Here is a 101,678-nt window from a genome sequence, read left to right on the forward strand (position 1 = left end):
TGAGAAATTGATATTCGATTCGATCATTATTTCCACGATGTTTAATCCAAACCGAACACAGATTATAATCCGTTTAAAAGATTATAATGCAATACCCTAAAAGAAAAATCTCAAATTACCATTATGCACTTATATTAAAGTTATGAGCTGGACTAACTGCGCTTATTATTAATAAACTTAAAGGTTAATAATTGTTCGATAGGCACCGCACGATTCAGCGTGAAATGTCACCAAATGTCAACCCTAAAAGCACTAAGAGAGCTGAAAAGCTGCCGCTACCAGCGTTCACGCTTCACGCTAACATGATATCAAATTTACTCTATAGTCGAGTAGCTAACAATGTTTTTCTGATTCTAGGGATATATATATATATATATATATATATATATATATATATATATATATATTGAAAAAAATGTAAGCTAAATGATATACAAGGGCTCCAGCAAAACAATAATTCAAGACAAACTAATTTTTTATCAAATATCAGGATAAACTAATTTACCAATTCGTGTAATCTGGAGTAATCTTTTTGTTGTGATACCTCAAAACGCTGCGATTTTAACTCTTCATTTCTCATAAGTTTGAAACTACACACAAATATATTTTCACACTTTTAACTAGGCACTGTTTGTTATTTCATTAATATTTTTGGTCCTTTATCCATAAAAATCACAATCTGTTTTGTTTATTGTTTCAATTGATAAAAAGTTATATGGAAGGTTTTATACTGCGAAGTCTGACTATTAAATAACGAGACTGGTTACGAAAAAGGGTTTTATTATAAAAATTATTCTACATTCGAATGCTTCACTTCAATATACTGTCCTCCCCTCGCCACACACCTTTCCATACGTTTTTCCATTCATCGAAGCAGTGCTGGAAGTCTTCTTTGGTGCTCTGTCGTTTTTTGCTTCGCCGCTTCCCAGCCACTCAAATCAGGTCCCTTTCTAAGCAGATCTTTTTTTAACCTTTCAAGGAAATCTCAGCAAATCTGTTGACGCGAGAGCTTTTGGTCAAGAGTTGAATTTTTTGGCATCAACTTCGCACAGACTTTTGTCTGTAAATTTTTGTTAACCGTTTCTTTATCGGCGCTTACAGCCTCGGCAATCATCTGGTTGCTGATTCGACGATCTGCACGCACAATTTGGTTGATTTTGGTCGACCTGGGCGCAGGTCATCTTCAGCCAGATCTCGTATTAGTCCATTTAAATTACTTTGCTACTGCACACCTACATCTCGGGTGTTATCCAACTTCTAATAGTGTGTTCTCCACTTTTTATAATACTAAACATCCCTTCACAGTACCTGACTGGAGACTTTTTTTATTATAGTAGTTTTCACCAAAAAATCACAATAAAATGTTTTTTCCATTAGTTCTTAAACAAGCTAAGTTGCGGTGATTACGAGAGCTGCTACTTAAGTTTTGAGATAAACAAAAACATATATTTACAATTGGATACGGCTTTATTTTTATTTCAAAATATTCTCCATTAAGATCACGAATTGTCGAAGTATTTTTTCAATTTCGATTGAGGCACTTCCAAAACACGTGATTGGAACGTATCCACCGCTTCTTTAGGTGTGAACGTTCACCTCGTAATTCATTTTCATTAAGAAGAAATCATTGGGTGCCAAATGAGGACTCTATAGTGTCCCATCAATTCGATTATGTGACTGTTCAAAGCTGGTGTACCATTCAGAATTGATCTTCTACGCTGCTCTAATGGACCTAACCTAAAAAGGTGACCATTTCCTTCGAAATGCTTCTTGCGCGAACAAATTTTGTTGGACTTGGTTCATCTTAAAAGATCCAAACAGGAGATTAGTTTCTAGTTCATATGCATAGATCCATAATTGAATTTTTTCAGTATTTCTTTGCACCAATCGACACTAGTTCTTTTTTGAGCGAACAAATATTTTTTGCAGCCAAGTTTTGCGAGTGGAACTTATGCCCGAATATGCCTCATTCTCACTGTATGTCATATGACGATCTTGCAATATCAGTTTACGTATAGCATCGATGTTTTCTGGCACAACAGTCGATTTTGGAAAACCAGCCAAACACGATGGCCGTTGGTTTAATCCAGGAAATGTGTGATTTCTTCTTCTGCTAACCTAAATCTTCAACTACAATGTATTTTTCATATTAATTTATGTGGTATGAGAATTATGCTAATTTATTTTCATTTATAGGAAAAATCTAGTTTCTTCTCCACCTTGACTGGTACAAATGTACGTTGTAGGGCTAGGAATATGCCATACTATAAACTAATCCTCAAATTTGTTATTAACGTTACATTTTATCAAATTCAATTCAATATTACTCAAAATAATCATATTTATTATATGCATAAGTGACATAATGTGGTGTTTGATCCTGCTTGAAATTTAATTTAATATAGTTGCACCTTCAAATTCGATTATACTACAAGGGGTGTCTCATATGTAATGTAGGTTTTCATAACTGGAAATTTAAAAAGTCTAACTTGTTAAGATTAGTCTTTAATTTAAATCCAAAGTAGCTTTTCCATGGGGCCAGATAACAAAAGTGTCATCAATGTATTATAGCCAACAACTCGGTTTAAATTGCTTAAAAAATCCAATCACCTTTCAAATTTCTGAATAGAATGAGTCCTTTTGACTGGTGGTTAAACATAAAAGTAGCATCGTCCATAAAAAAAATATTTTTAAACAATTTGGATTGAGGACTATCCTTTCTTGTAATCCACTCTAACCGGTAAATCATCTGGCAAGGCTTGTCTGTAATGATAATGGTGAAGCTGTTGCTCATTAACTAAGTAGTTGGACTGCTAGGAAAAATTGGCCTCCTTGATCTCCAGAGTTAAATCTTAGCGATTTCTGTTTATGGCGTAACCTTAAATCATCATTCTACACAACTTCCATAGTTTATACCAACGATTTGGAGAATCATATTTAAATATAGCGTGCGATAACATAAAAAATACACCTCAAATCTTTGATGTACAATATATTAATACTAAAGATCAGTTAGCTGATATATTTACAAAACCTGTTAGTAAATATGTACTCAAGACATTAATTTTAAAGTTAGGATTAGTAATACAAAAAGCTTCGATTGAGGGAGGCTGTTGAAATGTCAATCAGAGTCTTTTTATGTTCTATGATCATTGTCATAATTTCTATGGTTAGAATGAGGTTAACTTCACTTTGTTCGTTTGTCTATGATCAGTATAACATGTATGTGAGTTGCTCTTCAAATTTTTGTAATTTCAAGGCAGTGGAAGTTTTTATTATATTATATTTCATTACTTAATTATACAAACTTTGAAGAGCAACTTACATACATGTTATACTGATCATAGACAAATGAAAAAGTGAAGTACACCTTAATCTAACCATAGAGATTATGACAACGATCATAGAAAATAAAAAAATAGAAAATAAAAAGATTCTGATTGACATTTCAGCAATTTCGAGCATTTATTATGAATCGTATTACATTTTACATCTTTACTCAATTTATTAAAAAAAAATTATAAATTATAGTGTTTTTTTAATATGTAATAAAGTGAGAATTGCTAATTTCACCCCCGTATAATGTAACAGAAATATTGAAAAAATTCCCGTGGTTAGTCCTTTGTAAGTGGACGAAATTGACAGAATTTCAAGTTCCAGGCTCCACTGAAATTTGACAATCTCAATTTCAGTCATCACTTTTTAGGGTGCTATGTTGGAAAGGGGTGGTTAATAATATTATGTCATACGATCAATCACTTCCTGAATTTTGTCGTATCAATTTAAAAGTGCCTTGTATAATTATATACTGTATTATTTGCTTATACTTACTCAACCGTACGCTCTCTTAAAGGTGTTAATTTCTCATGAAAACCTCCATCCCTTATCATATCTGTCATTGAATCTCCCTACAATGCATCGACGCACATCGTAAGTCTTTACTAATGAGGTGCTTATATTCTCGTTCTCAGGGTTAGTTGTCCTAACCACGTACTGTCTTGCCCGGATTCAAACCCTTAGATTGAGATAAACCATGAACTGTGATGCGATTCGAATTTTGAAAAGCGCCACTGATTATACGTTTTCTACGAGTGCCAATTATCTCCATTTAAGAACCAATTTTCGTGGTTTAGTGTTGAAACTTTTAATTTATTTAACCTCAACGTGCCCTTTGTTTTAAAACAAACATCAAAATAGATAAAAATAACTTGACAAAATTTGCATTGAGGTGAAAATTGGCAGAGACGTTGAACACGTCATTATAAATGAAATGTCGAAAATTCCCTTTCGATCTTACTTCTGTAATACTTATTTCTAGGCCAAGGACTGAAAGTGCTACTTAACAGGCCGAGTCTGAAAATTGCGAGACGAGCGAAGCGAGGCGAGCAACAGACGAATAGTATTTCAGCCGCGGCGTACACAACATTTTTTATACGACGCGTAAGATCCAAAACTTTTTCAAATACACTGAGGAAAGAAAATAAATAATAGAAGATAATAAACATTTTATTTATTGAACAATATAATATATTTAATAATTTTGGCAATGTCAATATTAATTTATCAATTATTTGCAAAAAGTAATGATGATTGTACCTCCAGGACAATTATTAATATTTATTAGTGACGCCACTACATATAGAGTTCGTACTGTTATTCGTACCTTGCACGATATTTATCCGAGAACTCTTCAACACTGATATTTTCGGATAAAACAAATAATTTCGGAAAATTAAAAATTTAAGGTTATGCAAAATCAGTGGCTAAAGTCACATTTAAGGAAGTTGAAGTTGTGTACTCCAGAGCGTCCCGAAAATGTTTTGCAGTACGGAACTGTCACTTTCACTACATGGAACACTCAAAACGCAACTTTCGGTATGTAAATCAATACAGAACGAACAAATTCCAGCTGGCGTCGTCTAAAATTTTTATTTAAGGTTAAAAGTATAGAATTAAGGTTTTTTCCAATTTTCTCGTATTATCGTGAAAATAGGTTGGATAAAAGTTATAGATCATACAATTCTCTACAAAAGTAGTACAGTGATTTTTTTACGACTCACCATTCTTGAAATATCGCGGTTTTAATCATTACAAAATTCATATTTTACATAATATGCATTAAAATGCAAGTCATCGGACGTTCAATATAAATTAAACTAAGAAACTATTGGTTTGTTTTACTTACATGGTTATATTAATCACAAGAAAAATATTAAAGTTGCAGAACAACGTCATCAGAGTACAAAAACATCTTCATCTTTTGATATAGTTTTTAATCGATCTACGAAACTTCCAACAAACCAACAACAATTTCTTGCAAATACCCTCGCTTCATTTCAATGTTATCTGAAGATTATACAGCTGCTGGTACTCCAATAAAACAAGCTGATAATGATGCTGATGTCCTTGTAATTAAAACAGCAATAAAACAAAGGAAAAGTTCAAATACAACTGTCTTTGTTGGGGAAGATGTTGATGTTACTGCTTATGCTTCACGGCGAACGTTACGAAATTACCAAACGAGAAGAAATAATAATGTCCAAAGTTAAATGTGGCTTCTCCAGACGTCAATGGTATGACTACGAAACGAATTGCGTACCAACAGCAGATGAAAATCAGAAACAGCAACCCGTCGATAATCAACCACTGCCGATGAACTTTCCTGCAGAGGACGACCAAGTTTTAGGACGGTTTTCGCCCCAATGTAACTTCGCATCTGAGGTGAACTCGGTGTTTATCTGCCTATCGAGTAGATCTACTTTAAGAAGGAATATGTTGGACAACTCGTCTGCCGTGGCAGTATTGGTAAAACAAGTTTCTGGTCAACTCCGGATCGCCTATAAGTGGAATTGCTCTTTTCTGTATTTAGTATTGAGCAAATTTGCATCAATAGTAATATTTGATTAATATGATAATAAAAGAGACGTCTGACAAGACGGGCAAGGTCAATATAATAATTGATTAGTTAAATACATAAAAAACAAAGCTAGGAGCAGTTTCAAAATAGCTATTTATTAAATAATAGTTATTTGTACGCCAAGGACTGAAAGTGCTACTTTGTTGGACGAGTCTGAAAACAGACGAGTCCAACAAAGTAGTATTTCAGCCGTGGCGTACCCAACATTTTTTTTTGACCGCACATAAGTATATAACAAGAATTCTATTATATTTTCTCTGGTTAAAGTTTTTGATTTTTTTTGCAGTGTTCCCTCTGTTTTGTTTCTTCGAGAAATTGATGAGTTTCGAATATTTGTTGATGTGAGCATCTTGTTTTATTGCGAGAGAACTTTTAATCATCGAGACTGTAGACCATAAAATAGAACTTTTCCAGATTTAAAAATTTTTTTGAAAAATAAGCGACCACTACGTTTTCCGTTGGGTTTTTCGCCTTTTTCTGACGACACCACTTCATAAAGAGCTCATACTTTCTTAAATTAAAGGTTATGCAAAATCATCGAAGTGAAACTGTCAACTGTCAACATTGAAGTGGCTAGAGTCACATTTAAGGAAGTTAAAAATGTCTACTCCAGAACGTCCCGAAAGTGTTTTGCAGTACGGAACTGTAATACTCAAAACGCAACTTTCGGTACGTAAATGAATACAGAACGAACAACTTTCAGATGGCGTCGTCTAAAAAAATATTTTGTTTCACGTTGTTTCAAATTATCCATCCACCCCTAGACTCATTAATTTGAAAAATCTTTTTGGTCCACTTATTTTTCTTTTTAGAACTAATAAACAACTTAACGATACGATTTGATTCGAATTGAAAGTTTTCGTTGTCAGAAGATAATTCAACCGATCTATATATATAAGCAACAATTGAAATCAAAACTTGTTTCCTTTAATACACCGCATATTGTCGCTAAATGGCCAATTTGCCCTGAATATATGTCCCGATCAGTGTACAATACAACTAAGGGTGGAGTTTCCATCCAGAGGTTAATAAGCGCAGAGGAAAATCCTCGCTATTGGTCCGACGTTATTTGTCCCACCCTCGTATCCATGACTACGTAATCTCCAGGTTTAACGTACCTTAATAGGGTTGATTTCGGGGATGAAATGAATGTTAAGGGACTAAATTGAATAAGGGCGAGAAGGATGTTGATAGGAGTTGGTTGATATTGGATTATAGATTTACAGAAAACGGAGACGTACTTAGATTTTGGATGTGGAGGTATTTATTCGACAAGTACGTGATCTGATAATAAAAACAGCCTCATTTCAAACATAAATTAGAATAAAATAATCAATAAAACGATAATTTTCCAACGTGCACAGTGTAAAAACAAGGAATAAATATGAGGAATACGATCTCAATTACAAAAATATTTCAGACCACTCTGTATATTTACCACGGATCATTAAAGCTGGCAACGTTACATTTTTAAATAGCACCATCCATAAATAATAAGCTGCACATTTGGTGATGAAAGTAATTGTTGATGACATTGATCAAAAAAAGCTTTCAAACAAGCATGATAACTTTTGAAACAGAAATCAATTAATAGATTTTTTACCTCAATTAAACGGTTTCGAGTTATAAAAAGAAAACGACTGCTTGCTTATTGTTAACAAATCTCTGTTGAAAAGAGCTCTTTGAAGTCTAGATGAACTGGATAAGATTTAAGTTGACTGAATCTCTATTCCTTAGCGGTCTTTTTAGTATATTCAATGCTGATTTGAAATTTTATCAATTAAAACTCAATTTCAAACATATTTTGGTGTACCTAAATTGTACAGTCCTAAAGTCCTCTCTTCATAGGAGCTACTTAGAGATCTTTACCACTGGATCGAAAAATGCCATCACTTGAAGAAACAACAAAACAACAATTTTTTGGGAGCACACCAAAAGATGACTGGTTTCAAGCTTTTAAGGGTGGGTTATAATACAATAAGTCAACTCCTGGTTTTCCGTGATGAATCGTCTTGATTTTGTGTCTCGTTTCATATAAAAACAGTTTAAAATAATAGTCTTCTTCGAGGCATATTGATTTTTATATTACATTTTTCTTAATAACATTAATACCATTTGTAAATTTCTTCTTCTTTCTTCCATAATAGTTCCAACGCCTGTTTCTTCTCCGATGTTTTTCCTCATCAAGGTTCTAGGCTGTCATTCCAGCTCTTTCGTGGTCGACCTCTACTCCGTGCTGGAGTTTATCCTTTGTCATTCGACTCATATGTTTGTTCCATTGTGATACCCATTCGTTAATATTATCAACTTTCTTAGTCTAATAGTTTTTCTCAAGATCCACGTGTGAACTTTCATTTCTGTAGTTCCCAAAAGTTGTTTCGTTTATGATGTTTTTGGTCTTATTTCTGATGTATATTTCACTATAGGTCTAATGTCTAAAGACATCCCGCTCTGATTACTGATTATGTAAAGTTTGTAAACGATAAGTACATTCAAATTTTGATATATTTTTGTTAAAAATATCCCCCTTTCTGTTTGTTTTGTTTTGACTAAATGGATTAGGGGAGACCGGAGATGGTTAACTAACTAAGTTCATATATCTCTGATGTTTAACTTGATTTAACAAAAAACAACTATTCAGATACTTAAAATAATAATTTATAAACTATAAATTTATCATTATAATACTAAGCCCCTGACGCTCAACTTATCCTATATCTGGGGTAAGTTTACTATAAGCATAGGGTATGTAGATCTAGGCAATAATTAGTATAAATATAGATAATTAGTATAAAATAAAACATTAAAATTTACTCAATGATAGAAACTTTTTATTAAATTATAAAAACTCTTAAATTTGAGATGCATTCTCCCTTAAGAAAGAACTTTAATGAAGTTAACAGCCTTTTTGTAAACTATTAAAAAAATTAACCATAAGTAAGAATAATTCTTCTACTTTCTGTTCCAAGGTTAATTTTAACTTGAATTATTTTAATAAATCGTTGATCGAAGATCACCAACACTTACAATTACACTCCCTGACGCGCGTTTCGATAACCAAGTAATCGTCTTCAGAGACTGAAGTAAACTGAGTCTCTGAAGACGATAACTTGGTTATCGAAACGCGCGTCAGGGAGTGTAATCGTGAGTGTTGGTGTAGTATGAATATCACCAACGCTTCCAGAAACTCCAACTCATCCATAAATAAACTTTTTTTCTAAAAATTAACTTAATTGATTTGAGTTTTTATATATCAAGATCAACGTTGTTCATAGTTTTCTTCCATTCCCCTTTCCTTCACCTTTGCCCTTGCCTGTTTCCTTGCTTTTTCCTTTTGTTTCGAATGCGTGAATCGAACGCGCTTGGTTCGAGCGCACAAATTATATAGGAGGGTCCATCGAGCGCACATTTGTATCTTCAACCCCTGTATTTAGCTTGGAATGTTTATTATCATGAATAAAAGAAGAAAAATCATAAAAGAGTAACGAAGCGTTGATACTTTCTCATCAATGCAATTATAGTCATAGTCTCCTAACTTAACCTAACGTAACCTAACCTAACCTAATCTAACCTAACTTAACCTAACCTAACCTAACCTAACTATTTTTAAATTAAAAGGTGTTTTTGTGGAAATTAATTATTTTGAACAAAAAATATATCTATTATTGGAAAAAATAATTTTTTCTATCAATTTTTGTTTAATATTTATATAATAATGCATCTAAATGCTCTTGATTTTAAGTCTCTTCTGTTTTAAATAAGTTTTAGATTAGAAGATAAAAGACAAATCGAAACGTCAAATTTTATCTTTTAAAAATTATTGAAAAAACTAATTTTAAAGCAGAAGAGACATAAAATCGAGAACATTTAGTTGCATTAAATAAAAATATAGCTATGTGTCTAAATGTTCTTGAATTTAGGTCCCAACCTAACTATTTTTTTGAAAATACGCATTTTTTTTAATTATTTTGTGCAAAAAATGCATCCACTATTAGAAAAAATAATTTTTTCTATAAATTTTTATTCAATATTTATATAATGCATCTAAATACTCTTGATTTTAAGTCGGACGGACGAGAACAATATTTTTTTAGAAAAAGAAGAAGAGGAGAAAAAACGCGCGGTACTACGAGTGAAAAAAGAACGCAGCCGCCTCCGTTGTTCGATAATCGATTGTCAATCGATTTTATTTCCGATACGGAATCCGATTATTTGTTTAACCGGAATTTATGCAATCGGATGATTCGTTGGGGATGGGGATCGCTTCCGGTGATAGGAGAGCTCCTTCCGGTAGATTGGTAGGCAGCGACGACGATTTTTGATTTTTTTTCGAATGTTTGGAATTATTTCGAGGTAAATAATTAACAATATTTTTTATTTAATTTCCGTTCCGTTAATTTCCGGTTCCGTTTTTAAAATAATGACGTGATTGAATGAAAATAAATCGAAATTCTGTCAAAGTGACAGAATAATCAATGTAAACAAAATTTTATGGAAAAACTCGTGGAAAAATCGATTTTTTTCGATTTAAGAGAACACAGAAAATCTGCTTTGAAATTTTTCAGATACAAGAAAGTACATTCGAAAAATCGTGATCTTTCTGTCGAAATTTGGTAAAAAAAGAAAAATAAATTGAAAAAGGAGAAGATTTAAAGAAAAACGAACATTCGAGTCAAATATAAGCGTTATTAAAAGCACATTGAATTGAATTTCGATAAATGCTTAAAAATATAAAAAGAAGAATTAAAAGAGCACAATGACATTTAAATGTGAAAATATTCTTGGAAAAAGAAGAAGTAGACTGGAATAACTTGAATAAAAAAGAAAAAGAACATCAAATCTGAAAATGTCAAATATTTTTAAATGAGGACAATATAGATTTGAAAATAAAAGCATTTAAATGTCAAAATATTGTTATAAAAGGAAGTAGACGGGAGTAAATTGAATAAAAAAGAAGAAAAATATAGAGTTTTAAATGGAAATTGTTTTTTCTATTATGAATAAAATAATAAATATTATCTTGTTGTAGATAATATTATTAAAAATGTAGATACAGATGTAGTGGCCAAAAAAAGTCCTTTATAGACTAATGTGGCCAAAAAAGGTCCTTTATAGACCAATGTGTCCACAAATGGTACAAAAGAATATATTTGATGTATTAAAAAAAATACTGCAACCCTTTGTTCTGTACAATTCTCACCGCTATTTATCTATTCAGCGTTTTTGTTTGAATTTCTAATTTTTAATCACTTAAACTGACCACAAATTGTACTTCTACCCTATTTCTTCTTATTTATTATTGAATTGAAGTAACATTTTAAGAAAATTTGCGAATATAATTTTCGAGTTGCAAATACTCTTATCTCTTATTGGAGACAATGAACGAAACCGAACGTAATTAACTTAGAAACACAATTATCCGTTAATCAATCTCTGCTGATACCAAATCAACCCTTGTTAACTAACCTCGCCACTTCACAGACGTTATCAAAACTTACTTCCCCCGTTTAAGGGTTGAAATGACATAGTAGGCGGAACTTGGGTAAATCGAGCAAGCGTTGGCGGGTTTTAAACATCAGATAGTGATTGTTTGCTAACAATTGAACAACTTAATCTTCTGAACCACTAAATCTGATCCTGACCATAAAATAATGGCCGATTTGCATTTAAACGATACAAATTTAGGACAAAATCGAACTTCGTTTCTTATAGAAGATATCCTGTACAGACAAAAATCGGAACAGGAGCAAAATATTGACGGTGTCGATCGGGAAAAAGTATTTCAGTATACGAAAGCTCTGGATAAACGGGTGGTGTCGCCGGAAAAAAGTGGTTATAGTTATTTTCAATCGAATGTTGTGCCGGGTGGTATGATGCAAAGTTATACCCAACCAGAAACCGGATACATACAAGTTATGGGAGCGTTAGGAGCTTATCTCGGTCCTCCTTATAAAAATATGACGGATCCTTATTTTCTCACACAAGGTATGTAAAATATTTTCGTAGTTCTTGGATTTCCCGCAGTCGAAGGATTATTGTTTTATTGAGAAACGTATTTGATGCTCATGTTGCTAAATATTTTTTATACAACACCACCGTAAAATTCTTAGGGCTTGTTGTGGACAATTCCTTCAAATCGAAAAGTTACGAATTGTCGCCTTATATAAAAAATTTAGTTTCTCCTGCTTTGCGCTGAGATCAGTTTTCAAAGAACTGAACTTATCCATCCACCTTCCATATCCACCACAGTCTATTATGCCCTTATTGAGTCGCATCTCCGATATGCCCTTCAATTCTGGGGTACTCAATTTGAATGAAACCTTCAAACTACAAAAGAAAACTGTTAGATAATTACTCGGACTAAACAGCAAGGACTTCTTTAAAAAGATTAAAAATTCTGACATTGTCTAATTAGCAAGCACAGTTCTCCAATTTCAGAAACATCGTTGCACTTAGGAACGCGGAGCTACTTCACGTCCAGAATTAGTTAAGGACTCAATATTTTACAATGCGAAAAAATGCACAATCATTTGCCAATTGAACAATTTAACGTTTCATCACAGAACACAGTTGATTTAACAAACTTCTGATCTGGCACAAATTAAAAGCGATTCGAAACATGACGTTCCTTCCAAACTATTTCGCTAGGGCTGCACATGAGCTTAGTCCCCTCTATGCGGCCATTTTTTATGAAACACTCTCTATATTGAAAATAAATTTTTATTTGAAATGATGACAAGTTATACTAAATGAGTATTAATATGATTACTCGGGACTAAACGGCAGGGCAGGGGAATTTTTTAAAAAGTTTGAAAATTCTGATTCTTCGTTTCTTATTTATCTTTGAATCCGTTTGTCTAATTCGTAATTTCGGAAAGATCTTTGCAGTTAGGAACACGAAGCACGACCTTTACCAACCTACTCCAAGTTCAGAATTAGTTAAGGGCTCGATATTTCACAATGCGAAAAAAATGCACAATCACTTGCCAATTGGATTAAAATTGATATAATCTTTTCCCGCATTCCGCAATAATTTGAGGGCATATTTACTGGTAAATGCCTTCTACTCTGCATACGATTTCTATTTTAATAATAATATTTACTTATAATTTTGTTACTCATTATGTTTTTCTTCTGTATATTGAATTTTGATTGTATTTGTATCTTTATTTAGTTATTTTTATGCTTCTTTTTTTAGATTTTACAAGCTTTTGTCTACAAATTGTAACAATTTTTTGACAATAAATTATTTCTCTCTCTCTCTATCTCTAGGGGCTCGATATTTTACAATACGAAAAAAATGTACAATCATTTGCCAACTGAAATCAAATCGATATAATCTTTTCCCGCATTTTGCAATAATTTGAGGGCATTAATTGTGGATTTGTACCTTTACTTAATTATTTGTATGTATGTTTTCAAGTTTTCACAAGCTTTTGTCTACAAATTGTAACAATTTTTTGACAATAAATTATTTCTCTCTCTGTCTCTCTTTCTCTAGGGGCTCAATATTTTACAATGCGAAAAAAATGCACAATCATTTGCCAACTGAAATCAAATCGATTTAATCTTTTCCCGCATTTTGCAATAATTTGAGGGCATTAATTGTGGATTTGTACCTTTATTTAATTATTTGTATGTATGTTTTTAAGTTTTCACAAGCTTTTGTCTACAAATTGTAACAATTTTTTGACAATAAATCATTTCTGTCTTTCTATAAGTATATTCGTTTCGAATAGGCCATTTTTTTCTTACAAAATGATGTTTTCTGGTTCTGCTATCCCCCAGGCAAGGAAAACAGAAGATTTTGAAAAAAAATACTTTCTCAACATAGACAAACAAAAAACATATCTCGAACTAGAAAATCCAATCTTCATCTCAAGACAATATTTCTTATTCCCGTTATCTGATAAAATAGTTTTCAAATTGCATTTCGGAGAATAAACATTTTTTTGTGGTTCCAGGAATATCAGTATAATAAAAATAAACCTCACTTTGGTTTTTCGATAAGAAATCGTCTGTATGGTATTAACACCCTCCGAAGTTGTTAGCGAGATCTGATAAATTCTGTTTTAGATCTTCATCATTATAAATCTCTAATGGAATAATTTAATTCACCTTGATTAATTAAACGCGGAGTATTTTCTTGAAAATATAATTTGTCCGAATCAATAGAAATAGATTTAACATTAACATCTATTCCATTATCATCTTCTATAATTTATGACTGATATTACCAGAGCAAATTAGAAATGGAGGATCTTCCAATTATAAAATTAGTTTTGTAGGTTACAGATGGAATATTAAAAAAATTGTTATACAACTTTTCATTATAATTTTCTTTTACGTTTAGGATAATTCCAGTAACTTTAAGACTCTAATGGAAAGGAATTTTATTGAATAAAACATTGAAATTATATAGAAAATTAAGTCTGACTTAAACTCTCACAAAAAAACAAGAATAAATAATTTTGATTAATTAAAAAATATAATTATAACTTTTTAAAAAAAAAACTAAGACTTGCCATCTCTCCCAGAGTATTCGGGAATGTTCTGGGAGAGACAGCTTGTGCTTTTTTTGCCTTTCCCTTTACCTTTCAAGTCTTTTAACTCCAGTCCATCTTCGAATTTACGTTTTTTCCTTTGAACTTTTATAATGTACGCGGAGGCATAAAATTACCTTCAGCATTACAACAACCAATTACCGTCCTTGAGTGAACTTTTTCTGTTGAACTTAGGTTAGGTTAGATTAAGTTAGGTTAGGTTAGGTTGACATAGTTATAGCTTTGCCAACTTTTTCGGCCAAAACATGACCTGGTCGATTATTCAATTGCAACCAGGATTCGTCTATTTCCCCAATGAAATATCGGAATTTCTTTTCAAAAACACTCTCAACCAATCACAGCCCGCCTTCTCTGATATCATATTAAATATGTGTTTAATTCCTAATTGCTCAGCATACTTAAATGTAACGATTGTTAAATCATTGATAGTCAAAGCAAAACCTCGTGACTGCATGTCTTTTATATGCTTGCTCAGTCTTTTTTCGACGTCTGCACCAAAGGTTGGTGATGGTCCTTTTTAATCTTCTTTCTTTTCGTGAAATATTCTAAATTGAAGAGGCCCTATAAACCATCATCCAACCATTTCGTATTTCTTCCACAGCATTCTTCAAATCGTCTTCACTTCAGCCACCTATACTAGCAGTCTAGAAGTTTAAAGTCAATCAAAATTACAAGATTTTATATCTATAAATAATCGCGATCTCTCCTTATTGTCCAAGTGAGATAGACATATTAAGAAATTAAAGTAATTTCTAGAATTTGTAGGTAATTTTGAGGTTAGAACACCGTGCAAATCTTCCACTTCATAAGGAAATCATATGAACAGACAAAACTTCGGAAATATTTATCTGACCAGTTAATATGTTAACTCTTTGACTGAAATCGAACGTTTGATTAAGAAACTCACTTTTCCATTATTTTTACGAAAAAAAATTCACCAACTTATTTGATTGCAGGTATTCCTTTCCATCATGCTTTATTTGGAAGTTCGGCCAGCGAAATATCCTTAAACGCTCTCAAGCATTGTCGAAGAAGGAAAGCCCGCACGGTGTTTAGTGATCCTCAGCTAACAGGTGAGTTTATTGACAACACATATACAGTGTGACACATTTAAAGTGAAAGTATTTATTTCAATATTGAAGAGATACTATAATCTCGAGATCTAGTTTCTCCAACGCCATCTAGCAATTCTGTTTGTTATATTACAATTTTCTGTAGGTTTTTTAAATATCAAGGGAGGTTGGTGAGAAGTGATGACAGCAACTCCATTTGGAGTTTTGGATGTATCAACGTATATATGGAGAGTTTCGAGTAGAAGCTCTAATATATTATGAAGGCTGGCGTATATACAGAGCTACCGTCAGGTTTTTTAAACATCAAAGGAGGTTTAGGAGAAGTGATGACAGCAGCTGGGAGTCAGATCTGGACTATACGGTGAATGAGGGAGCGATTCGAAGTGTAATTCGTTCGATTTAACCATCGTTGCCATCGACTTGTGAATCGGTGCATTGTTTTGGTGAAACAGTCGATATATGAAGCCATTTCTCCTTGATTTTTGCATTCAAACGATCCAACAACTCTATTTAGTATTCGCTATTGATTGTCTTTCCTTTTTGGAGATGAAGAATATTCCATGCGCATCCCAAAATACTGAAGCCATAACCTTCCCAAGTGACTGTGGTGCATTTGGACGCTTCCGATGTGATTCACTGGCTGCAGTTCCCTCAGATGATGATCGTTTTGATTCCTGAGTGAAGTGATGGATCCATTGCCACATATCGACGCAAAAAGTTTTATTTATCACGTGTAAACATGACCAAACACTACACTGAATCGTCGAAACGTTGTTGTTTTTGATCGACTGTGAGTAAACGCGGCACCCGCTTTGAAAAAAGCTTTATAATGATCAAAAATTGTAAACACACTACCTTCTGATATATTTACCGCATTAGCTATCTGCCGCAATTTCAATTTACGATTAGATTTAACCAATTTTTGAACTTTTTTGATGTTTTCTGGAGTAACCACCTCAATTAGACAACCAAAATTATAATGAGTTTTTAGAAAAAGTGAATGTAGTTATGAAATATGTGAAAAACATTCAAATCTATAGTGAAGGAATATCTTGGACAGAACTAACCTTAAAATGAATGATTTGAGCAAACTTTTGAATTCGAATAATACTTTCAAAGTCAACTGTCAAACTTGAATCAATGCTACCAACTGACCACCCACGTTGTGGTGTAATTTTTCTAATGTATATATTGTGAATACAAGCCGAAACATAGAAAATAATATAAAGAAAACCAAAAAACTCGTAACAGAAGGCCATTGCAGCATTCGTTTGGAATTTTCTCGAATGAAAAGCCTTCTGTCACTTGTATTTTAGTATAAATTCTTTGTTTAGGTATTCTCGAACGCATTTTAGCTCTTAGCATTCCATTCTTCAATGACTTTTGGTAATTTTCTGTAGAGGGTTGGTGCCCCTGAACAACATTTTTACTTTGAGAACTGATTGGACGATGCATTATTTGGGCATGTATAAAGGTGATATGATATAATAATTTATTTCAATTTTAAGATATTATTTACAATAAACTATAATGAGTTCTTCACACGACATTCTGAGTTTTTTCCTGATTTAAACAATCTTTTAAATTCAAATTATATTGTCAAAGTCAACTGTCAAACTTGAATCAATACTACCAACTGACCACTTACGCTACTGCTTAATTCCCCTAATCTATAATTTTTACAATTTTTCTATAAATAAATAATGTAAATACAAGCCGAAATAGAGAAAATAGTATAAGTAACAGAAAACTTTTCATTCCAGCATTCGTTCCTTCGGCCAATGTTACTTATATTCTAATATTGTTTTCCTTCTTATTCCAATATTCTCGGAACATTTCACAGATAATTCCTTGACTTATTTCTCATTTTAAGGTTTAGAGAAGAGATTTTCGGCACAGAGGTACTTATCGACTCCAGAACGAGTTGAATTGGCTAGTGCGCTAAGTCTAAGCGAAACTCAAGTTAAAACATGGTTTCAAAATCGAAGAATGAAGCACAAAAAACAGTTGAGAAAAGTCCAAGAAGAAAAAGCCACGAATTCAGTGAAAATACCTTTAGAGTCGACAGAAAAATTGGGTAATACTTTAGTGAATTCATCTACAAAATCTACTAAAATAAATTTTAATATGGGGTAGTGTCATATTTCAAGAAATGTGACATAAACAGAAAATATGGGAACAATTTTTCATAAAAGTCATAATTTTGCTGGACCCTGTATACAGGTCACAGAATATTTTACGTCATGTACTCATTTCAGTTCCAAAACACCCTGTATATGTAGCTATAGTTCCGAAATTACAGCAATTCTGTTTTATCTAGTTGAAATAAGTTCATTATATTTCCAGAAAAAAAACAATAAACATGACAATAAAGTAAATACCACCATAATAAATATTACCAACCAAAATTTAGATAATGGAGGTTTAACATAGTTAAGTCACTCTGTATATTAATAGTCAACGACAAAATTGAAGGAGAACATCTTGCGAAAGGGAAATGAGAGAAGCAGCTTTGATAATTTTGTTTCCAAGTGGAAAAGATCTTAGATCTCAGCCGCCATCTTATATCATAATTTAGTTCATTAAGTTGTGAACTTGCCTTAATTGATGTTTAAGATTGGGTACGCTCCCTCAAGAAGCCGGGATTCGATTTTCAGGTTATGGTATCTTTAATAACGAAAAGGAAGTTTAGTATTTCGTTTATGTTCTCATCGATTCCAGAAGAAAAGTTGATAGGAATAAATAAAAACGATAAAATTGATAAAACTATCATGTTTTTAAATAAATTATATCTTTCCAAAGATAATCACTTCGGGTGGTAGTAAATTCGGCCAGATAGCAAGTAGATGACGCAATATTTGTACATGTAAACTCCACCAGATTATAGGGTGAGCTAGATGTTAAAAAATATTTACATTAAAAATGAAAGGTATGCCATTACCAAATATACCAATCAATTCAATGTGTTTACTATTGAAAAACGTTATTGTTTGACAGCTCGAGTTATCGTGGTGGTGACTTTTGTTAAAATACGAGCTTTTTATGAGCGATTGTCAAACTATGCGGTATCCAACGCGAACAAATCTATTTGACAGCTAAATCCTAATGCAATATTGAATGTATGCTAAAGGAATCAGAGCTCAATCTCACGGTATGTCTTGCCATATCTCAGAACTTAAGTAGCAACCCTGTAATTATTCTTTTTGTTTACGTTTTGTTGGCTCTAAAACTTGAGAGGGATTACAGGTCAGTGATTTAGATTACTAAAGTTTGGAAATAAAGAAAAGGACCATTCCAAAAAGTTTCGGAAAATAGGTATATACGCAGCACATCTAATTTTTTTAACGACAATCCGTCATATACAGTAAATCAAAGTACATGGAACTGAAAAGAGGTTATTTTGAAAAACAATATATTTTTTTCCAAATAGTCGGACATTTTTTGAGCCCGCCCTCGTATGTAACCATTGACCATTATCCATCGTTGACGAAGGTTATTGTGGAATATGGGAAAATCCTCTTCGATAGGCTTGTGACAGTCGTTTATAAAACAACGGGAAAACCTTAACGCCAATCTCTGGTTCCTGATTATTCCTTGGGGACGTCATTAAAATTGTATTATAGCCGAGCTTCATCGTATTTCACTATAAAACGCCAATTATTTGGTAATTTGAAGCAAAATCCCGTGTATTTTACAAAATAGTATATATACAATAACAAGACTTTCAGAAAACATCAAAATTTATAAGATTTTCTTCGAATTTTTTCATAGACGATAAATTTTTCTGGTATTAACGTTCTTCCAACTCAAGCTCCAAATAATTATCTCACTATACAAACAAACAGACAAAGGGGCTGTTATTAGAAAACAACACTCACGCAAGTAAAAAAGAAATAGAAGACAAACCTTACAAAATTACAAAAGAAATAGATGACAATTCTCACGAAACTACAAAAGAAATAGATGACAGCTCTCATAAAACTACAAAAGAAATAGATCACAGCTCTCACGAAACTACAAAAGAAATAGATGACAGCTCTCACGAAACTACAAAAGAAATAGATGACAGCTCTCACGAAACTACAAAAGAAGTAATGACAGCTCTCACGAAACTATAAAAGAAATAGATGACAGCTCTCACGAAACTATAAAAGAAATAGATGACAGCTCTCACGAAACTACAAAAGAAGTAATGACAGCTCTCACGAAACTATAAAAGAAATAGATGACAGCTCTCACGAAACTATAAAAGAAATAGATGACAGCTCTCATAAAACTACAAAAGAAATAGATGACAGCTCTCACGAAGCTATAAAAGAAATAGTGACAGCTCTCATGAAACTACAAAAGAAATAGATGACAATTCTCACGAAACTACAAAAGAAATAGATGACATTTCTCATAAAACTACAAAAGAAATAGATGACAGCTCTCATAAAACTACAAAAGAAATAGATGACAATTCTCACGAAACTACAAAAGAAATAGATGACAGCTCTCATAAAACTACAAAAGAAATAGATGACATTTCTCATAAAACTACAAAAGAAATAGTGACAGCTCTCATGAAACTACATAAGAAATAGATAACAATTCTCACGAAACTACAAAAGAAATAGATGACAGCTCCCATAAAACTACAAAAGAAATAGATGACAGCTCCCATAAAACTACAAAAGAAATAGATGACAACTCTCATAAAACTACAAAAGAAATAGATGACAGCTCTCACGAAGCTATAAAAGAAATAGTGACAGCTCTCATGAAACTACAAAAGAAATAGATAACAATTCTCACGAAACTACAAAAGGAATAGATAACAGCTCTCATAAAACTACAAAAGAAATAGATGACAGCTCTCATAAAACTACAAAAGAAATAGATGACAGCTCTCATAAAACTACAAAAGAAATAGATGACAGCTCTCATGAAACTATAAAAGAAATAGTGACAGCTCTCGCGAAATTACAAAAGAAATAGATCACAGCTCTCATAAAACTACAAATGAAATAGATGACAGCTCTCACGAAACTACAAAAGAAATAGATGACAGCTCTCACGAAACTACAAAAGAAGTAATGACAGCTCTCACGAAACTATAAAAGAAATAGTGACAGCTCTCATGAAACTACAAAAGAAATAGATGACAATTCTCACGAAACTACAAAAGAAATAGATGACAGCTCTCACGAAACTATAAAAGAAATAGTGACAGCTCTCACGAAACTACAAAAGAAATAGATGACAGCTCTCACGAAACTACAAAAGAAGTAATGACAGCTCTCATAAAACTACAAAAGAAATTACCTTACAACAATATGTTAGACAGTCGTTTGTAGTAAATTTTTTAAAGAAATTAGAATTGCACTCATACAAAGTTCAACTTGTTTATGAACTCTCAGGAAATGATTCGGTCAGACTCCATAAGGCATTGTCATGAAAGATCAAATTTCATCAATAGTGTAGTAGTGTAGTATTCTCAACGTTTTATTTAAGATGTACAGTAAACCGAAACATTTTTTGCTACTGGACTCGGAAAAATTACCAATGGATTCAAACCAAGTAATCCAGCGACACCAAATAATCAATGTTTAGATAAGAATCGTCAGGGAAAAATTTCGTCCTCGGGAATTTAACAGCTAAGCAATATTCATCGTCGTATGGTAGTACTTCCGGATCTAAAGGTGGAATTCCAAATAATAGGGAAACCTGAATACCAGTCTTTGGTTCCAACAAGATGGTGCACCATCACATTATGGTCTTGATATGCGACGGGTTCTGGAAAACCAGTTTGAAAGAAGGTGGATTGGAAGACATAGATCAACGAAGTGGCCACCTAGGTCACCTGAACTTGGATTATTCGACTTTCGTTTCGACTAGTTTCGGTTACTTAGGCAGATGTTAGAAACAATTCGACAGTAGACAATAACTGAAGAAAAAATGTCATCAGATAACGAAATAGCTATTAAATACTTTGGGAAGTTCGAAGTTATCATTTCTTATCTACATCCGAATGCTTCCCTTCAATATACTCCCCTCCCCTCGCAACACACCTTTCCATACGTTTTTTACATTGATCGAAGCAGTTGTAAAAACCTTCTCCGGTGAGTGCCTTTAGGAGCTCTGCCGTTTTTTGCTTTACCGCTTCCATCGACTCAAATCGGGTCCCTTTCAAAGCAGATCTTTTTTCTAACCTTTAAAGGAAATCTGAGCAGACCCGTTGACGCCAGAGCTTTTGATCAGGTGTCAGATTTTTTGGCATCAACTTTTCACAGACTTTTGTCGTGTGTAAAATTTTTCTAATCGTTTCTTTATCGGCGTTTACAGCCTCCGTAATCCTCCGGATGCTCACTCGACGATCTGGGCGCTGGTCATCTTCAATTTAACAAGAAATTTGAGATTTCAAACTGATACCTAACACCCATCTAGGACGCCATCTAGGCGCGCAGTCTCGTTATTTAATAGCTAGACCTCGTATAATCAACTTTTTTAGAAATTCCAATTGAGATTACATTGATGTCAGTAGCTTTAATTTTCTTATTGTTTAAGCTTGAAATTTTATGTTTTTTAGGAACTAATCAAAACTTAAGGAACACCTGTCAAGAAAAACAAATACCGATGGGAAGTTCCGGACTATCGTTAACGAATTCAGATTTGAGCGATTGCGAAAGTGACATTGATATAGTGGGAGACGCTAAGCAAATTAACTTTAAAAGAGTTTAATTTCTATTTTTGTTGTATTATTAATTTTTTTATGAATTTCCTTTTTTTATTAATTTTTGTGATTGTTATTTATATTTAGAACGTATTTATAGAGAGTAATTGTGACATGTACATATATTATATTCATGTAATGTTAGTTTTTAATTTGACGTGCAATGTAAAATTCGCATTTTTTCGTTTGAATTACTATTAAAAATATATTTAAAAAGCTCTCTTCGTCTTTCTCATTTCAGAGTATTAGGTTATATACTGACACATAGACGGCGCTACTAGTATTAAATCCATATCAATATCAGTTAGCTTTAACCTTAAAAAAACTTGACAGTTATCATACTATTGCCGCGGAAAAATTAACCGTGGAAAAGTGGTTTGCTTAAAGGAGAAATAAATACCGAGGACGCCCCAAAAAAAGCGCCTCAATATTTGAACAAGCAAAAGCTATAATTGAAATGGCTGCCACGCGGGCTCACAATACGAGGTCTGGCTATTAAATAACGAGACGTGCGTTGGGTATCTGAATATCTTGTCTATGCACATCCCAAAAACACGTTTCCGTCACTATTATAGTATATGTGCGCTTTATTGAGAGCCGAAAGAGCACTGAAGATGGCCAGCGCCCAAGTCGCCCTGTGACTGTTTCAACTCCGGAAACAGTGACCAAAATCAACCAAATTGTGCGTGCAGATCGTCGAATGAGCATCCGGAGAATTACCGAGGCTGTAAACGCCGATAAAGAAACGATTAGAAAAATTTTACACATGACAAAAGTCTGTGAAAAGTTGATGCCAAAAAATCTGACACCTGATCAAAAGCTCTGGCGTCAACGGGACTGCTCAGATTTCCTTTAAAGGGTAGAAAAAAGATCTGCTTTGAAAGGTACCCGATTTGAGTCGATGGAAGCGATAAAGCAAATAATGTTTTATAATAAAACCCTTTTTCCTAAGCAGTCTCGTTATTTAATAGCCAGACCTCGTAGACTAAAAATAATAAGGAATTGATGATTCTCAGCAATGTTTAGATCTGTCAATCGTAATAAACTCGCATTGTTTCGTCGATATGTGACAATAGATGAAACATGGCTTTATCCAATTCCGATCGTCAGTCGGCCGAGTAGTCTCTACGTAATGAACAGACTCCAAACCGTGAAAAGATGGAAAAGTCAGTTTTCTAGGTTATAGCATCAGTATTTTTTGATGTTAATGGTATAATATTCATCGATTATGTTAAAAAGGTAAAAACAATAAACAGCGACTTTTACGTATTGTTATTGGAGCGTGTAGAGAACAAAATCGCAAAAATAACGCCTCGATTGAATAAGAAAATGCTAATTTATCAAAACACCGCATGAATTGGGCTCGAATTGCATTTATTTATAGCTGGACAGAAATTTTGTGCCGAAACTAAGCCTATTTTGATGCTAAAGAGAAATCGTACTAATAGTATCGAACAGAAGGACTATAAAAGCTAAGTATAATCAATGCACGTTAGTTAGATATTGCGGGATATTCTTAAACCTTCCATGGTGGCTCTCTTTAGGAAAAGTCTTTTTGCATACCTCCTTTACATTGCGGTTCCCATCTGGCAGTGTATAATAAATAGTTACCCATAAACCAATAAGAAATGAATGTTGTTTTGTGTTATCTTGAAATGCATAAAACTCATCAAAAAGTTTAATCTTCTCGATATTGAAACAAAGAAAAATCTAATTCAAGCATAGACTATAGACGATGTAAAATAAAAATAAAGGATTCTAATATCATCTAAAGTCAGTTTAGTCTTTGGACCAACAACATGCTTTTTGTGCTTTACATACTCTTTTCTTTGACTACTTCTTAACTTGTTTAACGCTTTTACAGAATCTTCTCCTAGTTTTCGTTTCGTTTTGAATATGGTTTCCATTTTGTATGTAAAATCAACCAAAGCATCCTCTTGCGTTTGAAGAAACTTGAGTTGTACTGAGATTTTTCACAGTTTGGCACTCAACCCAGTTTTGTGCTGGACTTTTCACGTTTCAGTAGAAGTCGTGGAGCTGCCATTGAGAGCGCTGAGTATTCACATCCCAGTGGTGGTCGTTTTTAGGGTCTCTACCTAACCAAGTAGGAAAACATTCAGAATAATTTTTAACAAAATTGATATATGCGCATGCAGTAATTTTCTAACACAAGATTCGAGAACCGCAGCCCTTACTGTAGAGCTTTGGCCCTCCAGAGCTTAGTTTTCACCAAGTGAAAGTACATGGTTCCCACAGATAATGGTTGTCACAAAATCAGCTGAATTGTTAATTTCTCGCAGCTAACTTTTGGAAATTAATCTGAAAAAACAACAGTAGAAGGTGATTTGAATAAATTAAAAATTGTACAAAGTATACTGGAATCATTTATTAACAATAACTTAATTATGAAATATTTTGGGCTTATCTAGTGGGTGCTGAAGCTTCTTTTCTTGCAGCGTCTTGTAAAAGTTGAGTATCTACTTCGTCTCCAGGTAACTGAACATATCTGACAACGGAACCTCTTATAAAACAATTTTTTACGGAGAGCTGAAATCATAAGTTTCACATGATTATTTTAATATTAATTTCTTTAACTTCTTAGACTCCTTTATATTTTTTTTCTTGATAAATCGGGGTCTCTTCTCATTGAAAATTAACCTTTATAAATATTGAGGTTTCAATCTATTTTGTTCACTAAACCTATTCAAAAAAAAAGGATAAAAGATACTATAATCAATTAAAGAATCAAACAGAAACTAAACATTCCCTTACCATATATACAAGGACTTTCCTAACAACTATTGAATTATTATTACGAAAAAGGACATGATACATTATCCAAATATTTCACTAAACTAAAATCAAGTATTTACTTTCCAATAATTGTGAAGCTATCTACATAGGGCAGACATTTCAATATTTGGAAAATAGATTGAAAAGTCATCAATATGATAAAAACAATAAAACTGCATTAATGAACCATGGAATGTCAAAAAACAAAAACAAACAAAAGACAAAAAAAATATTTTTAGAAATGATTCACTTATATAGAAACAAGAAAACTGTCAAATATTAAAAAGGACTAAACAATTTTTAATTACTACTTATTTTTGATGAAATATGACAACTAAGGATAAAAAAAGATTTATAGGGGTTGAAACAAATATTTATTTTGATATTCATGCTGTAATATTAAAGTTATATTTGGGTAAAGACCAAAATAGATTAAAATATTAAATTTTCTTCATAAAATCTAGACGATTCATCAAGAAAAATATTCTATTATACAATACGTCATTTGGAATTTTGTAATAAAAAATGCATATCAAAAAAAATTGTAATTATGTCATTTTACTTAGCACTAACTACCTAATAGCCATACATTAAATTTGGGAGATATTCTTTCTTTTTTTTTATTATTTTTTAAAAGAAATATCCTCACTAAAGTGTCTGCCATTGATGCGCTTATCTTAAAATAAATATAGAATGGTTTAGAATGTTTAGATAATTAGTAACTTGGCTAAAATATTAGCAGATTTTGAACAGTGAAAGAAACTGCTGGCCTTTTCCAACAATGAATAAGATATGCAATAACAAGAACATAAAAAATAAACAAATAGTACTTTTAACATTGGAGTTATGAAGTTAGAAATCATCAATTACATTTTTCATACAAAAGCGGAATCTGTTTAGAATTGAAAAGAAAAATAAAGTTATTTTTTTTTATGTGAAGATGTGGATAACAAATCTTACCATATGAGGATACTTTTCCGTATCAGTTACATTTATATCAGTTAATTTTATATTTAAATACTGATCCACAGAATGCAACGTCCCACAAATACTAAAACAGAAAAACATTTAAATTTCAACCAAACATTATTCATAATTTAGTTACCTCAAATCATTTTTAAGTTCAACAACTACATCTTTACCAATTAGAGACTTGAAGAACGAATAAAACAACTGAAAAATAATAATTCGATTATCACGTTTGTTTATTTACCTTTATTTTAAAATATTACCATTTTGTTGAATAAATATACTACACACTAATAAGGTTATGTATGGTCTGTTTCTTAAATAAAAAAAATTCAAGCGTTATAGAGGCTAGATCTATGGATTGTAGCTACTCTACCCTCCGGATTTTTTGGAATTGTGCTATTAACTAAAGTGGTACACATCCATTAAGAAGAGAAAACTAAAGAAATATTATTTAATAAGTGACTTGATACAAAATTAAGCCACTTACAAAAATCAATCTATATATATAGCTACATTGATAGTTTCCTTTAAACCTCTATGTCTTTTATTCTCTATGGCGTATACTTCAAAAAGTATTAGGGTATAGAGACATGGGAATTATAGAGGCGTTGGAATAGACAGAGCGTAATAGAAATAGCCAATCATTACTTTCCCCCAACACTATTCCCATTCATAGAATAAAAGCAGTATTTCCATCCATGATATAGGAAAAAACTAATCAAACATGTTTAATGTCTTTTACGGTTGGTCTATTCTGAAACTTCTATTCCCTCCATGTGATGGCACCTTTATATACACAAAATATTTCCTGTGATCACTGAAAAGCTGGAAACATTGTTGGGTGATGTATGAAATTAAACGTTCTGTGGTAGTTCTATGTTGTCCGCCATGTTTACTAAAGGTGAATTATTATTGTCAGATAAATAAATTATATATTGTTATATAGTGCCAGAAAATGGAAGAAACGAAAGTTATATATCATATAGATGATGAAGAAACCCCATATTTAGTGAAAATACCGATTTCCCCGGATAAAGTTACATTAGTGGATTTTAAAAATGTTCTCAACAGGCCTAACTACAAATTTTTCTTTAAATCGATGGATGATGATTTTGGGTAATAAGTTTTTTTATTTATTAGAATATTTTTTATGTAATGTTTGGAAAAAGTTATATCATGTTTTAAATGGGCGTAAAATATAAATCATTACCATATTTATATTAACACCCTTACAAGTATATGTAAACAAATTAATTTGTTAATATATACTATTTATAAGAAGTTTAGTGTTCGAATTGATACTTTTGAAGTGGTTTTAGAATGTAAATGTATTTATACAATACCCGCAGATTTCGAAATTTGTATTAAAATAGTATAGAAATATGACAAATTCCACACAATCAATTCATTGTGCTTCTTTCAAGTTAGTAGTTTTTGAACAGTGACGTGATTTAGATTTTACTATAGTGATTTTTTTTCTGATTCACAACTTTCTCAATGAACAACATGATTTTAAAGTACATACCAGTGCTGTAGTTTCTTTTGGTACCTGTTTTAAAGGACTATTACTCTTATAAAATTTCATTAGCAATTGGATTGATGGACTGCTTCGAACATTTTGATGTTTCTACAAATTATAGTACAATTTCATTAAATCAAAAGCTCCATGTGGAAAAGTCAAATGGAATAAAAGCAATTATTTGTGTTATTGTACATATCAAGTAATAAAGAATCCTGATATGTGAAATTCATATTATAAATTTACAGACACAACCTCCGATTTTTCAGTGGAGAGTATGCCAATAATAATGTAACTTCAAATTTGACTCATTTTGCCATGTGAAACATCAGAGCCCTGTTCTTTGCTTACATTTCACGAGAACCTCACCCTAAAAGTTTAATACCACATGTATTGAATTTTATTCAAATTACAATGATGTGATTAGACAATATTGATTGATGCCACTTAATTCATGTTTTTTTAATGCTTTCAGCTTATTAGATGATACTAAACTATTTATTTATCAAAATTAGATCTCACAGAATCAAAATTATTCAACTACTCTCACCACCTAAATGAAAAACTGGATGTGATAGACATACTGATTTTCATCCCTTGCTCAAAGTATGAGCTAGCTGCTGTAAAATGGCACTAGGGTAAGAGAGTCGTCACTTAAGTGTAATGGACCGCCGAACCGAGCGGAAGAGTAATCATATGGGGGTTACTACACTCCCCACAAAAATCTGTGGCTTACAAACACCGGATAGGGTGCTCTGTGTTCCAAATCTAGATTCTCCCATTTTAACCTTGTGAGCAAGGCAGTGCTGAAAGTGCACCTAGGGTTAGATTGAATTTGGGAGAGTAAACAGTTTAAAAATAGTTTTGATTCTGAGAGATGCAATTTTTTTATAGATAAATGTATGAGGAAAAATAAGGGGAAGAATTAATGAGCTTCGAGTCTATCATATATTTCTTTTATTGAATTCGGTGCACCTTAATGCCTTAAGCTGGTAATATTATAAATTAATATATGGTAATAATTATTCTGTAACAACATCTGACAGGTTAATTCTGTGAGAGATGTACTTTTTTCGATAAATAAATGTCTGAGTTAGATTCAGGGAAAAAATCAATAATAATGTATTTTATTTTTTCATTCTATAAAGTGCGATCATAAATATTTAGATTTTTATATTATTATATATTTAGAAATTTGTAAGTATTAAGTCTCATCAATCGATATTTTTTTATGAATATTATTTTCATTGTAAAATAAGATTTATACATTCTTAATTAAATTTTTAGGGTATTGTAGTAACAAAATTTGACCATGGCCTTGTTTCAACATTTGAATTATTTCTGTGGCCACCAATATCAGCACCATATTCCTTTGTACAACTTGAATCATCAATTTTTCTCCCTATAAGAAATATTGTTAACCATTGTTCATTTTTTTAGAGTCGTTAAAGAAGAAATTGTAGAAGATTCTGCAATTCTACCATGTTTTAATGGAAGAGTAGTTAGTTGGGTGAGTTTCAAAATCTATAGTCGTCATTATTCTATTTCTGTCAAATATTAGGTGTATTTTATAGCTTCATCTATTTCAACTAGTATGCCTCATACCCTTATATTTTGAGACAAGTAGTGGCAAATTTGAGCCTATTCTAGTTTGTCAATCTGTTATGTCCGTTTAAGTAAAATCGCATTTGCAGTGCCTGTCGTGAAACATAACTTTCTAGTTGAAAAAAGTGTCCATGATCTAGTAACTTTCAAGACTGTTTACAAGTGGTATCAGTGATTTCAAAAGTGTAGAAGTGTCAGATCAAGATGTCCTATGACCTCAAATATGTATATTGCCATGACTTTGTGAAAAATCTCAGAAGATTTAATATAAAACTGATGACTTAAATCAACCTATAAATGCCTGCTATGAAATATTATCAAGAGCTCAAGGATATTGTTTTCGGGGGCATAGTACAATCAAGTTTAATTCCAAGGGAATTAACTGTTTATAAGTCATTGAGAAGGCAATGACCACAGATGGAAGGCTTTAAGAAATGCTTACAAAAGGATTCGGTATTGGTATCATTGGATTGCCAGTTAAGGAAAGAGATTAATGCAAGTTCTGTGTTACTTTTTATTTAATTTTCAACCAAATTGAATTATAAATTCAGCCAACTGATTCAGCATTTTCCTTATAATACAAGGCATTATACAAGGTAACCAAAGTACAAGGAAAATGTACAAAATTTTTATCTTGTTAAAAGGGGGTGATATTGTACATTTTTTTCCAAAGTAATTTCGATTCCTTTCACCTTGCTTCTTTATATTTGAAATTCCTATATATATATAATATGATGAAAATTAACTTTTTTCCTGTTTAGTTGGTATCAGCTGATGGTTCCAATCATTCTGATGGAGGTTCTCAATGTACAGACAGTGTAACACATCAATCAGAAACAAGATTACCGCCGCCACCAGTAAGTGAATCTGTTTGTACTGACACGGAGAGTATTATAAGTTCAAGACAGGGTAGAAGACACCACAAATACTCTTCACGTATTAACGGACATCTTCCAAGGTAAAGATCTCAACGCATTACGTTTTACATTAAGTTTTGGGGCATTGAAACTTGAAATTATTTATTCTATTTTCAAACCTGGGGGTTTTAAAGTTGATGGTAAATATTGTATCTAATTATTCCTCACATATCGACATCAAACATAGCAACAAAAAGGCACTGTGCATCTTGGAAATGACCTTAAGAGAGCCCTTTGGTACATCTATATGTGATTAGGACTGGACTGGCCTAGTAATAAATAGATTCGTTGCTGGGGGTGATTATAATGTAAATCATATGCATTGGGGCTCCAGATTGAGAAATAGCGATGGAAAACAAAAATCTTTCAACTAGCCAGGTGATACATAAACGATATTCCTGGTATAGTTGATTTATATATAACAAGGGGTACCAAAAGGCGACTTACAAATTGTATCATCACAGGAACTGTCGACATATCATTCTTCAATACAGTAGTCTCAATTATCAGATCTAAACCAGCTGGATAAGTGAAAAGGTTTGGGCAAAACAATATTGAAACTTTACTATGGCCGGCGAATAGTCCTGATATAAATCCCGTTGAAAAATTATGGGGGCGGTTGGTAAAAAAAAATTGAAGGAATTTTCGTCCCAGAAATTAATTAGAGCTATGGTTAGCTATATGAAGGTAAGGTGTGGAGAAAAGTATATGGGTTACCTTATTTTTGACATCCTTTACATTGTCAATAAAATATCTAAGTATTTATATTGGAATGGAATTTTAAAGAATTTTTTAAAAATTTAATATCTCTTGAAAGTTGTTCATTAATACCTTTTTAGGGTATATGAAACTGCTTCGATAGTAAGTTCAGATTTAGAAACTACCAGTTTTCAATCGGAAACGACAGGAAGACATACCGCTTTATCAGAATGTTCGAGCGTTAGTAGATTGCAAGTTGCTGGTCGCAAACGACCCCAAAGACGACGTAAACAAAGACTACAGGTTTGTTGAGTTTCAGTAAACATCGTATTTGACACTTCGATATTCTAATCCATATATGTTTCAGGCAATGTCTCGGACAAGTTCTTATTCAAGCATCACAGATTCTACAATGTCTTTAAATATAATTACCGTTACTCTAAACATGGACACAGTCAACTTCTTGGGTATTTCAATTGTTGGTCAAAGTAATAAAGGTGGAGATGGAGGCATATATGTCGGATCCATAATGAAAGGGTATGTATTCATACTGAGACCTAATAAAGTAGAAGCATTTGGAAGGAAAATAAAGCACCAGGAGAAGCACACAATTAGAAACGGAATATCTTGAGGAAACTATTATAAGCAAACTTGACATAAATATTACATTCTTTTGTTGTTATGGAGAGGACAGAGATATCTAGAACCCTAAGAAGAAATGTTTGTAAACGACAAGTCTATGGAATATTCAGTATGAAAGATGACCAAACGAGTAAAGAGCCCAATCAACCAAAATCCTCTAATCAACAACCGAGATATTGGATGGGCTATAAATCGATACAATTAAGACAAAATTAATGGCTGTGACGGAAGAGCCCAGGGCTAGAAATGCGGGTCAAAATATTGCAATTGTAGAATATAACATTGAAGTTGTAGATGACCTCGTATATTTTGGAACCTCGATAAATCCGAATAAACGTTAATAAAGAGTTAAAAAGGCTTATAATGCTTACCAATTGATATTTTTGGACTGTCAAATTCTCGAGAAGTACAAAGATCAAACTCTGTAAGACTTTAATTTTACCATTTTTATTCTATAGCTTAGAAACCTGAACCCTAATAAAAACGGATGCTATTGACATAAAATTTAAGGGGCTATCCAAAAAAATAACTTCTGAAGATGTAGGTGTAACTTGTACAGAAGATCAGGTAACAGACATAATACTGTTCAAGATGTGACAACAGTATGTCCACAAAAAAGAACTTAAAGGTCATAATAACAGATAGTCCAGGTAGAGGGAGAACAAGGATGACTTGGTCTCTAAAGATGCAACAAACTGGATGTTCATTGCAAGGGACCGGAAAGGATGGTGTTCGAGATTAGAGAAAGTCGAAGCCTTTCTTCAGGCTGTAATGCTGGTGATATTGATGTTTTTAGGGTTCAGAATATCAACAATAAGTATAGAAGTGAAATGTAAAATATTAATTTGTGTAGGAATTGATATCATCTACAATATTAAAAATCTGCTTGTGTAATGTTATTTTCATTTGCGCACAGAAACTATACCAAATTTTAAGAGCACTGATAATATTTGATTTTGTATTTTCCAGGGGAGCAGTAGCTTTAGACGGCAGGATAGAACCTGGTGACATGATATTACAGGTGAATGATGTAAATTTTGAAAATATGTCAAACGATGAAGCTGTTAAAGTATTAAGAGAAGTTGTACAAAAACCCGGGTAAGTTTCTTAAATCAAAACATTTATTATACATCACTTGAATTGGTAACGATCATGTAAAATTATCATCAGTATTTTTTTTTATAACTGCTACCACTGGCACTAGGACCCTCAAAGAGCCTTGACATCTTCCACCACATTTCTCCAGTCATCACGATACAAAACTCCACCCCCTCACACCTAATTCCCATCCTGCCATTGTTTGCATGGTCGTCGGCCCTCGGGCTTCTTTCTTTTGACTTCAATCACTAGGCTGGGGTCTTCATAGAGCCAGTAGAGCTCGGTGTTCAGTCTCTGAAGAGGATTTTTTAAAAATTATTATAGCCCTTTCACCGTTAGCCCTATTTGCAGAATGGATTAGACATATAAAGAACATATTAAGGAGTAATACGTGCTTCGTACGGATTTATAAAAGACTTAACATTAACTGGGATACTGAACACACTATTTACACTAACACTCACAATTACACTGTCTCTGAAGAAGATAACTTGGTTATCGAAACGCGCGTCAGACAGTGTAACTGTGAGTGGTAGTATAAACAGTGTGTTCAGTATAAATTTTACGGTTTCAAAAATTTAAACTTCATTACCTGGGTGTACATCTTCGTATAATTAGGTGATGATGTTAGTTCTTCTTCTAACATCAAATTTGAAGGTTAAAATAAAAATTGCTCGATTATTTCCTCTAAAGATGATGTTTATGGAACATATATTATTTCAATTAGTTCCACATTTTTTTTTCTAGAACAATCTTTTAATTAAAGAAAATTTCGATTCTTTAGAAATTAATTTTAGAGACATTATATTAATTTATTTTCTTTTAACTCTATCTTCATTATATTTCAAAAGATGATTTTCAATAATTTTATTTCATAATATTTGAAAATATAGTGTTTTTTTTATTTTAGACCTATTAAACTAGTAGTTGCCAAATGTTGGGATCCCAATCCTAAAGGTTACTTCACAATACCACGAACAGAACCCGTCAGACCTATTGATCCGGGTAAGTAACAATAAGTAAAATACAATGATCATTCAAATTCTAATGAACTGTTTGAATTTCTGTAAAATATACCAATTATATTTGCGTGGTTGTATGTCCTTCAGAACTTTTGGTGACTTGTTTGTCAGGATTCGTAGAATTATTTAGGTTTCCAAATAATTTTTATTAAAGAATTCAATATTTACAAGTCCGGTGCTGCTTTTTGTTTAAATCTAGAAGTGTCTAGAATGTTTGATCTGGTCTTTAAATGAATTTTTCCAATATAATTCCAGTTTACTAGTACGAACATTTTAATTTTAAATGATTTACTCCTATAAATTGATTTATTTTCGTAGGTGCTTGGGTGGCACATACAGCTGCAGTTCGAGGGGATCCGGTGGCGAGACCACCGAGTAGTTCAACTGTATCAAGCTCATCAATAGCCAGCACGATACCCGCCAATGAACGTGAGTGTCTTCTAGGTCCTGGTATGTATGCACTCAACCATGAGGCTTTTTTGACACACTTTTTTTTTCAATTTATTTATTTTATTATTGCTGCATTTTCCATTTCCAATTTGGTCATTATTTACAATATTATACACCACAATCTTGGAGAACGACAAGAAATTAACTTCTTAACCTCAAAGAATCGCCTGGAGGAAAGACTTTTATTTTTTTGTTAATAAATCATCTTGATTTCAGGTCTCTTAAAACTATTCACGTTTCGACTTATTTCAGTCTTTATCAAAATATGATTTGGTATACAAGGTCTAATAAATAAGATGTCAAAGAAATAACTTACTCTACCAATTAAATCCAAATTTGACTATGAAGGATGAATGATCAACCTAACTATCATTTCGGTTTCCGAAAAAAAAATTCGTTGTGGAGCAGCTCACAAAATTATGTGATCACTGACTATTATAAATTCTGATCAAAATAATTGAGTATGCAAAGAAAGAAAATTTTTAAATAAAAAAAATTATTTAGAGGGTATCAAATAATATCAAAAATGATGAAGAAAAGATAAAATACAGGTCAAAACTGTTTAAAATTATTAAAATAATTTTTGTTCCTAATTAAATCCAAAATTTCTCTTGTAAATCTGAGTAGCATTCCAAATTTCAAAAGAATCAATTTGTTGTGGAGCAAGTCCGAAAATTTCATTATATTTAGAATCTACATTTGAATTTTGCTACGAAAGGTTAATGATTAACTAACCATCCATTCAGATTCTGAAAAGAACAATTCATGGTGGAGAACCTAAATAGTATAAATTCTGACCATAATTACGAAGTATGCTAAGAGATGAAATTTTCAAATTCAAAAAAATCACCTAGAGTGTACCAAATAACCCTAAAAATGGTAAAGAAAGGGGTAAAATACAGGTGACAATTATTTAAAGTTATCAAAATAAGTAATAATAGAAATAAATAATATTTCTAACTCCTAAATACAAAAACTCCAGTTGAATTTAATTAGTAAAGGCTTCTGAAAGAAACTTTTCACTGTGAAGCAACACAAAAAAATTATCTTATTACTAATTCTGACTAAAACAATGAAGCATACGAAGAAATATACTTTTTAAATGCAAAACATTGCTTAGAGGGCATCTAATAACCACAAAAATGGTAAAATACCGTTTCAAAACTACTTACAAGTATCAAATTCTATTTTCTAAATAAGCTAAAAATCTGTGCAACATCACTTGTATTTTGTCAATTGAATTGAAAAACTTTGGTTGAATTCAACTACTAAAGGTGAATGATTAACTCTACCATTGATTCAGCTTCCGAAGAAACGTTTCACTGTAGAACAAGTCACATTATTATGATACATAAAAAAATAATCCCAAAAATGTAAAGAAAAACTAAACTACCAGTCAAAATTGGCAAGAACTACAAAGACGAACTGATTGCTCCCTATTAATTAAACTTCTGAAAGAAAAATATTTAGACTTTATTGAAGATTATAAAAAAAGTAAAGTGTTCTGGGATTTGCTCAATACAAATTATAAAAAAAAATGTTTAATGTGGCCTTGCAGAAAAAAAGAGATTGAACAAGAAAATTAAAAACCTGAGAAACGCATTCGACTGGGAACACAATCGTATCACCAATAAACAAAGCGTTCTGGATCTAATGAAATTAGTAAAAAATGGTTTACCTTGTTTGCAGTTTTCTGATTTTTATTTTCTTTATAGTTTGTCTTGTGTTTTGGCTGCTTTTGTTATTATTTTCCACTCTCTTGGGTTCGGGCATTTTACTCACCAGCTTTCTATGGGCATTTTACTCACCAGTTTTCTATATTTAGTGCTCTTATATCATTTCAATTAGTTTTCTTCTCATTATGTGCCCGGACCAGTTGAACCTTTGTGCTTTTATGTATCTCACTATATTCTCCTTCCCCAGTTCTCTCTATTTCTTCGTTTTTCTTTGCCCTTCTTTCTCCTTTCTGTGTTATGTTTGGTCCTGTTATAGTTCTCATTATCTTTCTTTTAAGTTCTTCTTCTCTTTGGTTCATTACTGTTGTTTCCATCGTATATGTGATTACTGGTCTTATTAGGGTTAGTTAATTATTATTAGTAGTTCCTGTTCTCTTTTGAATATAAAGTGTAATTAGTTGTAGTAAAATTTCAAAGTTCTCATTTGATATTCTGATAAAGTTTCTCAATAAGGTACCATTATCTGCTCTCAAATTTGTTAGTAAACTAGTCAGTAGGTTGTCCTGGAATAATGTTCTTTTCCATCAATGTTTCTTCCACTGTTGTCTATGTGCAAGTCTTGGTACTAAATAAGCTACTGCTAAAGTTGCTTGATCAGCCATAATCTATGGTATCTATCCCCTTTATCGAACTAATAAGTAAACCAAAAGCATTCCAATAATAGCACAATGTTTTAAAAACTATCTAGACACGAAGTAAAATAGATTGAAGCATGCTACATCGGCCGCATGATGTTGGATTTTGTAGCATGTAACATCCTCAATTTGTGGTATATTGCAATGCCCCATAGTGTTGCCCCAGTGTAAAAGAGCCCTTAGAATCTAGAAGATTTAAACTTTAAAAAATAGTTTTCCCGGCTTAACATTACTTTGAACTTGATTTCATTAAAATATCTGAAAATAACCAGACATTTATATTATAATGTTACAGATATGGAGGAACCATTGTCTGTAAATTCCCCAATGTCTCAAGTGGTTCAAGCGATGCAAAGAGCGGACAGCGGATTAGAAATTCGGGACAGAATGTGGCTCAAAATAACAATTCCTAATGCTTTTATTGGTACCGACATGATAGATTGGTTACTGACACATATTGAAGGTTTTCAAGAAAGAAGAGACGCAAGAAAATACGCTTCGCATTTATTGAAAGCTGGATTCATCAGACATACAGTCAATAAAATTACGTTCTCCGAACAGGTAAGTGTCACGTCAACTTCGATAAAACCTGGAAAAACACTTGACCTACGGGATGATATAAGATACCAAATATCAGCACATACCAATCTGATTTTAAGTTTTACGTACATGCTCTGTTCCGATGAAATTTTATTTGTTATTTTCATAAATAGATCATTTAAAAAATGACTTGTTATATGAATAAAATGGGAGGGAAGTTCTTTTATCTCCCTTGAATGAAGTAAACTTCGTCCTCGGGAAGACATGTGGCTTTTTCCTCCCTTGTTTTACAAATAGCCATTGTTGTCTATCAGTGTTGTTAATGTACTCGTTTCTTGTTACAGTGCTATTACATATTTGGCGATCTTTGTTCTGCAATGACCAACCTCAAAATACAGGGTGATACAGATAGCGTAGGACCTTTACCGAACGTTCCTAATTACATGCCATATAGCGGTACATACAATCCATTGGAATATATGCCGATGCCATTTTACAGCGAAAATACAGTGTACGGTTACAACAAGGAGGAATCCGTTTTAAGTGGAAGCGGTAAGTTATTATTTGAATAATTTCTGTTGATTTGCGTTGGAATAGATGAAATTATTTATCGATTAATTTTTTTTAATAGATTCTAGTGAAGATGTGGCCTTTCGTCATATTTTTTCTTATTTTCCAATAGTTTTTCGTATTCGAACCGTTTATTAATTAGATTTTATTTGTTGAACTTCGGAAACTTAGAAAATATACTAAACAACCAACCAATAATTATTCAACCACTGTATATATGGATACTGACACGGGAAAATGGGTTAGCTTTTAATTTTAATAGGAAGATACTCCGCATGGGAGTTTTTTATTTTTTTCTCGGTCAATTAGAAAGTAATTTATACCTCATCATTAATTTCTTGTACAGAAATATGTTATTGACGAATTTTGTTGGAAATTTGATGCTATGCAAAAAAGGTATCTTATATTTTTTCTGTAAATCTCACCATTTGAATGATATTGAAGGCACAGCTCGGTTGAGGGTGATGATGATGTCCTGCCGATCAGAACTTAAGGTGAAAGGTTAAGTTCTATAGGTTTTTATGTTCACAATTTTTTTTATTATATATTCACAATAATAATCAATTCCAAACCATTTGGACATCCTCAGAACCGGTTGCTGAATTTTACACACCTAGGTTCAATTACAATAAACATGCTGGGATGGGTGGACGTGAGTGGTGGATTTTTGCCTAATTTCGTCATCCCCCTTTTTTCAAATTTTGCCAAAGTGACAGGTGGCGGCTGTCGATAATAAAATATGAATAACAATATAGTTATTTTTCAAGGATTTTTTTGGCTTGAAAGTACGTTTCTATTATTCCTTCATAATACAAATTTTCATCGAACTTCCACTCTTTCATATTAAATTCTGATTACCTAACTTAACCTAACCTAATCATTCGTGTCCAATTGCCACGGAATTTCTGAGGTTATTCTTACAATCAAATTATCAATAAATTTTTTGTATAATTCATTCTGAATAAATGAAAATAATATATTGGAATTAAAAATGGCATATATGTCAGATTTAATCTGTAGGTGGTATTTATCCGGTGATGATATTCATCCGTGGAAAGTATTCATCAATGGACTGTATTCGTCCGTGAATTAAAGCCCATTATTGTAACATTGTCGATTGAAATTAGAGACTTGGATAAAGCTTGATTCGACTCATTTCTTTATCTCGTGTCTTTATGGTAGAAATTAGAGTCATGAATTTTTTAGTGAATGGTGCCAATAGACATTTTGCGTATTGAAATAGATCTGTGAATTTCTCCAAATTGATTATTATGTACATTTATTTATTATTACCTTCTATACCCCTCCTCTATCGCTACATGCGAATCTTCAATCGTTCAAAACAGTGCAGGAAATTTTTTTCTGTTCGTTCTTTTAGATCACAGCTTCAAAAGACAAAAATCTTGTTCCTTTTAATGCAGATTTGACCTTAGAAAAGAATTAGAAGTCGCATGGTGCAAGATCTGCCGAATAAGGTGGGTGGTCTAACATTGGGATTAATTAAGTTGGAACTTAACTGGAACCGTTGGTGATATTCATACTGAACACACTGTCTACACTAACACAATTACACTATCTGATACGCGATCAGACAGTGTAATTGTGGATGGTAGTGTGAACATTGTGTTCAGTATAACATTGAAATGTTGTACTTGACTAGAAACCACTTAATGGAGAGTGTGGAATGAGGCACCAGTTTTCGCATGTTAAAATTAGTCGTACACATTCTTCGACAATTTATATAGATTCAACAATCACATGAATACTTAGGCGACGATCAAATCAAACAATATTTTCTACTTTTTTTATATTCTCATCCGTTTTTGACGTGGAAGGTTCACACGAACTTGAATCATATTCAACATCTTCCCAGCCATTTTGAAAACGCTTAAACCACTCAAAAACACGTCGAAACGACAAAAATTCATTGTCATATACTTGTTTGATTAAATTACAAGTTTCGGTCGCAGCTTTCCCAAGTTTCATGTGAAATTTCACTATATGTATTTTTTCGCCGGCAAAACATAAAAGCAGTTTCTATACAAATCAGGGCTACGGCTACACACGTTTGTCTATAGACAGCCTTAGTCTCGTTACTTAATAGCCACGCCTCGTACATAGAGATGGAAGTATATGCGCGAAGGAAGATTATTGTTATAATGTGAATAAAATATATAAAAAAATAAAATTTTTCAAATCTATTTAGGTTATAGTTGAAATTATTTATGAAAAGCTCAAACGATAGTGAGTGTAAGGACTTTTTTATTCGAAATATTGTAAAGAATATAAAAAAAATAATTGTGTGCAAAAAATGCATTTTTTCTGGTTTATTTAATTTTTCGTTGTTTAAACAATAACGTCAAAAGATATCAACACCTGCCGGACTTTTAAAAAAAAATTCCTACTAAAACAATTGTGCGAAGTAATGCGCCACTATGCTCTGGTCTATAAGTGATTCAAGTGATTTTTTTTTGGTGAATTGTAAAATAGTTGTAGTAGTAGAAAGTACTTGACATCTAGTATAGGTATGTACTTGATTCGTTTAACAAAATATCAGAATATAAAACCTTCTTTTTCAGATGTTCGCTTGATAGAATCTGAATCTTCGTGAGGGTTGAAATAGAGCAGTTAAAAAATCCGTTCGTGCTAAATTAGCTATTAAATAAAGATAGAAATTTACGTAAGTTATGGTTGGTGCTGTGATATTCTTTCGATTTCAGTACTGTACAAGTCGAAAATATGAATATTCGATGTTTGACTGATATTTTTAAGAAAACTTTAGGGTTAAATACTCTCACCGATACCATCTATATGTACAGAAGATTTTTAGTTAAAACTTTTAAAACAAACCGATAGTTTATCATTTATCTAATATCCAAAATGTGATACGGTATTTTTTTTATTGGCCATCCCTTTAATACGATCGTCGCCGTCGTCTATACTTAATAAAATATCGTTATGTTTGTGTTATTCGATTCAATTAACAATTTTTTTTAATATTTTGTTTGAGTTATTCTTTGTTAATAAAATATTTGTATTTCGTTTATTTCTCTTTTATTTATTTATGTACCATCCTGTATTTTTATTTTTTAGCTCAAGAAAATATGTATATAGGTCTTTTCAATGATCCTGACTGATAAATATTGATGGGTGTAGATTTTAAATTAACTGCGGTACTCGAACGGTTTTTTTGAAACAGTTGACTTGTCCACAAACGTTTCCAACGAATTTTCAGAATTAAAAACATGTTTATTGGCATTGAACATGTTTTTTCAATTCAGGGAAGGTATAGTAATCACTGGGAGTCAAGTCTGGGCTATAAGGAGAGTGCTAGACAGTATTCCATCCGAATCTGTTGACGAGATCAGTCGGACAGTGAGCAGACGCGCGTTGGCTTGATAGAGTCGTACTCCATTTGTGAGCATGCCTTTCAAGGTTTTCTCAACGTTTAACATTAGCGATCCGCATCAATTGTTGTACAGGTAGACAGGAATTCGCACCACAACAGCCCTTTTCCCAAAAGACACTCGCCATCACTTTGCAGTAAATAGTTTTTGATGTTTTCTCTGACGAGATTGTTCTTTTGTATTGGATCAATGGTAACGGAGACCAAAAATTTCTCAGGTCCCATCTAGCACATATCATATTATAAGCGATCAAAATGTTATGAATTCGGGATCATTTAGCTGAAATCGATGGCCGGCTATGACGTTATTAGTCATGCGCGTCTCTACGTCCGTCGTCTCTGCGCCATTTGCGTACATGTTGCACACTCATACACTTTTTTCTATACACCTCACACACTTGAGAAAGGATGACCACCGCCACCACCATGTTTTTGCACACCTGGCGATAGAATCAAATGGAAGTTTCATCTTTCACACCTACTAAGACAAGAATGAACGTTGTAGACAGCTCGCCCGGGGTCCAAATCTTACCTAAAAGCGTTCCAATCGTTCGCAGTTCCTTGGGAACCGATGTGGACATCATCATCATTTATCTCATCTGCACGTCTTCTTCTACGGTGTGCATCTCCAATACTAAATCTTTTTTGCCCAACGCCCATCCAATTTGGATCAGTTCCATTTTATTTTTTCTCTGTGTAATTCGAATTTTAATCGCTTAATATTTTGTGAACGTGAGAGATATGCTTTCGTTTCTTATGTTAACCCAATTCTACGTTTTATCTCATAGGTTTGTTTGTCTTTTCCGATGCAGATTTCGTGTCCTAAATATTTATAAGAGCTGATTTGCTTTATGAAGGTAATACATTCTGTAGTTTTAGATTAGCTGAATCGAGCTTCTTGATTCTTGTTACTGTTATTTCGCTGTGCATTCGTCCTAGTTATTATTTGGTAATGATAATAATTTTGTTCTTAAAAAAATAAAACATAGCAAGCTGATATGATATTATTGGATAGACAACTAGGTTTAATGATGCTGCTAAACATTAAACTTCTAATTACTAGGTCAATAATTCTTCTAACTGTATAAACAAAAGTTATAAAAGATTTCATTGTACTACGACACGAAAGGCTTTATTCTGCAACACGACAATGCGAGTGCACTGTGTAAAACAAACCTTAGAAAAAATTTAATAAATTGCCTCGACCACCGAACTCTCCCGATATCGCACCCTCGGATTTCCTTTTATCCCGAACGAAGGTCTCGATTTAATTGAAGAAAATGTCATTACTTTCCGGTCTCCCTTATTTAATTTCTTTATTTTGATTATAAAAACTAAACTAACATATAATTTATTTTTTTTATACTTAGTTTGTTTCTCAAATTTGAAAAAACAAATCGCAAAGTGTTGACCGATATTTCTGGGTAATTGCTAGAGTACCAATACTACATTATTTAGTGATAATCATCATTAAACGTTCCATAAATCCTATTACCACAAAAAATCGAGATAAGTTAGCTTCAAATATCTTAAAATATAATCGTATCGCCGTTACGCGGACATTATTTAGGTAGAAATTGAGAAAAACAATCACTTTATATGTTCTACGCAACTGGAGTTGAATAAAACACCCTATAACTCAATAAGTAAACATCTAAGTGATTTACATTTTAATACACCCTATATAAACACGAAAATTATGAAATAAATAAGGCACATTTCAATATAAGAATATATACTACGGGTCAAAAGTTTTTATCCACCCTATAATAACAATTTTGATATCTACAGGGTGGTACAAAAAGTAGAGTGAGTAGATTGCGTGAAAATTCACAAAAAATGGCCTCTCGTTTCCGAGTTATAAGAATTTAAAGTTGCAAAATCAAAACTTATATTTGAGTATATTTTCTAGGTCACCTGGTTTTTTGGCTCTAGAAAATCGAAAAATGGATGGATTTTAATGATCTTGGTCTCAAAATGTTCCATTTTACCCCGGATTTATAAAAAAATTAGTAGAAATAGCTGGAATGAAAATTTCTCATAGTTTTACTGTTTTAAATCGTAAAAAAAGCGGTTTTGCAAAATAATCCTTTACAAAAAATTATGGTAATTATACACTTTCGCGGTCACCTGGTTTTTTAGTTAGGTTAGGTTAGGTTGGTTCTAGAAAATCGAAAAATGGATGGATTTTAATGATCTTGGTCTCAAAATGTTCCATTTTACGGCGGATTTATAAAAAAAATACGAAAATTAAAAAAAATAAATATTTTTTACAGTTTCATGACATTAAGTTTTTTTTCAAAATATTCATTTTTTATGTAAACTGCGAAAAAAAATTATGAACTTGATTCCACGACGTCAGAAACAGTTACGAAGGATTATATGTAGAAAGTCATTTTTTTGCATTTAAAGTCATGTAACTGTAAAAAATATTTATTTTTTTTTAATTTTCGTATTTTTTTATAAATCCGCCGTAAAATGGAACATTTTGAGACCAAGATCATTAAAATCCATCCATTTTTCGATTTTCTAGAGCCAAAAAACCAGGTGACCGCGAAAGTGTATAATTACCATAATTTTTTGTAAAGGATTATTTTGCAAAACCGCTTTTTTTACGATTTAAAACAGTAAAGCTATGAGAAATTTTCATTCCAGCTATTTCTACTAATTTTTTTATAAATCCGCCGTTAAATGGAACATTTTGAGACCAAGATCATTAAAATCCATCCATTTTTCGATTTTCTAGAGCCAAAAAACCAGGTGACCGCGAAAGTGTATAATTACCATTTTCTAAATAATACATTCGAATATTAGGAGTTTTTAAGGGATGATTAAGTATGTTCTCGTAGTGTGTTTGACGGAATAAATAATTCTACACTACTATCTAAAGGCCAGGGGCGGCTAATGCCCAATGGTTGCCAATATGTACAATCTGAGGATGAATTTTTCAATCGATTTTTTTAACAAAAAGGTATCTTGGTTTAACTCGATAAAATTTATGGTTTGGGAGATTTGTTGATATTTAGATCGCCAAGAAAATCGTACGCCATAAAGAAACATTCTGAAAAAAATTATCATAACTTGTAATTTTTTATCGAAAATACTCACAGGAGGTATTAAAACACAATTAAACGTTTTTAATTAAACTGCATACTGTCGAACACGACGTTTACTGGTGAAGCTGGTTTCACACGAGACTATTTTACTAATTCACATAGAATCCCAAAGAAACAACATCGATTTTGTGTTAATGTGTAGGCAGGAATAATCAAAAATAATTTAGTAAGGCCATATTTTTTTGATAATGACCTGAATGGTCAGCGATACTTAGAATTATTTATTATCCATAATACCTCCTGAAAGTTTTTTCGATGAATAATCACAATTTATGATTATTTTCTTCAGAATGCCTCTTTATGGCGTACGATTTCCTTGGCATGTAAAAAAAATCTACATATCTCGTAAACCATAAATTTGATCGAGTTAAACAAAGAGTACTATTTTTTTTTTAAATCGATTGAAAAATTCATCTTTAGATTGTACATGTTGTCCCTGTAAAAGTTGCGGTTTATTTACCATTGGGCATTAGCCGCCCCTGGCCTTTAGATAGTAGTGTAGTATATAAGTTTTAATTTCGCAACTTCGAAGACTTATAACTCAGAAATGAGAAATTTATTTCATGTCACAGCATTATTTTCACGTCATCTACTCACTCCCGAATTTTTTGCTCTTTCTCATTGCCCATAATCTTTGTCTTCAAATCGTGTTGTGGGTTTTGATGATTTGCCCAAAACGCATTGACTTGTACGCTCCGTTCAGTCCACAACGCGTTGACTTACTGACAACCGCACTCGCCTGTTTTATCATAAATTTTCCCACTATACTTTAGAATTTAATGATTTTTACTGGAAAAGGTGGGAAATTTTAGTATAAAATAGGTTTCAGTCAACCTTCAATCTCTGAAGATGATAACTTGATTATTGAAACGCGCGTCAGGCAGTGTAATCGTGAGTGGTGGTATAAACAGTGTGTTGGAATGAATATCGACAACGGCTCCAAAAATTCCAACTACAAAAATGGAAATTTCATAGGGAAATAATCGAATAAAGTTTCATCAAGACAAGCTTTGGTTTCAATAGTAGTTTTTTTGTCAAAAATCAATGCTCATTAACACCCGAAGCTCCTTTTCAAACAATCAAAATCACATTTATACATTTGTCTTTTAAGGCACAGAAAATCATATGGATTTAATAATAGTAACGCCATCTATATGTCAGCTTGCGAACTTTTCATCCCACCTGCTATATTCTGAGGGTAAGAGGATAATACAGTAATTTCATCAGGGTTAAGTTGCCTTCCAGATCACGCATACATAATAACGTACCAGCCAGATCCAGATATGCGGATTTAAAACAGAATCAGTATAACAATGGATAAAACCAATTTAATGAAAATGAGGCAGGGAACGATGCTGTATGGACCGTGAAATTGTAAATTCCGAACGGCATTGAAGCATTAGAGATGTTGATGCATAGATTAATGCTCAAAATTCGCTAGACACTACCAAAAACCAACTAATAAAAGACAATAATGGATTATCGTTGAAACAAGTCAAAGGGGTGTAGGAACAAAGGAAGCTTTTGGCTTAAAAACATTCGAGAATGGATTTCATATCGAGTTTTGCGTAAAAAAGTTGACCAGTCTCTATATCCACCAGGATATAGAGAATATTCAAGACGGCGTCTAAAAACCGCAACCGCTGAAGATGAATTTATTGTTTTGATAGTAAAAACATTCGATGTCATTCGGCGTACAGCTCTTGATTGGCACCAAAAGTTTTCTTCTTATTCCCCGCAGATCAAAAATAATTTGCGACATGAATGTTTTTCTGTACCTGAAGAAGCGGTTGAAGCGTTTTAATCACGTGTTTTGGAGGTACCTCAATCGGAATTGAAAAAATGCTTCGACAATTGGTTCGCACGCATGAAATAGTTATTTGTATGCTAAGGACTGAAAGTGCTACTTTGTTGGAGAATTATAAACATTTTATTTATTGAACAATATAATGTACTTCATCGCTGATGTTTTCTTTTTCATCGTCATTCAATGTTATTCATTAATTTAGACAAAACTACGAATAAAACAAAATAATTTCAGAAAATTAAAAATTTAAGGTTATGCAAAATCATCTGAAACTGTCAACATTGAAGTGGCTAGAGTCACGTTTAAGGAAGTTGAAGTTGTGTACTCCAGAACATGGAACACTAAAAACGCAACTTTCGGTATTTAAATGAATACAGAACGAACAACTTTCAGATGGCGTCGTCTAAAAAGTGTATTGATGTTAATAGAGAATATTTTGAAAAATAATAAAGCTGAATTAAATCATGATTATTTGTTTTTATTTGTCTTATCTCAAAAGTTAAGTAGCAACCCTCGTAAGGTATCGAAATTTTACTATCTCGTCTTGTCTAAAATTTACTGCATTTACTAACTAACGATAACATCTTGTTGCTGTTGAAAATTAGTAAAGAAAAAAAATGTTTGCAGGTGGTTCATCAGGAGGTTCAGAACACTTGAAAGATACTGCAGCTGGTCACAGCAGCGCTTCCGACAGCGACATCACTTCCTTAGGACCTCGTTCTTCGGCCGTACCAAAAACCAGCGGAAACGGAAATGGTAGTTCGAACGGTTCAGAACAGAGCAGCGGAACTCAAGTTTCGACAAATCCACAGTCAAAAGACATTGCCGGTAGTAGACAATCTTTTAAAATTGCCATGGGTAATCCATGTGAAATGTTTGTGGATGTTATGTAGAATGTGACTGATTATTATTTATCTTTTTATTGAGTCGACAGTTTGATTTTCAAAAAAATTACTTTCGAAAATGATTTTTCTTTTTAATCACATTACTATATTAAAATATTTTATTTTTTTAACGTCTACTCAATAAAATTGATGTACAAAGTTTTTTGCAAATTGGTTATTTCTGATCGTTTTCCAATTTGACATATTTTTGAAATAATTTTCGATATAACTGTTGAAATATTCGAAAATCTAAGAACTCACAGTGTTACTGTCAAGAAGAAGCAAGTTCTAGGTTTAATCAATTCTCCATATATCCAAAAAAAAACTCTATACTTGAAATGAAAATTAGAAGATTCATAATTCTGTTAAGTACAGAGTTATTTGAAACATCTTATCAATAACCACATACAGGATATGCAAAAATTCTCTTGTCAAGCCCAAACTACAGATAGTTCATAGTAGGATTGTGCGTGGCCGTTGAGCACTTGATGTTTCCTTTGAGAAGCTTTAACCTTTTGATGTTATTAAGTTGCGAGGCTTTTACAAGTTAGTGCTGGGTACTCACAGTTGATGTGGTCTGCACTTTCATCCTCCTCCATGCACCAGCAGAAATCCGGATCGTCCGTGATGCTCATGGTGTTGAGTTGGCGTCTTAGATGTCCGTGTCGGGTTAAAAAACCGCTCCCTAGTCGCATTTCGCGCCTATTTAATTGGTGTGAGACGCACAAAGTCTAACTATGTGTGCCTTCGCGATATCAACACTTTTAGCTACATCAATGATGAGTTCGCAGATCCCAATTTTACTGGTGAGTCCGTCTGACAAGCCAAATTTTATAGGACTAGAGCACACCTTTTCAGCTGTTATGAGTCATATATCAGCTCTGGTATCTGAGCAGATTGAGCAGAAGCCTGCTCCGGCTAAGCCTTTTCTCCTGGAGCCGTCTGTGTACCAGGAAATTCTATTATTCAGTATAGCAGGCTTGGAGTCTCACTGATTCACTGCTTCAGCTCAGTGATATGAGGGCCAAGGACGTTAAAACCTAATTTTTGTAGAAGTCGATTCGCTTCTCTCTGTCACACCTTCGTTTTTTTGGGCTCAAATCGTCCCCTGTCTCAATTTCTTTTCTCATGTGTCGTATCTTAACTCTAACTCTAAATAACTTTTAAAAACTTTAAGCAATCACGAAAATCCTCGAAATCAAAATAATATACATAATTTGCAAAGGGAAAAGTGCAATTGCGATTTTTTTTGTTAGCCTAGACGCATGTGAATTGTACCAAAATGAAAATGCAATTTTTCAAACCGTTTACGCCACTACTACAATACTAACGCTCACCATTACAACGTCTTCTAGTCTCCGAAGACGATAACTTGGTTATCGTAACGATTCTCAGACGGTGTGATTGTGAGTGTTAGTATCGATGGTGTTTTAATTGGTTCCAGGATAGTGAAATTATTCCCGAAAGATGGAAGGCTCACCTGGGTTTTATGGCACGTAGAAATCCTTGTTATACCTGCAGAATACTTTTAATGCTATTAACGTTATACCATATAAAAAAATTTTATTTTATCTTTTTCACTTTTGTTTATATTATAATTATCGTGGATGGTACAATCATGGATTAAGTGGTAAAACCGCATCAAATAAATCTTTTCGTACCATCAAATTTATAATACATATTTAATGTTGCATATTTGTTTGGTATAATTTATTATGCGTCTGGGGGGTTCGTTTATATTATTTTTTTTTATTTGCAAAAAACTTGGTATATTGGAACACATTATGTGTTTGCATTTATTTAACACTAGTTAACTTAGGCACAAATTTACATGTCTGCTGCTTTTTATGTAGATTTTACATAACTTTTTTTTCAATTTTTTTTGTATATTTTAAAGATATATATATATATATATATTTATAAATTTTATTAAAAAATATTTAAACTGTATATTAAATTTAGTAATTGTATTTTTTTTGTAAAAAAATGTTTTAGTTAAATGATTTTATTTAAATATTAGGTATTTTTTTTATAGACCTATTTGTTCAAGCAAAAGCAATAAATTGCTCAGTCGGTTATACATCAGGATTAGTTCCTCAAGTTTCTTCTAAATTCTCTTGTTTTTTATCTCACTTTCCATCGTTACTCTACTAGTTCGAATATTTCAATGTCACCGACCTGACTCTATTTTACCGTTACTACCAAGACAAATGCTTTTCCGAAGTGTCCAACATAATCCCACCTGGAGTAGTATCTGCAGAACACTCACAATAACACTCCGACAAACGATTCGATAACTATAGACCAAAGGTAAACAGTTTACCTTTAGTCTCAGAAGATGTTAACTTGGTTATTGAAACGCTCATCAGACAGTGCTGGTGTAGTGGTAGTGTAAATAGTGTGTTCAGTATGAACATTACCAACGGTTCCAAAAATTCCAACCTAGAATCGTGGTTGTTGGACAGTATAGAGAGATCTTCTTAGCTTTGAGATTTTTGTCAGTTTGAGGTTAGGTTAATATTCAGTTTGTGATTTTTATTTGCTTTTGTTATTCAATCAATTTTTTTTCATACATAAAATGTTTTTTATGAAAAAAGAAAATGTAAATTCAATGAAGAGTTACATAACGAATATCTTTGTTTTAAAAAAACGACTAAAATTAATTATGAAAAAAATTGTATCTTTAATCCAATGCTTCATTACAATGGTGTCTCAGTATTTTGATGTACAGAATTTTGTCAATTCAAATTTTGTAAAAATAATTCTAGTTGAAATATGTTTAGAATAAATATAGAAAATAAGAACCTTTTCAAAAATTTGGGACAAACATTGCTTCTAGAAAAAAATTTTCAAATGATTTGATGAACAATTTGGATTTTTTCTAATTTAAATTTGTATTTATTCAAAATTCAATTATTTTATAATTTTATCCGCATGAAGCATGTTAATAATCTACTAAATTTGAATGTTTTTATTTATTTTTTGTTACATCTTGATATAATCAATTCGCATGATTTTTGTTCGCATGGTGAATACGCTTATTACATGTAAAATTTCAAAAAAAAAATTAAACGGCTGAAATATTTCTGTTAGAAGTACATCAAATTCTTATTATCGTTTAATTCCTAGTTACTCTTATACAAAAAATTGTAAAGGCTAGGTTAGGTTTATTATTTGTCCAACTTTATTACACTCCAGCACCTAGAACACACCATTGAATATATTCAGACTATGTGCTGTCTTCATATTATATTGTTATTTTGATTTTGTTTTGAAAATTTACTTAATGTGTTGGGTTAACAATTTTCTAATGATTTCTACCTGAAACCTATCATGTAAGTTTCTTAATTGAACAACTCAATTTTTTAATACGAAAAATGTATGTCACATGGGGGGGGGTATAAGAATTTTAGAAAGACAAAAAAAGTTGGGAATCACTGGTGTAGAACCAGGTCTGTGGATATACTGATCCCTATTTTGCCAACGAATGAGCGTCGTCGTTCAGTTTCCTTCCGGTTACCCAACTGGACCTTGCAGCTATCACTCAACATTTCTTGAACACTTTATTACACTAGAGCATACCATAGATCATCCAGAAAATCCAATAGAACTTCAGGAGCCCTAGTTAGGTTTGTACTTTGGTTTTTACCGTTATCTGTACAGTACCACCACCCTTTGAATTCGCACGTAAGAAGGGGTTTGACCATTAAAGTGTATATCCAGTGGAGAATCTTCGGTGAAGAACCTATTGAGCATAGTACCATCTTTAAGTACTACCATTTTAAGTCCCTGTTAAACTTTTTATAATTATAAATAACAATAGAAAAAATATAAATTTTAAACAAATATATTTTCAATGTAAGTCATAATTGTATCGAGTCATGTCTTCTTTCTTTTCCTTTCTGAATTCTCTGGTTCGGGATTTGTCATTGTAGCCTGTAGATCACTTTTACTAGTACCCCCAGTATTATGTTCTTCTTTAGGCAAACAAGTTGATCTTGACCTGTATAGTCTTTCGTTAACTCCAAACATAATTTTTTTATAAAATGTCATCTTTTGTCCAATCCATCGATTTTATTTCCCTTATTAACAACGTGAGCATTAATACCTGCTAAGTTTAACAATATATTAAATACTGTCATGGACCATGGTACACATGGGAGGTCAGTTACTAGTTCTTAATTGGTAAACCAGTTATCTCCGGTGACATTCCGTCCAGAACCAAAAATTGGTGCGTCCAGTTTTGTCACCGTCGAGCTAACACTATTATCAACTTGGGAAGGGCCATTAGACTGTTTCCAATGATAGGAGCAAGTTTGTCAATGACTCTTGTCTCATTTCTGGTGTCTTTGTCGTCAAAATGAGCGTGACAGTCATTTGAAAAAGTTCTTCAGTATTTATTCTACTATTTCTATGAAATCCTATGTACAAAAGCTTTCATTTCCTCCAAATTTGTATTTTTGCAATCTCTTTCTCTGCTAAACCATTCTCTTTTGCTACAAATATACTTATTAGTGAAAAATAAACTCCAACATGTCGAAGCGGACTATACAAGCTTCCCTATGCCCTTAACGTCAAGTAAATGACTAACAATGTTATCTAAACGCGTCCTTACGTTTTGAGCAGATATATCTAACCTCTTTCCGAATACAAACTTAGCGTGACATTCTAAATCATCTTGATTTTCTTCTTCTTCACCACTCAACCCTATATTTTCCTTATTCTATTCCTTTCATCATGATATTGCAAAAAGTATTATAATCTTCTTCTCTTTCTCATGCCTTCTTCTCATTGAAAGTTGGCGACCACGTTTTTAAATGCCTCTCGCGAGATGAAATAATTCTTCGACGTTGAGATTTGTCTATTCTCTTATGTTACTGAGTCAGATTTTCTTCTTTCTGTCGATGCCTTTCTTTCCTTCTACTTTGCCCCGCATTATCTTCTGTAGCAGTAGGCATTTGTCGTTGCGTCTTGGTACTTCGTCGTTGGTGATTTTGTTAGTCCAGGGTATCTTCAGAATGCGTCTATAGAGCCTCAAGTTTTTTTATTAATTAAGCTTTCAAGGTCCAAGTTTCCACTTTCTACAGCAGTACTGACCACACATAACATTCCATGAATCCTATTCTGACGTTTAGATTTCTGTTTGCAAACATTGAGGAGTACTTGACAAACGCCTTTCGAGCTATTTCAATTCTGATCTTTAACGCATTTTTGCAATGATAGAGACAAGCACCGAGATTACCATCTTGCCTCGACGTTCCTCTAAGTTTCTTGGGGTACCACGAGCCATTACTAAATACTGAGCAACTTTATCAAGAAGAATAATTATTCCCAGAAGATTTTGAAAAAATTGATCAAAATCAATTGATAATCGGCGCAGTGAATGAATTAAAAAAAAAATTAGAGTTGATGGCGGCTTGCGTAGGTGGAAAATGAGTAAGCGCTTTAAAATCACGCGAGCGATAAAAAACTATTATATTTCAGCGAATTTTCATTGTAACCTGATGAAAACATCAAAAATAATTTTCCATTAGGCCGAATACTAAAAATTTTCTTTTTAAATATACGCCTATTTTCTTCAATTTTTCCAGAAGTTTTCCGGCCTGCAGAACTTCTTATGCTATCACACCGCTCTTAATTGATACTCCAAAAACCTAATAAAAAAGTTTCGCGCGGACACGTTATGAGTTTTCCGACGTTTCGATCACTTCTTACGAGGGTTTTCCCGCCGCGCCTGCAAAACTTTTCGCGCTATCATGCCACTCTTATTTGAGATTTAAACCGCACATTACAAAAGGTTTCGCTCCCGTGCGTTATGAGGTTTTTCAGATGAGTTTTCCGGCACTTTGGATCACTTGTTACGAGGGTTTTCCCGCCTGAAAAACTTCTCGCGCTATCACACCGCTCTTATTTGAGGTTTAAATCTCACGTTACAAAAAGTTATGAGGTTTTTCAGCCAATTTTCCAGCCGACAGTTTACAAGCTGAAATGGCGGGCACCTTATCGACCCTATTTTTTTGTATCGATTTCTGGGACTAGTCTAAAAATGACAGTTTTCAAATTATACCTCGTAATCGAACGCTCTAAATATTCTTCAGTCTAAATGTAGAAGGTACAGTATGTGAGAAGTCGCTGTTGAATTGTTTTCAACCGATACTAGAACAAGAAGATTCCTGGGGGTCTTGTAGACGCCGCGTGAGCAACGAAGGAGTAAATTCAAACTCGATTCGTTCATATTAAAATCGAAATTTGCATGAAACTAATAATTTTTTTAACGTAAATAAATTAGCTGGATGTTAATAATATTAGTTAATAAAAATGTTTATTTTTAGATGAAACGGATTGGAAATGGTTTTTCCTAATTCAGAAAAACGTTTGAACCCAGCCACCAACAAAAACACTTGTAGATAATAATGTATTCAATTTTTCCTTATTTAATAAATCGGACACGTACGTTCTTCAAACGATAATAAAAATCATTTATCTTATTTCCTATATGGTCTTTCTCGTATATATTTTATCTAAATGTATTTAGACAATTTTGTATTAAATACTATGTTGCTAATTAGTGTTTCATTAATTGCTTCCTCCCCTTAACCTAAGATCTTAAATCAAAAACAAAAATTATGTTTGAGAATTACTGGGTAACGTTCACATTTTTTTATGGTTCAACAACTTCTCATGACTCAAGGGTATCTATAATATTATCTGCCTCGCATCCCTTTTAATTTTTCTGTTTTTGACCTGAGAATTCTTCTAATTCAACTCATTCCAATCTATTTTGTGATAAATTGTCTTGCGGTTTTTCTCATTTTAGGGGAAGTCCCGAAGAATTGAACTGCTTTTTACATAAAAAATAATTTCTTGTTTATAGGTTATACATTTCTGCGATTTTTTTTGTATTTTTAATATAAAGCGCGAGTGAAATTTTCTTGAGATTTAAACCGAGGTGTGGGGAGGATTGATCTGACTATTTTTGGAAAAGGAAAAATCATTTTCAGCTTAATTCATAGTTTTTATAACTCATTTTATAATACAATAATGAATTGGTTGTTAGTACTTCCAGCAACGAAATTGCGAAAGGATAAAATATTCCAAAATAAACAAAAAGAAAAAATGAGAGAGAAACACTTTATTGTCAAAAATTTGTAGACAAAAGCTTGTAAAAATTAAAAAAAGAAACTTAAAAATAATTAAATAAAGATACAAATCAAATAAAATTTCAATATACAGAAGAAAACAACAGTGAATAACAAAATTAGTCGTTTACAAAGTAGAAGACACTTTCCAGTAAATATGCCCTTAAATTATTGCAGAATATGATAAAAGATGATATCGATTTTAATCCAATTGGCAAGTGATTGTGCATTTTCTTGCATTGTATAATATTGAGCCCTTAACTATTTCTGAACTTGGAGTAGGTTGGTAAAGGTCGTGCTTCGTGTTCCTAACTGCAAAGATCTTTCTGAAATTACGAATTAGACAAACGGATTTAAAGATAAATAAGGAACGAAGAATCAGAATTTTTAATCTTTCAAAAAATTCCCTGCCGTTTAGTCCCGAGTAATTAATAGTTATTTAGTATAATTTGGCATCATTTCAAATAAAAATATATTTTCAATATAGAGAATGTTTCATAAAAAATGGCCGCATTGTGGGGACTAAACCCTTGTGTAACCCTAGCGCAATAGTTCGTAGCGGACGCGATGTTTCGAAGTTTGTTAAATCAACTGTGTTCTGTGATCAAACGTTCAGTTGTAGACTTCTTAGATGATTGAATTCGACCAAGGGGATGAGAAAAATGATATTCGCGTAATTAAGTTTTAAAATTATAATGTCCATTTGGATGTGTGTTTAAAAAAAAGGTGTTCCCATCTCTAGCATAAATAGACACCATCCGTATTCGAGATAAGGGCGTTGAAGAAAAAAAATTATTCATAATTTTTCCGATTTTGCCGCAACTACTGGCGACATTGTATTTAAATTTTATACGAATGTGTTTTGGAAGCTGATACATCCAATGGATTTGCTTTTATATCTGACTCTCATAGAGGGCGCTAGTTACACGGTTCGTACCAACATAACTTTAAATATTAGATTTATTAAGCGAAATTTCTAGTAACATTTAATTTTACTCCAGAAAAATTTCTTGTAACAGAGCCTACTTTTGGTCAACTAAATCTGGATATAGATGAGAATATAGTACACTCTGTATCACAATAGTTCCTGGTTGGATGGGATGACAGAAGATGGCGGTTTAGTGGGTAGGCTACGGGAGTTCCACAAATCCATCAGCTCTCCTGGTGGAATCCGTTACTTGGATTCCGCATCTTCTTAAAGAAATATATAAAACAAATTTGAATTTTTTATTCTTTCGGTGTACAATTTTGGCATTCTCTGTAACAATTTTCGAAAAATAATCGTCGTCTATTTGGTTCCATTCGTTTTACAAGATATTCCGAACGTGTGAAGTTGAAGTAGGACAGTAGGACAACTTTCCTGTCAAATTTGTTTCACAACTCAATCGGGTTGAGGTCGGGCGACTGTAATGGCCAAATGATCACTTTCAGTACATTATTTCTTGTACAGTCTCGCTGGCTAGCACGTATTACATTTTCCTGCAATAGTTTTTTTTCAAAGTTAACCAGGTCTCTAGTTGCCCTTTCTCGAAAACACCCTCAAACCATCACCAAGCCTCCGTCGTGTTCTTCACTGCCACCTTTCCACTGTCGAAGTACTTAAAAGCAGATCTCTAGATTCAATAATCTGAGCTGTTTTTTCTGGGAACCCGCGAGTCATCGATCACGTTCACTCATTAATACAATAAGTTTATCTTCAGTGGTTGTGATTTTTCGAGACCGCCTTGAACGTTTTTCATCACTTGAGTTCCTGAAGGATGCATATTTCAATTCGGCGATAAAGGTACGGTTACTTTTGCTTAAATTATGAAGACTTGCGATTAATGTACTTATTTCAACCATTACTTTCTTAGTTCTTTCCATTTGGAAAGTTGCAAGTTTGAAATTGAATGAAAACTTGACAAAAAAATGTGTGGGTCAAAAATATCTCAACCAGGATTAAACTAAAATCATTAACACCGAAGAAATAATTGACAGTTAAAGAATAATAAACAACCGGTACTTGCAAGTATTAACTTGTCCCATTCATGTACAAAATACAATTATGCACTCCAAATATAACATAAATAAATAACGAAGATTATTATTATTTTTAGTTTGTTTCGACCTTTGCTTGCAAGAAAAATTAGTTGAAGTGTATTATTTTAAAATTTAATGAATTGATGATGGGGTGGGTAACAATTTTTGACCGATAATGTATGTATTATTGGATAAAAATACTTCAACCTCGTTGCAGAACCTTAGTCAAGACATCAGTGACTAACTCTTCTTAGGTAATTTAATTTTTTGTTTTTATTAATTTATTTCTTTTAGTTTCAGTTTTAAGTTACGTCTGAAAGCAATTTTCTGAATCAAATTGCTTTTCATGAGAATAACACAGGTAAGATTCTTGAAACTTGACAATATTTTTCAAATTAGATCACAGGAAATAGTTCGGAAACTTGTGTTTCATTCGAAAAGTTACTGATTCAATATCCCGTCTCATATTTTATAATTAAATTGTAATTTTTGTTGAATATACTTTACACTATATTTACATTAACACTACACTCAACCTACTTCTGTTTAATAAAAATCGGAAAATTAATTGCAATATATTTTTTTCAGATAATGGACTGATATCCTTCAAATTTTCTCAAACCTAAGAAAACTTCGGTTAATGGATTATTTACCAATGTATACTGTATTTGTACCTTTTTATAACTGCTTTATATATAGTACTATATTTTAAAAATGTAATTAGTTTATAATTTATTATATTGTATTCAAAATACTTATTAAAATATCAAATTTACTTCAGTTACATCATTACTTAGTGGCGGCTCGTGTTAGATAATTTGCAATGTTTTCAAAAAAAAAACTCATCTGGAATTTTTTCTACCAAAATTGATTTTTTTCCTATATTTGTACTTTTTACGGAATATATTTCAAATAATACTGGTTTGGGTGGACCCCCTTCTAAAACAACAAAAATTGTAGATTCTTTGGCGAACCATATTGGTTTTCTAGTCAAATATATTTGGTCCTTGACTGCATCTCATTCTACTTACTCCGAAATACTTTGTTTCCTCCCAAAGATAACCATTTTTCCTCCCATTTTCCAAATTATTAGCACTACTCAAAATACTTAAGCTTTTTGTCTCTTTAGACAGAATATTGGGAAAGTGTCTCTATTGCTTGCTCACGAAAACTGCAATGGACCTCTGCTATGTTTACCATCTTAAGTTAGTATTGTGAAGATCAGTGACTTATCAGAAGACCTACTTTCAGTTTAAGTCATTTCTGGACATCTAAAGGACCTGCTCAAACTTTTTGTAGTTATGAATATTTTGGATTGTCAAATGCCTGGAGGGTTTCTACATCTACTTAGAAAATTTGCAATGTTTCAAGTTGCAAAAACGCCATAAATAACTTAAAAAAATTTAACTCAAAAACCCGAATCCATTTGGCTAAAAATTGGTGGGGAGGTGGCTTCCCTTTTGTTATAAAAATGGTTTTTGGTATGAGGATTGGATTTTCACGAAAACCATTGCTCAAACTCAAAAACTTTCAGTTTCACCCTTAAGAAGAGGCAACCAATCATACACTATATGTTAGAACTGGTTCTGGTTGTCGAATTGGGGATTGCAGCAAATTTTAAAATTATCCACTCTTTATTAAACTATAATTTCAATCGACTGAAGATGCTTCGCTGGGGTGTTTGAATACCCTACAAGCTTACTGGAGCAATAAAAATTTATTACATTAGTGTCTTTGTGCCAAATTTCATTCAAATCTGTTGGGTAGCTTATTAGCAGGATTTCAATGAAAATTTTTCATTAATAATTTCAAGTATTAAAAAAATTAATAATACACATAAAAGCAAATTTATTTTCAATTAAAAAAAAAAAACAAATTCAAAATTTGTAAACGTCTTTTTTAATAATGTACATACCGCCAACATTAAATAATAAAAAAAATTGTGTTACATAAGCTCAGGGATATTTTTTTGCAAAAGAAACTTTGCTAGCTGGACTCCATTTCCTAAAAATAAATTTTTCCTCGCCAAGTCAGTTTCTTCGCGATATTTTATTTTTAAATTCATTTCAGTCGCCCTCATACAATGAAGCTTGTTATGAAACTTCACGAACATTTCTAGAAGATTTCCTATATTTCTATGATCCTCGTCAATAATTTTAGATATATCGTTATCGATACGTATCAAAGGTATCAGATGCTGGTGTTTCTTTCTAGCTAAAATATAAAAAAGTCATTAATACATATACAAAACCTTATTTATAGAATATAGGTATTACGAAAAGACTTTTTATTAGATGGCAACACTGTGATGGATATTAACCCCAATGGTCAAAAAGACCAATATGAACTAAGTTGAACTGAAGTGAGGACAAGGTTGATAGAAACCATAAGAATCCATGACTAGATGGAATCTTATCAAACCAATACAGGGTAGTAGCCCTCAATATTTGTAATTGCCGATTGCACTAAAAAAAAATGTATTCTAACCCACTTACCAATAACGTAATCTTTTCCATAAAAAGATATATATTTGTACTCTTCTTTATCGAAATGTCCAGTATTTTTGTTAACATCCAGTGCAATAGTTTGAGATACTTTTGAATTATATTGTCGAAAAGGTATTGGACTAAAGATTTGGAAGCCTTGAATTGTATTCATTCGAACCTAATAATATGAGTAAAATAAAATAATTTAGTTTCCAATACAGTCAGAATAAGAGAAATAAAACAAAGAACTTTGACTGAAATAACCCTTCCCTAAGGTTAATATTTCTATAAGTAATCTCTATTGAGCAAAGAGTTATGAAACAGGGTTGTTTGATAGTTAACTACCCTATGAATAGTCCCTAACGAGCTGAGTGATAAGGAACAGGATTTTTTTATAGTTAACCACTCTATAAGTAGTCCCTAATGGGCTGCTTGTTTAAAAATAGAGTTTTTTGATAGCTAACTACTCTATAAGTAGTCCCTTATGAACTGAGAGATGATAAACAACTTTTTTTATTAATTAACTACTTTATGAGTAACCCTAACGAGCTGAAGGATAAAGAACAGAGTTTCTTGATAATTAACCACTTCATAAGTAGTCCATAATGTGCTGAGTATTAAGAAACAGGGTTTTTGATAGCTAACTACTCTCTGAGCAGTGATAAGGAACAGGCTTTTTTGATAGTTAATTACTTTATAAGTAATCCCTAATGAACTGAGTGATAAGGAACATGGTTTTTTGATAGTTAACTACTCTTCGTGATAATGTGAAAGTCTCCAAGTATAAAAAAATTCGTTTATTAAAAAAATAATCCATGCCGGTACCGAGGTTGACAGATTTAATTAGGAGGTAAAAAGATATTAACTCAAAATTACTTTATCACATGCTCCTTTCTAAATGTCCTCACTGTTGAAGTTAAGATTATAAATTTCACTATATCAGCTTTAACGAAAAATGTATGATACTGCTAATGGATAAAAATAGAATTAATTATTGCTGTCAAAATAGACATTTTCAACTTAATTTCGATTGATTGATGAAAATTGATGAGTTTTTGTAGAAAAATCAACATTAGGCATGAAGAAGAAAACTACAGGAGGTAAGAACTTGTATCGAAAAGTGATTCTGAACACTGAACAATATATTCTTGCATACAAGATATAAATAATAAAAAATGAATGATAAACTCACCCTATTCAAAAAGTCTATCGAAATATTACAATAAACGTCTAGAATTAATGTCAGACTTTCCAGACCAATTTTTTTTAGAGCTAAATCTACAGTGGCGAACATAAGTGCTTTGTTTTCTTCAATATATAAAGGTGTGGATACCTCAGGTAACCGTATAGATAACCAAGCAATTTTAACATCATCGTTTTTGTATTTTACCGAATGGGTGGTTACAAATTTTTTTATATCCACATATTTATCGGCGTCTCCTTTGCTTTCATCATTGTATTGATACAATAAAACAAGCATAAGGAATGTCTTTTCTTTTCTATCCATTATAGTTGAGGCGTACATCGATAAAAATTCCATTGCGAGATGTATTTGGTTGTCTTCGATTGGAAGTATTATATTTACTCTTGAATTTTCAGTAACATATGGAACTGATATTAATTCTACATTATTGATGGGTTTGCAGATTTCGAATCTAAAAAAATATATTTTGTACATATACAATAAGATTCTTATTATAGATATCACACAATCATCACTAATCATCATAAGGTAGGAAAACAATTCCCAGCAATCTCAATCCAATCCTCACTGAAATGAAAGTGCAAAAAAGTCATATGAAATATTTTTCAAACAATAAAATTGTGTTTTTTGATTGACAAAACTTATTAAATAACCATTTTTTTAATAAATATTATTATAGCAATGAGGCTAGATTTATTCTTTTTTGTCCTGAATTTTTGCCTATATGGTTGTGTTTTAGAAAACAAAGTTTTAAACAGAAAATTATCTTGATTTATAATCCTCGAATTTAGATAATATGTAATATAAACCCCTGATGTGGTGTTGAGAAAACAACACCATAGAAATATATTCATTACAATCCAAAGAAGAATGAAAATTAGAGCCTCAAGGGCTATAGCCCTACTAGTAGAATACTGAAAGACCCACAGATGAAATACAAAAAATTTGTTCATTCTGTATCAATAGAGAAATGAAAACCTGTTTTTTTAATTGTACAGTTAGAAAGAAACCTGTTCATTTTGTAAATGTAGAAATGGAAAAACCTGTTCATCTAAAAGAATAGAGATTTAAAAAATTGTTTATTCTGTAACCTGTTCATTTATAAGGGCCTAGATCAAAAATCTTGTCCATTCTGAAGCTAGAAATGAAAAAGTACAAGTTATTGAAGTTTCTTTTTTAATTGTGGAAACTGTTCATTCGTAAAAATAAAAAAATGAAAATCCAAGATAGAACAAAAAATCTAAAGTGCAAACAAAGATATGAATAACTGAGGAAAATAGTAAAAAAAAACATAAAAATAGCACCCCTTAACAATACCGAATCAAGCAACGTTTGTCTAACGGTTTTTCCTCAACAGTGAGGGTTGTTTTCAAAAGGAAACAAGAATGTTTAGCAAGGAATCAAATGGCGAAACTCATTCTTCTACTCTATTAGAAATGAGAGTATAAGACATACCGATAATTGATAGATGCGCCTATTCAAAAAAAGCATATGGAAGAATGTTGCGTGTCTAGGTCCCATGAAGGTAACACTGCCCTATAAAATTTTTGTAACGCAGTTCGAACAATTATTTTTGTAATTCTAACACCCCCAAATGTTATAAGGGATTATTAACATTGTTAATGAGTTATTTATTCCCTAATTTACTTTACATATAGATTTCAAAGTGAATTGTTCTGTGTAGTTAAAAAAATTTTTATTTAATAAATTTGAGAAGAATTGATGGTAATGTTACAAGACAGACTCTATTTTGAGATTGTGAAAAAGGCTTGTTGTATCTACTGTGATATTTTAATCAAGGTAAACAGAAAGCATGTATGGTGTGTATGTAACGGGAAGATAATAATTATGACTTGCAGTTCCAATGGTATGGCACCTTAATGATGATTGCTATTTATGGTAATTCCAGACGTATCAGCACGGCAAGATATTGTTTTGGAAAATAATGGAGGTAAAAACAGTTCTTCGGGAAGCAATATTTGGTTAAGAAAATATTTACCTTTTCACAATTTCCTTTTGATTATTGGTATTTTCAAATTTTGCATCAATAATATAATCCATCCCTTTACTTAAATCGAAAACTTTATATCCATTAACCAGATCAACATATTTTAAATCGTCTCCATAAATACTTTTTGCTTTTAATTTAACTTCTTCAATTATATTCTAAAAATAAATGTACATATATTATACCAAACGGAATTATTTATACCCCCAAGACACAAAAGCTGTAAAATAAAGTTGCGTGGTTGATAGGAAATTTTTGAAAATATACAAAATAAAAAAAATGAAATTAGCAATGTATTTCATTTAAAAAACTAGAATATTTATTAAATTCAATTATTTGTTGTGTTTGTTTGCTACTAGACTTTTTTTCTATAGCAGTTTTGCCACAGGAAAATGGGAAGCAAATTTTTGTTTTTAATAGCCCACAGTAATAAAATGATAGCCTAAAATAAAATAAAGTGGTCCCACTGTGGCATAAAAAGAAATGCAGAGAATTAACGTAAATTATAATTTTCTCTTACTGTATGTTCTAGATAATTTGCTCAATGACAATTATAAAATGTATCCTTTATTAATTAGATTTGTATTCTCTTAATTCTATCATTCCTTGAACCAATCTAATGCCCTCCAGGTCATTATCCTTTATAATTTTTTTGCATCTTTCATTTCCTTTTTCTAATAACTTATCATTCCTTCAAGTAATTTTTGCCCGATTCATAGTTTATAAATTCATGACAAATTTTGAAAGAAGCAAAGCAGAATATATAAAAACCAAACATTTTTATGAAACTGAAAATAATTTTGATTCATCTCAAGCGCTTAGAGATTTTGAAAATGTATTGAGTTGTAGTTGTGGGACCCTCAATTAACCATTAAGGACATTAAGTATCTGCAAACTAGGTTTTTGTTAGACTTTCATTTGCAAAAAAAAAATAAAAAATATGCTTTAATCTAACCTAACCTAACTAAACTACTTTGGCATTTGTGGTACTAAAACATTTTCCGTAATCATTTTCATGTCCCTACATCTTCTAATAACTTATCAGTTATTTCCTTCATTTTTTGCCTCATATTCTAACTGGGCTTTGTTCCCAACATTGCAACTGATTCTTGCAGCAAATATTTTTCCCAAATTATCTTTTCTATTTTTTGAATTTGCTTTTCATCCTTTTTAATTTTTTTCTGCTCTTCCAGATAATACTCCTCATATGACTTTCGATCACCATATGCCAATTTCAAAAGTTCTTTATTTATTTTGAGCTATGCTATCTATACTTGGAAAAGACACATCCCTTATTAATAACCTGTTATTCAAAAACCGTTCTTTCGTTAAGGTTTTATCTTTTGGATATGAAAAAACTTCATTCTATATCGTTATTTCCGGGACTCAAATATGAATTAACACATTTTCCAAGCATGATATCCATATCTGTATCTTCTAAAAACACGTCTGTTGTTCACTTATACATCCGTATATCCAATTTTATTTTCGTTTCAAAATCTACTTATTCAGCTCTTCTGAGGTGATTTTTCTTTCTCCTTAGGGTGATGATAGGTAAAATGAATTGTGGTGAGATCTAAAGCTCAATAAAATCTTTAAGAAAATGATACGAATATAACCCTTACATTAATTGTTATTAGTTAATTAACTTAAGTTAAATTTCATCACACTTACCTCAATGTCCATTAATTCTGCTGCCGTATGTTCTTTCATGACTGAAAAATCGTCTGGGAAAAATATATGAGATCTATTGAAATAATACTGTCTTGGTAAATCGAAACGGGTAGCTGGTTTAGCCCCCGGTCTTTGTCCTGGTGGCCAATTATCTTCTATTATATTTTTACTAATTTCTTGAGTAATTGTTGATAATCTTTGCTAGAATTAACATTAACTACAGATATCGGTATCAGCACCACCATCAGCAACAATCAATGCTGATTCTTATCAAATTATGATCAAAATGACCAAAGCATGCTACGAATAACAAAAAGAGAGAATATAGTGGATAAGACAGAAGACCCATATTACGGTTGTTACCCACAGAATAAAAGCACTCAAGTGGCAATGGGGAAAACAAAAAGATCGAGAAGAAGATCGAACTTAAGGTGAGATCATGATATAAAAATTATAGCTGGAACCACAAAGACCCAAACAAGGACTCAAATGAAGGATGAATATATAAATTTGTAAGGGAGACGTCTAACTGAAAAAACAAATGAATGAAGCTGCACGGTAACCACAAAATATAAAGAGACCCAGACGAAGACCTATTCAAAGAGAATCATGATGAAAATATAAATTTGTAAGAGAGACCACTAGCTGAAAAATCAAATGAATAAGGCTGCACGGTAACCACAAAATATAAAGAGACCCCAAAGAAGATTTAATCAAAGAGAATCATGATGAAAGAAAAATGCCTGGAACCACAAGGACCCAAACAAGGGCTTAGATGAAGGATGAATATATAAATATGTGAGGGAGAACACTAACTGAAACATCAAATAAGTAAGGCTGCAAATGATGATATACAGCAATAATCCTGATATATCAGCATTTTTATATAAGGAATGAATGATAAATTGAAAATTATATAGATTTATTGGACCCTTTAGAGGGGAGCATACAAAAATGAATAAATGAAGCAATTTCAATACCTTGATTTTTCAGTATCTCCATCTATGAAATTATAATACATTTGCTAATAATATAATACCAGAATATTTTTTATTTAATTAACCTTGATACTCTTGGGGACTGTTTTCAACTATCAATTACTCAGTATTCTTCATAACATATTCATGTAGTAACTTACCTTCAAAAAATAAGCATTCAATGAATAAAAATCATTTTTCTGTAATATAGGATAAACTGTAACAGCATTATTGAAATCCGTCTTTTCAGATAGTTCCTTCAAATGTGGAATTAATTCAAAATGTTTTATCCTATAGGTAGACCACTGTTCCATATGAATATTTTCTTGGCAAGATATTCCATAACTGTGAAAGGCACATCTACCTATATTTTCACTTGGATCTTCAGAAACGGCATTCATTATACACCAATCTAGATGATTTCTCATAGCTTTCAAGACAGAATTGCTTAAAATTATACCTGAATCTAAAAAAAAGTTCAATTACAAACAATTAAAATATCATAGAATCAAACTATTATAAAGCTGAAAAACTGTTTACTATCACTACACTGTCGATCAAAAGTAAATTTTAATCTCTGAATCTCTGACAAATCTTAAATACAAAACCGGCAAAATAATACTAAGAAGAAAGTTAGGAAATGTGGAAAAGATGAAAAAAGAAAGCAATACATTAAGAATACTAGAAGTCAGAGTAGTTAGAGCAAGAAACAGAGGAAATCCTAAATGTACAAAAACAGTAAAACTACTGAGAACAGAGGGAGAAAACTATACAAACAATATCCAAATGAAGTGGAAATAATGTTTAAAAAAGGACTTGATGAAAAAAGAAACTCGACCCCATGTTTTACACCCTTAATTACAATCTTTAAAGAAATATATGCCCTATTTCTAAGATAGTCAAAAATATATAAAATAATCGACTGTTTGAAACTAACAGATTAACAAACTGAAAAATTCATACTTAAATTGCAGTAACTGCCATCTTCAACAGTCGAACCCATATAAACATCCATACTGACGCTTATTTTCTTCACAATATCCTTCAATTTATGAGCATTTATGTATGTAACATCATTTGCAAAAAAATAATAATCGTAGCTTTGTCCAAATGTATCAGCTACATACTTAATAACTTGAAATGGTCTATACTTATATCTAGCGTCAGTGAATCCAACTAAACCAGTTAAATTATATTTAGTCTTGAGTTTGTACTGGGCTGTTATGAAAAACTTGATTCTATCAACTAAATGGCCAATGGTTTTGTTAATATGTAGAGCCTGAGTATTTATTTTCTCTTCAGATGTAAATATTCCGACGAATAATTTTTCTTTGATGCCTAGTTCTGTTGAGTAGTACCTAGGACGTACTAATTTTGGTTTATTTGGATTAGGGCTCGTTTTCTTGACTTGCTTTACCGACAATTTATTTACAGATGAATTTATTATTTCTTGTGCTGTTTCATTTCTCATTGGTAACTGTGCTAAGGTACATTTTGTTTCATCTGTATTGGAAATTACAGTTGAAAAATATAATCCGATTGTGATACCTAAAAATATGTATATATTTTCGAAACAAAATTTTTTAATACATCTATGCATCTTGACGACAGTTTTAAAACTTAATATGTATCTACATTTTCAAATAAGAAACTAAATAAATAATCTCTATTTTAATCCAAGCTGTAAACGCGTTCGAAAATGTGGACATGAAGACAATTAGGAACTGTCTCAAGTTGACATTGTATGACCAAGAGCTGCAGGCAAACAGATATCTTATATCTCTATGGTGATTTTCAAGGAATAGAATTCAACAGCATTAATATATTCTCCCTCGATACTATATATCAATTGGAATTAATTTTTTTTCAAAGTTTACTTTTATAATTATCAGCTATACATTTCATATGCATATTTTGATAAGTTTTCAACTAAAGTACATAGTGTATTAAAAAAGTATTGGCGAACGCATCTTTACTAGTTTCATTATGTAGAACTTCTAGTGCGTTACATGACTTCAGTTGAATATTAAAATTCTATTCCTTGTTTTTATATCGTAAAATTAGGTGTTATTCGTCCTTTTTTCTTAGATATTTCTACTTTTTAGTATCGACAAGCAAGTAAGAGGAGCGTTGGCTGCTCAGTATTTCTATGATAAAATCGCAGCCCATCTTATGACATTGACATGTTTTTATTTGCATTAGTTGGAAATGTATAAACAAAATATAAATAATTTCCATTTTTTACATCTATAATAAAAAATAATAAGTCTGATTTGAAATTTGATCAAATCAATCATTATGGTTGTCGAAGGAGAATATTATAACGGTCCTTGTAAACTGTTGGAATTGCCCCATGATGTTTTGAATATATTGTTCTCATACTTAGATGCTACGTCTTTATATCATTTAAGCAGGTATGTACAGAATACGAACTATGTACTGAGGAAAAAACGGCCACTTAAAGAATCTCATTTACAACCTGATTGCTTTGACAACAAAGCTATCAATGGATTTGAAAAATACTTATAATATTTAGATTAATTTTCTTTCTACATGCTGTGAAATAATTGAATTGATTCAATATATCTTATAGAAAAAACATATCAATGAATTGGTTATTAAAGCTTTTTACAAGAAAATGCTTTTATATAGGGGTACTTACAAAGCTATGATTGAAAAACTGCATAGTTCACTCTACTCACATACATAACAGTTGATTTGAAATTTGTGAGAGTAATCATTAAATAATTAAAGCTTGAGTGATAATGCCTACCAAATGAATACATGTTTTCCTTAACACGGACAATTGTTTGGAAACTAACTGTTTAGATTGGTTTGGACAATCTATGGTTTGAACTACTACAATCTATGTTTCTTATTAGATTTCAATATTGATTAAATTAATCCTCAACGTATTTTGTTATTAACAATTTGAATGACTTGTATTGAAGCTACTTTTACCTGTTACTAGATTTATTAATAACTGTCTTGATAATCCTGATATTATAATTTTAGGACATGTAACTATCTGAAAGAATTTGTTCTTGATCCTTTATTTTGGAAATATATAGATGCTAGGGATGAACCAAATAGTTTGCATAAAATTGAATATTGTACACAACGACTACACAAAAAGACTGCACATTTTTTTTTAAGAGGCAATTTAACTGTTTCTGATTTACCTGTAAATTTTTTCAAAATTACCAAGTCGTTTGAAAATATTAGGATCTTGGCATTGGAGAATGTTAAAATTAGAGGATCAAAGGTAAGCATAATGTATTATATACATTTATATTTTATTTTGAGATATTCTATTTTTTTGGAATGTGCTTTTTTAATGGTCGCAAAAGGATTTTATTTGAGACTTTCCTTGTAGTTGGACATCTATTCCTAACAACATCTACTTTTACTGACACTACTTGAACTACTCGAGTGTTGCCTCTTCTTGTTTTTTTTTTTGAAAAAATCAATTAGAAATTAATCCAATTATATTTAGATTTGTATTTATAGAAAATTTTATAAACACTGTTCAATTCCATTCAAACTTTTTTCTTAAAGTACCAATTTAATTCTTTCAGGTTGCTTTGAGAGATTTTCCATCGGGATTGGAAGAACTCAGTCTGAGAAGAACGTTCGTCACAAATTCCGAATATTTTTTTCAACATTCTGTTAAAAATATACCGAAATTGAGGGTATCTTTTTTAATTGTTTATTCTAATAATATTAAACTAATTGATTTAATTTTTAGGTATTAATTTTGGATGAATGTGTTTGGGTTACTTGTAGTTTTTTATTGTCTGTTTCTAAATATGAACATTTAGAAATTATTTCTATTGTTAAATGTTTGAGGGTACATCTGAATATGATACCTTATTTGAGCGTCGCCAAACTCGGTTGCAAGAACCTTAAAATTTTCGATTGCAGATTCACAGGTAATATTTGTTTCCATGTACAGTAAATTGACCTTTGTACCATCAATGGATAATTAAATAAATCTCATTAGGTGTAGTTAACAGTGTCCTTATCTTTATGCAGAAAATCTAATGGTAAAAACTAAGATTAGGTTGCAATCAGGAGTCTGGAAAGCAATGGAATATAGGAATGTGACTATACTAAGGTACAAGGACCTCGAATAGCCTCTAACTCTAAGGTATTACTGTCACTCCAACTTCTACAACTTCAGTAGAAAATTTGATAGGCGAGACTGGGAAGATATATCCCTCAATTTCCTATTTCCAAAAGGGCCTGTTTGGTGTATAGATGGGTCAAAGACATAACTGGGAGCAGGAGCAGCTTTCTGTATCCAAGGGCGGTAACGGAAGGCACTATAAAGCTCCACTGTCTAGCCACAATCTTTTAAATATTTAACTGACCAAAAGTAGAGGAAAAACACATCTGAATTTGCTGTGATAACAGACACTACTGGTCTCTACAATTCTCATATCCCATGGTATCATCATGGACAGAAGAGTTGGAGACAGTTTCCTGGACAGGTAGTTGGTAACCACTTCCATAAGACACCCTAAACCACCATAAAAAGTGGTGTCCAAGAAACTGGGGGAAAGTCTCAGTCAACTCGGAAATCAACAAAGGGGTTGATCACTGGTATACAGCAAAGCATCACAAGACAATGGGCATCACACAAGATGCTAAAAGTTTAAAAAAATATGCATATTTTGTAAAAAAATGGGAATTAACTAAAAATTCTCATTCTTAAAACTTAACAGTGAAGATTCAAATTTTTCCAAATTTAATTTTAATTTAGTCCACAAAGGAAAAGTTATAATTTTTTTTAAAATTTGAAATGATAATGGTTAGAGTTAAACAAATATTTTTAATGTACCAGGTTTCCCAAGAATAATTAGATTCCAAACATTTTCTTTTGTTTTTGAGATAATTAAAAACAAGCCTAATCTGGGATTTTTTGCATAGCTATTCAAAAATATATCAAAATACAGTTGACACATGAATTTAATTTTTTTAATTATGAACTAAATCTTTTCTTTCACTTGATGACAATGTCACCTGAACGACAACAGTCTTTTAGTTTGTTTACCACAAGGAAACTAAATAAAAGGGAATGTAATTTGAAATTTAAAATATCTCAATGATATGTTTGTTTCAGCGATTGGTTGCGAGCTTTTACGTACGTTCTATTCAAAAGAAAATCTACAGCGACTATATTTTCAGAGTTTCAAATCGGCCGAATTTGATTACGACGAAAATATTTTCGATTATTCGGGTCGAAAAAATTCGGTACCAGAACCTAATTCAGATTTTAGTATTGCCGATATTCATTTATGCGAATACATGACAACTACAGCAAAGCCTAAAAATGAAGTAGCAAAAATACAAGACAGTGTTTTGTATCGAGATCCTTATCCGGAATGTGAATGCGGTGGAGAAGGATCAAAGGAGCCTTTAAGTAAGAATTATTCCTTCTTTCATCACTAAAACTTTCAAAAAAAACAACTAATTTACAAAAATCTAAGATTATTTTAAATAATTTTAGATTCGAGTGTTGTTTTTCCTGAAGTAGATATTATGCGTATGCCTTCCGGTACAGATGAACAAAAGTTTTTGTGTCGCAAACACATGAAAAACGTAACTAAACTACCAAGCAAAGTTAAAGCATTCTTTCTTTCGCAACAAAAGTTCGATCCAGGTAATTTAACATTAATTATGATTAATTATGATTAATGAATTCACATTCAGCTTCTTCACTAGTATATTTATTTATCATTTTTTTATTCAAATTGGTATTTTTATTGTTAGATATCCATTCAGATCGAGAGTCTACTTCTGACGAAGAAGAAGATGATAATTGCTGCTATTTTGGAATGGGTAATAGTTTAATAGTGCCTACTGCTCATGACCGAACCCCTTCAGTCGGAGAAGAGATGACACTACCAGAAGAGGGTGCAAGAAATCTACATTGTCCGCGTGGTGTTGTTGAACAAGTAGCAGATGATTTAGAAGATATCAGAGATTGGTACAGTATTTATTCTTATTCAAGTTATTTGTTAAAAGGTTCTTCGGGTGGTTTGTAATTATTTAAAATTAAGTTTTGAGTTGAATATTAACAAAAATTAAATTTTCTCATCATGTAAATGTAATTATTGAAGAAAACAAAATTGTCAGAAGTTCCCCAAAGAGTCTAGAAGGTAAACAAATATAAAGGTAATAAAATTGAAAATAAGAATGAAGACAAATTAATAATAGAAGAAATAAACAAGTATAAGATGAATTGGTATGGATATATTATAAGAAGACAGTTTGGAAGCCTAAGTCACCATTGAGAAACGAATGGAGAGACTAAAAAAAAACTGGAAGGATCAAATAAAAGACAGAAGACAAGAAGAGAAAAAACTTTAGATATAAGGCAAGAAATTGGTGCAATAGGGACTGAAACCCTCACAAGACACCTGAAAAGGTAAAAGAAATTCCTCAAAAATTGTTGACAAGTTGAAATTACTTGGTTTTCCAAAATTTCTTTTAAGAAATTTCGTTGATATTCCAGAAAGTGGGTTTAAGAAGAATTGTTGGAAGTTCCGATAAAGAATTAAAAATTTATTACACTATTTGGAAATGGCGTTCGTATTTGATTTAAAGTGTAATTGAATTTTTAAGAAATTGTTCCAATTTTCTAAACAGTTCAAAAACGTCGAAATATTGGTTTAGTTTTCCTAGAATATCCAGAAATGGCTAGATTTTTACAGGAAAGTTATTTGTTTTTTGAAAAATTGAAATGAACTTACAATTTTATCTGGTTGTTTAGGAATTGTTTTAATTTTGGATTTAAGAAATTACTGAATGTATTTTCTGCTTTTTAAACTCTTAAAAATTATATTCATTTTTTCCAAAAATATTCCGGGCATAATATTTTAAGGATTTAATGAGGTTATCAAAAAATTTACATAATTCTACCAAAATCATTTCATTTTCAAGTAAATATTAAAAATTTCAATAAATTTTCGAGAAATATTTCCAAATTTTCACAAAAAAGGCAGAACATTATTAAACTTTTGAGGAATTATTTGAGTTTACCAAGAGAGCCAGAATTTTCAAAAAATGGTTTAATATACCAAAAAAAACCAGACAAACAATCTCAAATCTTCCAGAAAGAAATATTTTCAAATTTCCCAGAAATGACAAGAACATCATCAAACTCCTAAGAAATTTTTGAATTCTCCAAAATTCTTTTCGAAAGGCCTGATTTTCCCAAAATGATCCAGTTTCGAGAAAATTTTTTTTCTTCAAAAAAATCCAGAACAATACTGAATTCTTGAGTTGCACCAAAAATTGCTCAGATTTTCTAAAATATTTAGAACTGTACCAAACTTTTGAGAAATTTTTATACTGAAAAATTCAGAAATTTATTGTAGTGATATATAGCTTCAATTTTTCATTCAAAATATGATTGAAAAATTGTGTCAAATGACCTACTCATTCAAACTATTATTTCTCATCCCCCTGTATCTTTAACCCCCTCATAACACACACAAACTCAATTAGAGAAGGTTAGATTTACTATAAAGTACAAACAATATTTGAATGTGATGTGTAGTGAATTTTTATTTTTCCAGCGCAAATAATTCTCCTAGTACATCAAGATATGGTGTACGAGGAAGTTCCTTAGATTACAGAAATTTGAAACGACCACATAGAGATAACGATGAAGACATGCATGACATTGGACAAATAAAAAAGGCGAAGAAGAATAACAATACACCCTTCGATGGGTTAACCAACGAAGCGCGGGAAGCTTTAGTGAATGATTTAGTAAAAAGTATAGATGACGTTAATTCAAGAATACAGAGAATCGTAAGAGCTGGTTCTAGTAGCATACACACTAGAAATACACAAACAAGATCACAACCGTAAGTTCATAAATTATATTTGGATTAATTTTTTTATTTCACATTTTATTACAACAGTACACATTTTTGTTAAGAGGATCTGCTAATCATCTGGTTGGGTGAAGATTGCGAAGAATCATAGATTTACATGATCCTAATGGGGACCCACATCATCATTAATTGACTCCAAGTGTTCTTTAGACACTTGAAGTTCCATTATTTTATATCAATGTCTCTCTAATGACCATACATATAATTATTTATAGCCTTTTGTACAATTTAGAAGCGGTCTGTAAACAGATACGAGGTCTTTAATAGTTTAACTAATTTTTTTATTCTTCAATACATAATTTATTCCAAAGTAGTTTTAATGTTTTAATACAAGGAATATGGTCAACCATCATTGATTAGCCCAGAGATACATTACAATTATTCTATGTGACTTTCCCACTCTTTTCAGTCACATTAATGTTCACCATTATTGGCAAAGTTTTTCCAATTTGTGATCTAGTTTTTCCTTTATTGCTCTCTTCTTTAGGATGTATCCAATTAATACCATTCACTATTCTTTCTAAATGTCTCTTTCAATGGTTTTTTTTCGTGATTTGAATATATCTGAATTATTATTTATTCGTTAAATAAATTCTAACATCACAGACTTTGTGTTGATCAGTTTTTATAAGTTATTAAAATTCTTAATAAGTTTAAAATTTTTGTCGATTTCTATAAATTACAAAAAGTGGAAAATTTACATTTTCAATATTTATTGTTCAATAAAACACCCAAAAACCATAAATTTTTTTCTCTGAAAACTGTACTTAAAAATTTTTTTCGAGTAATGTCGCATTTTTTACACAAAATAAAAACGAAGAGTTTGAAAAAGAAACAATTGAATATAATAATTTGAACAGTTTTTACAAATTATTAAAAAAAATTTGAAAAAGCAAAAATTTGTGTAGTTTTTGCACATTTTTCTCAATTTTGTACAGTTTTTCCGTGCAATCAAGATAAAAATTATACATAAGTTTGAAAACCAAAATTTCAACACTTTTATTGGTCAAAAAAAATCCAAAATTCAAAACATGTCGAATTATTTGTTAGAAAAAACAAATGAATATCATAATTTGCACAGTTTTTACAAATTATTAAAATTCTTGAAAATTTAAAATTTTTGCAGTTTTCTCTAAATTCACAAAAAGTTGAAAAACTAACATTTTTTTCCATTTTGCTCATTTTTTTTAACACACTTTAAGAAAAAATGAGACCTAAGTTCAAAAACCATAATTACAACTCCTTTTTTCCGTTGATAAAATAATTATATATATAAAATATATAATTTATTACCAAAAAACATATTTTTATACACAAATTAAATCATGGTAGAATTCACTCAAAGTTTCAAAGGAAGAACGACGAAAAAAATCCTAACCTAACCTAAAAAATATTAATTTTTTATAACCTAAAATTGAGTAGACCCCCCATTGCCAAATAATAACCTTATTAACAATGCATTGTTTGAGGCATGTTGATTTTTTTAAGCTGTCATAAATATTTTGATTGAACAAGGAATTTTTTATCAAATTAGATAATTCAAATTTTTGTCTTTTTTCTATCAATTCAGATTTATATATTTAAATATTTTTTTAGAGAATGTCAGCCATCAACCTCCAGATCCGTAAATGGACATCCCAATAACGAAACGTCGCAACCATCTTCCAGCTCCACAATAACAATAAGTCACGATTTTATCAATCGACCTTCTTGTTCCACAATCAAAATTAATAGAAATGGAAATGATGCTTCCCCTAAAGCCGATGAATCAACTGGACGTAACAGGATCGTAAGGGAAATACGAGAAATACGGTAAATTTTTTATTATACAACTACTTTTCTGGTTATAGGTGTAAAAGACAAGGTTAATTATCTTCAACTAAAAGCCAAGGGTCTTAACAATAGTTTCATTGGTCTTCTTCTTCCTCTTTCAATAGGACCAGGTCCTGTTCAATCCTGTACGTTTGGCCCTCTTCTTGGATCTTCCTGAGAAGCTGAACTCCTAGGTTAGGTGTGTTCGGTCTCTGAGTTTTAGCCTATCTGTCTTCTGGCATTCTTTCTGCGTGATCCCTACAGAATCTTTTTCGTGCCCTGACCCATCTCACAACATCCTGTACGTCCAATTCTTTTCTTATGTCATAATTTTTATTGGTGTTTGCTAGATTCAATAAGAACAGACTAGAAGGAGATAAACAGTGATATATTGATGTTCTTTTTATCTCTGTCAGAAATTGGGGCCCATTTCAATATCTATCTTTAAAATTAACTCTATGCTTCTTTCACACAACACAACTAATATGCCCCTTTTTGCATGCAGTCTCTATTAAATGACCGCTGCCCTATAAATTTGATGATAATGAAAAAACTTTTTTGTCATAGTGAGAATTTCAAATTATTTCTTTTTTCAGAATATTTTCAAGGGATGATATTCCAAATAATCAAGATAGATGGAAAGTTAAATGGAAAATACCCTTAAGGCGCCTTTCCCTTCGAGGCTATAAAAACATCAGCGATAGTACATTGAGCCACCTCAAAAATTTAGATATAGAATTAATTGATCTCACTTATACCAGTGTAACTAAAGTCGGAATTGATAATTTTCTTGTGCACAATCCTAATTGTCGAGTGATACATCCCTTATATTGTGTTTGCAAACCTAAAATTACCTTATTTTAATCGATGCGTTTTAAAATAAACATTTTACATAATAAATGTATTTATGTAAGGAAATATTTATTTTATTCAATCAAAAATTTCTTCACATTTCTGTCTCGTATTACTTCCCTTTTTTCGTTACCCTAAATGTTTTCAGGTCGTCGCACTTGGTTTTTGGTTTACTTTGTATTGGTTTCCAAGTAACAGGGATTTTTTTATTTGCAATCTATAATAATTACTATAATAAACAAATTGTATGATATTACAATTCTTTTGGCACGCCTGACAGGAATCCGTTGATCTCTTTTTTTATGTAAGACGAGCCTTGGTAGCTGATACCACAATCTTGTACTCCTCCAAAGAAAGGAAACCCAATAAATTGATATTCTGGTGTTTTTGAGACACGTCTGCCTGTCGAGTAGCTCTTGCAAATACTGCTCTAGGTAGGACAGCTCGGAAGAGCATCTGCCCTGGTAGTATTGGTAAAATAGAATCAGGTCGGCAACTTTTCTTCTATTCTCTAAACTGTCATAGTTTCTGATCAACTCGGGATCGTCTATAAGTTTATCTATTGGGAATAGTCTAAAACTCGTTAAAACCTATTAATTAGTTCGTATGATAACCAAGTTCAGAAAGTGGAGATAAAGATTTTACTTTCAGTCTCTGAAGACGATGGCTTGATTCAATAACTAAAAGCAGACTTCAGTTTATAAAGCCGATGTTTTGGTTCAATAACCAAGTGCAGTTTCTAAAGCCAATGGACTTGGTACAATAACTAAGTTCAGAGACTCCAGTCTCTGAAAATGATGACTTGGTTCAATAACCAAGTTCTAAGACTTCAGTGTCTGAAGACGATGACTTGGTTCAATAACCAAATTCAGAGAGTGAAGGTAAAGATTTTGCTTTCAGTCTCGGAATACAATAACTTGGTTTGATAACCAAATTTGGAGAATTAAGTTTAAGAGTTTACTTTAAATATCTGAAGAGAATGACTTGGTATGATAACAAGTTCAGTGTCTGAAGGCGAATATTGTGGTTTCAGTCTCCGAAGACGATAACTTGGTTTGATAAGGTTCAGAAATAGAAGGTGAAAGTTAACGATCAGTTTCTGACTATATTGAAACTTCTTATACAACTGGTTTGTTCAATCACGAAAAAGCATCTGTTTTTTTTCTATGATATACCTCTTCCGATTTTCTTGTATTGCAACATTGCCATTATACCAATGAGGTATAATACCATATAGAAAATATTAGAAAATGAGCAGAGGACGCCATTCATATTTGTGATCAAAAGAAGCTATGAGCACTACATTGAAGTACAAATACTTTTCATTAACCTCTAATAAGCATATCTGAGATGGTTTTGGAAATATTGAATTTTTTATAAAATCATGTAAAATTTTTTTTTTTTAATTTCTTGATTTTTTGACAATATTGAAAATATTCATGTATAGTCAAGGTATGCGAAAATAATGGTAGGTTCTGGAAAAAAATGTATCGTGAAAATCCAATTTTCACGAGTTTTCCTCAACGATAATTTTTCCGGTGCAGTTGATATCTTTTTCAAATTTCCTTATCAAAAAACCCTTTGTACAGAAATTTACTAAAATCAGAAACACATTTTTCTTTCTATTTTCATACAAAGGGCTCATTACATTATTGATTACAATGTTGCCAATACTTACAACAAAATCGTGAAAAATGTGTATATAACGCTCCTTATCTCGAATACGGATGGTGCTACGAAAATTTTTTATCAAGCAGAACCCAATAATTTTCTAGTTTTCTACCTATCAAGGAAACGAGGTGACTTTGCTTTTGGTTGCAATATCCAGTATATATAAACCGATTTCGTAATAGCAAAAAAAGAATTAGTAGAATTGCTGCATGGGAATAAATGAAAAGAAAACTCAAAAATAGATACATAATTTTTTGTATTAAAAATAATTAATTTCCTAAAAATTAACTCGATAATTCCACAGCTTACATAAGGCGATCTTTTAAAATATTTAACGTAAATGCTCGTGTTTTATCGTTATCAACAGCTAACGTTCCTTTTTAATAAGCCGATATATAATTATTCAGCAGTTATATCAAAATTAATTAACACAGAATAAAAATAAAAAAATACAGGGAAGTTAACCGAAAACTACGCTCCCTGTTTTTTGTATTTATATATATGTATATATGTAACAAGAAAGACAAATAAGAATAATAATCATTAGTAAACATTGTTCGTCAAAAATACTAATACAAAATATGAGCTGACAAAAATTGTAATATTAATATTAATAATAACTTTTTGTTTATTAAAAAGTAGTAGTACTAATACTCCTGTTCACTTTTTTACCTATCAATCTGGAATTAATTTTTGTTGAACTAGGCAATTTAACGGTTTCGCTGGCAATTGTTTTTATACATATAGCCGCTTCTTTAAGTTGCTTCACCAACATTTCATTTCTCAATTTTTCCGCATTTAATTCTCGAGTTAATTCTGCTTTCGATTTGGTACTGTCTGGAAATAACGCCCTGTTGTGTAATATCTGCGCAGATGACGGTCTAAAATAAAAAAAATATTATAACACAATTATTTTCTCGCCAAAAAAGGGAAGGATTTTATAAATTCACACTTTCACTGTTAGAACTTTACATTTTCTAATTATTAGCAACTTCACCCCATCCCCCGATTCATCTAAATCCCTTGCAAATTGTCAATAAGTTTTTTTTCTAATAAAAAATATTTTTGGACATTTTCTGAGTCAGTGCTAATTAGGGCGAATTTTCTCCCACTTTAAATATTTGGACCTCAGAAAGGCAACTTAAATGACTAAAAATCATTTTCTCATTAGTTCCTTCCTGTAAAATTCAATGAGAACGTGTGGCCTGATTTAGATAGTTTCCTTTCTCCTGAAACTTTTACAGAAATGTTCTATGCAATAGGCATCCGTGTTCCATTTCTGAGTAGTGTATTCTATTATTGTTTGATTGCTGTAGGACTAGGAACCCAAACTATTTCCTGTTTTGTCTCAGATAGTTTTTCCAGCAATTTTATGTCACCTGCAGCACCAATTCCTTTTTGTGGTTTTGAACCATCTGTGTACCACTTGATGATATTTTAGGTGTGGCTTCAAGAAAATCGGATCTTTGTAATCTGAAACATTTTATGTACTAGCATGTCATTCTAGCACTTGATCGTCTGTAGTTTCCTCCTCTTTCCCACAGAATCTACTCTCGATTGTTTGTGCTAGACACATTCATCATTGGAATATTTTTGAAGTGGTAATATCTTATTAGGAAAACACTGAGAAAGTCTAGCTTGTTATTGTGCTAAAATCCAATTAGTTACCTAATCTAGTTGTTTAGAAGAAATTTTTTAAGGATATTCAGCCTTGGTAGGCTCTTCCAGAGGCTTCTCTTGCTCCTAAAACTATTATAGAAAGCTTACAGGCTAATAAAAGGTATTTGTACCCCTTTTTTTGGCTAGTATTTAATTTATTTCTTTCCTGTGTGACTAGGAACTAGGATTTTTATGTACCACTTAATGATATTTTGAGGGTGGTGTTTTCCATTTTTCATACATAGTACAGTAAAAAGAAGATAAACTTACAATTATAATCGAATTTAAAAATTTTTTTAAAAGAATAATTTGTAGTGAATTAAAAAAATGAATTCATACCTGTGTGTAGGATCAGGATGTATCATTTGTTTGATAAGGTCAATAAGATCACGACTTAATTTTTGAGGTAAAGTAGGCAGTTCTCCATTTCGTAATGAATGCCACTTGTCTCCATTTTTCGGTAAAGCGCCAGCCCCAGCAGCTTCTAAGGCTGTAAGTCCCAATGCAAAAATGTCAGCTTTCGTTAAATGTGTGTAATCTTCATGAAGAATTTCGTTAGGCAGGTAACGACTATCACCTTCTTCGACCTAAAAAAAATTATATTATTTACCAGTATATTTTAAAAAGTATTGTTGAATTTTTAAATGAAATAGTTTTATAGAAATAAAAATACCTGTGGATTTTGTATGCTTGTTACATGACCCAAATCGCCAATTTTATAAGTCAGTTCTTCCTCCAATAATGAATTATCATCTAAGTCCTCAAATCCGTCATCTGCTGAATCATAATTAGTACCATGCATCTTCTTTTCTCGAGAAATGAATATGTTTCCCGGTTTAATATCCAAGTGAACCAAACCTTCAGAATGGATGTATCTAAATAAACAAATAAAATAGATTCAGTAGCCCCCAAAAAAAAATATATATTGCTGTCGCAGAATTATTAAAGTAGAATTCTAGAAGCATTCCACGGCCTCAGGAACCATTCAAATATTATGTAAGCAGATGCCTTACAATTATCTTTTCCCCCTTATCAACAAAATTAATACCTTCTACCCCCTTATAGGCTTACATAATACTTGAAGACTCCTCAGGTATATTTGAGAAAGATGAAGAATGTTAATAAGAATAGTACATTTGATTTTTAACAAAAAATTACATAACTCAATAGGTATTTACCTTAAACCCTCTGCGACATGCAGTAACATTGTCCGAAGTTCTTGTGCACTAAGTGGCTCTTGTGATATTTTATCTGCCAATGAACCTCCGTTACAATATTCGTTTTGAATTATCATATGATTATCTTCAGCCCAGGCAGAATAATATCGAACTACATGTTGATGTTTCCCTAAAGGTTAAAAAAAAATGTATTTTGTAACCACCTCAAAAAAATTTAGAAAAGGCATAAACAAACCAAAAGAATTTTGATTCCATTTTGGATTTTAGGCTATGAAGAGGTTTGTAGGAAAAATGACTTTTTTCTTAAATTGATATTAAAAAAGACATCAAGTTGTATATACGAATTACACAATTACATTATCTGACATGTGTCTCGATAACCAAATTATTGTCTTCAGAGACTGTTATCGAAACGCGCGTCAGACAATGTAATTGTAATAGTAGTGGTAGTGTAAATAGTGTGTTCAGTAACATTACAGGCAAAGCGACTCATTTAAAATTAGCATTACCTAAAACAGCATGTGCATAAACTTCATTAAGAGCAGTTTTTTCAAAAACACTCCCAGCTACAGGTTTTGTTGATTTTTTCACCGCATAAACACATCCATCCAATCTATTAACACATTTGTAGACACACCCAAAGTGTCCTTTACCTAAAAGAAGTATATAAACATTTATAGAGCATACTGAAATGAAAATAAAATATAATTTTGGTCACACAATTTTTTCAAATTTACACTAATCATATAAACGAGAGGATTGGAGAAACTGCAAGATTCAATGCCTTTAACAGTCAAAAAGAAACACCAAAACAAATAACAATAGAAATATATCCAAAAGTAGTCATACCATATTGAAATTTAGATCAGAAACAAAATATAAAGTATATAAATAAAATTAATAAGAAAAAATAGAGTATAAAACAAGGTACGACAAAATGAGGAATAACATTATGAGAGAAAAATCCAGTTTAAAACTAATTCAAAACAAAATTGAGGAAGGAACTTACACAGAAACAATAACAAAATATGAAATAAATAAATGACATTAATAAGAAAATAAATGATAAAACAACAAGATATGACACAATAAGGAATAAGATTATGAGAGAAAAATCCAATTTAAAACTAATTCAAAAGAAAAATGAGGAAGATATGACAAAATAAGGAATAACGTGATGAGAGAAAAATTCCATTCAAAACTAATTCAAAAATAAAATTCAGGAAGGAACTTAAGCAAAATCGATAACAAAATATGAAGTATATAAATAAGATTAATAAAAGGAAATTGAGGATAAAAGAAGACACAACAAAATAAGGAATAACATTATAAGAGAGAAATTTAATTGAAAACAAAATTGAGGGAGGAAAACTATGATGATTTTGACCATGTCATTAAAAGAAAACCAAAGAATAGCTGAACAATAGAAATAAATATGGCAGGTAAAAACTAGGAATAAGATGGCAGCAAATGAAACAAAAGACATAGGAGAGAATGGAAAGAGCTGTGAAAAAAGGACACTACTCCAACAAGTCTTACATCTGAAATGGAAGAAAGGCATCAGGATTAAAATAAACTAAAAAAATAACATTCATCTTGGTTGCAATTTAAAGATAGTAAAGAAGAAAAACAAAGAAAACAGGTTTGATAACAAAATAATTATTGAAAATTAAGTATGATTATTAAATAAAACTTTGAAATATTAATAAATTAACAATTATGCATAGTTTTACACAGATATAACAATAAATCAATTCAATTTTTTATTCATACTTGATAATAAATGAACTGAAATTAACCAACTACTGAATCGTTTAAAACTTAAAAGATAAATTATCAAGTTGAAATTAGCAATTACCTATCAATTCCAGTTCCAAAAATTCTTGATGATATCTAGAAATATTATTTTCCTGTAGAGCTACTCGTTTTGTTGGCTGTTCTATTTCCACATCTGATGCATCACTTTCATTCAAATCACATTTAGGTGGTTTCATGTCAGGCGATCCCAACAAAGATCTTATGGATCTACTCCTTTTCTTTGATAATAAAATACCTAAAAAATGTTTCTAGGTAAGTTGGAGTTCAACTGTATTGTGTTTTTAAATTATAACTAAACTTACAATAATTGATTCCTAATTTATCAAGCATTTCATACACGAAACACATGGGCTTGACACTCATAAGCTTAGCACACAAGAATCAATCAAAACTTCGGTGAGCTTTGTGTCAATTATCAAAGTTCGAAACAAACTTGCTGTATCCAAAATATAACTAATTCGAATGATTGAATACAAAATATGAATACTACAGAAGTACATCTTTGTAACTAAAATTTTTACTATAGATTACCTTCTTAGGCAATTTTATAGTCTTTTTTGGTCAGGAATTTGTTTCTGAATCAATTGAGTAAGAGAATTCTATTTTGAGACGCCCACAGGTGTGACTTCTTTTTAAAGACAGATTGACATTGACCACAATTCTATAGTTTGTGTTCAACGCACAATTTTGAACCTCATGAAGTCCAAATATCTATCTGGTGGGGCAAAAGTAAAACGCAACTGTGTTTGACGCACAGATTTTAAAAACGACAATTTGGAACATGCGTTCATATGTCTTCTTCATTGAATAATAATTCGTATTCCAAATTTGTTTCTGAATCCAGTTTGTGTTTAAAAAACATTTTGAAACTCATGAAACCCAATCATTTTTCTGGTGCTTAAGGGGCAAGGAAGAATCAGACATTATTTGACACACAGATCTCAAAATGAGAATTTGGAACATGCGGTTGAAATTTACACACTCATGTGCTTGAATGGGTTTTTGAATTGTACATTTGGAAAGCAAGTAAATGTAAATAATTTATTAAATAGATAATAAAACCAAATTGTTACAGACACCTGTAACATATTAGTTAATTGTGATTTTTGTAATTTTAAGAGAATGAAATACAAATGGTTTGAAATTGAAACACTATGATTATCCCAAGTAACAAAAAATTTCGTACAACTATTAACTTAGCTCAACTCATTGTTTATTCTCTCAATAGTTTATAAACCAAAATAATATTTAGATTTATGTGATTATTAATTATATTATTGTTAACAATATACAGTTCTGTTTTATTAAAATAAAAAGGACAATTCATTGTGGAATACATCAAAAAAATGAATATGAAAGATTGAACAATTAATTAACTAAACGAATTACAAATTAAATCTATTTATTATGTTTTTAATTGCTAATATCCTAGTAAATGAAGTAGTTTTCAATTGAAAAATTTCATCTGTATATTGACAAAGAAATTAACAGATATACATTGAAAGAGGTTCATTGTTTTTTTTACATTAAAATTTTTAGATAATCTTAATTTTAACTACATACATTGATGTCTATCAAAAAAGTTATCAAGTTGAATAAAAGATATTTTTAAAACCTAATAGAATAATTAGTTATAATTACCATTAGGTGTAAATGGATTTACATTAGCTGCTGGCCTTTCTTCTTTTCTCGGATATGCCGTTGCTACGGCCCTAGGTTTACCAAATAATCTGCTTCTCGGAACAGGTGTGTCTGCTGATGAATTGTGTATAATGGTCTTTGGTGTCAAAGGACTATCAAATAATCTTAAAGCCCTAACTCTCTTATAAGGAGGACTAAATGAAACAGTCTTTGGTCCAGGTGTTAAATTGTTATCACATCCAGAAAATTCTAATTTTCTTGGTCCATGTTCTTGCTTAGGGCTACAGAAAGCTACATGATCACTAGTATCAATATCACAAGACAATTCAAAAGACATATCGCAACCTGACGATGTATCTAACTCATCTGGTTCGTTCAACTCCTCTTGTAGACTTCTCGCGAAAGACATTTCGATAACTGAAATTCACCAAATTTAAAAAAATCACTTTTACTTATTTCTAAAAAATTTTTTCCGTAAACAAAACACGCCATTCATAGGAAACGGTTAATTTGATGTTTAATGCATCTGCAATTCAATTAGACCAATCGTAAAGCTTGAAATCCAAATTATCATGTCAGATTACTTTTGATTGGTTGAAAACAATGTATATCAGCGACGTCTTACGGAGGGATAATAAACTAAGCAGATAAATAGGTTTTGTTTGATATTCTAAATTAAATTTAACGTTTAAAAATATGATTTACTCAGATGTATTTTGGATTCTCATTTATTAACGATCAACCGTTCTTAAAAAGAATCTTTCTTCCCAAAATATATTTATAATTAACAAATTTTTACGGCGTCTATCTGTGTGGAACGAGTATGTTCTGTAGACACGTTTACATATATATTTTAGCAACCATTTTTGGATTTAAGTCTAAAATTATTATAGTAAAAAAATCAAAGTTTGGTTAGCAAATTAATAATTTAGGATATATTTGACAATAATACGGCTTTTCAGAAATTATGCTCATAGTTTCCGAAATGTTCTAATGAGAAATACCGTAATTAAATTGAAGTTTGGATCATAGACATTTAGTAATATTACTATGTCTATGGTTTGGATGTTATATATATGGTAACACCATAGACATATAAATTCTAGACTGTTGTATAGATATGAATAAATTAAAAAATGTGTGCCAATTTTAGAAAGAAACAGCCTCTTGTCTAAGATAGACCTAAAAAGATAAGGGAATAAAGAAATAGAACGGTGGAAGGAGCACGCTACAACAAATTAAAAGGAACCACTTGTCAGATATAGCTTTACTGAAACTTTCTTCGGATATCATATTAATATTGGAACACGAATTTCATCGAACGAACAGTCTACAATTACTAGGTCTATGGATATTTTCTTTGATTCATATTTATAATCATCGAACTCGATAAATAAATTTATAGAGTTCGATGTTTATAATATACCTCATAGTGACATTGTTTTTTATACAATACGTATATGAGTTGGTAGCATTGTTTGATTACACTGTTTTAAACTTAAAATTCCAAATAAACGTATTTATCTTAAGTAGAACTGATTGTTTGGGAATGTTTCCGTCTTAATTTTTTAATTCATATAATTTAAATTATAATAAATAAATTAACCTGTTTATGAAGCTAATGCAAAAGATTAGTTATGGACTCTGCTATTACTATTGGTGGCTATATAGTTCCAAACGAAGTGAACAGTGAATTTTATAATACGACGCCTGCGACAATGGAACAAGATTCTGAAATAAATAGGATTTGTAAAGAAATATCATATTCTACAGAAACCATTAAACCAAATGATGTATATAGTGTTTTGATAGATAATGTATACGACCCTTCTAAGTTTTGGTTAATCTTGCACGTAAAGGAAAGACAACTATTTGAACAATATATAACTAATTATTATAAAGAGAAGAAAATTCTAATGACGGAGAATCATATAAAAATGTATGCAACCTGCATAGTGTGTATAGATTCTGTATATTATCGTGCAATTGTTTTACCTACACTTCTACAAAATAAAGCAAAATTACGTGTCTTTTTAATAGATTATGGCCAGTGTGTGAATATTGCATTAGATAATATATTTTATATTTTTAAGAAACATAGAACTGTACCTAGATTTGCTATAAGAGGAGCATTAGCAGATGTAGTACCAATAAGTAAGTAAACGATTCTAATTACTTCTTTTAGATAATTAATTTAAAGTTTGGCCTTAACTTACAAGTAGTTTACCGTATTTAAATGTAGTAGTGTCATACATAGGATTTATGTAAAACATTGGAAAAGCCAGTGACTGTTCTTAAAAACCAAATGTTTAACAATTAACAAAAAAACTTATGTATGTACATTGTTTATTCAATGATTGGATGGAAACTACTATATGTAAAGCACTTTTATCATAAGCAAATACAGCTAAATGAATAAACACATTTTATTTCATCATTTCTTTTCTATAAATACAATTGATTTATGTTTTGTAGATTTGGAAATGGTTATCATAAAAAAATCCCAAATAACTCAGTTTACTTTTTCCATTTTGCTAGTTCCTTTCTTTCACTGTTCTCAAATTTCTTCTAATCTCTTCGAACCATTTTTTCCTTGTATGTATGTATGTAGATATTGGGGTGTCATATACACTGTAACCCAAAGGATTATAGTGTCCCCCTTTTAAGCTGCGATAATGATAGTGTTCTGGTATAATAGTAAAATTTTTTTTCCAGATCGTCATGAACCATGGACTCGAGCAGATCTATATGAATTTTCATTGTTAATATCAGAAAAACAACTCTTAGCGAAAATAATAGAAATAGATTCCCAAGAAAAAGTGTTGCACATAGCTTTGTTCAGCGTTAACAAATCTGCAGTTGTTTCCATAAACAAAAAGTTGATTGAAAATGGTATAGCTACGCACGGAACGTGGATTTACAATTCTAACTATAAAATAAGCAAATATAGAAGGAAAATCAAATACATGCATTTGATTCCTACTTTTCACGCTATCGAAACTGGTATGGTGCCATCATCTTTATGGGAACAAAGTTTAATCAAAGAAGTACCATTGGATTTATTACAGAGACCTTATTATGAATACCAGAATATTAATTGCAGTATTTTTGATAGTTAGCAATAAAAGGGATCCATGTAACTTACTGAAGAGAGATTTTAATATACTGTAAAAAAAATATAAACTCCACTTATGAAATCGAAGTTTTTATGAAATTATTAATTACACAATAATGTTTCAAACACATCTTCAACGAGCTTACTACCTCAGGCTTTATTTTCTGAAGCCTGCCTGGTAAAGATGGAATTAAAAGGACCTATTCAGTAGTGAGATGAGCCTACTATGGACTTGGTGTTTGTCTCTACTCAAGCTCATTGAAGATGTCTTCACTTCAGAGATATTTGAATGATTTGTTCAGTAGTGAGCTGAGGCTACCTCAGACGTTATTTTCTGAAGCCTGGTCTGGTAAAGATACAGTTAAGAGGACCTATTCGATAGTGAGATGAGCTTACTATGGACTTGGTGTTTGGCTCTACTCAAGCTCGTTGAAGAGGCTACCTCACATTATATTTTCTGAAGCCTGGTCTGTTTAATATGCAGTTAAAAGGACCTATTCGGTAGAGAGATGAGCCTACCATGGATTTGGTGTTTGGCTCTACTCAATCAGTAATGAGCTGTGACTACCTCACACTGTTCAGAAGGGAGTTGAGGCTACTTCTTCAATTTTCTGTAGCCTGTCAGGTCATAATAGATCCTTTGGGTAGCAGTCTATAAGATTAACCCCAATATCCATATACATGTAGGGATATCTTGGTTGTCTAGGGTTTTCTTCGTAAACAGCCGGGTAATGGAAAACACTTTATTATTATGGAATTCAAACAATGACAACACTTTACTTATATACAATTTAAATAATAGAACTAAGGTTGATAGTAAAAATATATGTGTGGTTGATACGTTAAATGAGTGGGAAATCGTATTTATCGCTCAGGAATTTGTCTTAATTGCGCGGGAAATCGTCACAAGCGCATGGAAAATCGAATTCATAATACGTAAATTCGTCTTACTTGCGCTGAAGTTGCTTTAATTAAACGGGGGTTTTACTCAAGAGTAAATTTCGTCTTAATTGCTAGGGAAATTGTCTTAATTACGCGGGAATTTGCCTTAATTACATGGGAAACTGTCTTAATTATAATGGACTTCATCATGTCCACGCAGGAGTTTGTCTTAATTAAGCGGGAATTTACCTTATACAGGAAATCGCCTTAAATACACGGAAATTTGGCAATTGCGTCTTAATTAAGCGATAAATTGGCTCAATTTCGTGATAATTTGGCTTAATTACACGGAAAATCGCCTTAATTAGAATTAATTATGCGGGCCTTCGTCTTAATTGCGTATCCTTCTGTGTCTTATTCCCGACTGACTCGAATGCTATATGGCATTAGGCTGCTTGAATAGAGCTCGTGTTTCATGCGTGACTGGTATGAAGTAGAGAAATAATCTTAATCCTACATACATATATAGTAAACGATGTAAGAAAAAATGGTAAAGAATAACTTATTTACGTAAAAATTGTGGCTTCGGATGACAATCTACGATGTGTCAGATGATATCTCCGCTACTTTTCAAGTTATATTTTTGTAAAATATGAAAAAATACTCATCAATATACATATGTTATAAATAACTTGATAGTTTCAATAAATAAAATTCGTTTCTTTACACCTGGAAAAAAATAAAGAAAATCAGCATGAAACCATCCTTTTGCATGTATTTCCCCCAATTAAGGACTGTTTTTGTGGTAGAAACGAGACATGAATACTTTTAATTAAATACAATCCAGAAATGGTAGTAAAATAACTTTTAGTTTCGTCTCTACAATCTCCCAAAATCTTGATAAAACTTTGCTTTGTTTTTTTCGAAACATCTGGATTGTACTGATTGTAGTTACCTAGTTGTAGTATTGACCCCACGAAATAAACAAATTCAATTTTTTTTTATAGATTCAATTCAATATTTTTTTATATATTTAACATTCAACGAACGATATACCTTGAAGTAAAGTAACAAAAATATTATTATTTTCCTCTATTAATGGTTACTGTTTAAATGAGATTCACATACGGGAAAAATTTGTAACATAAAAAAAATTATAATATTCTTTATTCTATAAATTCACCTTTACTTCAATAGTAATAATAATAATAGTAGTAATAATAATAATAATAAAGGGACTAGTATCTCAATCTATTATAACATAAGGCAAAATTCTTATATTTTCACCTTGGTAAGAAGTCGTATCCACGACTTCGTGCCATTCTCTAAAACATTTATTATCACTAACAACAGAGGACACTTCACATTCTGTCCTTCCACTATCTACATCCTCTTGAACAACCTGCGTTTCTGAAAATCTGTATCTACTATAATTTTCTGTTGCAAAGTTTTTAACATTTTTCGGTATACTTTCTATATTTACAATAGGCACTACATTCACGTAAAGTCCGTTTTCTTGTATGGCGTCGTTACTTTTCGAAGGGTTCATACTATAATTTCCGTTAACGTTAGGTATAAAGGTGTTGTGTAAACGTTCGACCATTTCATCATCGACGCTATCGAAACGATAAGTTTCCCTTAATTTTAATTTGGCTTGGCAGTCATGATCTTCTGAGAATTCATATTTGGGTATTAAATTTAACGATTCGCTATCATCTTCTAACGAATGGTCGGGTTTTTCTTCTTTTAGTATACACGTACAAGGATTACTTTCGACTTCGTCTTCTATATTTACTGATCTATCGATTGGCGGAAGTTGGGCTAAAGCTTCTTCCACGCTTAAGGAGGATACGAAATGTTGATTATCAGTCTCTTGACTCTCTGCTTTTACCTTTTTATCCAGCTCTTCGTTCACTAAAAATAAATAAATTACTACATTGATATACGAAATTATACTGTCTGAAATTCGTTTCGACAACCAAACTATCATCTTGAGAGACCAACAACGAAAGTTTGGTTATCGAATTTTAGACAGTGATATTGGTTCGATATGAAAATTTAAGCTTGATACAAATATTTAAAATAAAATTAATTCATTTTTGGATTAACTTCAGGTTTCTTTGACTGATCTACCTCTTTAAATCATATTATCTATGTAGTGTAGACTACCTAACATAACTTAATCTTACTATCGTCACTTACGATCGTCACTTTTAGCATAAAAAATTACACAAAATTGGAGGAAATCAAAGAATACCAGGTCTAGGAACAACCATCATTTTTTAGCATTTAAAAGATTGGAAGAAATCGATGGAGATCAGGTCTGGATACAATCATAATATTTTAGCTTAAGAAAGTTTCCAGGAGATGGGGAGAAATTAAAGAAGACAAGGTATAGGTACAACCGTCATTTTATAGTAAAAGAAAGATCTCAAGATATAAAAAAAGAAATAGAAAAAGACCAAGTCTGGATACAAACATATTTTTCTAGCAAAAAGAAGTTCTCTTGGATAGAAAATATTGAAGAGGCCTCGACAAAATCGTCATTTTCTAGCCTACAAAAATTTCCAGGAAATGAGTAGATATGACAAAAAATGACCAGACTTGAACACAATCGTAATTTTCCACCATAAAAAAGGTTCCAAGTGATGGGAAGAGATCAAAAGAGAACAGGTCTGGATACAGTCGTCATTTTCTAGCATAAAAACGTCAGAAAAAACGGGAAGGAATCAAAGAAGACCAAGCTTAGGTACAAGTGTAATTTTCTGGTGTAAAAAACGTTTCCTTGGGTGGAAAAAAAATCAAAGACCAAATCTAGGTACAGTCTAACATAAAAACGATTTCACGAAATGGGTACAAATCAAAGAAGCATAGATAAAGGTTACAATATATGGAAAAAAAATATATCATATTGTAACGAAGATAGATAAGTTATTCGATTTGATTATCTTATTATCACTTGGGCTGTACCTATCCGTTACCGTTACCCAGTTACTGAATATCCTAGAGTTTTTCCGGGTATTCTAGACTTTTCTGGTGTTTGAAGGTCCTACAATAATAATTAATCGAATTGGCTACAAAACATGCCACAACACATCAACACATTTTAGATAATTATCAAAATTTTAAGTAGAGTCATTCATTTCTATAAAATCTTTGTTCTTTGTTAATAAATAATTTAAAACCCCCGGTGTTTCTTCAGAACACAGGCGATTCGGAACTAAAACAAGAAGCTGGATATTTGTAGATCAAAATAGAAGCTCTCCACACTACTAGGAACATCAGTCACTATTTTTTAGGTTGAGTATCTAGCAATATACAAATGTGCTCAAGAGTGTTTGGATAGAAATCGCTCTAAAAATCAAATTCACATTCTCTCTGATAACCAAACAGTCAGAAAACTATTGGGTGCACGTCCAAGTTAGTATAGGAATAGAACCAAACTAATGTGGCTACCAGGCAATGGGAAGGTTAAAAAATTGGCAACAGCTCCATATTTTGGACCAGAGCCCAAAGGAATCAAATGAAAAAATACTCCAGGCCTAAGACAATCCAAAAGATTCATAACCATATCAGATAAGAAGTCTTGTGATAACCAGAAATAAAATCAAACTTGTGGTAGGTCCTCTGAGAGATCACTACCCCGTCAAATACCACCTTGAGATTATGAGCATGGTAAAGGACGACAGCTGCAGATTCTTCATATAAGTTATCTCCATATTTTGGACCAAAGCCCTACTGTGGTCTAATGAGATGCGTCATCAACAACGAACTGAATGGATTGTTAAGGGATCAAATGGAGAAACACTCCAGGCCTAAGACATTCCAAAAGATTCATAACCATATCAGCTAAGAAGTCTTCTGAGAGATGACTGCCCCGTCAAATACCACCTTGAGATGATCAGCATGGTAGAGAACGACGACTGCATTCGGGCCACGGAAACTACTCTGGGAATGTCCTCCTCATTGCAACAAAAGACTATTTCGAAGGAGTAGTGTTAACACCTTGGAAAGTTGGGACTGAAAAATAGCCTTCTTTGGGAGGAGTCTACACATTTTGGAAGCAGAATAATGAGATGTAGAGTCTTGATATAAAGTATAGATTTAGAGTGGTTGTAAAGCCAAAACAATTCCCCAAACAATCTCCAAATTATTTATAATAGAATGAAAACTAGAAGTGGAAGTGGGAGGTTCTAATAAATAGAGCATTTCAGATTGGTATGCCCAGCTAAAGTGGAATATATACCACCTAAAAACATACTTTTGGCTCCAAAAAATGTAGTAAATAGAACGGGAAAATAATTAACGTTGTGTATGATAATAATTTACCTTTTTTCTTGGATTCATCATCTTCGAATTCATTATCCACTACAATGACATCTTCTTCATCCTCTTCTTCCTTTTTGATAGACGAATCCTGGACAAGTATGCTCTTATCATTGATGACAGATCCGGATTCTATCACCCTTTCGTTTTTCTCTAATTTAAATTTGTGTCGTTGAGAATTTTTATTTCTGTGTGCATTCGTATTGAGTTGTTGGTCAATGATGGAAACGCGTTCGGTGAGTTTCGCAGCTTTTTCATTCAGATCTTCTTTAGGTTTCGAAAAAGAATTTAATACGGTGGAACTAGAATTTTTGTTCTGTAAACTTGCCACCAATTCCTGGGTCGTTTTGACTTTGGAATTTCCCCTAGAAACCGCCAATTTTATGGTAAAAGAACTTTCCGCTTCGTCGATTAGATTTTTGTGATTTTTAGATCCTTTTTTTCTACCCCTCTTCTTAGGCATCTGTTGATCTAAGGGTGGATCGTGTTTTTCTGGAATACTCGAATTCGAATCCGAATTAATAATAATCACATCTCGTTTTGGTTCTGTTTTTACTGTAGGTATCACATCTTTGAAACTCGAATTCGAGTTATCGGAAAAATCTAATTCAGAAATTCCTCCGTTTATTTTTATTCGTTTAATATTTGTATTATCGACTACATCCTTCGACGACCGTTTCTTCCCTTTTATCTTATTAAACTGCGCATCTTCTTGATTTACTATTGAAGGCAAAGCCGGCGTTTGCGACAGTGGTGGGCTCTGTTTCAGTTGTCCGTTTGATTCGGGTAATACGGCATTTCTCCATTTCTTCACGAGCTCTTTCGCCCTCTTTGATAAAGCCTCATTTGTTGTTTTCCTCCTTAGCTCGTTTATGTATTTCCCCAATCTGGTGGTCTAATAAAACAGAAAAAAAAGATGTATATAGGTATGATTTTAAATACTGTCATACGTGCATAGATATCGTCCCACTGTAAACTTGACTTTAACTAAGAAGGGCCAGAGACAGAAATGATTTTGCTGCAGTTATCGTCAACCTTGGTTAGAAGAGAACAGATGAAAACTTGCGTTGTGGTATCAGTTACAACAAAGTATCAACAGTTTTTAAAAAAAATGTTACTATTTCAGTATACCTAAAGTTCCTGTTGTAGATGTACATGGAAATAGTAAGCACTAGAGCACCACAAGAATCAATCTCTTCAAGATGCAAAGACTGGCCTTAATATGTACAATGAACATGCCCAAAGCATGCACTAAAAGTGATTCTAAATCTCCCACTTCTTCATATACTACTTTTAGGTATATAGGCTAAGTAAACCTTACTCAGAATGATAACAGAAGGAATCTCAAGGTATAAACCGAAACCTCTCTCAAAATGTGATCAAATTTGTGACATGCCTTAGTATGAAATAGAAAATCATGAAAAAATTTATAACTAAGCTGTGAAAATAATTGGAATCAAAATACCATACTAGAAATGAAAATGGCTCTAAAACAAAGGTTAGAACTGAACAGAAATATATGCAATGTAAAATCTAATATAAATTTAATTCTTGAAGGAATTATTGCAAACAGGAAATTACATGTTGCTCTTGTTTAGCTCTACAGCCCCAACTTCATATAAAATCAGAAAACTTAGTGCAACCACTTTGTTAACCGAGAAGGAGGTTCACCATTTTTAAATCGACACAAATTTGCGACTTATGGTCATTGTATTTTATTTTGTTCAAAGCTAGTAGCATATTCTTCCTCTAACTTTGTAGGCAATAGATACCCCAGCATATTTATTTCCAATATTTAATAGAATATTTAGATTAATATTTTCATAACGAGATGATGTGAGGACAATCACTAGCTGAGTTTGATTGTAAATGATGTAGCACACTATATGTGATGGAATCAATTAGTAAAAACACTCAGTTATTTAAAAAAATCAGTTGAAAACACTTTTCATAGTAGTTAATGTATTAAATAAGTCAAAAATATGAACAAGGCAAGTTTCCCCAAGAAGTTAAAGGAAAATGAAGTTAATTCTGAAAATATGTTGCTATATCTACATTTGGACAAAAGCAAAATGTGAAGAAATCAGTCAAGAATCTATGGAGTGGTTAAAGAAGACTTGAATCATTTTAAAGTGCATTGATTATTACTATATTTAAAAGATAATAAAATAAAGGCATTAAGATATTGAGGTTAAATAAAATTATAAGACAAATTCTAATAAAGGAATCTTTTCTATTTGTCACATAAAAGTATACTAAAATGAGTATGAAAGTAAATAGAAAGAAAATATTTAAATACAATGTTTGAAAAATCAGAAAATGAAATGTTGATAAAATAATGAATTTGTCAACTCTTTGTGTATTACATTAAATACTTTGATATTATAGACTAATGAAGAGTCTAATTAAAAACAGTATATCACTTAATGTTGTACAGCAAATCATTATTTCACCATAAACAGTAGGTTATGTTAGCACTAGTTTAAATGGTTAGAAAAGGTAGAAAAAAAAATAGAAATTAAGACACTTCTTACCTCCAATAATTCTTTGGTAATCGAAACTTTCTCCAATAAGGAAATGATCTCAGTAACTGTGGGCATATCGATGACCTTAAAATAAATAAGTCAACAATTAAACTGTTGCATCTACCGTAATTTCGGAGCACCCTGTATTATCGATTATACTGATGGCACCAAATTTTTTCTATGTAATTGAAAGTTTCAGTTATAGTGCGAAATATATATAAAATATATTTCATTATATATTTGAGAATAAAAAAATTATTTACATCAGCAACGTATCAACACGAAGTAATTAATTCTTTAATGTCTTATGTAAAACAGACAGTGACGTTAAATCAGTCATTTAATAAATCAAAATTTTGAAAACTTTAATTAAATAGTCCATACATTAAAAATATTTCCACCAGAATTACCATTTGAATATTTATTAACCACTCTTTAAATAAATTTTTAAGGTAGTGTAATCCACCTGATCTACGAATACCTCTCAATGGTGTTCACTAATTTTATTAAAAATCCTTATTTATCTTGTATTTTCTTACATTATAATTACTGTCCAGTGAACGAAGCAATCTCTGAGTTAATTCTGTTACGTTATTCTGCATTTAAAGTCGGTTTGTAACGTGAAAACCGAATATACTTCGAGAGTACTTTTCGCAGCTCTTCTCCACAGCAATGGCGCACATACATTGCGCTTTGTGCAATTCTCGGGTTCGCACTGTGAAACGAGAAACATGGAGCACCCGAAAAGACTGAGTGGGGATCGGACGAACGAATTCAGACGAGATCTGCGCGTGTCTCAACGTTTTTAAATGTCGACGAACGTAACAAAACGAAATATCCCCAAAAAGATCATAGATCTTCATTTTGTTTGCGTTCTATGTTTGGTAGTGGTTCCACTATTTGTGGATGTTGTGTAGGTACCATACCTTATGGTACCATCACTTATGGTGTGTACATTAAAAGTTGTACGTAAAAAATTCAAGATTAAGTTAATTCTTTTATTTGTCGGTCAGGTTTACCAATATACATAGAAATCGAGTTGGCAAAAATGATTTTATTTTGGTATGAATTGGGATTTTTGATTTTTCGTTTATAAATATATTGAATAAAATACGTACAGAAATAATTTAAAAATCGAATAACTGTATTATCTTTTTTTTTATTTTTGAGTTACTTTTACAAAAAGTATGTGCATCAATCCCGCTCAGTTCATTTCGTTAAATTTTACCATCTCCCTACTCCATATTTTTACACCAGTCTGTCCAATCTTCCACTCGATAACTACACTGCCAATTAGCTACAAAAAAATCCAACTCTTCTATAAAATAACCTAGAAGAAGAATTCTGGCGGGTAAACAATTTTTAATGCTATAAAACAAAGCATCAGACAATTTTTTGTTGGCATTTTAAGTTTATTGAGAAACAATATTGGGTGGGAATATATTTAACAATATAAGAATCTATAAATTTTCAATTATTTACAAGTCGCGATGGCAAAAGTTCAGTTGTGTAATATAACAGTTATGGATAATCCCAGTCCATTTTTGAACCCTTTTCAGTTCGAGATAACATTTGAATGTATAGAAGAATTAAAAGAAGGTAACTATATGTCTTATAATATAAACTTTTTATAGTTTGATAATCAATGCTTTATATTGTTCATATTTTGATAATTTTTCAAGTTTTCATTATAATATTCCATTTTTAGATCTAGAATGGAAAATGATTTACGTAGGTTCAGCTGAAAGTGAAGAACATGATCAAGTCTTAGATTCAGTGTTTGTGGGGCCAATCCCAGAAGGCAAACACATGTTTGTTTTTCAAGTGAGTTAATTTTTTTTTGTAAATCATTCTTACTAATTAATCAATCATTTGTAATTATAGGCTGATCCTCCAAATGTTTCCCGTATACCAGAAAATGATGCTATAGGGGTTACAGTTGTGCTTTTGACGTGTTCATATAAAAGTCAAGAGTTTATACGTGTTGGATATTTCATTAATAACGAATATAGCGATCCGGAAATGAGAGAGAATTTACCTAGTCCTCCTCAGTTTGATAAGGTTAGTTGAAATGTTCAAAAATAATATGAGTTTATCTAATAATTAACGTTTCTTAATTCTAAATTTAATCTTGACAATAATGTATTGATATTATACAGAAACATTTCTAGAGTATCATTTAATAGCTTATTGTAAAATTTTTATTTGATCATTATGAAGAAAATAAATTTGTAACGATTGTTCCATTTGCTCCCATTTTATATACAGCTGACGACTCTTATAAAGAAACATTTCATTAATTTTGAACTTAATTTCATTATTTTTAATTCTTATTTTTCTATTCAAATCAAAGTAGGATCCATATTGATTGTTTGAATCTTCATTTTATTGGTTGCTTGAATGCAAATCCTTTTTCTCATTTATATACAGGAATTTAGGTGCTCAACTTCTGCTGAAAGGTTACTTACTGTAACTAATCTCAAATCAATATCAAAGTGTTCACACGAGCAATGAAAATTTAGTGGTCCAAAAGGACCACCTAAGTTATGATTTAGTGGTCAAAAATATAACATGGTAGACAAAAGTAAAAAAATTAACATATGCATGCTACACACACTTTTATACATATTTTTACGGCATATATAAATTCTTTTATGCAAAAACAGCACAGTAAATATAAAACATAGGTTTTTTTAAAAAAATTTGGGCGACAAATTTGTCGTAGATGTGTATGATTTTGGCGACATTTCTTGAAGATTTGGCGACAATTGTCGCTATGTCGCCATGCTAGTGTGAACCCTACCTATCACCCAGTACCTACTTGATGTTGTCCTCCCACATGTTTTAGGGTTATCCCAGGTTTTCAGCCATCAGATCTGGTTGATGTATGAAATTTGTGTGTATTTAGTCTCGTATTCTTTGGCTAGAAGGTTTATTAAAAACTTTATTTTACTTCATCAAATCTAGCTTAATAAAAAAGTTATTCTCTGACTACTCACTCACAATCTCCATGATGTTGTTTTTATCTGTATTTGTAGGGTCTTCTAATATTAGATCCAGCTTGATATATGAATTCAGTTTGTTTTTGGCCTGGTATTCTTTGGCTAGAAGATTCATTTACCCAAATTATTTTACTAGGGTGTTGGCAGAGAGCTTCTATCGAGATGCTTATCTTGGAGAAAAGTTGTCCATCTGTGTTTCCAGGTCTTCTCCATGACCCTTTGTCATCAGATCCAGCTTGATAAAAAAGGTTTGTTATTCTCTGTCTAGGAATTTTGGTGATATTCATTTCTCCTGAAGACTCTTACCACACAACCTCCATGATGTTGTTTTTCTATGTGTTTGTATGGTATTCTGACATTAGATTTAGTTAGCTGTGATAAATTAATACACGAAATTGTTTTCAAAACAACAAAAGTAGCTTCACTTAAATAGCTGTCCCCTTTTTCTAACTAATTGAAATGTCAAAAATGAATTTGACAATAGAAGCGCCATCTGTGTGTTAGTCACACGACTTATTGAGTGATGTTATATTAGTTTATGTTATATAAAATTTCATTATTTTAGGTGATTCGAAATATTCTTGCATCAGAACCAAGAGTAACAAGATTTAAAATTAATTGGGAAGAAACGACTACTCAAGAAAACGGAACAAATATAGATCCTAATATGGCATTACCGTCTACATCGACGGAAGTAGAAAATACAACTCCTGCAGATGTTCCAACGTTTAATGAAAACTCGAACTCTTGGGCTACTATGGAATGCTCATAAAAATAATTACAGTTGTATATATTTGTGTTGAATTTTTCAAAAAAAAAATTTCTTTTATATAGTTAAATTATTAAATAATTAAAACATATCGATCAATCTCAAATCTCCTTCAAACCTGCATCCAACCATTTTTTATTTGGTCTCCTACCTCCCTTTCTTCAACTGCCCTTTAAGCAAATCTTTTTCTAAGGCATCAATCCTGTAATGTAATCAATCAATCAATCAATCATCGTATCATCGATGACTCACTTTGAGTTTTTTCTTAGAATTATTCTAGAAACTGAGGACATGGATGGTTACACAACCTCAGGCAAGTCGTTTAAATAAAACTTAAGCCAATTAAAAATTTAACATATGTAATAAGAAAAATGAATTGGAAATTAAAATTTTAATTAACTAGCATTAATTTTAGGATAGAAAAAGTTATTGCTCACAAATTTGCCTTGAAGATAAAAGATAATTGATAGTTAAAGTATTCCAAAAAACGTGTAGGCCAAAAGGTAATAGAAGAAGAAGAAGAAAAGAATGTTAATGAAACTTCAAGTGTCTAAGGGACACTTGGAATCACTTAACTATGAAGCTGGTTCCCATTAGGAATGGTCAGTATACAACTTGCCTTAAGTAATAAATCTTAACTTGATAATAAATAGAAATATTCGGTAGACAAAGTTACATTAATAAAAGACAAAAATTAAGTAATATGAGACGATACGTTAATGGAGGTTAAAATAAGGGACACTTTGTATCACTTAACTATATGATTAACAGATCCTAATGGTTCCCATAAGTAGTGGTGAGATAATTCCTGTTTTGTTCTTCTCTTTTATCGATCCATTTCATTCTTGCCATGTTTTTTTGTTTTCTTCGCCATCTTCGTCATAAGTCTTTGTATTTTTGCATATTTTCTTTATTAATAATTGTTCTGCAATTTTTACTATATACGGACTAATAAATCTTGCCCTGACGAATCCTATCTTAAAATTAAGTTTTTGGGGACGCGAAAAAAAAAATACTTTATTGTTTGCAATAACCATATTTTCCCAATTATTTTATGATCATTTGGTATGGTACCAGTTCTATTGGGAACCAACTTCATAGTTAAGTGATTCCAAGTGTACCTTAGTCCCTTGAAGTTTCATTAACGTATCAAATTACTTTATTTTATTTTGATGAAATTCTAACGACCATAAATATCAATTTCTTTCATTACTTTCATTCTTACATTACATTTCTTACATTTCATTCTTACTTTTGTAGACAGTAGGATTTAGCATTTAAGACGGCTTGTACACGGATACTGGGTTCTTAATAGTTTGATATTCGTCGAGTCCGCTAGTCGAATTATTGAAACCAAGTTTTTTTGCTTAATAAATAGTGTCTACAAAGTTGTGAATTGCGTTATTTAACTCCAGAGAGATTATGAGAGCGAAGAAACATACCAAATATAACATATAAAAGAAGAAAGAACGAATGGCTGGGTAACAAATTAGAAAAGATAGACTTAGGGGAATATAAAACAGATAAGAGACAATTTTATAAAGAGATAAAACATCAAACCACCATCCCAACACTGAAATTGAAAGAAATAAAAGATAAGAATTGTATAATACAAAATTATAATAAAATAATTGGGAAAATATGATTATTGTAAACAATTTTTTGACAATGAAGTATTTTTCTTTTTGAGCCCCCAAAAACTTAATTTTAAGATTCGTCAGGGCAAGATTTATTGTTCTGTATATAGTAAATAATGCAGAACAATTATTAACAAAAATACAAACAAATACTTATGACGAAGATGGCGAAGAAAACAAAAAAACATGGCAAGAATGAAATGGGTCGATAAAAGAGAAGAACAAAACAGGAATTATCTCACCATTACTTATGGGAACCATTAGGATCTGTTAATCATATAGTTAAGTGATACAAAGTGTCCCTTATTTTACCCACCATTAACGTATCGTCTCGTATTACCTAATTTTTGTTTCTTTTATTAATGACTTGGTCTACCGAATATTTCTAGTTATTATTCTATACGTTAAGATTTATTACTTCAGGCAAGTTGTACACTGACTACTCCTAATGGGAACCAACTTCATAGTTAAGTGATTCAAAGTGTTCCCTTAGACACTTGAGGTTTCAAATTACTTACTTTTATTTTATATTGATGTGATTCTAACGACCATAAATATCCATTTATTTAATTAGTTATAACTTTTTGTAGACAGTGGACAGCGTTTTTTTAGTTAGCGGTTGAACAGTAATAATTTTATTGTTAATTTTTGCGCAGCACTGTAGCCAATTTTGTTTAGAATGCATTCTAATAATCCATTCGATTATTTTAATCGCACAATATTCATAATTAGTAGTTTATAGAAAATAATAGTACACTTGGTAGAATTTTCTTCTATTCATTAAATAATTTAGAAAACAAGTAACTTCTAATGAACATCTCTCGTAGGGGTTGTGTTATTACCACCATCCAATTTTCGAATATTATGGTTAATAAATGAAGAGTAAGAATAAGAGTTGTTATACTAATATGTTTTTCTAAAAATAGACAATCAATTAATAGTGTGACGCCAACCAGTTTTGCACTCCTATTGGCTTTTTTCACGTTTTTCAAATGTGAGGAAACTTTACTTAAAAAAATTAAGTTTAGAAATCGAATGCTACAATTTCATTTCGAGCTCGTGTAGAGGTGATGAAAAATGTAAATCTTCAATTACCAAGTGATTTTCTCAAGTCTGGGAATAGAAAATAATCCGAGGTGTCTAAATCTGGCGAAAAGGGTGTATGGGGTAGTAATTCAAACTTTAATTCATTAAGTTTGGTCATTGCAATAACGGATGTGTGACCTGGTGCATTTCCTTGATGAAACAACTCTTCTTAGCCAAATTTGGCCGTTTTTGCTTGATGTCTTCGCTCAAACGTTACAATAGCAGTTAATAGTTTTTCCTTTTTCCAGGCAGTCAATGAAAATATATCCCATTATCATCCCAAAAAACCTGCGATTAGATGGGACGGTTTTGCTTTCTTTGGAGCCGGTTCTTCCCATCCAGTTCATTGTTTCGATTGTTCTTTTCCTTAGTTTGAGATGTAATGGAGCCACGCTTCACCCATGGTTATGAAACGGCGAGTTTAACTCTGAAACATTGCCAAACACTCGATAGAAACATCTCCACGACGCCGTTTTTGTTACATCGTGACAAGCAACTACCGCCATCTCTAGGTCAGGGCAGGTACTTCTGGGACCATCTTCGTAAGTAGGAAAGATGAACTGTGTTTGTTAACGAGTCCTTGGCCATCTAACGAACTAGTAAAGGAAGCAGAAAATTCAGATACGGATATGAATGATTCTCAAATTCTTCCAGAAGGTATATACATAACCTCCCTGAATGTGACGGCGGAAATAAGGTCTGTGAATTTATCAAAGGAGCAAAAATCAAGAAAGGACTATGGAAAGTTAAGGCGTTGGATAATGTGTTGGGCTCAAATATAGAGCTAGACAATTTCCATTTTAGATATCTCCTAAAGAAACATGGAATTGAACTAAAAATTCCTGAACCTAAAAGGGTTTTTGAGTAATGTATCACTTCGAAAGAATTTTACTGGTTCATTTGTCGATAGACACGAAGAAGATGCTTATAAACGATAAATTGGTTTGTTATGAACGCCGCCATTTTCCGAGCGGCTTTGGATGACGTCCAGGTGATTTTTGGTGACGCCACGACCCGTTTGCCATTTTCCGCGTTGTGCAAACACAATGTCAGCTTTTTGTGCAGTCGTGGATGGATGAGTCTAAAAGGGCTAAGAGGGACCAAGTTTTATTTTTTTAGGAGAACAAATCATGGTATTACCCAAAGAACGACGTGAATTTGGATACGAGCGTTGAAGAGGGGTGAAATTTTTTTTTAAATAATGCGAGAATTTGCGCAATTCACTTTGTCCCATACAGGATTTTACGATGGGTCCAGTATAGGTCCTAAATTGGGTCAAGTATGTACAACTCTGGCCCTAGCTTGGAAGCTATCATTGGCCCAAATTTGGTGGGATCCTAGGATGATAATTATGTCCCTCGCTTGGTTTACAACCTGGACCAAGTTTGGTTGCCTAGATAATCTCAAGACTGGTCCTCAACCCTGTGCTGGCTGGCTGGCTGGTTGGCTGGCTTAAGACTGCAGAGAAGACTATTTTCAAATATATGTTTTATATAATTGTATATTTTGTAGCTTAAAGGCACTTTAGGGCAGATTTGGGGTTCTGTATATTTGTAATCTAAGCAAAATTTAGTCCATTATGACTATTATCCTTATTTTTTCCGTTAT

The 101,678-nt window shown here is 31.8% G+C and overlaps 9 protein-coding genes across 17 annotated transcripts; 5 read left to right on the top strand and 4 right to left on the bottom strand.

The window, feature by feature from the left end:
• Positions 1-11,494: 11,494 nt before the first annotated feature.
• On the top strand, positions 11,495-22,489 carry LOC130445654 (brain-specific homeobox protein homolog). The gene is made up of 4 exons (XM_056781407.1): positions 11,495-11,902; positions 15,438-15,554; positions 17,428-17,631; positions 22,126-22,489. The coding sequence occupies exons 1-4, from the start codon at positions 11,569-11,571 to the stop codon at positions 22,275-22,277; spliced, it is 807 nt and encodes a 268-aa protein (XP_056637385.1). The 5' UTR covers positions 11,495-11,568; the 3' UTR covers positions 22,278-22,489.
• A 2,151-nt stretch (positions 22,490-24,640) lies between these two features.
• On the bottom strand, positions 24,641-26,444 carry LOC130445655 (U6 snRNA-associated Sm-like protein LSm2). The gene is made up of 4 exons (XM_056781408.1): positions 26,295-26,444; positions 26,168-26,235; positions 26,023-26,113; positions 24,641-24,816 (listed from the first exon to the last, which is right to left on the bottom strand). The coding sequence occupies exons 1-4, from the start codon at positions 26,295-26,297 to the stop codon at positions 24,691-24,693; spliced, it is 288 nt and encodes a 95-aa protein (XP_056637386.1). The 5' UTR covers positions 26,298-26,444; the 3' UTR covers positions 24,641-24,690.
• A 251-nt stretch (positions 26,445-26,695) lies between these two features.
• On the top strand, positions 26,696-56,611 carry LOC130445656 (segment polarity protein dishevelled homolog DVL-3). 7 transcript variants are annotated; one of them, XM_056781414.1, is made up of 13 exons: positions 26,875-27,150; positions 28,994-29,063; positions 29,920-30,116; positions 30,915-31,077; positions 31,142-31,311; positions 32,386-32,514; positions 33,425-33,519; positions 33,855-33,986; positions 36,653-36,918; positions 37,242-37,449; positions 46,424-46,624; positions 56,133-56,199; positions 56,427-56,611. In XM_056781414.1, exons 1-12 carry the CDS (start codon positions 26,990-26,992, stop codon positions 56,153-56,155), a joined length of 1,815 nt encoding a protein of 604 aa, XP_056637392.1. In that variant the 5' UTR covers positions 26,875-26,989; the 3' UTR covers positions 56,156-56,199; positions 56,427-56,611. The 7 variants fall into 7 exon arrangements, with proteins under 7 accessions (XP_056637389.1, XP_056637391.1, XP_056637390.1 ...); XM_056781411.1 differs by lacking the exons at positions 56,133-56,199; positions 56,427-56,611 and adding an exon at positions 53,013-53,245 and having other exon boundaries at positions 26,696-27,150; XM_056781413.1 differs by lacking the exons at positions 56,133-56,199; positions 56,427-56,611 and adding an exon at positions 53,013-53,245 and having other exon boundaries at positions 26,696-27,150; positions 33,855-33,965.
• Positions 56,612-57,662: 1,051 nt separating this feature from the next.
• Positions 57,663-66,118, bottom strand: LOC130445657 (chondroitin sulfate synthase 2). The gene is made up of 7 exons (XM_056781417.1): positions 65,151-66,118; positions 64,349-64,653; positions 63,211-63,411; positions 61,528-61,694; positions 59,517-59,979; positions 58,334-58,502; positions 57,663-58,052 (listed from the first exon to the last, which is right to left on the bottom strand). The coding sequence occupies exons 1-7, from the start codon at positions 65,785-65,787 to the stop codon at positions 57,784-57,786; spliced, it is 2,211 nt and encodes a 736-aa protein (XP_056637395.1). The 5' UTR covers positions 65,788-66,118; the 3' UTR covers positions 57,663-57,783.
• A 57-nt stretch (positions 66,119-66,175) lies between these two features.
• Positions 66,176-74,827, top strand: LOC130445658 (uncharacterized). 2 transcript variants are annotated; one of them, XM_056781421.1, is made up of 10 exons: positions 66,176-66,601; positions 67,203-67,452; positions 67,766-67,879; positions 67,936-68,119; positions 69,313-69,612; positions 69,700-69,852; positions 69,963-70,179; positions 71,774-72,067; positions 73,694-73,909; positions 74,506-74,827. In XM_056781421.1, the coding sequence occupies exons 1-10, from the start codon at positions 66,486-66,488 to the stop codon at positions 74,771-74,773; spliced, it is 2,112 nt and encodes a 703-aa protein (XP_056637399.1). In that variant the 5' UTR covers positions 66,176-66,485; the 3' UTR covers positions 74,774-74,827. The 2 variants fall into 2 exon arrangements, with proteins under 2 accessions (XP_056637399.1, XP_056637400.1); XM_056781422.1 differs by lacking the exon at positions 73,694-73,909 and having other exon boundaries at positions 66,367-66,601.
• Positions 74,828-76,656: 1,829 nt separating this feature from the next.
• LOC130445659 (wee1-like protein kinase) lies at positions 76,657-83,299 on the bottom strand. Its single transcript, XM_056781423.1, has 7 exons — positions 82,729-83,299; positions 81,128-81,322; positions 79,779-79,922; positions 79,270-79,438; positions 78,765-78,966; positions 78,431-78,678; positions 76,657-77,313 (listed from the first exon to the last, which is right to left on the bottom strand). Exons 1-7 carry the CDS (start codon positions 83,135-83,137, stop codon positions 77,064-77,066), a joined length of 1,617 nt encoding a protein of 538 aa, XP_056637401.1. The 5' UTR covers positions 83,138-83,299; the 3' UTR covers positions 76,657-77,063.
• An 858-nt stretch (positions 83,300-84,157) lies between these two features.
• LOC130445661 (tudor domain-containing protein 6-like) lies at positions 84,158-85,925 on the top strand. The gene is made up of 2 exons (XM_056781426.1): positions 84,158-84,882; positions 85,444-85,925. Exons 1-2 carry the CDS (start codon positions 84,366-84,368, stop codon positions 85,845-85,847), a joined length of 921 nt encoding a protein of 306 aa, XP_056637404.1. The 5' UTR covers positions 84,158-84,365; the 3' UTR covers positions 85,848-85,925.
• Positions 85,926-87,876: 1,951 nt separating this feature from the next.
• LOC130445660 (mediator of RNA polymerase II transcription subunit 26) lies at positions 87,877-94,328 on the bottom strand. 2 transcript variants are annotated; one of them, XM_056781424.1, is made up of 4 exons: positions 94,116-94,328; positions 93,586-93,660; positions 91,055-91,946; positions 87,877-88,639 (listed from the first exon to the last, which is right to left on the bottom strand). In XM_056781424.1, the coding sequence occupies exons 1-4, from the start codon at positions 94,176-94,178 to the stop codon at positions 87,972-87,974; spliced, it is 1,698 nt and encodes a 565-aa protein (XP_056637402.1). In that variant the 5' UTR covers positions 94,179-94,328; the 3' UTR covers positions 87,877-87,971. The 2 variants fall into 2 exon arrangements, with proteins under 2 accessions (XP_056637402.1, XP_056637403.1); XM_056781425.1 differs by having other exon boundaries at positions 93,987-94,120.
• A 520-nt stretch (positions 94,329-94,848) lies between these two features.
• LOC130445662 (histone chaperone asf1) lies at positions 94,849-97,438 on the top strand. Its single transcript, XM_056781427.1, has 4 exons — positions 94,849-95,175; positions 95,285-95,400; positions 95,461-95,637; positions 97,144-97,438. The coding sequence occupies exons 1-4, from the start codon at positions 95,067-95,069 to the stop codon at positions 97,348-97,350; spliced, it is 609 nt and encodes a 202-aa protein (XP_056637405.1). The 5' UTR covers positions 94,849-95,066; the 3' UTR covers positions 97,351-97,438.
• The last annotated feature ends 4,240 nt before the right edge of the window (positions 97,439-101,678 follow it).

The sequence above is a fragment of the Diorhabda sublineata genome, chromosome 6, assembly GCF_026230105.1.
Source record: "Diorhabda sublineata isolate icDioSubl1.1 chromosome 6, icDioSubl1.1, whole genome shotgun sequence".
Classification (NCBI taxonomy): domain Eukaryota; kingdom Metazoa; phylum Arthropoda; class Insecta; order Coleoptera; family Chrysomelidae; genus Diorhabda; species Diorhabda sublineata.

What these genes read in the sequence shown, in the direction of transcription:
- LOC130445655 (XM_056781408.1), bottom strand. An exon ending in GAACTTAAAAATGATTTGAG is followed by an intron (nt 26,114 to 26,167) that starts GTAACTAAATTA and finishes TTTCTGTTTTAG; the next exon opens with TATTTGTGGGACGTTGCATT. An exon ending in CGGAAAAGTATCCTCATATG is followed by an intron (nt 24,817 to 26,022) that starts GTAAGATTTGTT and finishes TTATGATTTCAG; the next exon opens with CTCTCCGTAAAAAATTGTTT.
- LOC130445659 (XM_056781423.1), bottom strand. Translation starts at nt 83,137, where the DNA reads ATGTCTTTCGCGAGAAGTCTACAAGAGGAGTTGAACGAACCAGATGAG. An exon ending in AAATCCATTTACACCTAATG is followed by an intron (nt 81,323 to 82,728) that starts GTAATTATAACT and finishes AACATTTTTTAG; the next exon opens with GTATTTTATTATCAAAGAAA. An exon ending in CATGTCGCAGAGGGTTTAAG is followed by an intron (nt 78,967 to 79,269) that starts GTAAATACCTAT and finishes TTGTTTATTTAG; the next exon opens with ATACATCCATTCTGAAGGTT.
- LOC130445654 (XM_056781407.1), top strand. Translation starts at nt 11,569, where the DNA reads ATGGCCGATTTGCATTTAAACGATACAAATTTAGGACAAAATCGAACT. An exon ending in TCCTTATTTTCTCACACAAG is followed by an intron (nt 11,903 to 15,437) that starts GTATGTAAAATA and finishes ATTTGATTGCAG; the next exon opens with GTATTCCTTTCCATCATGCT. An exon ending in AGAGTCGACAGAAAAATTGG is followed by an intron (nt 17,632 to 22,125) that starts GTAATACTTTAG and finishes TATGTTTTTTAG; the next exon opens with GAACTAATCAAAACTTAAGG.
- LOC130445658 (XM_056781421.1), top strand. Translation starts at nt 66,486, where the DNA reads ATGGTTGTCGAAGGAGAATATTATAACGGTCCTTGTAAACTGTTGGAA. An exon ending in GCAACAAAAGTTCGATCCAG is followed by an intron (nt 69,853 to 69,962) that starts GTAATTTAACAT and finishes TTTTATTGTTAG; the next exon opens with ATATCCATTCAGATCGAGAG. An exon ending in AGGGAAATACGAGAAATACG is followed by an intron (nt 73,910 to 74,505) that starts GTAAATTTTTTA and finishes TTCTTTTTTCAG; the next exon opens with AATATTTTCAAGGGATGATA.
- LOC130445657 (XM_056781417.1), bottom strand. Translation starts at nt 65,787, where the DNA reads ATGCATAGATGTATTAAAAAATTTTGTTTCGAAAATATATACATATTT. An exon ending in TGGCAGTTACTGCAATTTAA is followed by an intron (nt 64,654 to 65,150) that starts GTATGAATTTTT and finishes ACTTTTTTTTAG; the next exon opens with ATTCAGGTATAATTTTAAGC. An exon ending in CGATAGACTTTTTGAATAGG is followed by an intron (nt 58,503 to 59,516) that starts GTGAGTTTATCA and finishes TCATATTATTAG; the next exon opens with GTTCGAATGAATACAATTCA.
- LOC130445656 (XM_056781410.1), top strand. Translation starts at nt 26,990, where the DNA reads ATGGAAGAAACGAAAGTTATATATCATATAGATGATGAAGAAACCCCA. An exon ending in GACGTAAACAAAGACTACAG is followed by an intron (nt 31,078 to 31,141) that starts GTTTGTTGAGTT and finishes TATATGTTTCAG; the next exon opens with GCAATGTCTCGGACAAGTTC. An exon ending in TGAGTGTCTTCTAGGTCCTG is followed by an intron (nt 33,987 to 36,652) that starts GTATGTATGCAC and finishes ATAATGTTACAG; the next exon opens with ATATGGAGGAACCATTGTCT.
- LOC130445660 (XM_056781424.1), bottom strand. Translation starts at nt 94,178, where the DNA reads ATGCAGAATAACGTAACAGAATTAACTCAGAGATTGCTTCGTTCACTG. An exon ending in CACTGGACAGTAATTATAAT is followed by an intron (nt 93,661 to 94,115) that starts GTAAGAAAATAC and finishes ATTTATTTTAAG; the next exon opens with GTCATCGATATGCCCACAGT. An exon ending in TTACCAAAGAATTATTGGAG is followed by an intron (nt 91,947 to 93,585) that starts GTAAGAAGTGTC and finishes CTGTTTTATTAG; the next exon opens with ACCACCAGATTGGGGAAATA.
- LOC130445661 (XM_056781426.1), top strand. Translation starts at nt 84,366, where the DNA reads ATGGACTCTGCTATTACTATTGGTGGCTATATAGTTCCAAACGAAGTG. An exon ending in AGCAGATGTAGTACCAATAA is followed by an intron (nt 84,883 to 85,443) that starts GTAAGTAAACGA and finishes TTTTTTTTCCAG; the next exon opens with ATCGTCATGAACCATGGACT.
- LOC130445662 (XM_056781427.1), top strand. Translation starts at nt 95,067, where the DNA reads ATGGCAAAAGTTCAGTTGTGTAATATAACAGTTATGGATAATCCCAGT. An exon ending in TATAGAAGAATTAAAAGAAG is followed by an intron (nt 95,176 to 95,284) that starts GTAACTATATGT and finishes TTCCATTTTTAG; the next exon opens with ATCTAGAATGGAAAATGATT. An exon ending in AACACATGTTTGTTTTTCAA is followed by an intron (nt 95,401 to 95,460) that starts GTGAGTTAATTT and finishes TTGTAATTATAG; the next exon opens with GCTGATCCTCCAAATGTTTC.